This window comes from Sinohyriopsis cumingii, chromosome 8 (genome assembly GCF_028554795.1).
Source record: "Sinohyriopsis cumingii isolate HCF-2022 chromosome 8, ASM2855479v2, whole genome shotgun sequence".
NCBI classification, from domain to species: domain Eukaryota; kingdom Metazoa; phylum Mollusca; class Bivalvia; order Unionida; family Unionidae; genus Sinohyriopsis; species Sinohyriopsis cumingii.
The window spans coordinates 9,464,283-9,608,461 of record NC_142968.1 but is presented as its reverse complement, the minus strand read 5'-3'; the positions used below and the strand labels follow the sequence as shown (position 1 = coordinate 9,608,461).

Genomic DNA, 144,179 nt, shown 5'->3' with positions numbered 1-144,179 from the left:
TCTCTCAGAGAATTCAATGTACGAGTGGGCTCCACCCTCTCAGATATGCACGAGAAAGTGATGGGTGTGCCCAAGGGCAGTATTTTATATGTGACTCTTTTCACCATCAAGTGTTTGGCTCCTGGTGTGGATTGATCCTTATATGTTGATGATTTTCCAACATGTTATCCATCAAAGCACATGCATACACTTGAAAGACAACTACAGCAAAATATATACAAGGTTCAAAATTGTGCCAGTACTAATGGTTTCAAATTCTCGAAATCGAGAACGGTATGTATGCATTTCTGTTAGTTACGAAGGCATCATGACGAACCTAAACTCACGCTGGACGGAACACCTATTCCAGTTATTGAATAAACAAGGATTGTAGGTATAATTATCTACGACAGAAATCTGACTTTTATGCCATACCTGAAGAACTTGAAAACTAAATGATTGAAATCTCTAGATCTGCATGACGTAGTAGGGCACACTGAATGGAGTGCTGATAGAAAAGTCATCCTAAATTGATATAGAACGTTTATTCGATCCAAACTGGACTATAGTTGCGTTGTTTATGTTAAGACATCCCATGTGATAGCCTTCTCGTTGAAGCAAACGAACTACCTTTATCATGTTTTCCGCACAGTATGCTTTAAAACTGATATCAAACCCTCTGAACCCTGCTTTTTGTCTGTTTTTCAACCTAAATACAAACCTTTGTTCGAAAATAAACCAAACGCCATAATTTTCTTTGGCATTAAAATATCATCCAGCCTTGACAGTTCCAAAATTAATCTTTCTAAAATTGAGAAAACGTCCATTTCCGAAACACATCCCTGGCTACTTAAACAACCAAATTTACTTTTTAGGCTTCACGATGTAGAACAAACCCTTCCATCTTGAACAATTCTTATCATGAACTCCTAACCGAACTTGGAAACTGAACAATAATTTATACTGATAGATTAAAGGATGAGGAAAAGGATGCTGCAGCCTTCGTTAGTGGAAAACACACAACACAATTTCGCTTACCAAACGGTACATTTTTTTCCCCTGCCGAAATGAGAGCAATAGACCTTGCTCTGGAATCCACCGAAAACAAGCATATTTTAAACATAATCATCTTCTCCGACTCGCTCTCAGTACTTCAGTCACTACACAATATTCTCGTCAAAAATACCGAGCTGAGTACCTCCCACAATATAGTATAATGTTGGTTACCTAGCAATATTGATATTAAAGGGAATGAAAAAGCAGATCGCGCTGCTAAAATGGCCCTATCCCTCAAACCATCTGATTTTAAAATACCGTATGCTGATAATAAACTTCGTATCAAAGAGTCTTCACGTCAAAAGTTTAAGGCATCGTGGAATGATGCAGTGAATAATAAAATTCACGCCATCAAGCAAACCCTTGGAGAAATGGACTCCTTCCTACAGAACCATCCGTAGGGAGGGGGTAGTAATTGAAAGAATTCGAAGTGTTCATAATTATACAACCCACTACCACAGACTAAAAGGCGAAGACCCACTAGAGTGCGTTTCTTGCAATGAACCATTCACTGTTAAGCACTTTATGACGGAGTGTTTCGACCTCCAACCTACGCGCGATCAGTACTACAATGTTCATGGCACGAATGACCATTTTTATACAATAAACGTGATTTGTACTACAGAATTCCTGAAAGAAGTAAACGTTTATTTTAAACAATAACTTTTATGCCGAAACATTAAGCAGTTGTGTCTAATGCATATACAGTCCCTGATTTTCAATACCTTTTCATCTGTCTTCATTAACAATACACCATTTACATTCCCCGTTGATCGGGAAGCTTTATTTATTACCGTTACTATCTTGTCGTTTTTCCTTCAACTCTTTGGTTTTATATCGCTGGTAGATACAAAACCTTTTACCATTTTTAAATGATCCTACATATAACATTTTGTATGTCGCGAAATAGCCTAACAGTGCTGGTGCGCCTTACAAATATAATCAATCATTCAATCAATCAATCAATCAATCTCATATATATATATATATATATATATATATATATATATATATATATATATATATATATATATATATATATATATATATATATTCCTATAACGAATATGCGCCAGTTTGGTATTTGTGGAATGAAGTGCAACGTTTAAAAAAATGAAAATGCTAAATTTTGTATTTCGACAACAGTCCGTAAATCTTTATAACACATGTTATATAGTCACCAAGTACTTGTTGTGAATTCGGAGAAAAGGTCATACCTTATAATGAATCGCCCCTGTGATGCAACCATTATACAAGAAAGTATTATTACAAGGACATACGGCACTTTAAAAATAGTAGATCTGATAAACACGAGAGTCACATGATCTACGAGATATGTAGTGTAAAACACAGTCATGCACATCCTACACATTCAGATAAAGCTCAATAACCAGCGGTTGATTCATACATTGTATGTCCTATATGTTTTGTTGAAAAGTAGACCCAGAAGAAACCATCTACTACAATTAATTGTAGCCTCCACCCATAGCCCCACTCCACCTTCAAACAAAAAATAAACCAAAACAAAGATAACATGACAATAGGAAACCAAACCTTGAATACATTTTATCCTGGAAGGTAAACTATGATCTGCACGATGGTAGCGTGGTAATCTGTTATCATGAATATCAAAGGTTTCATGTCGGCTTAGTGCCTAAGTGTAGAACAGTGCCATATATTTGTGCGAATGAATATCCATGCCCGCTCAAACTGTGTATCTCATTAGGAATCCATTCCTGAAAATTACATGGGTAGACAACTCTAGTCCAGTACTAGATGTAGAAATGGCCTCTTTTGATACGAGAAGGTGCGTTTTTTCTCCTCATCGCTCTTTCTCTCCTAGTGTTTACTGCCTAAGGTTGTATGCAGGCAGACCTGTTGTTGTTGTTGCCATGGTTTTAGTACCATTTATCAGCACGCGACAGGCTATGCAGGTGGCCAGTATGACCGGTGGAGGAAAAAAACTGGGTGATACACTAGTCTGTAATAACCACAAACCCACACAAAGGCAGTTAAGTTTTATGGTCGATGATCATCTCCCTAGATATGCTAATCGCGACAAATTATTTAATAAAATTATTAATAAACTAAACTTTGAAATGAAGCTGATGCATATTCAAGGTGCTAGATGTTGTGACTGTAACATTCAGCAAATTGTATATATGAATTGATGTCAACATTTTATTTGATTGTTTGGGAACGTAGTTTGCATATACACCACTAGTCTAAGGAGTCATTCGATATGCCCGAGTCTCATAAAATTTGGAGACCAATGCTTTATGCTTTATGCGGTTGCACTGCTTGTATTTTCACATGTATTGTGCGCTTTGTCATGTATAGGCAGATAGTCATCCGGCACAGAATATTCGATGACAAAATTAGATTTCCGACCAGCCAATGCATACAAAGTAGGCTGTATGAGTCATAATCTTTCAATGTATGCACGATGTTATAGCTAATAGGATGCAGTTCGATATGTGATATCCATGGTAACGTATACTTGTCTGAATCTAAATAACCTTGTATTCTAATAATTATCTGTGTTTGTATTCTCCACACACACACACACACACACACACACACACACACACACACACATATATATATATATATATATATATATATATATATATATATATATATATATATATATATATATATATATATATATATATATATATATATAACGTAAAGTATCAAAAATAAGTGATTCCCAATGGACTATATATAACGTAAAATATCAAAAGTAAATGCAAAACACTACACAATATGATCATTATCATCATTACCGTCATCATCATCATCGTCATAATCACCATTATCATCATCAAACGCTATTCGATAATGTTTGTGTCTATCGCATGTCACACATATACTCACTGTTTTCAGATTTGTTCGTGTAATTGATTAGTCCATTAGGAATCACATTCTAGACACATAAAAGACGGGTATGCAGTTGTAAGCGAATGCGCTTTCAGTGTATGTTGTAACTGTCTCTCTTTATTCATTCAGAATCAGTTATCCCCTATTTCAAGGATCGTATATTGTCTTTCTTAACATTTAATCTTAACTATTATACATCTGAACTATTTATAACATCTCTGTATTCTAAATTTTATATTGTAGGAGTATACGCTTAGATTTAGGTTTATTTGGAATTATTTATCTCCCCAAAGTGTTTAGTAATTATTACCTTTATAATTTAAAAATTCAACTTTCAATCGCAATGCTATAGCTTGCATTATACTGACGTGTTGTTTGACCTCATCCATGCACACTCAACATATATAAATACATCCTTCTCCTTAATATAAGACCGTGCAGATAATTAATGCACATTATATGGACCCTTTCAAACGAGGATGGATTACATGCGCGAATATTTGGTTATTTTAAATAATACATGAACCAAAATAGGTTTGTTAAAGTTGGCGAGTTGCCTCTTTTTTGCACAAGTCGTTGAATTATTCATATTTTGCAAGAATCACGCTAACAATGCATACTATGCTCTTCTCGTCGACCGATTTTTAATACGTTGAATCATAACTTCTTGCCGCAAATAGCATGTTTTTATCGTGCATCTTTGTTGGTTTGAGTTTACTAAGGAAATTTTCAATTTAGATTCAGCGGGGTATATTGCTTATATTTTATTAAATATGTGGATCACTATGTTACTATTTTATATTTATTGACATGCTTGACACACATAAAAAGTAATGCAATTTCCACATCTAAAATTGACATCTATCGAAAAATTATTTAAAATATTTCGGAAAAGTCTTAATTATCATCCAAAATATGGAATAATTATATTCTCTCCATGTTCCCATTCTCGATCAGGTATATTATAATATTATAACAATTAAACACTGCTGGTGGAAATAATACATCTGCAGAAGTCAAAATCGTCATGCCATGTTACCTGTATTATTATTATTATTATAATAAGTATCTGATACCGTTTCAGTCTGGTAGATGAGGTTTCATTCGAGTGATCTATATATCAGTCTATCTCTTTATTTACTCTCTCAATCTTTTATTTTTAAATGCCCTTCGAATATATTTAAGTGTAGTAGAGCATTTCAAAACCAAACCACAAATATTGTCATTCCGTGTGATTGACCGCGGTATTATGTACCATATCTACAGACAATAAAGGGCTACAAGTACGTTGAAGTGGACAAAATATAGGTTCACAATGATAACAGCAAGTTTTGAGAAATTTAAATGCAACGTACTGAGTTTGCATGTTGTTCAACAAATGTTCTGTGAATGTGTTTTGCATAAATAAATCATAAAAGGTATATACTATATTGACTCTCTCTCTCCCTCACTCTCTGTATATATATATATATATATATATATATATATATATATATATATATATATATATATATATATATATTGATCGGTTACCAGATCAACTAAAGTACTGACGTCTGTTTCTTCCTCATAGAGCTGACCATATTCAAAACAAATATTACATTAAAAGAAATGTTGAAAAAAATCGCTATCAGACCAGGATTTCCTTTGAGGTTTTTATTTATTATGTACTTGGGTAGGTACAATACAAGAGCTCTACAACACTAGTTGAACAGAGTTTGATCATTTGTATGCACAGGAAAGAAAATTAATTAAATGTGATAATACATCAAGTTTGCATGAATTAGTTACTAAAGCGATACCTATCAATATGTTAATATGATCACGACAATAGTGCTAAAGCACTTATTCAGCTATCGAGCAAAACCAATAACACCATAATCTTAATTGCAATAATCGTCATGGAGGGGGATGGGGAGGCATTCAAATTGTGCCAATGGCTTGCGTGGAAAAGACACTTGGGAGCATAAATGGAATTTAATATAGGGAGGCAATCTGAATCATAATTGGGGATTTAAGACATGACTTTTTTCTATGCTCCCGAATGTTCCATACATTTACGGTAGTCGATGGCATAGTGAGAATTAGCAGCTCGTATAAACACCATGTTTGATGTTATACAAGTTTTTATTTTATCCTTATTTGACCTTCTCGTAAGCCAAAGATAATTTGAAACGATAGTTCCAAAATTCTCTTTCAGTACAAATCGGACGATAAGTTCTTAGCTTGTCAACAACCTTCATATGCCTTGCTTCTTGGGATTACTTTCTCACACATTGTTCTGACAGTATTGGCAACACATATGTTGGCCATAAAGTGGAACAACCATTGCTATGACTTCTGTGATGCTGTTGGTTCCAACTCTATATTTGACATGTTTATTGCGTGTATCTTCCCCTCAGTTGTGCTCTATATAGATGGTATCACCTCAAGACTGACTTGGTAACATCAGTTGTGTTTAGGTTTACTTTCTTTTTGATACTCCTAGAGCACAACGTATGCAAAGCGACCCAAGTTATACAAACAGTTATAGAAGAAAAACTTTACTTAATTCGTTGGCCAAAAACTGTATTAAGGATACTTGAAGAAGAGGCAGGATTCCTGACTTTTTAGCTAATAGATAATATATATCAATTTCATAAATAACTTTGAAAACAGAAGATAAATTATATTGATCATGTTTCGATTATAAAAGGTCGATTGAATCAGTGGATAGAGAGAGGCTTTGCCATGCAATATTGCAAAATGGTGTGCAAAATATATTCAGGTATTAAATCAGCTGCAAAGAAATCTGGAATCAACTGAATGAATAGTTTGAATTTAAGCTTGGAATGAGACTCGGTTGTGTCCTCTGTTTCTTTTCAGTGATTTTTTTACAATTTTGACATAGGTAGGGCGGGAATCTTCATTGACAATGAATTATAAAATATGTTTATGTTGCTTAATTTTGATTTTCAAAATGTTTGCTAATACTGTTTTAGAATTGCAAAGAAAAGTAGACGCACTGGAGATCATTTGCATAAAATATTTTGTTGCTGTTGACATGGCTAAGACAAATATTGTTTTTAGAAATAGATGTAGACTTACAAATTATGAAAAGTGAACTTATCATAATGAGAATATCAAACTTTGAAGTTGTTTCAACTATTTCAGAGTAACGTTTTCTAAAATATTGAATTATTTAAAAGCAATTTAACAAATGTATATACAAGCTTCTGAATCGTTAATCTGCTAATCCCAGCAAAGTAATGGAGCAGAAATATACAGTCTCTACCGCTGACCTTTGTTCAATTAATTCGATGCTCAAATGAATTCCATACTCTATTTGTCTGACATTTTATGATACAAGAATATAAGCAGTTTTATAAATGTTATCTCCGTCTCGGACAACAGTTATCAAAGATGGGAGATTTTGTTCAATGTGGACATTATAATATTTATATTGACTATTACAATAGAAGTATGGTCTATTCATTTAAAATATGATAACATGATTCATACATCTAATTATGTTACCTGATATTAAAAGTACTGGATGACAGTGATTGAATGACATGAGTAATATAGACAATTACCTGTAATTATTTGTTTACATTTGTGCCATCACATATAGTTGTACTCTTGATTATTTTATAGATTCAATTTAGACAGTAATTAATAGATTGTAAATTGCAAGAGTCGCATGAAAAAGTACTAAATTGGTCATGACCTTTAAAGAGTTATAGGAATTATTGAATCGTCGCGTCGTCAAACAAAATAGGGGTTCCATCCAGTAACACCTTTTACAAGACTACTTATTTATTTCACAAAAAACTGCTTGTTAATATTACGATATTTCACACAAAATTGCTGGATATTTTTCTAGATATATGTTTAACGTCTCAGCTTTTGTAATAATATAACTCTCATCGTCATGACAGAATAAGTACATACTTATTTTACTGCTGATAAGAGAATCAGGTTATAACATTTTGATAAAGTTTCCATGTGAATCGATTGTCTTATTAACATAACATTTTTAGCAAATCATCAATTGTATTGTTTGTGTATTTATTTTGCGATAATGGATTATAAAGATTGTCAATAGTTTTAACGAGCTCTTATTTGATCATGGTAAGTTTATAAAAATATTCCGAATAATCATTGCAAACCAGATAAAACTTTATCTTGTTTCTATTTTTGAAGTACGTGCTATCATCTTTCTTTTCTTGATAAATATTATCGTCATATGCTTACCCTTGAAGAGAATTCTTTTCATCTTTAACGTGTTATCTTCACCTGCAATATCTTTCTTTATATTTGAAATTCATACAAAATTTACAGAATATTGTTTCTCATATTTCAAAGCTTTATTTGGTATCATATCAACTAACATATCACCTTTTACTCGAAGTTCCTGTATCAGATCTAACATTGTGAACTCTTCACCTCTGAGATAAGCTCGAAGTTGATTCAATATTTTGTTATAAGTCGTTGTTGGTATCGTTCTTGTTCTCATATTTTGTTTGTATTTTTGTTGATCGCTCATAACGCAATACCTGCTCCTGACACTATCAGCAATAATGGATTTGCTGTTCTTCCTGCTGATACTATTCCTGTTGTTGTTAACACAGTCGGGATATAGTTTAAGACGCTTATGATTATGTTATAATATTTTCTGTCACTTCTGATCCGATGTAGTTTTTTCATGATAGTACCTGTAATATTTGATCAGCTTGTTACTGTCGTTGTCTGAGGGACTGGATCCTATGTGGTTGAAGGCAATTACATCTCTATATATCGCACGAAAGTAAACGTTTTCTCAGCAACAGCTTTGTTAACCAGATCACTAAATTTACTATTAGCAGGATCAGCAAGAAAATTTTTATATCTATCATATACCTCAGACGATGTATCGTTATACCTAATATAAAAAAATGTATATGGATCACAGTAAGTAGAGGATGAACACACGCTGGTATTTCGTCGACATGATACACGTTAATTTGGTAAAGATCTTTTACATGATCAATATAACTTAATACAAATCTTAAACCATTAATTTTAATATTATTATGTACCATATGTTGAGCAAGCATTGCATATGCTGTTGCAAAAGACAACAGTCCACCTTTATCAGTGTCCACGTTGATATCATCTGTGAGTAAGTTTAGATACCAAACAATGAAATCTTTTATATTTTTATATTTTGGTTCTATCAGCAGCTTTTCAGCTTCCTTTTAATAGTGTTTTAATAAAATCTTTTGTCAAGATCGTAATCAAATATATCATAATCAATCGATTGAATTGTATTACTAATACTTGTTATGTCATCGAGTGTTGGATAAAATAGATCTCGTTCAGCATCGCTGTAAAACTCAATCTTTGACTCAATAGCATTTACTGCTATCAGTGCGACATTCGCTTGTTTCTCAGAATATTTTTTTGTAGTTGCTGTTTTTCAGATAATCTATTAGTATAAGATACGCAGTCGCCGCCAGCGGATTGGAGTCAACATGATTATCTGCTACCTCAGATAACGTTTTGTTTAGTCAGGATAGTCCATAACCAACTCACAAAATATTCTATGTTTAGCAAAACTATCCCTCATCCTACGAATTTTTGTGAGTCGATTTTTTTGTTCTGCTTGTTCGTGAAGTTCATCATGAACTTTTTGTATTCGATAATGTTCTTGTCTCTTACCACCATGAGATTTTGTTTTTATGAGGTTATATCTGTTGATTGTCACATAATTTTCCTTGTTAATCTCGAGCAACGTGTTTGTCAACAGCGACTCAACTCGTAATCGCTGTTCCTTGGAATCGTTTGGATGACAACACTTGCTGATAATATCAAAATCTAGGATAGCTCTTTTTAGCTGTAGACATCGCATTCCAGCAATCTAATAAAATTGTCTTTGTTTTCTTGTAGATCAGTTGATTTGAGTGTGAACCTTTCCATTCTAGTGATTTCATTAACTTCTTGACCTTCTCTAGCGCTTTTGGGAGCTAATTGATCAACGTCAGCTCTTTCTATTTTTGTTTCAGGATCAAATATGGTGTGGTAAAACTCTTCTGCAACTCTGATCGACGGAGGATCAACATAGGTTATAAACTACATCTACATTAAATCATCAATTGTGTACAATTGAAACATCGTCGAACCAGGGTAAGGGCTTTCGGCCACATAACCGAAGGTAAATATACTTGTTAACCATGTTAGCATCAGCGATAGTAAACTGTTGAATCGTTGAGATATAAACACCCGTTGCGCTGAACAGAGTTGTCCGTGTGGTATTATATGTTGATCCTTCTAATCTCCAATTGTATATGCGGACTTACACCAGCATTTAATTGTCGTCTTAATTCAAACTTCAAAATTGTAACAGCATCAAGGTAATGAAGTTTGATCCAGAAAATAATTGTTTCGCCATATGTTATCCGCTCTGGACCTCCAGATATGACGCTGTTAAAGGAAAAGCAAAATTTGGATTATTTGAAAGATATTGTGTTGATGTCGTTGCAACAACACCAAAAAGATTATCTGTCGAAACAACAAGATGCGGAATATAACTGACGTTAATGCGAGCTCGTTTTGTGATGCCAACAACACTATCAACATAAAGTTTACTTTCAAGATCTGATATAACAATAATAACGTACGTTGACTTTATCTTCTTGACGCCCATATCTCCTGTGATTGTTCCTCCGGTTCTCTTAACGTAAAGAGCAACAGCTGATGTACCTGAAAAAGCAAATGCATTATTTGCTGCCACGTCGACGACAGCTTTATTTGTTTTATACTGTTTAACGGACTTGACAACACTGATGTGCAAAACATATCACGAAAACAATGCGTTGATGTTTCCAGGGACAAATTGGTTCAGCTGTATCATGAGGTCGCTCATAAGAATCACAGTTTTTTCTTGTTGAATAAGTTTGCCAGAGATACCAAGCAAATTATGTTTCGATGTGGAATCGATAAATTCTTAGACTGTAAAGAAGTATAAAATTAATGTGTGTTGATAACAAATAATGGACAAATTTTCTAAAGAAATATGTTGCTACAAGAAATGCGTTTAAGAAAAAATTTGAACAAGAACGTGTTGGACAACAGCAAACCGCAGAACTGCAGGACTGTATAAGCCTATCACCGAATCTGTACTTAGGAAACAAATCGATGTTGATAAATTATCATTTGAGGATATAGAAAAATTAAAAGAAAAACGGTCTGCGTATACTATTTGAAGAAGGACAAAAGAAAGTTGCTGCTGCTGTTATTGCAAAAACTGCTCTTGATCTTGAAGAGATAAAAACAGCTACAAAATCATATGTTGATAGTTTAAAACAAAAGTAGGTTTATCGCAAAGAAACACGTTGAACTCGCAGAAAATTTAAGAAAGTTCCAGAACGTAATGACTATGGTATCTGAAAAGTTTATTTTAAGGGTAAGATATATTGAAAAAACTATCACCAAGTTTATACCATGTTTTCCTATGGACTACTTAGATTTTCTAAAAAATAAGATTAATATCGACAAGGGAAAAAAGTTTTAATTGGGCGACGATGAATATGATGATGTTGTATCAAAACTTGAATCCTACATTGGTGAATTAGAACTTTTGTTATGATTTGATCAGCGATGATGAAAAACTTTTTAATTTTACTGAAAATGAAAACTTTGATGAGACTGTTCTTAATCTTGCTGAAATTCGCATGAAAGGTATCATAGCAAATTATATCTATCGAACAATAGAATATATATAAACCAAAAATGGGTAGACCGCTATAAAAATCGTTAGGTACAGTTTTAGCTAAAGTTTCAAATGAAAAATATTCAAGAAAAGGAAAAAAGTATTTTATGCTAATCTGATGCTTATCGAGAAAAGGTCTACCTCGAAGCAAAAAAATAAATAAACAAAAACAAGGTGAACCAGGTGAACAAGGTGAATGGTATGATTCAGATGTATCATTTAAATCTGTTAAAGGCGCCTACAACTTCACAGATATCAACGAAACCCAAAAATATATTATTACCGCTGGCAGTAGTGGTATATCATCTGATAATTTCGAGATCATTTAGAACTACAACACGGTACAAGCAAGACTAACATTAAAAAAAAACCAAATTGTTTATTGATCTTAGCGGCAAATAGGATCTTTGATAGGACTGGATAAGCGACAATTCGGATCTGACAAATCTGTGAAAATATCGTATGACATCGAGTCAGCTGTCAACATCACACATGTAAATACAATTATGATAACCTGTTATATTGCCACTAGGTAATACACAGCACGAGATAACCAAGGACAAACGATTTATTCGTTTAGCCTTGATGCTTCACCGGGTTCGTTAATGCAAGTAAATCCGAGACAGATAATATACTATCCTATCAGTTTCGAAAATTAAATATCATCTATCACGTTGACACTTACCGATCAATCAGGTCATCAGATTAATCCTAAGAGCAACGTTGTGACTTGCTATCTGCATCTACGTGTCAGCAGCTGCACAAAGTCAATTTTTGTCAGACAATGTGTATAATAAGAAGAAACAACGAAACATTTATTACATAGTAGGTGTATTTTTTTCAGGAAATAACTTCTCGAAGATAATAGCAAATAAACCTGGAATAGCTCACAAAGTAGGGTCTATCGCGTTAGACGCGTCAAACGCTTTTGCATAGGAGTCTCATCTCCAGCAGGAACAGATGTCGGACAAAAGATCGCTGATAAAATCAAAGGTGAAGTGCCAAGTGGTTCGGATATAATACATGTTAAGTTTAAAATAGCTCATCAGAAGGAAGGGCGAAGAGATTGTTAGAAAGTTAATAACACGCGCTAAACCTCGGAGTGCTAGCACTCGGCTTGATGTTGCTGCCTTTTACGTGGTTGTAAAATAATCACGATTTTGTCTGACGATTACAATAAAAATGTCTATAAAATATTATCTTGACTTTGCCATTAAGATGACCGTAGACGATTCTGCAACGGAGTACATTGAATATCTTAACGAAAACTCTAACAAGATGAGCATCATAATATTTAATACTCGAGATGAAGATGTTTTTTTTACTTCCTCATAAGTCGTTCTTGAAATTCATGGAAGTATAATGACATCAGCTTATTCTCTAGTCGCGATTGCTGCTGGTGTTGACATATCACTAGTTAATAAAGTATGGAGTCTATTCGAAAGCGTTTGAGATCAGATTGCAAATCAAAACGTGGAAGATAGTTCTATGCACTTGTTGATAGCAAGTACTATTCTTAACATTACGTCGTTCAGCGATGATTACTCGAGATCTATTGCAACAAATATGCTATGGTTTAAAGAAGCCGGAACCAGAGAAGCTATTTCAAACGGGTTTAAAACCGGCACTGATGATGATGCTGCAGTTCAAAATGAACTAATTCTAACATTAGCTTCTGTTAATGCAGCAGCACAACATACTTTATCTGCACTTGTAGCAGATGCGGTTGGTGGAGTAATTGTTGTTAAGAAGTACCCTCGGTAATGTTAGGCCACCAAATTATAACGGTTAAGCGATAGCGGCCATCTTGTCAACATATCGCTTAACCGGCTTGAAGCAGCTGTTCCGTTTTTAGTGTCGTTTTCATGATATTTGTGCTTGTTGCCTGTTTTCATCTTCGATAATGTGTTCATTATGTATTGGCTGTTAAATTCGTATGTGTTTCTTCATCTTCTTGTTTTGGAAACGAGAACAATTAGACTTTTTCTCAGTTGTCTTGCTTCACTGTTTTTGAGCAAAACGTCAGCACTTGATACTCGCCAGTCAACCCGTTTATGCTACTATGGACCCTCATTAATTGCTTTAAATGATCACTCCTTGGCTCTCCACACTACTTTGTGCTCTAGACTAAACGAACTGGGACTACATTCATCATTACCTAAATGTAAACAGAAGCGAAAAAAGAAACGTTGTTTCAAAGCTGGCCGGCGTAGAACAGGAAGAAGAATTCCAGTTATCTCCCTTATTTCGGTACAACCATTTAAAAAAATTCGACCGTTAATTTAGATAACCTAATTCAAATCCCTATTAATTCGTCAACCTTTGTGTCAACTATCCAAGAAATACCTCTGCGCATTGCATTATTCAATGCCCAGTCAGTAGGACCACCGGGAAAGCGCACAGAAATAAATAATTTTATCAACGACCAAAATGTTGACATATTTTTCCTGACAGAAACAAGGCTAAAAACATCAGGTGATGAGCCCAAGTGTGCGGATCTAACACCCACTGGTTATTCCATCAAATCGTTCCCCCGTAATTCTCGCGGAGGTGGAATTGCTGTCATCACCAAGAACTCCATGATAAAACGTCTTAACTACACCACGACATTCAATTTCGACCACAGATCGTTTGAACTAGTCCAGACCACACTCACACTAGAGCAAAGGTCAGTCCATTTTTTCTGCCTATACCGCCCTCCTCCTAGTAGAAAAAACAAGCTGGCTGACTCTCTTATTTTGCAACAGTTTCCGAATCTCCTGGACTATGGCAATCTGATTATTCTTGGAGATTTCAACTTTCACTTTGACTGTCCCGGAAACTCAAATACATCAAAACTCGTAGATTCCATTAATGTTTTCAACCTCAAACAGTCAGTTAACCAACCCACCCATAAACATGGTCACATTTTAGACTGGATTCTTCATAGACCTGATGATAACATTCTACGGTCCTCCCTGGTATCTCATTACCTTGCATCAGATCACCTCTGCATTATATGCCATCTTGACGTATCAGTCCCTAACCCTCCACCTTTATCTGCTACTAAGAGAAACCTCCATATGATAAATAGAACCAAACTAATGCACGACATCCAAGCTCACCTAACAACTTGCTTACCTCCTACCGCAGAACAACTTGATAACTGTCTGCTTTCATTGCTTGACAAACATGCCCCAGCTACCAAGTGCAGAGTATCAATTCAAAAGTGTTCTCCATGGTATAGCAGTGTTAGAGACCAGCTTCGCACTGCTAAAAGAGACCGCCGTAAAGCTGAGAGGCTCGGGCTTTCCACCAGACTCACTATTCATAAACAAATCTATGAAGCCGCTAAGAAGAATGTCACAAATATAGTCCATGCAGCGAAATCGGCTCACTACACTACTAAGATCATGGAAAGTTCCAGCTGCAAAGAGCTCTTCGAGATTACTAACAAGCTAATGTCAAGGAACAAATCAACACCACTTCCAACTACCTTCTCTCCAGTTGACCTTCCGGACATGTTTGCAAATTTCTTCCGTGACAAAGTACAAGCCATTAGAGATAAGCTTGACACCACAATTTCAGTTGACTCGTCGTCACCATACAGTTGGGATACAGAATTTGAGCGGCAACCATTAGCAGCATTTGAACCTGTCTCTATGGATTTCGTACGTACAATCGTGATGAAGAGTGCACCAAAGTCATGCGAACTTGATCCAATTCCAACATCACTCTGCTTGAGTGCTTAGATCCAGTATTGCCTTTACTAACTGATGTTATTAATACCTCTCTCTCATCCGGGGAATTCCCATCAATTTTCCAAACTTTCATTGTAAAGCCTCTGCTGCAGAAATCAACACTAGACCATAACGATTTAAAGAACTACCGCCCAGTTTCTAATCTCCCATTCATTTAAAAAATCTTAGAAAAGGTTGTTCTATCCGAGCTTGTATCTCATCTAAATTCAAACAGTCCTTTTAGCAATGTACAATCTGCGTATCGTCCTTACCACAGTACTGAAACTACTCTTCTAAAAGTAGTTAATGACATTCTCTCTGCGTTGGATAGCGGAAAGATTACAATCCTCACCCTCCTTGATTTGTCTGCAGCATTTGACACAATAGACCATGATATATTGCTTCACCGTCTCCAGCATGTATTTGGCATTCATGATACAGCCTTACTGTGGTTCAAGTCCTACTTGGTCAACAGGACACAAATTGTATCTGCAAATGGAATACACTCCAGCCCAGTTGATCTATGTTGTGGTGTTCCACAGGGGTCTGTTCTTGGACCTGTTCTCTTCATTCTGTACACTCAGTCGCTCTGAAGTGTCATAGATCATCATCCAGTGTCTCACCAATTGTACGCTGATGACACCCAAATATACAAATCTAGCCACGCAACTGAAGTTGATGCTACCATCCAAGGTGTAGAGAGGTGCATTTCTGATGTGAAATCATGGATGACATGTAAAAAGCTGCATATGAATGATGATAAAACTGAGGCCATTCTGATCACAACACAAAGACTTTCTCATTCACATCCTTTACCTCAAACAATAAATATGAGCAACACCAACATTAAATTCACACAATCAGTACGAAACCTAGGTGTTACTCTGGACAGTACTCTCACATTGCACCAACATGTCATGAACATATGCAAGGCTGCATATCTTGAGCTGAGACGCAGCAGCTCAATTCGCAAATATCTTTCAGTTGATGCCACTAAAACACTTGTGTGTTCATTAGTACTTTCAAGACTGGACTATTGTAACTCAGTTCTGTCTGGTTCATCTCAATCTACTCCAGAAACTTCGAAAAGCTCAAAACACAGCTGCTTGGATCATACTAAGAGTACCACAATCAGAGCACACCTCCCCGCTGCTCTGTACCCTACACTGGCTATCCAGTCGATCCAGAATCAAACACAAAATTTGTTCTCTGTGTTACGTTTCACTGTCGGACTCTAGTCCAACATACCTATCCGATCTCACCTATGTGTACACACCATCAAGAAACTTACGCTCCTCTTCTGACAATCGTATACTCATTATTCCCACTATGAAAACAAAGTAATATGGACAGCGTTCTTTTTCATACCAGGGCCCAGCAACGTGGAATGAATTGCCCATTGAACTTAGACACAAAGACACAGTGATCCCATTCAAGAGGGCTCTCAAAAGTCACTTATTTCGACTGCAAGAACAAATTAATGACCTATGGATATTTCCTACCTTAAACATTCTCAGCATGTTTTTTTATTTTTTAATGTTTTTCTAATTTCATGGTGTTTGTTTTTGTAATAATATTATTATATGTTTTTTTTATCTTATAGGTGTTGTCTAATGTTGTAAAGCGCTTAGAGCTTCTAAAGATTAGGCGCTATACAAAGTCCTCATTATTATTATTATTATTATTATTATTATTATTATTATTATTATTATTATTATTATAACGAGGGATATGCTGAACGAAAAGCGTTTGCAGAACTATAATAAAAATTACAATGATCCTTCCGTTGAGCACGATATTTGGATTTTTTCCACGACTACAACAAAGTATTTCGTGGTATCAAATATACGCTTGTACTTCACAGAGCTGATCAAAACGATTATTTATAATTTCACGATTAGCATTATGGATGCCACGCGTTGTAGTATCTGTTTCAAAATTGATAGAACTTGAGACAATGTTATCCGCGTGCAGCAGAAAGATATACTTGGAACATCATTCGGTTTATCAAATTTAAGTGGCAAATTCAAACGATAGAACATGGCGATAAACTACAGCGTCTAGCGAACAGTTGCCGAGACATATTTTTGTTGTGTTTCAACAACAGGTAAGGCGTGGCAGTCAAGAACAACACAATTCTGTTTTTGATACGCTAACGTAAGGCGATATTCGTCAGAATAAACTTCAAGCAATATCCTGAAAGAGCGATTGAATTTAACTACACAAATAATAATACCATAAACTTATCTCGTGCGTATATGTACCTGATGGAGGCGATGCAAAAGTATCAGGACGCTGATACTGTATCTCAGATATCTAAGAGTTTCGATCTCTTTACCAAATATGTCATTTCGATGTGTCTAAGCATAGCGAACGAGCTATTGGATCAAACGCTGATACTGAGGTAACTTTGACGTTAGGAGCTGCTCCAGGAGCAGCTGGTCCTCCTGTTATTCCACAATATTACGCTTATTCACTTGTAACATCTGATAGATATATTACACTAGACGCTGTACGAGGTAGGAGGATTGTACTGGTTTTGTGATTACAAATCTTTCATCTGGTTAAGTTAATACTTGAATATATTTTGCTTAATATTAACATGTCACAAGGACAAATACAAAAACTAGCATTAGCTGTCGCTAAACGAAAAGCAGTTTCACTAAAAATTGATTTTAAAACGCATCGTGTTCGAACAAAAGTACTTCTAACACAACGCCATATAAACAAAATACTAAAAAATAAAAGTTTATACTCGATCTGTCAGTGTCACAAAAAACAGCACTTGTCAGATCGAAAGCGAGCCATGGTGGATCAATCGGAACATATGTTCTGGCATGAACACTACTGCCAAAGATACTGCCTGTGCTAGGAACGTTAGGCATAGCTAACGCGTCGGGCGCAATATCAGGAGCAACAAAAAAGCTGCATCCTGCGATGATATAAAGCAGTTGCTGTAACCTGCAGAATGCAAAAGCAATGTAGTGCTTTTTGATCTGATCAGTAATTATAAACAATGCCGACAACACGAGCACGAAAAGCGCATATGACAACAAGAAAAAAAGACAACCAAGAACGAACTGCAACGCGGTCAAAGGCGGGTTTATAGGTCCGCTGATAGCAGGGATAGCAGGAAGTTTATTACCAAACCTGTTAGGGATATGACGCGGAATGCAGGTATACCCAATGCAAAGACAGACTCTTGGAAGTCGTGGCCGAGGACTGATACTACCAGGAAGCAGAAGATGAAATCGTGCGCGTTAATTAATTTTGATATAAGCGGATTAATCGGAGTATTTTCAAAAGATGATTTCGCAAAAAGATAACCAGAAACTAGTCCAAGCTGTGTTATCAATATACAAGATTTCAACCACGGATCTGGAACACATTGGGTAGCACTATACATTAACAACTCGCTTGTTCTTCCTCCCAGTGATGTTATCAAACAGTACATCATTAAAAAGTGTTAAAAAACCTATAACTCTCATTAGCTTCAGCTAGTTGGAACTTCAACTTGTGTTTATTAGGGCGTTATGTTTGTCTTGCAGATGTCGGCGACGCAAGCGTCCAGGTCCGATGGTGAACCAGTTAACATTTTAAAGTTTATTCTGCAATTTGACCCGTTTCCTAGTGTCAGAAATGATCGTAAAGCAGTGCTTGGATCGTAAACAATCTAACATTAATTTTGTCGACCATCAGTGTATAAAATGATAAAATATTGTCTCAAATGCAGAACCAAAACGAATGACATCGATGATACAACAGAACCAACCGCTAATAACAGAAAAATGTTGAAAAGAGTCCGTGTTGTCTGTGGTAACAAAAGAGTATGTTCCTTAAATAAATTAAATCCGGTGATACATTCACTGGTGATTGTGCAATGCAAACCCAGAGTGCTAGCACTCCTACAATAACATCCGACGATAAAGTTATTTTAGTAAGCGACTCAAAATAAATGAAATGAAAATTGCGATGATGTGAACAAAGATCTGTACCTGGAACAAAATAAGACAGTTGCTTATTGCCAGCGCTGCAATCACATAGCTGTTATCGGATCAGGATTGGACATACATAAAATTATTGGCAAATTACCAAAACCAAAAGGAGGTTGGCCATTGCCAGGACATAAATATATCGGACCGTGGAACCCACCTGATCAGCAACTCGATGAAAATGATAATCCGTTGCCAGGACAAGATCCTTACAATGCAGTTGAAGCAATTGCAATATGTCATGATATTTATTACCGTGATCACGTCGACGATAAGCTAGGTTGCGATCGGGTAATGCTTGACGAACTATGAGATATAAAGCCGGATAATATGCGAGAACGATTTGACAGAAAACTAGTACAAGGTATCATTGGAGCAAAATATAAACTTGGCTTTGGAATGTAAAGCATTCTGATGCGAGCATCCACAGTGCCTCAGAAACTTGCGTCAGATATCAATGGAACGCAGAGAGTTCTGGCTCATGAGCTTCACAGACCTAAAACAAAAGTGTCTTCGACGAAAGGTTGTAGCAAACGCAGCAATGCGATAGATCTCGCAGATATGCAAAATATTGCACAGTACAACGATAACGAATTGTATCTGTTTAACGTCATTGATGTCTTTAGTAATTCACGTTTAGTGTTTCTGTTTCTGATAAAACTGGATCGACAATAACAAATGCGCTAGAGGATATTATTGTTGAGGTGGAGCGAAAACCAAATAAAATCTGGACTGAATATGGATCAGAGTTTTTGAACAGGCGTTTCGAGCAGTTTCTAAGACAAAACAGTATACAAATTATGTTAACGGTAACGAAGTTAAGAGTGTCGTTGTCGAACGAGTTAATCGTACGATAAAAGAAAAGATCTACAAGTAGCTTATAGCAAAACGCACCAACATATATATTGGTGATCTGTCAGCAATAATGTCAGATTATAATAAAACTAAACAAATAACAATTGGAATATCACCAAATGACGCTATAACAATCAAATTCTTGCAAATGAGAACATGTATCGCAGGCGTAAATTTAACGTTGGTGATCTTGTCAGAATTTCATTAACAAAAACAACATTTGATAAAGGTTTTACCCCGAATTGGTCTGAAGACGTGTTTGTAATAGACAAGATTCTAACAACAATACCGGTAACATATAAGCTAAAAGATCTTGCAAACGAATATGTCATAGGAAGTTTTTTATGAGAAAGAACTTCAACTAACAACACAAGATATATTTGTTATCGAACGAGTTTTTACAAAATGTGGTAAACGAAGTTTGGTCAAATGGCGCGGTTGATTAGTTTGTATACCTCGTACTGACACTTGAAAATATCCCATATTACTAACATAACCAATCATTTCTTTTGGTTTTATGTTCCTGACACCTCCTCCTCTGTTAGCGTCATAAATATCGTAGATCGGATATTGTTTATAGTCTTCTTGCAATGACAACTTGGCAGTGATATTGTCGGGGACATGATCATTGACATGATATACTTGCAATGACAACTTGGCAGTGATATTGTCGGGGACATGATCATTGACATGATATACTTGCAATGACAACTTGGCAGTGATATTGTCGGGGACATGATCATTGACATGATATACTTGCAATGACAACTTGGCAGAGATATTGTCGGGGACATGATCGTTGACATGATATACTTGCATTCCAGGTGGAATATTGTCATTGAACAATGTCCAGATAAAATCATGTAAAAACATTTTTGTATATTCAATATCATCTTCCGTTTTTACTGTTATCCTGTAACCATCCGATGTTAATACTTGAGATTTATAACTACAGCAAGTTCATTGCCGGCAAACACGTTATATTTTGGATGACACCATAATATTTCATGGCACCTTGCAGGACCATTAACTATAATAGGTCGTTGATATAAATTTGGCATGATATACTTACTATACGTTTATCAAATATATAATTAGCAATTTCGTATCGTACTATTAGAGAAATATAAACCATAATACTATATGATGTGGAAACTTGCAGGTATCGGTAAACGAAGTATGTTCGTGACCAAATATCAACCCAAAATTATTGCAACGTCATTTGCCGGATTTGACAACAGCTTTATATTTGATAAACAACTTTTACTAACATATATCTTATCTACAAATCTATTTCATCAACTTCAACCAACAGTAAAATCTGAGCTTGCCAAGCATAGGGGATTAACAAGCATTGTGCAATGTCGTGTTCGTTTATCAAAGATGAGTATAGCATCGAATTGGCAATCTTATCAGACGCAATCATCTCAACAGGAATTCGAAGAACTTGCTGATTCTTACATTACATCCCTATCCCGCCGAGTTTTGATTGGAACAAATTTAATGTCGTTATCAGATGATATATTTCAGGAGGTGCTGAAAAAGATTGATGAATACGCAACATTCGGATCGGATTGGAGATTCTATAAAATAAAATAAATTTTATTTCATACTATGAAATATAATCCATTGCGAGGTAGCTCATATGTCCATCTGCCAGCTAAAAGTAAAAACTGGAAATGGTGTATCAGTGTCAAGTACAAAATAACTTCAAATGGTTAGTCAGTGGGCAGTATAACAAAAACACAAATAAAAAATATTTTTGCGTCAGATGCTCGCATGGATGCAATTCACAGCTGGTATTAGATCGTCATCTCGAGAATTTTTCTAACGTACAACGAATATCTATGCCAGGTAAAGATCAAAATATGTTACAATTTACAAACTACAGACATGAGATGAAAGTTCCTTCTATAATCTACTACGAGTTCGAGTAGATTCTACTTCCTGTGCAAGGAGCAGGAAATAACCATGATAAATCCTCCACAAGAAAAGTACAAGGACATGTTCCATGTGGGGTTGCATACAAAGTTGTATGTGATGTTGATAAACGTTTATCAAAACCCGTTATACTTTATCGTGGTTTGAATCCTGCTCTGTGGCTACTAAAAAACGTATGAACGAGGTTGACGTCATCATAATGTTGCTCGGTAGGACAATGCAAATGAGACTTATGACTGTAAAACAAGAAATAGAATTTGCTTCAGCAAACATATGCCATATTTGCGAGCAGGTGTTTACGACTCAAGATTGAGTGAATGATCACTGTCATATTACAGGTAAGTATCGCGGTCCAGCTCATGACAAATGCACTCTAAAATATACCGCACCAGATTTCGTTCCTGCTGTCGTACATAATTTTCGTGAATACGATTCTCATATTATCATATACTCATTCGGCAACAAATATATAATAGACCGTCTAAAAATTAATAACAACAATAAAATAAAATGCATCCAAACAATACGAAAAGTATGTCAGTGACACTTGGCAAGTTGAGATTACTGATAGTCTTCAGCTTATGGTGGCATCGTTAGACGAGCTTGTGAACGACGGTTTTAGTAGTCAGGTCGAAATGATGGCAATATAATCAAACTGTCATAAAATTGAAATAGATTTTATAATAAAATATGGCCTTTGTAATTTCGATGACAAATGATATTGTTCTGATGGAATTACAACATTCGCGTTGGGATAAAAAAGGTGATGTTGATTTTAGTAAAGTAGATTTTTTAGATTGATTGCTATAGCGAATCTCAAGTAATTTTGTGTGAAATATCAGATATAAAAATTGCTAGCAATTACATAGTAACATTTTGTGTAAAATTTTGTCGTATATAAGGGTGCTTCTGGAAATAATTATAGTTTGTTTGACGACAGCGACAATTCAATAATATGTACTTAACAAGTAAACGATTATGAAATAGACGCTGATGCCTCAAAAAAGTTGTCTTCGTAGTTGTTTAGACTAACTTGAGGAGGCTATGGAGGGGGGAAGAATCGTGTTGTCGTCCAAGACGAAATAGGGTTTGGGGTCAGAAACCCCTTTATAACAGACTACTGAACTTCCTGAATTATACGCGTCTTTTATCTTGATTGTGTGTTTCGTTTTTGATGAATAATGTGGTACAAATATGTGGGGAGGTATATTCAGACTATAATCCCATTCAGATCTTTTGCGTTATATAAGACTAAGTTTAAAACGTGCTGGGAAATTCAATCAAACAGGTTTTTTTTTTTTTTTTTTTTTTTTTTTTTAAAACTATTACACACAATACTTATACAGTATAGTTACCACAACACATAATATTTATATATAAGCAGATAGGTAGATATATAGATATAAAGGATCCATATTTACTCAAGCGATTTGTTTGAGGGACTGTGCATTTGCTGGAATATTATTGTACTAACTCCATGTTTGAATGAATGCTTGCTTGTGAGACATGAAATATTAATTAAAAAAGTAATGCTTGTCTATTGACGTTATATACCAGACTGGAAATACATTTGCAATCTTTCTGAAAATGACGGCTACAGAAGTATAACGGTATTTCCACCCCACGTTGAGTAAATAAAGTTATATGGGTGAACACACACTGATAAATACTACGACAGGTACTTTGGATTATCTTTAAATCGACGATAAAGCAATCATTGACAAATAGAATTTCATAATTTGCATACAACTTTCTTTCATCTTATCTTCGATGTATAAGGAGAATGACGACAACTTTCCAAATTATATGACTGTTTTCGTACAATAGCAAATCAATGTGTCAACGGAGAACGTGTGCTGTGAGTAAGCAGCAGGGGGGGGGGGGCGAATCGGACATTTTGTCCAAACGTCATTTGGCTTAATTAATACTTTCTGCACTCAGCGGATCCGGTGTCGTCAGCGCCTGGTAAAAAAAAAACGACGTCGTCGTCGTTGTCATCGTCGAGGGGCCAAATCGACAATTGTCCGGACGTCATTTGGTTTAATTAATGCCTTCTGCGCGCCGATCCTAGCGTCGTCAGCGTCCGGTAAACAAACGCGACGACCGCGTCGATGTCATCGCCCCCCCCTGCTGCTATGATCTTACAAACAAAGTGATCACTAACTCCTCCTCTTGTAGATCAATTAGGTTATTTGACTGATCGGTAATTCTAAAATTAATTCTCGTTAAAAACCGATCATGGCATCGCATATAGACCGGATTAATTGGACTCTCAACGATTAAAAATCCCGGAGGGGCTGTTGGTGAAAACGAATAAAGGATATACCCCTGTTGAGCTTGATTTGATTGTTTGGTATCCACCTGGTAACTCCCTTCGATAACATCACACACTAGATTAATCGCTATCACCGATGCAATATTTACGTTGTATGGAGCAATATGCCTACCACCATCTCCGTTATCGTGTTTGAGGATATAAGTTGATGGGCCGAGAAAATCATTAAGAGACTTTCTTAGTTCTGGCGCGTTGTATCCTGGAACCTTTAAATCGGGTAAATCGGCTTCTGTGATATTAAACTCGGTTAGGAATTTTTGTTTATTATCATCGCTGTTAGCAGATATTGTCTCAACGATTCGTTTATTAATATATTCCATGTCTGATATAAGTTGATTTAACACCTCAACGTGTTTTCGTTCTTTTGTTTCCCGTAGCTGTTCTAGTTGTAATTGGTAATAATGATTAATCTCGGCAAACATATCAGTGATATTCTTTAAACTAATTGCGAATGTGGTGCGCAATTCAGGAGTTTCCCCATACTGAAAATACCATTGCATGTTATTCCTGTCTTGAAATGCAAATATACTGGGTAATAACGCGTTTTTCATAATAGATAATTTATCTCGATAACTGGGATTAATCTCATGATACGATTGCTTGTCCGCGGGAATTTGATGAGGTGGATTCTTAGGCCATCCTAGTATGGTTCTTATTGAACTGTTATAGATATCAACCATATACCCCGGTGTGCTTATTTCAATCGTCGACGATAACGTCGGTTCATGAACCGTAATAGCGATTTTTGATTCCTTTCCTGTGATCGATTTTATCCTGCGTTGAAATTCCTTATTGATTTGTTCTATTTGGTATGACCCAGTTGGTATTGTAACCTCATTCCAGTCTGGGGTCCCATCGGGCTTATTTGTCCATGCAAAAACCAGCGAGTTATTATGTTGTTGTCCGTTAAATGCGTCCGCTCGGATATTAGGCCAACTGTGATATATTCGCAATTTTGCCAGCGCTATTTCCTTCACTGGAACCGGCGACGGGAAGTTCACACTGAATTCTGGCTTCGTTGACGTTATCGATATCATATTTGTTTGTACCGGAGTGGTGTTCTCCGCGATCCGCTGAAGTAATTGAGACCCTTCGGGGTTCAGCGACATTATTATTATTCGTTGTTTTTAGTGTCTAATTTCAACAACCAGGTGGTTCCGGCTTCCAGTTGAAAATCCTCGATTTTTGACATCGCGGAGCTATACAACTGGACCATCGTGGAGAATTCAACATCGGATATGAACAAATTATCAATCGATAACGAGATCAACCCGGATAATTTCGAGTACGCGTCGGATACTATTTGATGTTTTACTGTATACTCGTCGAGTTTTTTCTGAAAACACGATGATATCTTTTTAGTGATTGCGTTGGCGACTCCAGCAATTGTTGTCATCGCGGAGATAGCGATTGGAACAGCGATCGGGGCTATCGTGGTTACCGTGGATAAAATAACACCGGCGCCAGCTACTATACCCGACACCGAGTACACGACCGCGTCGATGGTGGTTATTTTTCTGCGGTATTTTTTTATTTTTGCGCGGTATTGTTCGGAAAGCGTTTTCAAATTCGCGGAGAATTCTTTTGCGGTATCGAATCGATATTGATGTGATGTCGGTGATACCTCTGATTCAATTACCCTGGTGGTCATTTTTATTTTAAAAGAGCTAGTGTTTTCAATTACTTACTTAAATCCACTACAAATTCCACATACCATGTAATGTTTGTCCTAAATAGACTGCTATCAACGGCTTTAATTATAAATCGTTCGGTTGCATCCTTGTCAACGATTGTTGATATTGTATTGTTAAACCCGGATGAACTCGGCGATGATATATTAAACTGCATCGCCGAAATCAATGTCAATCGATAAATGCCCTTAACGGTTGCGGTGATATCTACTGTATTCTGTGTAGGAGTCCAATCGAATGATCCATGCCGAATTGTGTATACTGTGTTGATGATGTTCTCATGAGGGATTTTTATTTTTTCGAATTGCTCTGCTACTCTCGGTAGTCCGTCTTTAATCGCTTCAACATCAGTTTTGATCGTTTCTATTTTCCCTGCATTCACGCCTACATAAGCTTTGAGCGTATTTATTTCCTGTCCATGCGCGTCTCAATTTTTTTTGTTCGCTGCATCCTTAGTAATAAGTTCTCCTATTTTCCCTGCATTCACGCCTACATAAGCTTTGAGCGTATTTATTTCCTGTCCATGCGCGTCTATATTTTTTTTGTTCGCTGCATCCTTAGTAATAAGTTCTCCTATTTTCCCTGCATTCACGCCTACATAAGCTTTAGCGTATTTATTTCCTGTCCATGCGCGTCTATATTTTTTTTGTTCGCTGCAACATCAGTAATGAGTGTTCCTATTTCCCCTGTATCCGCGCCTATATAAGTTTTGAGTGTATTTATTTCCTGTGCATGCGCGTCTACATCCTTTTTGTTTGCTGCAATATAGGTTTTGATCGCTCCTATTTCATATGTATTCCCGTTTATACTTTTTTTGTTCTCTTCAACATCAGTTTTGATTGTTTCTATTTTCCGTTCATGCGCGTCTATATTCCTTTTGTTCGCTGCAACATCAGTTTTGACTGTTTCTATTTCCTGTCCATACGCAGTGATATCATTTATAGTTGTTGTAATCTCATCCAGCTTGGTATTTTTTTACCAAAGAATTTATCAAAGTTGTTATCGATCCTGTTAACATTTTTTCGTAACGTGTAAAATTGGCCCGACAGCGTTGTAAACTCCGAAATAGTAGTTTTTATCCCCGCAAGATTCGGTTCGGTTACCGTCGGGGTCCCGAAAAAACTAGCGGTAGTGAGCTGTATATCGGTGATAGATTTTTTCACCTGCGCGTCAAGTTCGGTCACCGATTTATCCAACCTTGTAAAACCGTCTCGGATTAATGTTATCGTCGATAGATGTTCACCCGGTTTGAGTCGTCCGTCGCTGGTATACAGCGCGATAGCGTTCTCGGCGGCATCACGCTGTCGTGTTAAAACGTCATCCAGCGACACATTACTGGATTTCAATTTACCCTGGCGGTCTTGAAATACAACTATTTCGCCCGGGTCGACACTGGTTAAATTCAACGTATCAGCGATTTCATCCTCGATTAGTTTTTTTATGTCATCGGTGGCGGGCGTTTCCGTGGACTTTTTCAGCGCCGAAACCGGTCGTCCCCAGATATCAATCATCGTTATTGTAAAAAAAAAACGGCGTTTCTAATTAACCCGCCGGGCCTCTACGACCCCACTAGTGTATTCGTTTACAACCACATGAGGTGGTTTTCGCGATGATGAAATCGCCGCGACTACGTTCAATACCTCACGGCCGCATATCGGCGGGTCGCTTAACTGCTGTGTTGGCAGCGTGGAATAAAACGCCCGGGCTGAACACGCCCGGATATACCGCATGAACTCTTTCGGCGGAGCTAACCCGTATGAATCAAAATAGACGATCGCACGCGGATCAATCGCGTACGCAACCCAATGAGTTCCCGCTCCGGAGGACCCATCGAGGTTAATTATGCCGGTTTCAATATTCCTTGGTGCCGCCGGTAATTGATCCCTCATAAAAACACCTCTGAAGTTTTTTATCGCTAACGCGTCGGCGGCGTCTATTAAATCAAAATTAGACATAGGAGTCATTGACTCCTGAGTCAATAAACGGTTCCCGGTAGTCTTAGACCCTTTCCCGAGTACCATGAATATGGGGTTCCCGGAAGTCTTAGACCCTTTCCGGCTACGGGTCGTTTTTTTTTATAGCCTTTCCCGGTTGCCTTTTTCAGTGCCATTCCCGCCGTGGTACCAACGGCTCCTAACGCCGCCGCCTTAGCCACTGCTGGTGCGGCCGCGGCAGTCAACGCTGGAATCGCAGCTAACAGCGGAAATATCCCACCGGTCTTTTCCATGTTTTTAATCGCTGCGGCTGAAAAATCTATTTGAACACCCTTTTTATTCTTCATCGCATTATTGAAATGTTTTATTTGACGCGCCGTCAACGATATCTTATGATTACCACCTGCCATCTGTGACGGCTTCAGCGTTATTGTGGTCCCGCATTGTTTAGCCGACTTTGATCGTAATTTCTTGACTTGACCATCAGTCAACTCTACACTGACGACACTATACGACATTTATTGTAAACGCGTTTGTGCTTTCAATTACATGTTTTCCACTGGTGCATCAATGATTCTCATTCGTCCGCCAACACCTTCTAGCAGCATTGATTTATCGCTGAGAATGACAGCAACCGCTCTGTAATTAACACCACCCGGGGCTATACGAGCTCGGAAGTGTATATCAACGACGGATTGTCTCGTTAAATCAAGATGTTCCAGCGAAAAATAATAAATCGGATACAGGTTTTTAAAATCAAGTTGCGATATTTGCAAACCGGTGTCGACGTTTTGATCACGACCCATATATGAAAGCAATCGATGGTACACACGTGCGACATGGTTGTCGCCGTAATTAAGCTGTATATCCTCGGATGGTTCCTGTTGTCCGTTTATTCTCAGCGAAACATCCCTGACTCCTAATTGATCAAATATCATATGGCTGCGTTCTTGATTACCCAATCGTTCCCTATTCTGTAGCGCAACAAATATATGACGCGGGGCTGAAACACCCTGTTTTGATGCCAGGTGCCATGTAAACGTATCGGCGACGTTATCCTCTTTAGCATCAGTTGTTACCGCTAGCCAACTCAACAACGATTTCCCTCCCTGTTCCATAAATGCTAACAATCGTGCTTCCGTGGTAACTGATGGAGTCAACACCGGCATCCACAATGCCATTTTAGTTAAAATGACTTTACCGGCAGCGACGCCAGCAGCACGCCATATTGCATTGTTATCATCGCCCCTTCGCGTCAGCGCGATTGTATGCTTAGCCCCATAGATAACCTTCCTGACATTTCTGCAGAATCCAAATATGTGATGGAGTGGAATCGCGCATGAAAACTGTCGGCGTGGTCTTTTTAGCATCAATATTCGTGCTGCGAATCCCATATTGTAATCATTGTTGATACTCTTTATAATATTGAAATTAGCGCCTGGTCTTGCTCTGCGGTCTGGGTTATTTGCTTCAGCCTGTGGGTCAACTGCGGTATCTCTTTCTACCAGCACGTTGATGTACTGAAAATGGTCAGCATTATCGGTGGTGTCCTTCGCAAACATCATAGATGGGCTCGCCGATCTTGTATAATCATCCGAGTACCTCGCTAACCCAATTATCGTCGTTGCAACATCAACCTCGCGTTCTATTGACTCAATTTCTCGCCCGTCAATAAGATATCTGGCGCTCTCAAATAACGCCATGATACCGTTGTTAACGAAGCCAACTCGAACACGATCGTCATCTGCGTATGGTGCATTATCGGCGGCATTTGTCACGAGTTCTCCCTCAATTTCGATAAACGCTTCACACGGCAGAAAATATTTACTGGTATCTTGGACTTGAAGTTCAATTCGCGATCGTAGGTCGGGTTGCGCTGCATAATAAGAATAATATTGATAATCACGGACAGAATCATCCCTGCGCACTGGGGCATCCATATCAAACGCGGGATCAGCGGTTCGCGCAAACATTTTATTATTTATCATGTTGATGTTTTCAATTGCGATTTTTTCGTCGTAAATTCTTTGAATTCTGTTTAAGACCACTCCCCCGCTATTGTGTTTATGGGCGCGTTGGTGGACGACTGAGCCGCCAACGACTCTAGTTTTTCTTCCACGGCGTTATTTATTACTTTACTGACATTTGCAGGCATCACTGTCGTTGATGGCATCACGGGTGGTTTTTGTTTTTTTCTTCTCACCAACGACATTAGTTTGTCCTTTGCTGCAGAAAGCGCCTTTCCGGCAACATCCCCAATAGCACTAATACCCTTATCACGAATAACATCAATAGCCTTCATTCCTAATTGTTTGGCTAACGGCGCTACTTTTGGAGCCATTCTTGTAAATAACCCCGCAATGGTGCTACCGAGACCATCTCCATAGTACGCGCGGTAAACAGGCAATCGCGAGTTTACCACGTAGACGAGTACTGGTTTATCGTGGTTGTAGTGTATGATCATCTTTATTATAAAAACACCGGTTTTTCAATTAGTGATTGTGATCACCACCCCCTTTTCCCACCGCCGTGTGGAAAACCGGAATAAATTTTATCAAAATTTCCTTGGGTTTTTACCCTCGATAAAAATCCGGTTTTTTTCCGGTTTTTTCTTGATTTTTGGTCATTTTTTGTTGCCTATAGTCGTTTTTTTTTCGATTTTTCAGCAAAAACATCGATTTTCTCTAAATGATTTCCTGGGGCTTTTGCCCTCAAAAAACGGTCAAAAAATGGCAAAAAATGGCAAAAAACGGTCAAAAACGGTCAAAAAACGACCAAAAACGGTCAAAATTGACGCGGATTTACAATATTATATAATTTTGCAAACGGTTGACATGTGTGGCGGGTTAGTTTTGTAAAACATTTTTTACTCTGACCAGTTTCCATCGATGGGGGAACTGTCATAGTTCTTATAAATAATTATTCTGACATTTCCCCCTGTGGAAAACCGGAATAAATTTTATCAAAATTTCCTTGGGTTTTTGCCCTCAATAAAAATCCGGTTTTTTTCCGGTTTTTTCTTGATTTTTAGTCATTTTTGGTCATTTTTTGTTGCCTATAGTCGTTTGTTTTCGATTTTTCAGCAAAAACATCGATTTTCTCTAAATGATTTCCTGGGGTTTTTGCCCTCAAAAAATTGCCAAAAACCAACCAAAAACGACCAAAAACAGTCAAAAAATGGCAAAAAACAGTCAGAATTAACAAAAACGATAATTTTAATCATCCACGAGTTCGTCTATGAGCGTTCGATACGCACTAACGTCCATGATACCGCCCGTAAATAACCGCTTGCAAATATCAGCAGCCTCATTGATTATTTCCGGAGAAGTATTTCCGGCTCGTTTTCCTCCGATTAGTACCTCTAGCCGTGATATATCACTGAGAACACTGTTAGGACAGGTAACGCCGTAGGATTCTTTACCAACAGAGTATCCTTTTCCTTTTTTTAGTTTTACCCTTTTTTCAACTTCGTTGTGGAATGCGTCGTAATCGGGATTACCACGATGTGGTAATGCATTCTCGTGTTTACTCGCCAAATACACTATTCTTGTCCAATCCCTTAACGACTTTATATTTTTCTCGTAACCGCTATTGATATGCTCCTTATCTCGTATGCTCTTAGCAAAATTGTTGGCAGTAAAATCAACTAATTCTTCGTATCTGAAGGCCCTGATTTGATCTATTGTGCTCTTTTTGAGTACATTACGGGGTATATTCCCCTCTTTCTCTTTTTCTCCTTTTGGTATTTCTTCTTCTGGTATTTCTTCTTCTGGTATTTCTTCTTCTGGTTCTCTTGCGGTGGCGCCTAGTTCTTCCTCGTCGGCCATTGTAACATAAGGTTCTTGTGGTTCGGTTATAGCGAGTGGTGGTGGTCTCCGTGCTGTAGCAGCCGCTATTTTTGCAGGGAGTGTTTCTAAAGACTTTTTTGTTTGTTCGGTCTGAGCCGCTATCTTTTCAAGCGCATCGAGGACGGGTACAGTTGCCGCCGTAACATCTTTGGTCGCTTTAGTTACCGGGGCAAAGAGTTGTTCGCTTCCAACAGTAAAATCGGTTTGTAGTTGCTGCCGCGTTTGAAGTTGCTCTCGGACCCTGTCTCGTAACGGTATAAACCTTTTAAGCGCCGCTAGCCGCTCTCTGGCTAGCCGAGTAGTAAGTGATTCGCCTACCATTATTGCAATTGCGAAGCAATTTCTAATTTCTCGCCGGAGTTTTCGTCCATAATCCTTCTAATGTTTTTGATCTTGCTAGAAATCTCCCGGCGTCGTTCATAAACACGCCCGAGTTTTTTTCGTATTATTTCAACGGCAGTGAATAGTCCAATGAATGCATTTGCGCCATTGTGGTACAAGTTTTCATTAATCGTATGTTGTAATCGTTTTATAAAAAAGTACTCGCGGGCCAGGGTAAAACGCCCCCGTTTTGATTGCTCGTTAATAATTTCATAATCGGATAATACTTTTTCACTGTCGAGACCATCAGATAATTCAATTCCTTGATTTTTTAATTTTGAAATCTCGGCTAATATATTATTGATGTCTTCGATATTCATTATTCTTATAGAACATCTTGTTTTTAAATAAAAAAAAAATGAAACCCCCGTGTATCAATTCCGAAGGTGTTTAATAATTCGTTTTCTTCCGGAACAGACAATAACGTTTCACACTGTCATGGCGACTTCGTCAGCGCCATGGGCGCCGGTGGCCTTATTTATATATGAAAATCGAATTCTGTGCCCCGTCTTTTTTGAGATCGCTGTTTTAGTTATATTCTCTGCAACATCTTGAACTGAGGTTCTACAAATATCGAAATATTTTCCTGCCTCATTCATCGACTGAAATATTTTTTCCTCGTGCGTTGACGTATCAAACGATTTGACACCCCTTGCTTGCTTTGAAAACTTGCCAGTTTGGCCTTTTTTATTGTTTTCACTCTGAGAGATGGCTTGCAGGTTTGTAAGAGAATTATCAGTCTTATTATTATTAATATGATCAATAACGAGACCGTCGTTGATCAGTCCGTTAAATGCTTCAAATACCACCCTGTGAACAAGACAAATTTTCCCCCCGGCACCAAATATCAAATACCCGTGATTATTTACGGTACCAACCGGCTTCTTCAGTCTACGATTTCTAACAATGCCGTTGCGAGATGCCTCGTAATTGACGAGCAGGGGATGCGGCTGAAATTCTCGGTCCATTTGTATAATAATACTACTTGTCTAATTTATTATTTGGTTTAATTATGAATCTTTCAACGTAGTCTTGGGGAGTTTTGATGACGAAGTCAGCGGTGGGGTCAATGACGGCGTTTTTAATTCGGTTGTCATAATAGCGTTTTAGTTCCCTGTATCGCTTTCCGCCACAATTGATACACAACTGCGATTTTCCTCTTACACCGACGTGGCAAACCAAGCACGGGAGGGGGCCAAGAGAACCATTACGAACGCTTTGTAAATGGTACCCGCAGAATTCACCTCTACATGATTTATTGCACGGGGTTGTCGACCCAATCACCAACCATTTGCAGTGATTCATTATACTATATTCTTTCATTTAAATACTTGTTTTAATTATATGGATGAGTTCGAGAGATTAGCAGCAATTAAGCCCTGGAAAAATATTAAGTTCAATCTCGACAAAGTCCTCAAGGACACACCAAAAACGGCAATAAACGATAGAACCCTGTTGAATAAAATACGCGATTGTATCAATGAATTCAAGCGTGATGGTGCATCTCATAGTTGGTCAACATTTCGAATTGATGGTGTTGTTGATGCTACCATGAACGACAACCGCGCAGCAACGATAATATCACAACTTGGCTCCAGCGAGTATTTCTTCAGAGTAAAATTTATTGTCCGGGTGGAATCAGGTAATTGGATCATACGTGATAAATTTGAACCAGTTCTCAGCGACAAGAAAACAGTCACTGTTAGCCGCGACTCCAAGCCGGGGTTGTTAACCGGAATTGACAGACCATACTATGAACGAGCGTATCCTGAAACAGCAGTTGTTTATGGAATATACCCGTTAAATAAGAAACCTGATATCCGAAAACTGAAACCAATGAAACAGTCAACGGGGATAAATTGTGTAGCAGAACGAGTAATAGAGCATTTTACAAATGCGTGTCGAGGAAACAAATTGACTGATTTACGACGTAGCAAAATCAACCAGTGGGAACTAACCGTAAAAGAGCGTGGAGCGACCATCAGCGACATAGCGAGATTAGAAACGTCGTTGAGATTTCCAATAACCGTTACAACGATAACCGGTGAAGTATTACACGAATCAAAGTACAAATCGAAGGGAGCCCCAATCAAAATTATTGATCATAACGAACACGCGTGGACGCCCGCGATCACAGTGTTTCCACGGGATAGAACAGTAAAGTATATACCTGAAGAATTCTCCCGGGATGGTTTTCTCGCGGAGAGGAAACTATTTGATGCTATCGCTTATTTGTGTAAAAACGACCCTGTGTCAATGTGGTTACTTCGCAGCGCTGATACCTTTGATCAGTTTGTAAGACCAAACGGTGAATTATATCGCACTGAAGCATTTCACAGCAGGATGAAAAAAAACCGCCATAGAATTTGAGGAGCATGATGAACAACTGCTAAAAAATTGTTTTACGATTAAATCGGTTGTAGCTTATGTTGCAGCAAGGAAAAATGCGTGGAGTCCAACGCGCAGGGAATTTCTACCGGATGTACAATCCAGTTGTTTGGAATACTATCACGGTGGACTATGGAACACTGAATACAACCGCGACGCTATGATTTCCGTTGATATGGTTGCCTGTTATCCAGCGAGTTTTCTCGGGTATGGATCCGCCGCTGAGTACTTTAGACGATTTGGACACCCCAGACATGAAATGACTCGTGTTGCTATTAATGGACCACTGCCTGATTTTGATTTAACCGGATTCGCTCGCGTAGTATCATTTGAGTTCGCGGCAGGACTTCATCGCTGTTGCTATATTTGGATCGGTAGACACATGGCTGAAAAAAAGTGGCTGCCAATAGCGCTGCTACGGTATATGATTGATTGTAGCATGCTTGTATCGTTGATTGTCAGTGACGCGATTATATCATACCGGGCGCAGACTGAAGTCTGGTTACCAGAACCGGAGCGTCTAGATAGCATAATTGACGAGTCCGGAAAACACATCGATGCCGACGAGGAATATATCATCGAATCGTCCAAAAAGATATTCAACCAACGAAACCACGAGGCAAAAGATCTCGGTAGAAGAATAATTGGTAAGTTCACACAAGGTGGAAAAAACTGCGACTACAAACGATATTGCTCACGGCTGATTATAGATGACGCAGAATATGATTTCGTAATCAAGGACGCAGTGGCGAAAAATAGATACGTGAACTGCGAAACAGCTTTCTTGTCCAATGGAACAAAGTTGGGTACATTTGTTACCTACAGCGATGGAGACAGCCCGGCATACTCGCATTTGAGGGCATCTATGCTGGGTTACGCCGCTATCAATTTATTCTCGATGATAAATAGATTCCCCGACACCGCGATTAGAGTAGCCGTTGATTCGTTTTATGTTGACGTAGCGTATAAGGAAAACGTAGCCGAGTTTACTAGTCCGGACGAGAGTTGGGGTACATGGAGAATTAAAAATGAAATACGACGCGATTATTCCCCGTCAGCAGATGTCACCGTTGAGAACAACTACTTACGCGGTGATAAATTGTCAGAATGGTCTAATGCACCACCGTGTTCTGATCCAATTTGTAGACACAAGACGGTTTATTTAAGCGGCTGTGGCGGGTCAGGAAAGACGACTCGGGCAATTGAATTATTTCGAACGCGGGCAAGTATAATCGTTCTTACACCGACCCATAGACTAGCGCGAGAGATAAAACAACGAAATGTTGACGCCGTTACTTATCACAGCTTTTTTCGATACAGCGGCGGTGAGTGGACTCCTGATCGAATGGGGGAAAAATTTATTCCTGAGGTTATCATCTGGGATGAGATATGTACTGTTTCGTTAGATACTTTACAAATGTTTCTTGATTGGTTGCTGCTCGCGAATACAGCGGTAATCATGTGTGGCGACCATGGCCAACCACCACCATTTGTCGGCGAGGGCCCACATGATTGGTTAAAGGGTTTTGTGGACTATTATGAAGAAACCGATACTGATTACCGGGCACTTGATGAACAACTGCGCGAGGTTAAAAAATTAATCAGATTACAGCCGGATAGAATTCAGTGTAAAATAATCCGCGAGGTGATTCCGGAAACGCCGTTAAATGAATTCTGGGAAACATGGAGACCAAACGATTTGATTGTAGCGAGTAGAAAGATAGTCAGAGACACACTTCAGCGAAAGTTGTTTACGTTGCATAAGGAAAAGTTTCCAACGCGTCCAGTGCCGTTATGTTATAGACCCGCGGACACACGGCGGCAGAACATTGAAGTTGAAATTTCAGGCCGGACAGAAAAACAAATTCTCGTGCTGAATGATATCGTGCTCGTTGATATCAGCGTCGTCGAGGACGCGCTACGTGCTGATAAATCCCCGTGGACGCTAGGATACGCAACAACAATACATTCCTCGCAGGGACTAACCATCACGGACACAATTGTTTGGATGGTTGATAATCGCATCGAATGGTCGAATCTAGTCTATCTTGCAGTGTCCCGAGTACGAAGGATAAATCAGCTTCGAAGAATTGTTATTGACGAAGCCAGTGACGAAGCCAGTGACGGAGTCATCGATGCAAGCGTCATTGATAGAAAACTCTCGGGTTACCGCCAACAGGATAAAAAAAAAAACAGCGGCGTTTTGATATTGATGCCGAATTAATAATTGCGTTACGACAACAACAGAATAATCACTGCACGAGTTGTAATTGTGTAATGCGTTGGCGTTATTCGGATAAAGACGCTCGCCAATTTACCGTGGACAGGATCGATAACAGTCTCGGTCATGTCAAAAACAATGTGAGATTGACCTGTCTTGAGTGCAATAGACGCAACGGCGCTAGTTGAGACCACGTGGGGGCAATTGAGTATCGTTAGGTATTACTTGTAGTTGCTCGCGTGTAAATCCGCGCTGAGGAGCAGTTGAATCCAGTCTATAGATCGGTGGTCTATTAGTTGATCGTGTTATCGTTGATATGTTATGCGTGGTAACACTCCAGATAGGATCAGTAGCTCTTTTTTTACCGCCTTCAAGCTCTCCTGGTTCATATAGATATCTAACAGTGACGTCGCCGAGAATCGGCTTGGAAACGCTATCTATTTTTGATCTTCCAGGTATATACTCGTATTTAATCGCGTCGCTGGGCTTCATGTTGATTGCTCGGGTAATTTCGTTATTTAACGCGGCAATTACGCCTGGCAACCTTTTGACCCATTCACGAGATCGTTTTTCTTGGATGAATTCCTTCGCGTATTGATACCCAAATAACCGTTCAGCAAGAGTCCGATTGAATCGTTCAACAATTGCCTGATCACGATGTAGCGCAGTATGACCTCGTCGTACCGCGACGCTATGATGTTTCAGCGTTGATAAAACAGCGCCGCGAAATTCACTACCAGGATCAACTTGTAATAGATTTGGCCAGCGCAGAGGACCTCTTTGATAAATTCTTTCAAACGCAGCGGCTACTTCAGTTGCTGACTTTGTTTTTGACGGCTCCGCTTGTTTGTATCGACTCGCAACATCAACTACGGTTAGCGCGTATTTGTAACCGTTGTCATGCGGCAGAAATAGTATATCAGCCTGATGAACTTCATTAGGTACGCTAACATCAAAGCGCGAGAAGTTGATTTGTTTAGGCGGTGGTAGATAGATTTGCCATATAGCCTGTTTGGATAACCAATTAGCCGCAACGGCCCTCGTTACTTTTGCAGCGCTTGCAAGCTTACCAATTGCGGCCTTCCCCTTCCAGTATCCTCTCGGAGAATAATAGATGGATTCCATGTTGTTATTATAAACGCTAGCTTTTTCAATTACCAGCGCGAGAGGCTCCGCTTCCAATCATTAATTTACCTTTCATAGCCGATTTTACCAACCATGAGGCCAATTTTTCTTTGAAGGATTTATCAGGAATAGCATTTAGCGCGTGAATTAATTTTACGTCCGCGATATGACGCTGTTGCAGATCGCTACTTTTGTAGTAAGCAACATCATGAGCATGACACGCCTTATCGATAGCGTTTATTGGATACTCACCGGGTTTGGGCTGATTTTGATCATCGAGTCTGATATCTAATCGTGTTCCCGGGCCACAGTAGCTATATCCTGGGAGGTGTTTTTCTCCTGGATACTTTGCCCACGGGGTTCCGGGGAGTTTTGATAACTTGGCTGCAATATCACCTCCTCGCTTTTTTTTAAAACATCCCCGGGTTTAATAGAAATAAATTTAAATTTCTTTATACCGCATTGTACACACTTGCCAGTCATCGCCGATCTGTTATTTCTTGTTGTAACGGTTGTCATATCATTTGTGCCAGTACGTACTCTACACTTCACACAATATAGATCCATAATTTATGTATAGAGACATGAATATAATTGACTTTTCAGCGACTAAAACAAGAGAACCAGTTAAGCATGTTGCAGCGTTACCAAACTCGATCCGGATGATTATCATCGGACCATCTGGATCCGGCAAGACGCAATTGTTACTTAATTTAATAATGAGATGGATGAAGTGGGATAAGTTGTATTTAATCGCCCCTAGCGTAGATGATCAACGATGCTACGAGGTGTTGAAAGATTTCAACGAGAATGCATCAGCGATCGCTAAAAAAAATGTCATCGAGTTTATTACAGATATCAATGATGCACCAGGTATCAATGATATTGATGGCGACGTTAACAATCTAGTTGTGTACGATGATGTTATGTTAGACAATCAAAAAAACCCAGCTAGGATATTTTCCAGAGGCAGGCATAAAAACACTGACGTGATATATGTCACTCAACGATACACTCAGATTCCAAAAGTAATCAGAGACAACTGTAATATTCTTGCTGTATTCAACGGCGTTGATACACACACGCTACGAAATATTTGGCAGACATGGTGCGGCGGTGACATGGACTTTAATGTTTTTCGAAACTTTTTTAGTCATGCTCAGTCGACCCCACATGGATTTGTAACGATAAATTTACATGACCCTCGGACACGATATCGTATCGGACTTGACCAAATATTCGGTTAAATTGTAAATAACCACTTAGCAGCAGGGGGGGGGGGCGATGACATCGACGCGGTCGTCGCGTTTGTTTACCGGACGCTGACGACGCTAGGATCGGCGCGCAGAAGGCATTAATTAAACCAAATTACGTCCGGACAATTGTCGATTTGGCCCCTCGACGATGACAACGACGACGACGTCGTTTTTTTTTACCAGGCGCTGACGACACCGGATCCGCTGAGTGCAGAAAGTATTAATTAAGCCAAATGACGTTTGGACAAAATGTCCGATTCGCCCCCCCCTGCTGCTGAGTAACATATGCACATGATTTGGTCAAGTATACTGAATCTCTATTGTTTGCTATCTTTTCTCAATGACTATATGTTATTGATATCTGTATTTTGAAACTGATCTTAGTTCAAAATCAAGTTAATGGTCAGTGATGTTTATTTGTAAACAACGTAACAGTTACCAAATATGTATCTACTATTACAGATGAATTATTCAGATGGTTATTAATGGAGGTAAACATTTTTACTTCCATCTGAATGCAGGATATTAGTTTTGTACTTGGAAATTCCTAAACTTGTTGCCAGCTAAGAATGCATTTAGAGAGGAGGCAAACCTACATCCACGCTTTATTATTGTGTCTTTGTTTTTATGTAAATGTTGTTTTCTTGAAAAAGTTCTCATTCATACCATAACATCCTACATGGATCAATTTGGATCGATTTCTTTTATGTAAACTATTCAGTGGAATTGCAAAGTGCTAACTAGTACTTTTTGGACTAAGTCATTATTTTGAATTATAGACAATGACATTTTGGATTATATTAGTGTGACACATCCAGAGATTGTTAGCACATCGCCATATTCCAGACCATTTGCACATTAGCACATTATAGACTACAAACACATCAATACACTCAATAATGGAATTTATTTGGAATACCGCTGTAGTTAAACTGCAAATTGATAAATCTGGACTTGCGTTAGAACTTTTAGAAAATTTTGTTGTTTAAAAATTAACAATACTGTACGTTCTTTTTCAATTTTCACGTTGTATTATAGGGAAAATAAATAAAAAAATTATTTTACAAAACTTGTTGGTTTCCGCTTTTTTCTGTTACTTAGCTTAAGACCACAGAGTCGTAACAATATCATTTCTGTTACGTTAAAGAGCTGATTTTGACAGAACTACATAGTCAACTACACAGTGAACGAGTATAATAAGTTACACATGTAAAATAGAGCGTGCCATGTACCTCAAAATTTTGTACACCACAACATGGCTTGAACGCGTGAGTAGTGCAAAATTTATATTTCTTAGCCTCAGTATATCTTTTTAGACAATTCCATGCATTGTGTTAAATAAGTTTGAGGAAAGAATGACTTTTCATTACATGTGTGGACAAAACATTTTGCAGCAATCTGCGCATGACATGGTATGCTTAACTATATCAGTCGGGAACAGTTGATCTCCAAAAGTCTGTCTATGAGGTGTCTTTAAAACAGACTCTTGTGTGACTCAGATCAAAAGCAAATACAGTTTAAAATAGTAAATTTTCTTCGTAACACCAGGCTGAGAATTCATCAAATTTTGCCCGGCGGTTTCATTGCCTGATATGAGGTCAAGTATAGATCGTGTGATGGCGAGATGACGTAATGTTTCTCGCAGTTAAGGACTGCTTCATATTTGACTGGGACATGCCTGACCGCCTGCTTATAAAATGACTTTGAATGATATAATCCAGCTCTCAATATAATTTTGACTCGAATATTTGCAGCAAGTGTACCTGCAAAAATTTGTAGGTAGATATATATGGTTTTATTGTGTTTTATAATAAAATTGTACAATGTGTCATAAAGAAAAATTAAATAATAATTAATCATAATATATTGAGAATTAATTTTAAAATTCCCTTTTATTTTTAAAGAATTAGTGAACTTGTTTTTATGATATTAACTTATACTTTCGGTAGTTAAGTTATTCTGTAAATTAGAATAATATAAAACTATTCTTAACTTACTATAAACAGAAGACATAATTCACAAAATGTTTGATTAATGAATGTCGTATAGAGTTTTTATTTATAAAATACTTATTTATTTTATGATTATAAGTACTCTGCACACAATATTTTTTTATTTCATAATTTGAGTTCTGATGAGCAATCGTCAAAAAAATCCAGAGAATCTATCACTCAATATGATTAGCTCAAGTGTACTATGAGCCGGTTCTACAAAGTTTAGTGCGACCAGTTTTGAGTCATCCATCTATTTCAGTGGTATCTTTCAGCTGATTCATAATGTTTAAAAGAATAATCCCTCCTATTGTATCAGCACATTTCCCTCTCAAAACCGAAAGAACAACGTTCGCGCAGCTTGTGATTGTAAATCCAGAAGATTATATTTACCGTATGATAACGCACGTTCCATAGCGCTCCATGAACGGATATGTTTTGTTTCAGGTAAAACAATGTTATCGCGCCCGCACCTTGGATCCGATATATCAACGTGGAATCTAGTAGTTATGACGTCGTTGCTGTCTCGATGCAAGTATTTGACGATTCCTGAGATTTCCTACGACTTTTATTCAGTGTATGATGATGCCGTAACCCTCTACCTCCCACCTCCACACCAGTTACAGGATTAACAAAATGCAATGAACGTGTTGAATAGTCCGAACAGTCGATAGGTGCACACCAATGATACATTTCAGTCAGGCATATCCGGAGTGAATGCGTGTTACGATGAAATTTAATTATAGTGGCGGATCTAGAACCATCTTTTACCACGCACGTGCGCGCGCACGTGTGTGTGTGTGTGTATGTGTGTGCTGGATTTGCAAGGTAGCTTTAACAATGTTAGTCATATCTCTACGATGTCTGCAGTGTGGCAGTTTATACTGATGTCTAGCACTGGGGCATTATGCCACATATAGCATGATGCACCATCCAGCGCTATTATCCTGAAACCAAGCTGACCATTCTTAAAACTAATTTCTTAATGCTGAGCGATGAGCGAGGCAGCAGCTAGTACTGTTTGGAAAAGTCTTTCCTATAACATGACAGAAGTTTTGAGCCAAGGCGGACACTCTATCCACTTAGGCTACTGGGGCGGTCGGGGTGGGGTGGGGTGGGGTAGGAGTGTGTAAACAAGATATCTGCAGGACAAAATCCCTAATGGTACCAACTTGGCAAAGCCCCTAAAGGCTCCTACAGCACTTCCGGGGCATAAATGTAACCATCTGACCGTAGAAGGAAGGAAGACAATATATGTTGTGTTCGTGTAGTCTACAAGCATTGTTGATTATGGAAAATGAACGCATACTAATCGTCTTTTCAAGTTGTAGAGTATGGGTGATTTGCTAGCTGTACTTTGTAAATTTCCGTCATTGATCATATATGAATGTGAATGAGAATAATATATTCACTCACCCTTCAATCTTCATTTTCTGAGTATTGTGTTTCACAAAGTTGCTTATAAATCACTTCCTACTTAACTATACTTAGTCTCTTTGAAATGTTTCTTCCGAGGCAGGTGGAGATTTCTGCACTTTTAGTGCATTTTATTAAAAGTTGTGACGATTCTGGACAAATGATTCTCGTTCTTTCGACTATGCTCGCTACGAATTATAAAGCACATTCGATTGTTGCATTTAAGAAAAGGAAATACGAATCGCCATTTTCTTTTCTATATCGGTTCTTATATTGAAATACAAGCAGCAGGTGAAAGCAAATGTTCAATATTAAATAATACAAAGCAGTTGACGAGATGAATAAGTTATATCATTTCGAAATTATCCTTTACAAGGAATGCAGTTTTATTTAAAATAATGAACAATAAAACAATTTAGCAAACAGAATATCCTCTTCCTGCAACAGTTTCACATTCCCTAAACCCAAATATAGCACATGATTTCAGTTTCCTTTTTCATAGAGATGAATATGCGTTTCACAGAATAGATGATGCAATATGATGAAAGCTACTTACCAAATTATGCGTGCTTTGGTTTTGCTGTACCATTCAAAGTAATACAGTTAGAACAGTTCACTTGAACACTTAAACCTTACCTCTTGCAGTATCTTCTCTACAATTCTTTCAGAAAATAGATCACTGTGTGAAGGCACACAATTTTCAGTGCTTAAATTATGAGTTAAGCCCTTTCCTATCTCACTGGACATTTAATTTCGCTAGGCAGTTGTCACGCGTTTATTCTTTTATTATAGTTGTATATCCCTGTAATAGTGGAGAGAAACGTCATAATGAATTTCCAATACCAGAAAATCTGAGACAGAACTGACAAATCAATCAAATATTAATCAAATGACAATTAATGGTACATTTATTTTGAGTTATTTGATGTTCATCATGTTTTTGCGCAATGGTTTCCTTTTACATTATCAGTTTGTTTTGTGCGTTCTTGTAATTTTCAGTGTTCTCATAACGGGTTCTGCGTTTAGTTCGACATACCTCTGTTGGGACTAATTTCAGTGTCAAAGGGATACAATTTGGATGTGTTAGCTTATCGTATTTTAATAATTTTATCCAATCATGCTTCAATAAACACTTACCACTTTTTTAAAATGCAAATTTTTTGCAAAGTTTAAATTTGATTTTAAGTACTAAGAGTCTTTTTGCATGATGACAGATATTACACTTTACCATTTATTATTCACCCTGCATTTTTGTACAATAGTGAGCTGTGTGTCATCTTTGTAAACAATGTTTTAGTTGTAAATGGTAATCACAACTCGTAGGGAATATTACGATGAATTATGGTTCAGTATTTTCATGTAAGTTATCGAGAACTACCAACTCAGGACACTTAGGAGTCATAACATTCGCACGTGAAAACACCCAGTTGCGGAATACACGTTCAGACACAAAACGCTCAGGGAATGTTGCTACAATGACAAGATAGATAAATCCAACCTGGATACTTTCCTCATTGATTATGCTGCACCAATATTAACACAGCCAAGACGAGAAAATCTCGCCTGTTATTTAACAAGAACGCATTTCTTCGGGTAACAGTGTTCGGACGAAGAAAGCAGAGATTTTATATAATTGTATGACACTTGTACCAGTTAAAAAAAAACAAAAATTAAACATGCGTGTGTGTGTTGTACTGGATAAAGGCAATATTTTCATAGATTGTGCTATGTGGGTCACACTTTTAATAGAAGAACTATGATTAACATAAATGTTACGGACACGAGTGACTCATCGAATCAGTATACAAATCTGGGAGATTATATCACCATGTGATCCGCGCAACACATTTATTACATTCTGACTCATATAAACTTACACCATGACTTGAAGTTGGCAATTATATAATCCACGTCGAACAATTACGTCTGCCATTATTGTAATCGACTCTGCCAATGCAAACTCTCCTGGACTGGCCAATATGTAGTGAGCTTGCTGTTAAAGCATTGGATCGACCTGCAGAAGGTCCAACACCACAAACACATGTTGATTTTATATTAAAGTACGCTTAACCTTATACAAAATGTCTTTTAATATGTATGGATGTTACTCAGTCGGATGTGGTTTTAATGCGAATTTAAGCAAATTTGCCACCTAAGCTTCTTTGACGAAGTTTACCAGGAATGTTGTTATTGGTTTTGAACATGGCGAGCTTGTGATTTGTCCGGATCAAAATTTTAAATTACAAACATGTAACATAGACATTCAAGATGCTGTTATCAGGCTGAGAGATGTTTTTGCAAAGAACTTGATCGCGATCAGTGAAATCAGAGGAATCAATTATGGGGTGTGTCGTTTCTTTTTTAAAGAATGTGTTGATACTGCTAATGGTGGAATGAAGCAATACGTGGATGAACAGATCACAGATGTGCCACCACCATCACATGTAATAACTACATTTACAGCACAGACAGGAATTTGGACCAATGAAGGAAAGGAGGAAACAACTGGCCTCATAACATAAAGCCGACTTCTTTTCCCTGACGTGAATGGGTTTGATCAACCTAAATCTCACATCATAAAGGTGCATGAATCTGAATCGTATTTATTAATCTTATCCAGTTTTTCTTGTGGCTAGGTTTCAATAGCAATACTGAAAATTGATATCCAGTTCCCTGAACGTATAATTTATGACCCACCACACAGAAAGTTTCGAAGAAATTTTACTTAGGCCTATACGATGTCAGTATCGTTGGTTATCGCAGTTGAAATTCAGCTTGCAGCCTGGTATTTCTGTCATTGGCTGGTTTGTTCAAGATAAATTTATGGATTCTGACTAGGTAATGAGGCTGTGGAACATTACCAACAGGGTATTGAATCAAATACATCAGTTGTTAACGTCGATAACAATTTCTTTCCACTTGTCGAAATATATTCCTCGAATTAGTATTACCTGATCCTAGTATACTCTCAAATATAATCTTCTAATTTTATGTGTATTTATATTGTGTGTTTAACTTTTGTACATCATTGTAGATTGTAAGGGTCATTTGTAAACAACATGTTACATGGCTAATTTTTGTTGATGATTGTAAATTGATCATTTTAGCTAATATTTTTAAGCATGTTTACACGACCTTTTGTCTATAGCATGTTTTAGAATGCGAACTTGTTTGTAGATTTGACAGAAAATAACCCACATCCTCGTCCTCTTATTGTGTCTTAGTTTTTATATATGGTTGTGATCAAACTAATTACTTATTCCACTCTTAACATCATATTTTGGGATCAATTTTAGTTGTGTTCAGTTATAACTTGACATGAATTAGTCATTTAAATTTGTTCATAGGAATTAAAAAAGTGCTCATTGACTTTTGGACTAAAATACTATTTTTGGATTATTGTGAATACATTCTGAGACATTCTGGATTAAATTATTGGTATGTCGACCCATTCAAGACCATATGTAGGTCAATACATTCAAGGCTTGGAACTCATTTTGAATATTCCACTTTTTGATTTGTGATAAATTCAGGTTTATTTCGGATTTAACTCTTATTAATGTAATTCCTCTTAAATTTTCATTTTATAAATTAAAAAATTAAATTATTTGTTGAATTTGATGAGACGCAATGTTTTTGCTTTTCCTCTTACTTATTTTAAGACCATAAAACTATAACACGTGCTAACGTCTAAACAGAAATCAACCGTCAGAATCACCGCAAACTCGAGGTCAACTTGGAATCATCGCACGTGCATGCGAAAACTTTCAATCATTGACTAGACCACCATATCTTAAACACTCCAGGCTTGTTTCTACAATGCTGAAGTGGAATTAACCGCTGAATCAATGCCGGTTACATTTTCGAGCGAATATTTTACACCAACATTGATTCAATCAAAAAAGATCTCGACTGTTATTTAACAATTATTTAATTTTTTTGGGTAACCTTTTGGGGTAAAGATGAGAACGATCGTTTCAAACATTATGCAATGGTTAATGTTATTGTCCTGAATGAAATGGTCTCTAAGGCCCCAAGAACTCACAATTGCCGGAAATTTAAATATTCCCCAAGTATATATTTTCTATGATCATATGACATTAGTCCCTGTAAAAATGGGTAATTGCTTAGATGGGCGTGTGCATGTTGCACCTTATCAATGTTGGCCTGTCGATCAATTATACTATGCGATCACATTATTAATAGAAGAAACTCAAATGTTACCGACTTGCACAGATAACTGAAGCAGAACAACTGCAAAATTAAATCATGAAGAGAAACCAAGCATATCATGAAATACAAACGTGTGTGTGTGTGTGTGTGTGTGTGTGTGTGTGTATGTGTGTGGTCTGCTTGGTTGTTGCAGCTACAACTGTGGCTTTGTTGTGCTGGAAGCATGACTGCGATAACGATCATAGGTGTGTACCAATCACAGTTATTATTGGGCCTTGATTCCAATACCCTTACTGCCATTTACACTTCTAAACGTTGCAGCAAAGCCTATGCAGCAAAAGGCTGTTTTAGGCGTTGACACAACTTAGCCACCCTCAAATTAAAATCTGGCTAGATAGGACATCTTACCAGGTCCTTAGCACATTATTATAAAAACCTATTATGTGAAGCCTACATTGTAAACTATTGCTTGCATGTGTCATGCATACCTTGGAATATCCTTCATTCATTTGAATTTGATTTCCAGGGGCATGATAGTGAGTACTTTAACACATTATGGCTCAATAACTGTGTTTGAAACCTAAATTCCCCAAATGGCCACTATACATTACATAACAGGTCTAATTCATCAGCTTGCAATATGGTTTCACGGAACATGGTATTAGTGCCATTATTACTTTTGATATTCAAAATATTGTAATACTGAAATTCATTATAGTGTTATGTATATCTGATTTAATATATATGATTTAATTTACTTGTTTGTTTGTTAGTTTTAATTTTTTTTATTCCATTACATGTGACAGTAATGTAATTTTGTTTACTGGAATTTTACATTTTTCATAAATTAGTTTGACCTGTTTTTTTCGTAAACACATAATATTATAACTTTGTATCTTAATGCTGACCTAGTTCCTGACCTTGATAAGAATTAGTAAGAGTTGAAGTAAACAACTTCTTTCTTGTATTTTTTTTTCATTCTTAATGTGTGATTATTAGCATGAAATCGAGACTGTACTGAGAGTATGTGACATAAAGCTTCCATCTGGTTCAAGCAAGTGAGCATGTAACACTCATATGGGAATCTGTTTTGCATCTTAAATTAGGGTATAAACTTTTTCTATAGAGAATTTAGTCAGTTGGGCTTTTAAACACTTCACATCAACGTGGTATTTATTCTGTTGTGACCAGATGGAATTAAATTTTAAGTTTTCTTCAAATTATTTGGATTCTAAGACATTAATTCTTTTCGTTGGGAATATTTAAGTGGTCATACAGAATTCCTGGACAAGGACATTTACTGAAATTTTATTTGGAATTCAAAACTGGAATATTATTTTTGTGGTTCAGCAAAGAATTGCAGACACATCAGTACTATACTGGTTACAGTATATCTCATTGCCTTCCATTTTGGATTTCGTTGGGACTCGAACTCAAATTCATTAGAACATTTTATTACTAGGACTTATAATTTTTAATTCTTGGATTAATTTTGGATTTGATTCTTAAAACTGTAAGTTCTTATTTCCATTTTTACCTTGTATTGTTTTAGGGAAATCAATTATTTGTTAAATTTTACAAAGCTTGTTGTCTTCAGTTTTTCTTGTTACTGTTAATGAGAGCCTAAACATGTAACAATGGCTTACAAAAAGCCAAACTTGGGTACAAACAATTCATTTCACATAGACCATAATGTTAATATTTTTCCCAGTTATTTTAATGTCATGGTAATACCACCAAAATATGCTTACTGTACCGTACATCATATGAACAACAAAGTTCGAGACCAAGTGTTTCAAACAATGAAAATATATGGTGCATGATTCTATTCTGAGAAGAATTCCCACTTCAGGCATCCTCTATGAAATCTGGCCCAGTGTGATGTTTCTGTTTACATCTGGTAATGCAGGAGGAGTGACAAAATGAAATCGGCTTAAGGTTTAAATGTTTTACCCATATGTATATCTTATTACAGACGTTACATTTAATACATTCAGGTTATTTTTTTCAGCCTATCTGTGGCATTCATTCTTTAAATGTGGTATTTAATAATACAAAAATGTCTCATGAAATAATTAGTTGCGTGAGGTCTATAATCAAATTTTACTTGCATAATAATAATTCACATTCGAAAGCAATTTTCCTTCACATGTGTAAAAACAGACTAGTTATCTCAGCAATTTTCATTCCAAAGATTATCTAGGAATATGTTTCACTTTGGGAGCCTGTTGTAATAATCAACTAAAAACATTTTCTACAAAAGGAGAAACGTTTCCCTCTTAAACTTTTTCACAGAGATGCCCATTGCCAACCAGGGAAATTAGGAACTAAAAAACTTGTGACACTTGCTGCAGTAAATAAAAATTCCATATGTATGTCAGAAGAATGATAAAATCATTTAAAAACGTTACAAAACATGTCTATGTGCAGTATACAACACTATTTATGCTACACAGCTCTGTGTATTCTTTTAATTGTCCTCCAAACTGCTATTGGCTCTTTTCAGCTTTGCCAAAAGATCCTTTTCCAAAATCGTTTCCACACAGCAAAGATCGGATCCCGTCTATCACACTGCATGTCTACATTCTCAGCTCTCTCAATTTTTAGGATGGATTTTCGTAAAACATGAAGGATAAGTATTTTTCTTTAAAATGATGAATCTAAGTAAATAAGATTCCATATATCCTTCAGGACAGGCTTAAAATCAATGTCCGACATTTTAAAGCCAAGGCACACATGAAAGAGGCATGTCTTAACAGCATTTATATAAAAGACATGTGTAGAGTTTTGAAAAAGAGAAGTAAATCTTGAAACCTACTTCTCCTTCGTCAAACACTTCAATTATCATCACATTTGAAAGAGCAAGAGAAATTTGCTGGCACTGGTGAAATTCCAAATTACAAATTTTAGCAGTTATCAAAGAAGGCTGTTTTATTGTCTGTCTGCATCATTTCACCCAAGGTGGACAGAGATCCACTCATCTGGCAGACTTTGAAGACAATGGATGAAAATTAAGTAAAGATGAGAAGTTATCATAAATTGCCCAGCCATGGTAGCAAGAAACAAAACATAACTTAGATACTGACAATACTAACTTGACTAGTGGTTCTGTTATGTCAAAGTAGATACACATTGCTAGATAAAACAGGCAAAATCACAATACTTGCAGACAACTTTAGCACAATCTGTATATGTCTTCCATGACTTTAGGTAACTGTAACCATTTAATTTCCCTTTGCACATAACATGTTTTAGTTATTCCTATGAGTGCTCAAATGTGCAACAGATGGACTTTTGGAGACACATGGTATTAACAGCAGGTGTGAAAATGCATTACACATCACGTTTTAAACTAATCCACGATACCCGCATTAAATCCACTGTGACTAAAAATTGGTATAGGAAGTAAAAATCTATTAAAATGTAAAGAACATACAACTCGTTCATAAAATTACAAACAAAATTCTTCATATGATTCTGATAAAAAAGGTGAAAAATGGGGTCAGTACATTTTAAAAATTTCTTTTTCACTATATGTGTTTGGTACTAATGGACATTTTCAATATTAATTTTTGACTGTGTATTTGTTAATATAAAGCACAGACAACTAATTAAGTTTCCATAGACCACAATGTTACTATCTGACCACGCTTCTATGCTTTAATGATAAGACCAGGAAAACACAGATACATGAACAATCTATCAATGAGAAAAGTTAAAAAAAATATGAATTAATACGTAGAAGGTCTTTCTTCTGTTAAAACTGTTGTTAAATTCTGGCTCATTAAGATGCCATCATTTACGTTTTGTAGTACCAGTGTAGTGATAGCAATACAATTTTAAAAAAATTAAGGTTCCAGCTACATAAAATTACATAAATCATAAAAAATCACACTTTTTTCCTAGTAAATATTTACAGTCAACCAGCAACCTTAATTTTTTTAAATACAGCATCTAATATACATCTACACATAGTCTGGTTTGGTAGCTCATAAAATAAGAACGTGCATTGTGTCCAGTTGTACCAAAGAAAGATTTATTGTAGGATCCAAACTTCCAATGAATGAGAGAACATTTCATTGATTCCTAATATTTTGGCAAGTTTTGAGATCAACAGAATCACTCAAGCTGTGGTAAAGCATTGATTTCACAGTCAGTGATGTTTAAAAATAACCTCTATATATAATATTAGAACGTATCACATATTTAGTATCCAAGATACTACTTCATGTTCTATACATGCTGTTTTCAAGATTAGTTGCATCCATGGCACAAAGCTAAATTTATTTTCATATCTATAAAACTATTGGAGTTGTTAAAAATACACAACAAACTGTTTATTTTTTCCAGAGTGTGCAAAACAATATGTAGTCATTTACTAGATACGTAGCCTTAAGTTCTATGCCTCTATGAATAACATTTGAAGCCATTAAAAAAGAACAAATTTTCCATTTTTTTAAGTATACAATTTTGATGTTCTGCCACACTAAAATTATGTCACAAATGTTTCTTGCTTGTAAATTCTTCCTATCAATTGTAAAAATAAATATCTATAACCGTAAGCAGAACCAGAAAGAGGGTGTCATATGTATTACACTAAATGGACAGTATCACACTGAGAATATTATAAATATACGGAGAGTCTCATAAGATATTATCTAAAGAAGTGAAGCCACCTTTTATTAAAAAACAACGTCCTGTTTGCCTCAAAAATTATTTCTGCTAGTTTGTCACTCAAAAGTGATGATTAAATCATAGATGAGGAAATGGGCAGTATACATTACATTGATAGAGCTATAGCATACTGTGTAAAGAAATAATTAATGTGGCGCTACTCATGCTATTCTCTGTACTACAAAAAAAAAACAATGAGTAAAATGTACAGTAATGAAACATATGGTCCAATGTAAGTTTAGGTATACCTGGTAAGTCATGTATTATTCATTCGATGCAGCATGAATGGAATTATACACAAGATGAATAATACTCAGTGATTTTCATATATTCTACTCATATCTAAAGTATAAGATACACTTTTTGCTTGGGAATGTGAATCGCTGTATAATTCAGAACATTACTCCGAAACTTGCTGGTTATCTCTACTGCAAGTCCTTATCAGAAACAAAATACTAACTCTACCAGTGATGTCTCTTCAGCAAGAATTATCTCCATGTGGAAACTTGTGATAGTATCAGGCATTTAATGATGTCTGGTAGATTGATTCCTGTAAGAAATGACAGAGTATTACAGAGAACTTGCTATAGTGTCATTAAATTTACTGTAAAATTTGTAATGAACTTAAGCACTGCCATCAGTGAACAATAGTTTATTTTCTTCCTTAGGAGTTGAAAGTCCATAAAAGTCAGTTAAAAGCAAACACATATGAAAGTAAGTAATGCATCATTCTACTCAGATTGGACTCGTGTCAAATTAGATTGCACAATGCCAAACAACAAGTTATTACAACAGCAACAAAGTGAGTTACTTTCCTTACTCTGCAATACACTGAATGAGTAGAATTGTACACGTAATTTTGTATTCAACTGCGAGGACCCACAACTTTTACATTAAATTTTCATTAACATTTGTGTACAGGTTGCAAACAGTGAAATTATAGCACAAATGAACATAAAAAAGTAACCTTCAAACCTTCAATGAATGCATGGTTGGAAGAATATTCTGAAAAATATCACATAAGGCAAAATGTTTATTTTATATGAGAAACATTTTAAACAGAACCCTATATTATCACATATCAAGCATCAGAGATTCAACTTCTTGTTCTAAGAACTGTTATTTTGAAGACAGATGGGAGCATTCATGTCATAAAACTGTACATAGACCACTCCCTCATTTTAGCATGTCTGCCTAATTCGTGCGTCCACTTATACAATACAGGTCCTCTTCTTCACTTCTATTTTGGTATTAAAGCTGATCTACTTCTTTTTTTGTACAAAGTACAAAAATAAATGCTGAACATGAATAAAATCTGGATGAAAATTGGTATCCTTGATATATCGCTTGTTTCCTCTTGAAAGACAGCTTCAAATGCTCCAAAATTGGGAATCAGTTTTAAAAATTTTTTTTACTTTTATTATGAAGATATACATTTTATACAATTTTCCTTTTCAAAAATTCTCAGCACTCTGTAAAAGAACATACAGGACAAAATTTTAATCAATGAATAGTGCATAATGCCTATTGGTGCAAACACTTTATGTGTCTGTGATTTGGACTTTTAACGCAGCTTTTAACAAAATTTCACTCATATCCCTACGATGTCTGCAGTGTGGAAGTTTATGGTGATGTCAAGCACTGGTGCATCATTCTGCAGACGTGTAGCATCATGTCCCACTTAGTCACATTATCATGACACCAGGCTGACCAGTCCTCATGCTAACATCTTAATGCTGAGCTCCTAATCAGGCAGCTGTTAGTACTCTGTACTGTTAATCTTTGACAGGTCTCAGCCATGGATCGAACCTGCAACCTCCAAATCCGAGGTGGGCACTCTAACCACTTAGGCCGCTTTAGTGGTCGCAAGCACTTTATGAAATAATTATAAATTAAATAAGTTTTTTTTTAAAGTGAAATACATACATCATTTTAATCTATTATTTTAGTTTCAGTGTAATCATCATAAATATGATATGCACTCTTGTATTCAGACGTGAAAAAATGACTGAGATCATTTCCTTGAGAACCTGATTAGTGTCAGCTGTGTTCTGAGCTGTGACTTGTGGATGGAAGCTGCCTTTGTATTATCATATTAATGACATTTTTGTATCAAATCATACGTGCTGATTTTAAAAAACAAAAGCAAAAAAAAACAACAACAACAAAAAAAAAAAAAAAAACAAACATGCAATTAACCTGCATAAGAGGTATAGGCTGTGGTCATGTAACAAGGTCAAATCCTTTCATCTAAACAAACACTGTTTTAAATATAATAATTTAAGTAATATCGTTAAAGGATATAATTTTAACTAGCGATATAAACTACCATGAAAACCAAGTGAAAAGGCATACTAAATACAGTTTGCAGTGAGCTTAAAATTCACAAACTGAATTTTATTTTTTTAATGCAAAGAAATCACATAAATATGTCACTGACAGAGCAAGAGTGAACAGATTTTCAATGTTGTTGGTAGCGAAAGTCCTATCTGACCACTAAAGAAACAGACAGCCCATTAGAATAGCACATTTTGCAACTGAACCATGCAAAATATTTATAGATACAATAGTGGCTAGATATCCCCCCTGCTGTACCCATTTGCTCTTGATTTTCATGCCTTGAATAAATGCCTGTACTATTTATGAAATAAACAAGATCTAAGTAACTGATGATAAAATGAATGAGATAATGCCCAAACACAAAATTGACATGTCTGAAAGGGCCGCAAAGTATCTATCCAAAATATAAACAAATGAAATTATAAAATTTCTGATTAAAAATCATGTTTTATCCAGACTACACTAACACAGCATAAAATTAACACACATGATGCAAAATCAATTCCATGATAAAATGGAACATTGCAGAAGAAAGTATGAAAATGGCAGAAGCTGACATAATTGAAAACTGTCCCAAAGTATAAGCAGGAAGCAAGGTAGATTGATCTGTTAGATTTAATTGTGATTTAAGTTGCTTGAATGATGTAACAGTAAAGGACTCATAACCTTTACCTCGTAATGATGATAGTTTTGGTGCGCTTTTCCGGTTCAAAATGGTGGTCTTGCCTTGATATGAAATCACGTTATTGGCAATGTGATATTAAGAAAGAAGACAGACCAATTTTTTTTTTCAATTTTTCAATACCTGGTGATGACCAGTATATGTAGAAAAGAATGGCATTTTTGCAACAGTCACTTTCATTAGAATGACACAAATTGTATTTTCAGGTTTATTAAGGAAAATTTTGATATTGTATCTAAACGATCTGATTTATTAGTCCAAGACCTACGAGGGTAAACTGGAAAATCTTACTATTATGTTTGCAACATGTGTACTCTTTTCAAACGGAAATTTCTTTCTTTGGTCACTAGATAACTGAAGCAGGTATAGAAACAAATACCTGGAAGGTCAAAATCCACTGATAAATGGCCTGTGCCAAGAAATGCGAAACAAGCAAATAAGCCCTGTTCCCGTTTGGTCACATTACAGATCATACGTTTGCAGATTTGCCGACATTGCGCAATCTCTCCATCAACTGGCAAAAAAGAATGTAAAGTTCAGATCGACTGATTAATGTCAAAGGTCATTTGATACTCTGATGCAAGCTTTAAAAAAATATCAATACTGGCATTTCACACTGAGAATTACCCATTCATTCTTGATTTTGATGCCTCAAATACAAGACAATGTTCAAGATGGGAAAGAGAAGGCATCAGTTACTTTAACAATTCTTCGCCAAAACTGAGCAACAATAGTAACTTGCAGAGTTAATAGCCATTGAAAACATAATAAAAATGTTCACAATTATTTTTATGGTGATAGATTTACAATGAGAACTGACCAAGGCATTTTGAGATGGTTTTTATAATTTAAATTATAGAAATGACAATTAGCCAGATCATGACATCTCTTTCAGCTTATGACTTTCAAACCAAGTAAAGGCAAAAAATGTTGAAAAGAATGCTAATGCATTATCAAGAAGACCGTGTAATAATATCCACTGTAAATATTTACTATAGCAGAACAATTAAATGAAACAATATAAATGAAAACAAAAATTAAAAACAAAAGCAATGAAATATGCAATGTTGAAAGTGTTCCTAAACCATCCTGCAATGTAGAAGGAAATCTAATGGATGACAATGTCATTTGTACATATATGAGGATGAGCTACACTTTTGTTTTGATGTGACTGGGCAAAGTGCTATAAATGAGATGTGTACAAAGAACTACACAAAGTATGATCATGTTTATGTTCCTACTTCTCCAGGCAGCCTCAGATATGATGACACCACATTTTATCTTGTTCTCTTTCTTGAGATCAATCTTGGTAGAACACCTAAGCAAAATAATATATTGTGAGAGAATGATTGAAAAAATCTTGTCCTAAAAGTACTTCAAACAAAGAATAATAAAGTCAAAATATACCACTGATGAATTGAGAGAAAGTGAAAATACATACTGTAATATGCCTCAAGAGATCAGTACTGAATTAAAGCAGACTAATAACAGACATAAACAGTATAGATTTGTATACATGACTTATCAAATGCTAATTCTGAGAATACTGACTAAAATTGATTTGTAGTCTCCAATAAATGACACAGTTAATTCCAAAAGTATTAATGGTACAGAAATTGACCTACCTGTACAGATTTTGGACCTATCTCGCATAGTTCCAATTTTAAAAATTGTAATTGGCTGATTGAAAAGTAAGAGTAAATCTGATTGGTCTGATGTTGCTAAATATGAAAGAGATTAAGTACGGGTGGTACAGGTGTGAATGTATGCATCTCAATGTTTTATATAGAAAATAGGTAGGTGATGATAGGAAAGGAATGACATTTCAGACTGCGATACCCAAAAGCCTGAAAATATTGGTATTTGCCTCAATGCATAATGTTAGCAGTTCACATATTGGTATAACCATAATCCTACAAAATATACGGCAAAGATTCTTCTGGTATGAATTAAGAAGAGATGTCGAGAATTGGTACAAGAACTGTACAACTTGTGGGTCAAGAAAAGAAAACGATACAATGTGGGATAACCAATGGAAAGAATGGCAATTGACTTTATAGGTACTTTACCAACAAAAAAGCAGGGCAAAAAGTATCTAACGGTAGTTGTAGATTATGTTACAAAACTGGCTGAAGCCATTCCTTTAGGCAAAAATATATGTGTGCTTCCTATTGCACTGTTTTAAAATTAGGGTAGGTAGGCAGGTAGGTTTATATTTTTAAAACATTATAAATATTATAATGATTAGAATATATAATGTGCTTCAGGTACTGGACTAAACTGGCTCAATTAAAGGCAAACGGCAGTTTGGGAAATTTTTCTTTTCTTTCTCATTTTTTTCTTTTTCTGTTTTGTATTTGGGTGGAAAAAGTTATTGGGTCGTCAAAGAAAAAGATGGATAGTCAGCCGACTAGAAACAAACATTATTTTTGGCCTTACCAAATGGTGAAGAACAGACTGTAGCTAAAGCATTGATTGAAAACATCTTATCCAGATTTGGGGTACCATTACTCACCAGAGATTAAATTTTCAAAGTAATTTACTTCCAGAATTTTGTCAGATGCTGTATATTAAGAAGAAGACAAAACTACAACTGCAAGACCCCAATCAGATGGCATGGTTGAAATACCTCATCATGTAATAATGAATATGCTTTCAGCTTTTGTATGTACCTTTGGTATTGATGGCCTATTGTGAACAATTCCATCTTTAATGACCTTATTTTTAGGCCCTGTGAGAAGCAGCAATCTGAAAGTCAGAAAGATTGTATATCATTACAAACTCAAATCTTTTCTTGACAGGTTACTTCCCTTTAGTTCAATATTACTAACTATATATATATGTCTCACTTTTATGAATTGCAGCCTGGATATGTAACATTATTGATGAAATGCATTTTCCAACATAGGCAAGTGCATTAATCACTTAGTTAAACAACACTAAGGTGTGAATTACAAATGCAAACTCTCCTGCAAACTATTTATCAGAAATGCCAAACCCCACACCTGTAAAGTAAGAAGGGAAGTTTTTGAGCAGTTTGCTCACCTGTCTAGGAGACAAAAGCTGGAGGCTAAAGAAGAGTTGAGTCAGTTTATTACATCAGTTGTTGAAATAATGTGATAAATATGAGAGAGATATCTGAAATGGCTCCTAATCCATAAAAGAGGAAATATGAGTCTTCCATAACTTCAAACAATAATCAGTGAACTGCCACCCCTATTGTGATCCCACCTTCTTTACCATCAATCAGACAGCAAAGGAAAAATCAATAAGTGGACAAAAATATCCTGCTATCTCTACTCCATGTTATTCAAGGTCAAATTTGATTTCCTCAGCAATTAGTTCTAGCTCATCTGGAAGTTCTTCCAGTAACTGCAATAGTAGATCCAGATTCCATACAAAAACACCAGAACAAACTGTATCAGTAAGAGTTAGAAAACCATCAAACAATGAGAGAAATCCTTGAGCTGATGAATTGAAAAGTTTACCTGAGATAAAAAATGAAATAGTACTGGGAGAAGTAATGCATTGTTGAGAAAAGACACAGAAGATCAGGATAAAACATCTGAAGATAAAGATAAAGTAGACAAGGAAAAGAGAAGTTAGAAAATACCCATAATGATAGAAAGAATTCCCTTTTGTTTTGGGCTTAACACCATTTTGCAGCAGAAGATATACTATACAGGGTGGGTAATATAACTGGCGGAGGAAGAATCTGGTTAAACCACTGGAAGAACCAGTGGCAAGCTTGTTCACATACCAACACTGGCAAAACACAAGTTTCAAACTCATGCAAACTGAGGTGAGATAACAATGATGAAGGAAAATTGTGAGAATGTCAGGGAAGTTTTGAAAGAGAAGAATGATGTCAATGAGGGAGAAAAGAGGAAAGTTAGTGATGGGAGAATGGTAGCAAACAAGGATGTGAACAAGAGGACAGATAATATGGTATCTAGTTAGATATCTGATTGAAAGTAAGAACTGTAGAGATGCCAGAATAGTTGGTATGGATATGCAAGCCAGAGAAAAAGAATTACAGTTATTGCAAAATAGTAAAATAATGTTAAATATTGAGGGAGTTAAGATGGAAACTAGCAAAATTAACTTGTGGTAAGAGCCCGAGCCCCTCGTTGCAAAGGTAACACAATCCACTGGTCATGACTATTCAAACAATATGATTTTTGTTTTACTGTGATCTAACAGCTATGCAGCTCCTATTAAATCCCTCCCCCCATACAATAACTGGACACTATGCCTGAAACATTATTACCCAGAGAGAGGCAAAATTTGACAGAGATCCTGCATTAAGCTGAATACTATAATTTGATTGCCCTTTCATCATTTATTTGGAGAAATTTGAATTTATTAATTGAATGGGGTGATGCTTTGGACTCAAATAATAATAATAAAAAATGACCATTGACATGTATTGAAGAAACATTGTTTGGAACTGAGTGAAGGCAAACTGAGCAATTATGAGGCTACGTAATATTTAGAAATTGTTGGAAATTGGTGAAATGGCTGGATTTGGTTCGAGAAACCGTAAGGAGTAAATCATCCAGGTCACTGGACCTCCATAAGTCTACAGAATATGATACAGGTATATCTGTGCAAAGAGCTATTTAGCAAATGTATAAAAGTCTAACACATGATCTAGATGTAGATCAAAACATCTTATAGTTAATTTTACAGTAAATTTTAATTATGACTACTTACCTGCCTGATGCACATGAATAACGTCTTGCTTTCCTCAGGTAACATCTATGAACTTTTTTTTCATGTTTGTCCAAAAAGTAAATGGTTATGTAATCCCTGAAAATAACATGTAGTTAGGTTTATTACATATTCAACATATACATTATTCAACATGATGTGTATAAAATAAGTATTGAGATTTTTTGCCAAAAAGTCAAATGTTTGAAGGATATAATTTTATTGCACACACACACACACACACACACACACACACACACACATATATATATATATATATATATATATATATATATATATATATATATATATATATATATATATATATATATATATATATATATATATATATATATATATATATATAATATTTTCAAAGTTGTTTCATTACTTCAAAAATATGGTGAATATACAATATCTTGTTAAGTAATTGTATGCATGATTTCAGTTTCAATATATTTTTGTGTTGGAAACTTCCTGTCAGGAATACAAATGAAATTTTGATTTCAATTGTTACATTTTCTAACATTATAAATTAATATTACCATTGAAGGGTGAGTAAAGGTAGTTATACAGGGTGCTAAATAGATTTAATAACTGAAGAGTCATTTTACCCTTGACACCAAACTCGTAAGTCAGAACTAAAAATCTTGAGAGTCAAAACGAAAATCTTAAAAGTAATTAAATTTTGAGTCATGAGCTAGCAACTAGGATTGTTCCTTATTTATGGAGCAAACTGATGCTGAAGATGTCTTACAGCTTAGGAGATTTATTATCCTCCTCCTCAGAATGTTACTTTCTGTTTCTCTGGAGTCTGATGGTCGGAACAGATTATCATTGACAGGTCATTTCTGACGTTGAGTCAGAAAAGAAAATATACTTCCTTCAGCAATTGTGATTAATATGACCCAGTGTATGTACAATTCAATGAGAAAGGAAAAGTTGTGTATCTCGTATTTCATTGTAATATTTTTATATATATTTATTGCCTTATTATAATCTCCACAAACAAGTTTAGTCTCCTTCACTAGATCATTGACTGTTTAACACTGATGACACTGACTGTAATTAAGTTTCACACTTACCAAGCTTTCATGATTTTTCTGGTCCTAAGAATTTTTTGTAGCAATGGGAGAGATCTTATATTTCAGCATTCTGACATCAATTAAAATACAACACATATAAATTATCCTTAAATAATACTCTCAAAACATTTTGAACAATACAATAACATAATAAAGATTAAAAACATTCAAAAATCCTTATATAGTGTTATTGCAAAAACAATTGTTTGGCTGATCTCTCATTTTTATGTCAGCCAAGTTTTACTGACAGGTTTTAAAGCCATGACCACCTTTGGTCCTTGTATGACTTATAGCTCCGTCATAAAACATGTCACATTTGACCTTAAAATCTCCAAATTACAATAGCAAGGTAATCGATTAACAGCTTGTTGTGTACACATGCTGCCTTCACAATTTGGATATTTATCCACACATCTTTGCACTGGTGTAAGGTCACCAGTCTCCAGTAGATTGGTTCCACTGGTTTCTGCAAAATGAGTACTCACTAATTTTGTGGTCTTAATTAATAATATTAGTAAAAATCTTGAATATTTTTCAAAATCAGTAGAGTATATTTCGAGTATAGAACATTATATGCGGTAGATGGCCTTTAAAACTATTTTTTACTACTGCTCGTAGAATCATATGTCTCTGAATGTGCAATTAAATAAATGCAGATATTTTAGCAACGTTAACCCAGTCAAGTCATAATTCATTCCATACTCCTCAAGCTATCATAATTGTCAAAGAGTTAACAAAACAATCTAACCTTCACTCAGTTATGTCCATCGGATCATGACACCAGTGACGTGTTATCCAGTTCATATTGATTCTGATTCTGAATGGGTTTGATATTATCGGCTGATAACGTGTAAACATTAGTACTGGTAAGACTCTAACAAATTATGATCACTGATGCATTCAATTTGTAATGCAGAGCATCTTCTGCAAAGGAAATTTACCACAGGCAATTCAAGAGTAATTAAGACTGATGCTCCATCCCAAATCAACATGTATTATACAAATCTTTAATTTACATAATTTACAATATCTTTTTGTCCACCAACTGGGGACCAATTCCTAATGGTTGGGGGAAGGGGAGATGCTATGACAGTCTCTCATTCTTATCATACTAAAAGGCTAATTGTAATGCACAATTCAGAAAAGGTGCATTCAAGATGATACTAATATTGTGAATAAATAGCTAAAAATAATGTTGACAGTAATGGTCCATTGTATTTAGTTAAGTATCCTGCAGCAGAACTTAGCAGTGAGTGTGTCCAAAAATAACTTATAATAAAAAGTAATTCCATACCTTTCTGTGGACAGATTTGGATGCAGTGTACAGAGGTATGGAGTCTCCATGTTGTGAAATTTAAATGCCAATTATACAGTACTTATGAATAATCCATTAATGGCACAGAGAAGTGGATTTTGCATGAAACTTGGAGAAAGTGAACAGATCTGTTTTCTGCTTATACTGTTTGCAAATAAAGTATATTCTTAAGTTCTGAACTACCATGATAGTAGTTCCTAAATAAAGGTAGAATCTTAGAATTTTCCCTTATTCAGAGCATACATATCTAAGTTTGCAATTTCTGGCAATATCACACTGCCTTAATCAGCGACAACTGTTGATCACGTGACTTATAATAATCATGAATTATCTTGAGCAAGGAAGTGACCTTCTCCGATGATTTTCAATGTACTATGGTAATAATAATAAATCATGACACACTTTTTTTGTCCTAATTATGGTGATCCTCAAAATGAACAGTACGAACGAAATGTTTTCATATTCCTGTCTGTTTGTCATCTATCTACTCAACGATCAGAAACCTGTCACTGTCACGCCAACTTGAATACAGCATGTGTCAACAATGTTTTTTTTTGTATCACATGACTGCCACACTGACAGGCACTTTTTAACATCTGGGTATTTTCAGAGCATAGTTATGATCGCTGAGGTAAAAACAACTGCCATTATCTCAGCTGACCTGAGCAGGATGTGGGAGGAATTTATACAAAATTTTAAGATAATCCAGAGATTTGCAGTATTGGTGGAGGCACAAACCATCATATGCAATTTTTTTTCTTCAAGTTTCCTGATGTAGAAAAGGACCAAGATAGAAGGGCTCATTGGATATGTTTGTGTGGCCACCAAAGTCATGATGGACCAGAATGGATTCCAATGGGAAAATATTTCTATGCATGTAGTCAGCACGTTTGTCTCCACTCAATTAAGCTTAAATGGCAAGCGAGAGTTGAAAGAACGGTGTGTTTATGGTTTATATTTATGTGAAATACCCTTTATTAACTAAATGGTGGGAAATCACTGTATGTTATTTATTGAAATGGTCTAAAATAGTGTAGATAAAATTTCACAGTACATTCTGCCGTGGTCAGTGTGACACGTAACAATAAAGACTGATGTATGGGCTAGTCTTGCAAAAAGTTTGGTAGCTAGCAACAGTTTAGTGGATTTTAATTATGACCCACTTGCTCAACGATCAAAGACAAACATAGAGCGATGTTAATGCAAGGTCAATAGCCAGGGATGGTGCTGGGCTTAGCTAATGTTGCAAATTGTGATATTTTTACTTATTGGTATTTGAAGATTTATTTTGCGACATCTTTTTGGCTGTTTAAACTTGTACATATATATACAATGTTGGGTTTTGAGGAGGAGAAATTCAAAGGCACAATGAAAGGAAGCCACAAATTTGGATGTAACATGCACTGTGAGCTATCTATTGCAACATAAATCAGTTGTTCATATTGACAAACACATCTTAACAGCACGTGCTTACATCATAATCCATTTATGCAGACACATGGCCTGGGTACTGTATGGTGTCATACACTCAGATAGTCATGCTATCGGATTAACTACAATCGATTAACCTCCGAAGAACAGGAACAACCGCAATCAACTATGTGAGTTTTTGTTTTCAATGTACCCAAAAATAAGTTTTGCTCAAACTACAAAGAAAAATGATTACTTTTATAGCAATGATTGTTCTGTATAATACTAAGCCAATGAGACTGCACCGATGTCCTAGTTGTTAGAGCGTCAACCTCGGATGCAGTAGGTCCTGGGTTCCAAACTGGGCTGAGTCATACCAAAGACTTGTAAAAATGGTACTAGCAGCTGTCTCCCTTGATACTCAGCATTAAGTGGTTAGTGTTAGGACTCGTCGGCCTGGTGTCAGGATAATATAACTGGGTGGGACATGATGCTACATGTCTGCGGCATGATGTCCCAGTACTGAATATCACTATAAACTGTCACACTACAAACTGTAGCGATATGACTGAAATTTGTTTAAAGCAAAGTTAAAACTCAAACACACACACACGAAGCCAATGAAACAAAAAAAATCAGTCTCAATCAATGCTCTACTACAATTATTTTATGTTACCGCTGCAATAACAAACTGGCATTTGTTTGCATTTATCGGTGACTTCAATAACACATGCATCCTTCATCTAAGCAAACAGAGTACCATATTCAACAAAAACACGGCACCATTCTTCAAAAGGATGTCCGTACCAAACTTAAATAGCAGCAATGGAAGTTGATCGATTGTTGCCTTTTCCAAAGTGTTTCTAACACTTTTCTTGTGCCGGAACAGTTTCTCTTTGCAGGAAAAATGTTTAGGCTTACAATCGCTGTCACAGGTGGCATAAAACGCAAATTCAACTTCGAATCTTTTGAAACCCTATATATTTGGTTGGAAAGATGTTTGTTAAACCTTTTATCTTGTTCAGGTGTTTTCATTTTACCTATTAGCTGTCTCATCCCCTTGGTAGTCTCAGCAACATGTAAACTGTTTCCAGCTGACCAAAATCTAGGCCATATACATGTGGCATGTAAACAACTATAAAGCTACGTGCTACTGGCAGCCATGAATATCTCATTGAATTGTTAGTGACACGTTTTATGATAGCGATATAGATCAAACGAGGACAAAAAAAAATGTTTTTCTTAACAAATGAGTTTTATCCATTTTCTAACCTGATGTGAATGATTAATAAATTAATCGAATTTATGGATTTTCAATATACATGTACAGTACTCTACATATTATGGATTCTTCTACACAACTGTCAGTCATCAATCCGCATGTGTTTTTCAGATTATTTTTGTCTTCAATTAATCAAAATTTCAATTGTTTATTTTCTCTCAGTGTAAGTCATACTCGCTGATGTCAGGTCACCTCTTACAAATTTCACATGTATGCGAAATTTGATTTTTGTAACCCTCCCCACTTATCTCTGCATCCTCTTAAAGCTGACAACATTACCTTGGTAACAGGGATATCAAGATAAATGGGTAGTACTGTATTATGAAAATGGGGACCTTCCTGAAATTTGGCAACAAAATATTGAGGTTGGCGATTTTTGGGGAGACAACTTTATTAATGCCAGTGCCAACACTGCTGTAAATGACAGAGTTGAGACAAACCAGGGAAAAGTTTAGTATGCCTGTCATTTGAAACAGGTGTCATAAATTGTATTTTCTAGAATAGTTATTAGTAAAGACAGACTTGAGAGGATTATTCTAAATTTGATTGGAGTGATATAATTTTCAGCACTTAAAGTAACTCTGATTGTCTAAGCTAAACACAGGGATGTGTGTTCCCAGAGAGAATTCAGGATTGTAAGAAATTCCCCCTTGAAATTAATCGGTCTAGGTTTATGTGGCGAGCTAGAATATAGCCCCAAGAATTAGTTCAATAAAGTAATTTCTTTTAAATTGTAGAAGAATGCGTCGGAAGTGAGAGACACATAGGAGAGAGACTCAACTACATAGAAAGGTGAGAGTCTTGAATAAAGCACAAGTTAGTTACAATTGCATACAATATATATATATATATATATATATATATATATATATATATATATATATATATATATATATATATATATTCACTGATGTAATTTTGTAATTATTTGTTGAAAATATTCATTTTAAATTCATAAATTGTTTTTCTTTCTTTTCAGAACTTAATTGTTTGCATGCATTTTGTCTCAAGTGTTATGATTCATGTATTATATGAATGAGTTCGGATTTTGTGGTTTTGTCCGGAATATAAATCGAAATCATGCATCATAGGAATTCCACCCATTTCTTCTAATGTGAGTATTGAGAAGCAAATTATCTATCTTAAATCATTTGTATCATTTAGGCTGAGAATTGATTTTTCTATGTCTGGAAATGTATGTAAAAGAATAGCTAATTAGTAAAGTAACCTAGTTAAGACAAGGAGTGAATTTCATTAATTCAATGTGTAATAATGTTGTTAATTTTCTTCAACAGAGAATCGAAGGTGTTAGAATTAGCAGCATGTGCCAGCTGACATAGTCTGCTGGTAATTTACAAACCACAGTGAGGATGTGATGCTGTATCTGAAAAGGCCTAACTATGACATGGCAGCTAGAACATACATACATTCATGTTAATAGGTTGTTTATGTATTTGGTTGCGAACTGACCATATATTAGTTCTGTTGACTTTTCGGTGCATAAAGACTGGGAATATTGATTCATCCTAAAAGAAGAAAAAAAACCTTTACACACATTTAGGTTGGGTATTATATTTTGTATGTGAAGGAAGAAATAATTTCATATTGTGGCTCACACTGGAAATATCACAGTCAAAACCAAGATTGTTGGTGGCCTGAAAGAGCTAGAGGAGAAAGAGAGAAGGGAAATTAATACAGCAGGGTCGACCTATCACCAACAGTGTTTTAGGAAAGACCAGGTAATGCTGACATGCATTCAATTTGAGTTCCATCAGTCATCCAATTATACAATGAAATTTGTTCTAATAGTATAACAGAATAGGTAATTGAATTTTGCACAAATTTTGCAATTTCTCAAAGAAAATGTATCATTAAAATGTCTTATTTAATTTCATTTTGTTTATGTAATTGATTAAACTTTTATTTTATATACAGGGTCTCGTATTAGTATATATCCCTGCTCAGACCGTTTTAATTCCATCCATTAATTTCATATTTCACTTTATTGTTTACTCGATCCGGGCAACAACACCATAGTCGATCATCTCAAAGATAAAAATAACCAAAAACCATAAGAAGACGGAGATCTCATACATTACCTTAGACTAATATCACTGAAGAAACAAAGTATGATTTATAAAATATTCACTAAAGAAAAGGTTTGAACATTATTTGATAATGTGTAGATCAATTTAAGCATTTATTTTAATTAGTTATCTATACTTTAATATTATCAGGAAAGCCCATTGATTCAGATCATCTGGATAGTATCCCCATCATGTATATGAAGACCCCATCATGAAAGGGAGTCATGCGTCTGAATCTGTACAACTCAGCACAAAAGAGGAGAGTTGGTTTGGCACAGGGCAGTAATTCTGAAAGCAAAGTCAAGATTGATGATGAAGAGAAAGAGGAGAAGAATGAGGAAATTGATACAATTTTAAATGTTTCAGCTGTGGAGGTTATATATAATGAGGGATGATGAAGTATATTTAAATGAAATATACTATGTTAGAAGACAAGCAGGAAGTGCTTGGTTTTATGCATCAACCGCAATAGACAGAAAGGAAAATGCTCATAGCTGAAATTAACAGCTTGAGATAATCGAAAGAAATACGCTTAGGAAAAAACTTTTAGACTGAGGCAAAGTTGAAAAGATTGCAGCTTTCAAAATAACTAGTGAGGGAAAATAATGAGAAATGCAAGTTACACACGGGACTGTCATGGGAAATAGTTTACAAAACTTTCATTGTGTTAACCAAAATCAGTTGAAATAAGTGAGGAAATGAACAAGCTTTAGTACAGTATTTGATTACACTATTCACATTTAGACAAACTTCTAAATTTTAATATTTGGCAGGTCACTACAGCCTTGGAAAGAGTACAGTTAATGACGCATTTTGAGAAGGGGTCAACATAATACAATCTCAGCCAATATTTAAAATTCACAGATGAACTATTTTTTTTTTACAACTTTACATTTTTATACAAACAGAGAATGTTCACAATTAAATGAGATTTTTAAGTTAATAAATTAGAAGATAACATAGACTCTTTTCTGTGATCGATGCAAGTATTAGACCATAACGCTTATTTACTGCAGGGTAGAATCTGGTGAAATCAGCTACTTCCGCTTCATTAAATGTCTTGTAGAATGACTTTTTAAATAAATGCTATTTCCTAGACACTTCAAAACCCTAGACATTTCGACTCCAAGACACTTCAACCCCAAAGACAATTCTGCCCGGACATTTCGACCCCATGACAATGCGACCCCAACTTAATTTAATGTGACCTGTTTTTACACGTGGGTCATATAATAGTGCAAAATGGTCTATACATGGGATAAACAAGATCAGTCAAACATACCGAAGATGACTGGGTCAGCGTTTCAAATTTTAAACACAATAGAAGCATGTTTCACTGTATAAATATTGGGAGAATTTAAACTGGAGCTAAACATTAGCAATGTTAATTATTAAAGAACAAGTATATCTGTTTATCATATATAATTAAAAGAAAAAGTATGTAGCAGTTCTAGTTCCAGGTAGACTATCAATCTTTTTAACAAATAAACCTAACTGTCAAAAGATATACAAGCTTTTGTATACCTGTACGGTGTAAGAAACAGGAAGGTATTTAATGGCTTGTGTCATTTATACCTAGTTAATGTACGAATAGCACAATTCAGTTAGTATTATACCAAATAGTTCCAATCAAAATGTCACAATACGATTATCAAAAATAATAACCTAGGATTAAAGACCTCATTACTGTCATCATCTTCTTTAGCTGCATGCATCAATAAATCACGGTTTGATTAGTGTGACTGACCATTCAAAATGTGCTAATTATTGTTAAAAAAATGTTTGGGCTCTTTGAAACAAATTTACAGTGTGTGGTACATTTGTTTTCTTTTCATTCAAATTAGCCTCATTAACTGTGTTAATGGTTAAAGAAGTTGTATGTTCGTTTATTATATATAATTAAACAAATATGATCCAGTTCTATTACCAAGCAGACTATCAACCTTTTCAGCAAATAAATATCACTGTTTAAAAGACATACTAGCATTTGTATGCATGTATGGTGTAAGAAATATAAAGGTATTTAATGGCTTGTGTCATTCATACCTTAAAATAACCCACGCAAAGAAAGCTTGTCATTTTGATTTTAAAAATTGCATGCCTTCTTCATTTTTTCAATTAAACGTAGACTGATGTATGGCTTTAGAACTAGACTGTTGTCTTCTTGAAACAATGTAATTATATAATTCTGCAATTTGATGTATTAAGGACATACTGGGAGTCGCGATTAATTAGGCATAAAAACAGTTAGCTGTTTCTTTTTAGAAGATAAAGTCAGTTCTACATAGAAACTCGAATCTAACAGAAAGTGAAAGCATGGCTAAAGAACAAGTAACTCCAGTTATGATATATAAATAAAAGAAAAATTTTGTTGCAGTTCTAGTTAAAATTATACTAGCTATATTATGCAAGTAAGGTATAGGATAAAGCAAGGTATTTAATGGCTTGTGTAATTCATACCTCGTTATGGACCCATGTGATCAAAATTCTGTTTATTAAACAGAGAAAAATGGAATGCCAGCTTCGAAGGAAAGAATTTTAATGCCGAAAAGAACATAACACACACTTAAATTCCAGGTTGATACACCCTTCCAACAGCCTTCAAAAAGTCCCCTGCCACGATTTCGTGTTTATTGTACTCATCTCACAATTTAGATATCTTAGCGTCCATGTGCCGGTATATCTCCTGTCTTTGGCTTAAGAGGGCGGCCTCTGACACCAGCTGCATCTGCATTGTCTCCAGCGTTGCCTCTCTGCCTCTCGCAGCAGCAGTGGCAGCAGGACATATAGATGCAGCTTATGTCGGCCTGCCTTTGCGTTTAGCCTGCGATGCCAACCCGTAAAGACGAATAATGTGTAAGATCTAGTTTCAAGTTAAAACGATATGTTATAATACTGTTCAACATACAAATGAAAGAAAATATAATGAAGAATTTAATCAAATATATAATTGTTTTTTGCATTTTGAACGCTAAACTTGCCCTCCACATCATTTGTGTGGATAGGCTGTCAGTAGACAGACCACTCCTGCTCAGACCATAGTGAGCTGTCCAACCACTGGTCATTGATGTACTGGAACAGATCCTTCATGGATTGTATGTTTCCCTCTGCCTTATCTTGAAGTTTCCGGAATGCGCAGCAGGAATGGAAGTGCTAACAACAACTTGCGAATCAAAAGATGTGCCCCCCCACCTCTCGTATGTCTCTTGAGGCCCACCTTCACCACCTTCCGCAAAACAGCCTGACCCCAGTGGAAGGTGCATCCTTAATATTGAAGCCAGGGAAGACTGCGCAAATTGCCTGCCACAATCCGGAAATATATCGGAAATGTAAAAATGTACCGTGTTATTCATGCCTCTGGAATGGTGTATATGCATTACCATTATGATATTAGAAATACAGTTTGTAGCTTATTGGATTATTAATAATTGTTGTTAACTTCTGTTGTTGCACTCTAAAGTAATTACTTGACTTCAGTTGTTGCATTACACAACTTTTCATGACATTACATCATTACTTTCAATGCTGAAAAGATTTCATATATACAGAACATTCTCATCAATAATAAAGAATTTTAAAATACAGATCAGTGATAGATTCATTTGCTCTATCCCATTTCTATTTATCATTTCCGTATTAATGTGATGTCTTTGTTGATCACATTTTACTTACATATCTCTTCATTCAGACTCTCTTTGCCACCAGTGGATCTGCTGGGGTGGCAGTGACGTGTAGCGCCACTGCTAAAGACATCCCCCTTCTGTGTCATGCTTGCATAGCTGCTTCTGCCAGACACTGCATTGCCACTGGATGCTGCGGTCCATCTACCTCTGAAAATACAACACAAATCACCTCTTGTTACCACACGTCAAACGAAGGTAGATGAGACATATTATAATATAATATAACTATAATATAACATAACTACTGTAAAATACTGCATTCTAAATGTTTTACACAGCAAAATAAATAAAGATAACTTACCGCGTATTGATTCATTCTAAATGTTTTGATCATCAAAATAAAGAAAGCAAAGATAAGCTTATTATTCTGTAATTAGAAGACTATTTATTATTTAACACTGAATTACTTTTACTCAGTAGAAAAAAACAAAAACATCTGAGGACACAAGCTTCTTCTTTCAACCAGTGCCTCCTTCTTCAATGACCTCAAATGTGACCTTCTTCCATGATGTAGTTGGTAAGTGCTGGTCCATCCAAGAGACCTGTCAACAGGTGTACATGTACACAGGCATACTTTTAAAATGAAAACATAATAATGTGGATTATTAACTTAGTATGGGAAAATCATCCTGTATTGCTAAGCAAATGGTCCATATCAAAGTAATTATTTCAATTATTTCTAAATTTTTATATTTTATTTTGTATGAATGTCTTTTAATATTTAAGTACACTAGTGGACTATTATCCATTCACATATCACACTTTCAATTATTGTCACCTGTCTTTGATTATGGTGGTGGCTGCAGGGCCATCTCGTGAAACGATGAAGGCGTCATCAGCAATAGAGGTGTCATCTGCGATGGAGGAGTCATCTGTAGTGATGTCATGAGCTGCTGATGATCCATCAGGATTAAATGCGCCGTTGACAAGATACTTAGCATCTGCATCTGTGTTAATGACCTGTATGAAAACTTCCGCCATGACTTTAACCAGATTCTAGGTGGAACAAGCATAGATTCCACTTATTATAAATTTTAGGTGGATTCAGGGCGGATTCAGGGTGGAATATGGCCCGAAATATGCAAATTACTCCGTATATTAGTAGGAGGAATGTTTATTCCACCTACTGGGTGGAATTTGTTTATTCTGTTTATTTAGCCTAGATTCCCCTTATTATCACGTTTAGGCAGATTTACTGTGGAATATAGCTCGAAATATGCAAATTACTGTTTGTTACTAGACGGAATCTTTACTTCTGCCTAATTAGATGGAAATACCTGCAGAAACCCCATCCAATAATGAAAATGTCAAGGCAGATTTCAGACTGGTTTTTTTTAAAAAGCAATTTCTGCCTAAACCATGAAAAATATACTTCAGATTTCTATTAAACTGCCTAATGATTTTTAGACATTATTGGGAATCGATGATAAATATTCACAGTAATATTTAAAATGGATCATAAATTTTATTTTAACAGACATTATCAAATAAGACTTAGGTTTTTCTTGTCCTGAGGGGCAATGCCGTTTTCTTTCTTGCATACAAAATCTAATCCATGATGGCATCACTTAAGTATTTTTCATTTCACTTTAAAGTTTGGTGAGATTTCACAAATATTTTGACCAAAACTTTCATTGAAATTATGTTGAGGTTTCACTAAAATTTCTCTGAAATATTTGTGAGGTTTCACAAAACATTTGACTAAAACTTATGTAAGTTTTCAATAAACGTTTGATCATTATATAGTATTTTACTGAAGTTTCAGTAGTGTTTCAGACATTTCAGTAGGTTTCAAAGAAATAATGGATATGAATTAAATAGGACTTTATTAACCAAGATGATATTTAAGTGTGCATGAAAACAATTTTACCGATGTTGTAATTATATGACATCCAAGGCAAGAGAAATGGGAGTTAATAATAATAAAAATAACAATAATAATAATAAGGACTTTATTTAGAGAAGGTAATACAATTAGTTACAGACCTAATCTACCTTGAGGCCTTCTATCTGTTATGTACAACATATACAGTATATACAACATGATATGACGTACCTGGCTTGACAGTAAATAATTAAGTGGTTTTAAAAATCAAAGTATCAATCCTGGAACATATGCACAGGCATCTGTGAACACAAACATATATAAAACATAAAATATTAATCTGTATTGAAAACTTCAGCCGTGAAAATAATGCAAAATTACAGAAAAGCGACCATTTTAGACATTGATTATGAGAAGAAGAAAAGCTAGGAGCCTGCCTTATGTCACTTGTACTGTAGACTGGAGTTTTGATTGCACAAACTATGATGCTGTTTTTGTCTCTTGAATTAGTCCTTGTTCCATTAGCAGCCGTGACAAACGTTTATCATGATATAATTACTCTTATTTTACACTGAATTCTAACACACTTAGAATTTTTAATAATATGCACAATAATACCTCACGATATTGAAGGTAGATTCTACTTTTCAGCCAAGAAAATTCCGCAAAGATATGACTATCTTTGATAGACATGGATATCTGGCAACAATTCCCACCAGTGATCTACACGTTGTCCCTACTTAAATTCTGAAGTTAATCAGTTTGGAGTTGTATAACTTCGAAATCATCCTGATTCCTTGTTCAGTTCCTTGTCCTATTTAGTACGTTAGCCGCTACTGTAAAGCTCTTTATGACACAAAAAGCAAAATGCTTGTCCTGGCGTTCAGTTTTCATACAGATTCACCAATTACGTTCCCATCGACTTTGCATTCAAGCTATTCTCATTGCCGCACATTTTTCAAATGGTTATTCAATCTCGTATCCCGCTCGAAAATTCGAATCCCCATGTTTAGCAAACATGCTCATTCCCATCAGTTTCTGTTACGCGACGATTCATTGAACAATTACAAAATTGTGACCAATCAGAAAGCTTTATACAACGATCCTCTGTTAAACAATAAACGGAACAAATACTTATTTGAAAGCTCGTTGCAGGATGGGACCTGACTGAGCATTATTAAAAAAAAAGTTCGGAGACGATATTAAAAAAATGGGTCCATACCGAGGAAATTCAGTCAGGAGAAAAGCGAAATTCTGTTTTAAAACGGAAAACAAGATGAAAACTTGTTTGAGGGCAGTTAAATCCAATTGAAGTTAAACAAAAATACAACAAGAACAACAACAACAAATTTGAAAAAGAAATTTAACAAGGAAAGATGTGGAAAGAAGTTATAAATTGTGCCCAAAATAGACAATAAAATTACAGCTATCAGAAACAGGAAATATAAATGCTGCCGAAAATCATTCAAATTGTACAAGAAACAATAAATGTTATTATATCTTATTGATATTTTTATTGAAATGTCAGTGATATCACAATCACAAAATATCACTATATTTGTAGTCATTTAACTTTGCAGGCACACAAAAGCCAAGTAATAATTCTGCCTTATTTAACTGATGTAAAGTTCTCCATTCCGCTATGATGTTGGTTAGAAAATAAAATAAGTCCAGATTCCTCCTTTCATATAATATATGCCAATGACTAAGTTCCTAATTCCACCTAGATGGTGTGTGGAAAATCAACCAAGTCCAAAATTATGCCTAAAGATTATTGTATAGCAGGAATTCGACAAAAGTCCATCTTAGAGTTAGACGGACTCTAGATGGTTTCATATTTGACTTCCCCAATTTTCCATGTCTGCCTTTGTATTAACCAGATTTTTAACATTTTAGGCAGATTCCGCCTGGAGTTTGCTTAAGTTCCAGTTGGAATCCGCTTAATTATTTCGTACGGGGCAGGTACGTGACATTGAAATCCATGGCAATGCTGTCAACATCAGCTCTAGATGGTGAGTTAACGGTGGACGTAGCATCATCGGCTGATGAGACGACGGAACTTCCGGCACTACAGTTTAGGTTGAATGCCACAGATGGTAGATTTTCTGATGAGTATATGTGTTGGGTTGAATCCAGAAGTGATGCCATTTGCAGCTGGAGAAGCAGCAGAAGAATAGTGCTCAATCTGCAAACAATAGTAAACATAAATGTCATTTAATAAAAATCAATCCAAAGTTATACACAAGTGTACCAAACACCTATATTAAAGCGTATGATACAAATTGTTATGGAATATAAATATACTATACATTTACAGTAAGTGGTAAATTTAATTTTCCATTCAAATTAGCATGCAGTCGTTCACTTAATAAAAGTGACTTTCATTATAATTCACTTTTGACATCTTTTTTTCATGAATGAACGAATTCGGGTCGAATTGTCCTATGCTGGGGTCGGAATGTCTTGGGAACTTTCTTGGGGTCAAAAGGTCTTGCTCCCTTTTGAATGGATATGTGTAGCTTTTTCAGTCTTCTTGTGATTCTGAAACGATAAAAGACATGTGACGAAAGTCGCATCAAGCGGATGGTTGGGGTCACTCTTGCAGCCATTGCATTAATTTATAGTAACGATAAGGTAATTTCATGTTGACAGAGATTTTGTTGTACTTTACTGATAAAACATCAGACTCCTGTGATCTGGGTCAGCCATCATATGCCGTTTTAATTACAATTATGCGCATCGATTGACAAATTTTTTTAAAAATAGAAATAGAAAGAGGGAAAGTCATAGAAACTTTACAAATTGTAAGTATGCAGCAATAGCAAATCAGTTTTAATAACAGTATTAAGTACCGTGATAACACAGTGTAGTCTATATATGGAATAAGAAATTACACTATATACCCAAACATCATTTATATAGGAGAAGGTAAGAAGGTGTGTATGTGTGTGTGTGTGTGTGTGTGTGTGTGTGTGTGTGTGTATGTGTGTGTGTGTGTGTGTGTGTGTGTGTGTGTGTGAATCTAGTTAACCAAAAAATTAGGATACTAGCGAAGCAGCAGGGAGGGCAAATCCTACAACTTTCAGAAGCACCCAAATGCCAAAATAAGCCCTTTAAAAAACCGCGATGACGCTTCGTTGTAAACATAATTGTCGCCGTTGCTGCTGCGTTTTGTTGTCGGCGCCCTCCCTGCTGCTTGCGTGTGTCCTTTTTTGAAAACCAATTTATCCAAAATTTTTATCTAACCCGACTCGATACCGTGTTCGAGGATCATGTAAATTTATTGTTATAAATCCGTGCGGGGTTGATTGGGCATGACTAAATAAATTTCTAAACTTATTTATATCCATATCACCACTGCACCAAGTCTGATGTATATTTCGTAACGTGTGTGTATCAACTCCGTTAAACACAGCAAGAATATTACAGTTATCCCTGATCACTTTAGGAATTTGGGTGTATCGCTGGGTTACATAAATCACATCTGTGTTTTTGTGCCTGCCTCTGGAAAATATCCTGGCAGGATTTGATTGTTTATCCAACATCACATTATCATACACGACTAAATTATTAATAAATCCATCAATATCTTCTACAGATGGCGTTTCATTAATGTCAGTTATAAATTCAACAACATCAAAGCCGTTTTCATTTTATGATTTTGCACTTTCATTAAAATCTTTTAACACTTCGTAGCATCGTTGATCGTCCACAGATGGAGCTACCAAATACAACTTATCCCACTTCATCCATTTCATTATTTAATTAAGTAACAACTGCGTCTTACCACTCCCAGATGGGCCAATTATAATCATACGAACAGAATTTGGTAGTGCTGCGTGATGCTTAACTGGTTCTCGTTTCCTTGTAGCAATAAGGTCAGTGATCTCCATTAGAATGATATAATATAAATATGGATTTATATTGTGTGAAATGTAGAGCACGTACTCCAACTGCAGACATAACAACCACTACAACAAAAAATAATCGACAAGCGCTTACAGGCAAGTGTGAACGATGCGGAACAAAGAAATTTAAATTTATCTCCAGTGGAGCGCCAAAACCAAGGTCAAAACCAAAGCCAGCTAAAAAAAAAGGTGATATCGCAGCCAAGTCAGGAAAGTTACCCGGAATTCCGTGGGCGAAATATCCCGGAGAAAAAACATCTCCCAGGATATAATTATTGTGGTCCTGGAACCCGACTTGATATCAGACTTGATGACCAAGATCAACCAAAACCAGGTGAGTATCCGATAAACGCTATCGATAAAGCGTGTCATGTTCATGATGTAGCTTATAAAAGTAAACATCTACAAAATAGGCATCTCGCGGATGTGAAATTAATTCACGCGTTAAATTCCATCACTGATAAATCTTTGAAAGAAAAGTTAGCTAGTTGGCTAATAAAATCTGCGCTGAAATCTAAGCTTGCATTAGGCGCTGGTAATTAATTATAATGGAGTCGATTTATTATTCCCTAAGAGGATACTGGAGGGGTAGAGCAGCAATTAGTAAACTCGCTGAAGCAGCAAAAGTTACGCGTGATACTGCAGCAGATTGGTTATCCAAACAGGCAATATGGCAAATTTATCTACCGCGTCCTAGAAAAATTCACTTTGCGCATTTCAATGTTAGTGTTCCTAATGAAGTTCACTAGGTTGATATATTATTTCTGCCACATGACACCATTCGTCGTCGAACATACAAGTACGCGTTAACTGTAGTTGATGCAGCAGCGGGGGGGGGGGGGGGCGAATCGGACATTTTGTCCAAACGTCATTTGGTTTAATTAATACTTTCTGCACTCAGCGGATCCGGTGTCGTCAGCGCCCGGTAAAAAAAAACGACGTCGTCGTCGGGGGGGGGGGGGGGATCGTCCAAACGTCATTTGGTTTAATTAATACCTTCTGCGCGCCGATCCCAGCGTTGTCAGCGTCGGGTAAAAAAGCGCGACGACCGCGTCGATGTCATCGTCCCCCCTGCTGCTAAGGGGCTACTTACAATGAAGATCTTTATGATCTTACAATTTAACCGAATATTTGGTCGAGTCCGATACGATATCGTGTCCGAGGGTCATGTAAATTTATCGTTACAAATCCATGTGGGGTCGACTGAGCATGACTAAAAAAGTTTCGAAAAACATTAAAGTCCATGTCACCGCCGCACCATGTCTGCCAAATATTTCGTAGCGTGTGTGTATCAACGCCGTTGAATACAGCAAGAATATTACAGTTATCTCTGATTACTTTTGGAATCTGAGTGTATCGTTGAGTGACATATATCACGTCAGTGTTTTTATGCCTGCCTCTGGAAAATATCCTAGCTGGGTTTTTTTGATTGTCTAACATAACATCATCGTACACGACTAGATTGTTAACGTTGCCATCAATATCATCAATACCTGGTGCATCATTGATATCTGTAATAAACTCAATAACATTTTTTTCAGCGATCGCTGATGCATTCTCGTTGAAATCTTTCAACACCTCGTAGCATCGTTGATCATCTACGCTAGGGGCGATTAAATACAACTTATCCCACTTCATCCATCTCATTATTAAATTAAGTAACAATTGCGTCTTGCCGGATCCGGATGGTCCGATGATAATCATCCGGATCGAGTTTGGTAACGCTGCAACATGCTTAACTGGTTCTCTTGTTTTAGTCGCCGAAAAATCAATTATATTCATATCTCTATACATAAATTATGGATCTATATTGTGTGAAGTGTAGAGTGCGTACTGGCACAAATGATATGACAACCGTTACAACAAGAAATAACAGATCGGCGCTTACTGGTAAGTGTGTACAATGCGGTATAAAGAAATTTAGATTTATTTCTATTAGACCCGGAGATGTTTTAAAAAAAAGCGAGGAGGTGACATCGCAGCCAAGTTATCAAAACTCCCCGGAACCCCGTGGGCAAAGTATCCAGGAGAAAAACACCTCCCAGGATATAGCTACTGTGGCCCGGGAACAGGATTAGATATCAGACTCGATGATCAAAATCAGCCCAAACCCGGCGAGTATCCAATAAACGCTATCGATAAGGCGTGTCATGCTCATGATGTTGCTTACCACAAAAGTAGCGATCTGCAACAGCGTCATATCGCGGACGTAAAATTAATTCACGCGTTAAATGCTATTCCTGATAAATCCTTCAAGGAAAAATTGGCTTCATGGTTGGTAAAATCGGCTATGAAAGGTAAATTAATGATTGGAAGCGGAGCTTCTCGCGCTGGTAATTGAAAACGCTAGCGTTTATAATAACAACATGGAATCCATCTATTATTCTCCGAGAGGATACTGGAAGGGGAAGGCCGCAATTGGTAAGCTTGCAAGCGCTGCAAAAGTAACGAGGGCCACTGCGGCTAATTGGTTGTCCAAACAGGCTATATGGCAAATCTATCTACCACCGCCTAAACAAATCAACTTCTCGCGCTTTGATGTCAGCGTACCTAATGAAGTTCATCAGGCTGATATACTATTTCTGCCGCATGACAACGGTTACAAATACGCGCTAACCGTAGTTGATGTTGCGAGTCGATACAAACAAGCGGAGCCGTTAAAAACAAAGTCAGCAACTGAAGTAGCCGATGCGTTTGAGCGGATTTATCGAAGAGGCCCTCTGCGCTGGCCAAATCTATTACAAGTTGATCCTGGTAGTGAATTTCGCGGCGCTGTTTTATCAACGCTGAAACATCATAGCGTCGCGGTACGACGAGGTCATACTGCGCTACATCGTGAACAGGCAATTGTTGAACGATTCAATCGGACTGTTGCTGAACGGTTATTTGGATATCAATACGCGAAGGAATTCATCCAAGAAAAACGATCTCGTGAATGGGTCAAAAGGTTGCCAGGCGTAATTGCAGCGTTAAATAACGAGATTACCCGAGCAATCAACATGAAGCCCAGCGACGCGATTAAAGAAAAGTATATACCCGGAAGATCAAAAATAGATAGCGTTTCCAAGCCGATTCTCGGCGATGTCACCGTGAGATATCTATATGAACCAGGAGAGCTTGAAGGCGGTTAAAAAAGAGCTACTGATCCTATCTGGAGTGTTACCACACATAACATATCAACGATAACACGTTCAACTGATAGACCACCCATCTATAGACTGGATTCAACTGCCCCACAGCGGGGGTTTACACGCGAGCGACTACAAGTGATACCTGACGATACTCAATTGCCCCCGCGTGGTCTTAACTCGCGCCGTTGGGTCTATTACACTCAAGACAGGTCAATTTCACATTGTTTTTGACATGACCGAGACTGTTATCGATCCTGTCCACGGTAAATTGGCGAGCGTCTTTATCCGAATAACGCCAACGCATTACACAATTACAACTCGCGCAGTGATTATTCTGTTGTTGTCGTAACGCAATTATTAATTCGGCATCAATATCAAAACGCCGCTGTTTTTTTTATCCTGTTGGCGGTAACCCGAGAGCTTTCTATCAATGACGCTTGCATCGATGATGTCGTTGTCGTTGGTGACTCCGTCACTGACTCCGTCAATAACAATTCTTCGAAGCTGATTTATCCTCCGTACTCGGGACACTGCAAGATAGACTAGATTTGACCATTCGATGCGATTATCAACCATCCAAACAATTGTGTCCGTGATAGTCAGTCCCTGCGAGGAATGTATTGTCGTTGCGTATCCTAGCGTCCACGGGGATTTATCAGCACGTAGCGCGTCCTCGACGACGCTGATATCAACGAGCACGATATCATTCAGCACGAGAATTTGTTTTTTTTGTCCCTGACGCTGTCGGGGCCGGGATTTCAACTTCAATGTTCTGCCGCCGTGTATTCGCGGGTCTATAACATAACGGCACTGGACGCGTTGGAAACTTTTCCTTATGCAACGTAAACAAGTTCCGCTGAAGTGTGTCTCTGACTATCTTTCTACTCGCTACAATCAAATCATTTGGTCTCCATGTTTCCCAAAATTCATTTAACGGCGTTTCCGGAATCACCTCGCGTATTATTTCACACTGAATTATATCCGGCTGTAATCTGATTAATTTTTTAACCTCGCGCAGTTGTTCATCAAGTGCTCGGTAATCAGTATCGGTTTCTTCATAATAGTCCACAAAACCCTTTAACCAATCATGTGGGCCCTCGCCGACAAATGGTGGTGGTTGACCATGATCTCCGCACATTATCACCGCTGTATTCGCGAGCAGCAACCAATCAAGAAACATTTGTAAAACATCTAACGAAACAGTACATATCTCATCCCAGATGATAACCTCAGGAATAAATTTTTCGCCCATTCGATCAGGAGTCCACTCACCGCCGCTGTATCGAAAAAAGCTGTGATAAGTAACGGCGTCAACATTTCGTTGTTTTATCTCTCGCGCTAGTCTATGGGTCGGTGTAAGCACGATTATACTTGTCCGCGTTCGAAATAATTCAATTGCCCGAGTCGTCTTTCCTGACCCGCCACAGCCGCTTAAATAAACTGTTTTGTGCCTACAAATTGGATCAGAACACGGTGGTGCATCAGACCATTCTGACAATTTATCACCGCGTAAGTAGTTGTTCTCAACGGTGACATCTGCTGACGGGGAATAATCGCGTCGTATTTCATTTTTAATTCTCCATGTGCCCCAACTCTCGTCCGGACTAGTAAACTCGGCTACGTTTTCCTTATACTTTACGTCTATGTAAAATGAATCAATCGCAACTCTAACCGCGGTGTCGGGAAATCTATTTATCATCGAGAATAAATTGATAGCGGCGTAACCCAGCATAGACGCCCTCAAATGCGGTTATGCTGGGCTGTCTCCATCGCTGTAGGTAACAACTGCACCCAACCTTGTTCCATTGGACAAGAAAGCTGTTTTGCAGTTCACGTATCTATTTTTCGCCACTGCGTCCTTGATTACGAAATCATATTCTGCGTCATCTATAATCAGCCGTGAGCAATATCGTTTGTAGTCGCAGTTTTTTCCACCTTGTGTGAACTTACCAATTATTCTTCTACCGAGATCTTTTGCCTCTCTGTTTCGTTGGTTGAATATATTTTTGGACCATTCGATGATATATTCCTCGTCGGCATCAATGTGTTTTCTGGACTCGTCAATTATGCTATCCAGACGCTCCGGTTCTGGTAACCAGACTTCAGTCTGCGCCCGGTATGATATAATCGCGTCACTGACAATCAACGAAACTAGCATTTCACAATCAATCATATGCCGTAGCAGCGCTATTGGCAACCACTTCTTTTCAGCCATGTGTCTACCGATCCAAATATAGCAACAGCGATGAAGTCCTGCCGCGAATTCAAATGATACTACGCGAGCGAATCCGGTTAAATCAAAATCAGGCAGTGGTCCATTAATAGCAACACGAGTCATTTCATGTCTGGGGTGTCCAAATCGTTTAAAGTACTCAGCGGTGGATCCATACCCGAGAAAACTCGCTGGATAACAGGCAACCATATCAACGGAAATCATAGCGCCGCGGCTGTATTCAGTGTTCCATAGTCCACCGTGATAGTATTCCAAACAACTGGATTGTACATCCGGTAGAAATTCCTTGCGTGTTGGACTCCACGCATTTTTCCTTGCTGCAACATGAGCCGCAACCGATGGAATCGTAAAACAATTTGTTAGCAGTTGTTCATCATGCTCCTCAAATTCTATGGCGGTTTTTTTCATCTTGTTGTGAAACGCTTCAGTGCGGTATAATTCACCGTTTGGTCTTACAAACTGATCAAAGGTATCCGCATCGTTTTCAGCGCTGCGAAGTAACCACACTGATACGGGGTCGTTTTTACACAAACAAGCAATGGCATCAAATAGTTTCCTCTCCGCGAGAAAACCGTTCTCTTCCAGGAATTCCCCCGGGATATACTTTACTGTTCTATCCCGTGGAAATACTGTGATCGTGGGCGTCCACGCGTGTTCGTTATGATCAATAATTTTAATTGGGGCTCCCTTTGATTTATACTTTGATTCGTGTAATACTTCACCGGTTATCGTTGTAACGGTTATTGGAAATCTCAACGACGTTTCTAATCTCGCTATGTCGCTGAAGGTTGCTCCTCGCTCGCGCACTGTCTCCTCCCACTGGTTGATTTTGCTACGTCGTAAATCAGTCAATTTGTTTCCTCGACATGCATTTGTAAAATGCTCTATTACTCGTTCTGCTACACAATTTATCCCCGTTGACTGTTTCATTGGCGCTAGTTTTCCGATATCAGGTTCCTTATTTAACGGGTATATTCCATAAACAACTGCTGTTTCAGGATACGCTCGTTCATAGTATGGTCTGTCAATTCCGGTTAACAGCCCCGGCTTGGAGTCGCGGCTAACAATGACTGTTTTCTTGTCGCTGAGAACTGGTTCAAATTTATCACGTATGATCCAATTACCTGATTCCACCCGGACAATAAATTTTACTCTGAAGAAATACTCGCTGGAGCCAAGTTGTGATGTTATCGTTGCCGCGCGTTTGTCGTTTATGGTAGCATCAACAACACCATCAATTCGAAATGTTGACCAACTATGAGATGCACCATCACGCTTGAATTCATTGATACAATCGCGTATTTTATTTAACAGGGTTCTATCGTTTATTAACGCTTTTGGTGTGTCCTTGAGGACTCTATCGAGATTGAATTTAATATTTTTCCAGGGCTTAATTGCTGCTAGTTTCTTGAACTCCTCCTCCATATAATTAAAACAAGTATTTAAATAAAAGAATATAGTATAATGAATCACTGCAAATGGTTGATGATTGGGTCGACAACCCTTGCAATAAATCATGTAGAGGTGAATTCTGCGGGTATCATTTACAAAGCGTTCGTAATGGTTCTCTTGGCCCCCTCCCGTGCTTGGTTTGCCACGTTGGTGTAAGAGGAAAATCACAATTATGTATCAATTGTGGCGGAAAGCGATACAGGGAACTAAAACGCTATTATGACAAACGAATTAAAAACGCCGTCATTGACCCCGCCGCTGACTCCGTCAAGGACAAAATCATCAAAACTCCTCAGGACTACATTGAAAGATTTATAATTAAACCAAATAATGAATTAGACAAGTAGTATTATTATACAAATGGACCAAGAATTTCAGCCGCATCCTGTGCTCGTTAATTACGAGGCATCTCGCGACGGCGTTGTTAGAAACCGCAGACTGAAGAAGCCGGTTGGTACCGTAAATAATCAGGGGTATTTGACATTTGGTGCCGGAAAGAAGAAGTATTTTGTTCACAGGGTGGTATATGAAACGTTTAAGGGGCCAATCGAGAATGGTTTCGTTATTGATCACATTGATTCTGATCGTCTAAATAATTCTCTTATAAACCTACAGTCCATTACTCAAAGTCAGAATGTCAAAAAAGGTAAAACAGGGAAGCACGCAAAAAAAGCAAAGAGCGTCAAATCGTTTGATACAACAACTCACGAAGAAAAAACTTTTCAGTCGATGAATGAAGCCAGTAGATACTTTGACATTTGTATCGCCTCAATACGAAAAGTAGCAGAACGAGTATATCAAACAGCGATCTCAAAAAGGACCGGACACAGAATTCGATTTTCGTACACAAATATCAGCGAGTGACAAGGTCACCATGACGAATTGTCTGTAATACCTCTTTTATGTTTAAATACTATCAATAGTAATAAATAACACACTGCGCGGGGTTCATTTTGTAAAATAATTTTTTTATTATTTAAAAATAAGATGTTTTATAAGAATATGAATATCGAAGACATCAATAATATATTAACCGAGATTTCAAAATTAAAAAATCAAGGAATTGAATTATCTGATGGTCTCAACAGCGAAAAAATATTATCCGATTATGAGATTATTAACGAACAATCGAAACGGGGGCGTTATACCCTGGCCCGCGAGTACTTTTTTATAAAACGATTACAACATACGATTAATGAAAACTTGTACCACAATGACGTAAATGCATTCATTGGACTATTCACTGCCGTTGAAATAATACGAAAAAAACTTGGACGTGTTTATGAACGACGCCGGGAGATTTCTAGTAAGATCAAAAACATTAGAAGGATTATAGACGAAAACTCCGTGGAGCCCCCGATGGTATACATATCCCCCCCGCCACACTCGTCGGGAAATTAGAAATTGCGGAGCAATTGCAATAATGGTAGGCGAATCACTTACTACTCGGCTAGCCAGAGAGCGGCTAGCGGCGCTTAAAAAGTTCATACCGTTACGAGACAGGGTCCGAGAACAACTTCAAACGCGGCAGCAACTACAAACTGATTTTACTGTTGGAAGTGAACAACTCTTTGCTCCGATAACGAGTGCAACCAAGGATGTGAAAACAGCGATATACGGGGATATTCCCGACGAAGAAAGAAAGAAAAAGGCGTCACTGCTTGGCGTACTTGAAAAGATAGCGGCTCGGACCGAACAAACAAAAAGATCTTTAGAAACACTTCCTGCAAAAATAGCGGTTGCTACAACACGGAGGCCACCACCACTCGCTATAATGGACCCACAAGAACCTTATGTTACAATGGCCGACGAAGAAGAACTAGGTGCTACCGCAAGAGAACCAGAAGAAGAAATACCGGAAGAAATACCGGAAGAAATACAGGAAAAAAAAGAGAAAGGGGGGAATATACCCCGTAATGTACTTAAAAAGGACACAATAGATAAAATTAGAGGCCTCAGCAGGGAAGAATTAGTTGATTTTACTGTCACAAATTTTGCTAAGAGCACACGAGATAAGAAGCATATCAATAGCGGTTACGAGGAAAATGTAAGGGATATAAAGGATTGGGCAAGAATGGTGTATTTAGCGAGTAAACATGAGAATGCGGTACCACGTGGTGATCCCGATTACAAAGCATTCCTCGATGAGGTTAAAAGTGCAAAACCAAAAAAAGGAAAAGGATACAGCGGTGTGGTTGAAAACGCTTGTCCTGATAGTGTTCTCAGTGATATATCACGGCTGGAAGTACTAATCGGAGGAAAACGAGCCGGAAATAACTCTCCGGAAATAATCAATGAGGCCGCTGATATTTGCAAGCGGTTATTTGCAGGCGGTATCATGGACATTAATGCATATCGAACGCTCATAGACGAACTCGTGGATGATTAATTGGAAAACTAGTGTTTTTATAATAAAGATGATCATACATTACAACCATGATAAACCAGTACTCGTCTACGTGGTAAACTCGCGATTGCCTGTTTACCGCGCGTACTATGGAGATGGTCTCGGTAGCACCATTGCGGGGTTATTCACAAGAATGGCTCCAAAAGTGGCGCCGTTAGCCAAACAATTAGGAATGAAGGCTATTGATGTTATTCGTGACAAGGGAATCAGCGCTATTGGAGATGTTGCCGGAAAGGCGTTTTCTGCAGCAAAGGACAAACTAATGTCGTTGGTGAGAAAAAGAAAACAGAAACCACCGGTGATGCCATCAACGACAGTGATGCCTGCAAATGTCAGCAGGGTAATAAATAACGCCGTGGAAGAAAAACTAGCGACGATGGCTTCGTCATTGGCGGCTCAGCCATCCGCCGATGCGGCAACCAACGCGCTCATGAACGCAATAGCGGGAAGTAGTCTTAAACAGAATTCAAAGAATTTACGACGAAAGCGACGTTGATGAATTGCAATTGAAAACATCAACATGATAAATAATAAAATGTTTGCGCGAACCGCTGATCCCGCGTTTGATATGGATGCCCCAGTGCGCAGGGATGATTCTGTCCGTGATTATCAATTTTATTCCTATCAACCACCACAAGCCGACCTACGATCGCGAATTGAACTTCAAGTCCAAGATACCAGTAAATACTTTTTGCCGTGTGAAGCGTTTATCGAAATTGAGGGAGAACTCGTGACAAATGTTGCCGCTAATACACCGTACGCAAATGACCCTCGTGTTCGAGTTGGCTTCGTCAACAACGGTACCATGGCGTTATTTGAGAGTGCCAGATATCTTATTGACGGGCGAGAAATTGAATCAATAGAACGCGAGGTTGATGTTGCAACGACGATAATTGGGTTAGCGAGATACTCGGATGATTATACAAGATCGGCGGGCCCATCTATAATGTTCGCGAAGGATACCACTAATAACGCTGATCATCTTCAGTACATTAACGTGCTGGCGGAAAGAGATACCGCAGTTGACCCACAGGCTGAAGCAGCTAACCCAGACCGCAGGGCAAGAGCAGGCGCCGATTTCACTGTTATGAAAAGTATTAACGATAATTACAATATGGGATTTGCAACACGAATAGCAACATTGCAAGGACAACGCCGACAGTTTTCATGCGCGATTCCACTCCATCACATATTCGGATTTTGTAGAAATGTCAGAAAAGTTATCTATGGGGCTAAGCATACAATCGCGCTAACGCGAAGGGGCGATGATAACAATGCAATATGGCATGCTGCTGGCGTCGATAACGGTAAAGTCGTTTTAACTAAAATAGCATTGTGGATGCCGGTGTTGACTCCATCAGTTACCACGGAAGCACGATTGTTATCATTTATGGAACGGGGGGGGGGGGGAAATCGTTGTTGAGTTGGCTAGCGGTAACAACTGATGCTAAAGAGGATAATGTCGCTGATACATTTACATGGCACTTGGCATCAAAACAGGGTGTTTCAGCCCCGCGTCATATATTCATAGCGCTACAAAATAGGGATCGATTGAATAATCAAGAACGCAGCCATATGATATTTGATCAATTAGGAGTCAGGGATGTTTCGCTGAGAATAAACGGACAACAGGAACCATCCGAGGATATACAGCTTAATTACGGTGACAACCATGTCGCACGTGTGTACCATCGATTGCTGTCATATATGGGTCGTGATCAAAACGTCGACACTGGTTTGCAAATATCACAACTTGATTTTAAAAACCTGTATCCGATTTATTATTTTTCGTTGGAACATCTTGATTTAACGAGACAATCCGTCGTTGATATACACTTCCGAGCTCGTATAGCCCCGGGTGGTGCCGATTATAGAGCGGTTGCTGTCATTCTCAGCGATAAATCAATGCTGCTAGAAGGTGTTGGTGGACGAATGAGAATCGTTGATGCGCCAGTGGAAAACATGTAATTGAAAACACAAACGCGTTTACAATAAAATGTCGTATAGTGTTGTCAGTGTAGAGTTGACTAATGGTCAAGTCAAGAAATTACGATCAAAGTCGGCTAAACAATGCGGAACCACAATAACGCTGAAGCCGTCACAGATGGCAGGTGGTAATCATAAGATATCGTTGACGGCGCGTCAAATAAAACATTTCAATGATGCGATGAAGAATAAAAAGGGTGTTCAAATAGATTTTTCGGCCGCAGCGATTAAAAACATGGAAAAGACGGTGGGATATTTCCGCTGTTAGCTGCGATTCCGGCATTGATTGCCGCGGCCGCACCAGCAGTGGCTAAGGCGGCGGCGTTAGGAGCCGTTGGTACCGCGGCGGGAATGGCATTGAAAAAGGCAACCGGGAAAGGCTATAAAAAAAAACGATCCGTGGCCGGAAAGGGTCTAAGACTACCGGGAACCCCGTATTCATGGTATTCGGGAAAGGGTCTAAGACTACCGGGAACCGTTTAATGACTCCTATGTCTAATTTTGATTTAACAGACGCCGCAGACGCGTTAGCGATAAAAAACTTCAGAGGTGTTTTTATGAGGGATCAATTACCGGCGGCACCAAGGAATATTGAAACCGGCATAATTAACCTCGATGGGTCCTCCGGAGCGGGAACTCATTGGGTTGCGTACGCGATTGATCCGCGTGCGATCGTCTATTTTGATTCATACGGGTTAGCCCCGCCGAACGAGTTCATGCGGTATATCCGGGCGTGTTCAGCCCCGGTTTTTTATTCCACGCTGCCAACACAGCAATTAAGTGACCCACCGATATGTGGCCGTGAGGTATTGAACGTACTCGCGGCGATTTCATCATCGCGGAAACCACCTCATGTGGTTGTAAACGAATACACTAGTGGGAAATTTAGAGACAATTACATTAGATAATAATGATTGATATTTGGGGACGACCTATTTCGGCGCTGAAAGAATCCACGGAAACGCCCGCCACCGATGACATAAAAAAAAACTAATCGAGGATGAAATCGCTGTGACGTTGAACCTAAGAAGTGTTGACCCGGGCGAAATAGTTGTATTTCAGGACCGCCAGGGTAAATTAAAATCCAGTAATGTGTCGCTGGATGACGTTTTAACACGACAGCGTGATGCCGCCGAGAACGCTATCGCGCTGTATACCAGCGATGGACGACTCAAACCGGGTGAACATCTACTGACGATGACGAATAGGGTAACATTAATCCAAGACGGTTTTACAAGGTTGGATAGATTGGTGACCGAACTTGACACGCAGGTGAAAAAATCTGTCACCGAGGTGAAAAAATCTGTCACCGATATACAACTCACTACCGCTAGTTTTTTTGGGACCCCGACGGTAACCGAACCGAATATTACAACAATAAAAACTACTATTTCGGAGTTTACAACGCTGTCGGGCCAATTTTACACGTTACGAAAAAATGTTAACAGGATCGATGACAACTTTGATAAATTCTTTGGTAAAAAAAATACCAAGCTGGATGAAATCACAACAACCATAAATGATATCACTGCGTATGGACAGGAAATAAAAACAATCAAAACTGATGTTGCAGCGAACAAAGGGAATATAGACGCGCATACACAGGAAATAGGAAAGATCAAAACTGATGTTGCAGCGAACAAAAAAAGTATAGACGCGTATGGAGGGGAAATAAGAACATCAAAACTGATGTTGCAGCGAACAAAAAAAGTATGGACGTGTATGGAGGGGAAATAGTAACGATCAAAACTGATGTTGCAGCGAGCAAAAAAAGTATAAACGCGAATACAGGGGAAATAGTAACAATCAAAACAGATGTTGCAGCGAACAAAAAAAGTATAAACGCGAATACAGGGGAAATAGTAACAATCAAAACTGATGTTGCAGCGAACAAAAAAAGTATAAACGCGAATACAGGGGAAATAGAAACAGTCAAAACTGATGTTGCAGAAATCATAGCTAGTACAGACGCGCATGAATGGAGAATAGGAACAATCGAAACTAATGTTGTAGCGAACAGAAAAAGTATAAACGCGCATGAAAGGGAAATAGTAACAATCAAAACAGATGTTGCAGCGAACAAAAAAAGTATAGACGCGCATACAGGGGAAATAGTAACAATCAAAACAGATGTTGCAGCGAACAAAAAAAGTATGACCGAGAATACACGGGAAATAGGAACGATCAAAACTGATGTTGCAGTGATTAAAGACAGACTACCTAGAATGACGGAGCAACTCGAAAAAATGAGAACACCTCATGGGAGCATCGGCAATAGCGTATACACGGTTCAACACGGATCATTCGATTGGACTCCTACGCATAATGTAGTAAATATCACCGCAATTGTTAAGGGTATTTATCGATTGACATTGATTTCGACGATGCAGTTTAATATATCATCGCCGAGTTCATCCGGGTTTAACAATACAATATCAACAATCGTTGACAAGGATGCAACCGAACGATTTATAATTAAAGCCGTTGATAGCAGTCTATTTAGGACAAACATTACATGGTATGTGGAATTTGTAGTGGATTTAAGTAAGTAATTGAAAACACTAGCTCTTTTAAAATAAAAATGACCACCAGGGTAATTGAATCAGAGGTATCACCGACATCACATCAATATCGATTCGATACCGCAAAAGAATTCTCCGCGAACTTGAAAACGCTTTTCGAACAATACCGCGCAAAAATAAAAAAATACCGTCGTAAAATAACCACCATCGACGTGGCCGTGTACTCGGTGTCCGGTATAGTAGCTGGTGCCGGTGTCATTTTATCCACGGTGACCATGATAGCCCCGATCGCTGTTCCAATCGCTATCTCCGCGGCGACAACAATTGCTGGAGTCGCCAACGCAATCACTAGAAAGATATCATTGTGTTCTCAGAAAAAACTCAACGAGTATACAGTAAAACATCAAATAGTGTCCGACGCGTACTCAAAATTATCCGGGTTGATCTCGTTGTCGATTGATAATTCGTTCATATCCGATGTTGAATTCTCCACGATGGTCCAGTTGTATGGCTCCGCGATGTCAAAAATCGAAAATTTTCAACTGGAAGCTGGAAACCACGTCGCTGAAACCACTTCAATGGGCTTAAAACATTTTCCTGAAAACAAGCAGGTTGTTAATATTCGGTGTCGAAATTAAACACTAAAACACCGAATAATAATAATGTCGCTGAACCCCGAAGGGTTTCAATTACTTCAACGGATCGCGGAGAACACCACTCCGGTACAAACAAGTATGATATCAATAACGTCAACGAAGCCAGAATTCAGTGTGAACTTCCCATCATCGGTTCCAGTGAAGGAAATAGCGCTGGCAAAATTGCGAGTATATCACAGTTGGCCTAATATCCGAGCGAAAGCATTTAACGGACAACAACCTAATAACTCGCTGGTTTTTGCATGGACAAATAAACCCGATGGGACCCCAGACTGGAAGGAGGTTACAATACCAACTGGGTCATACCAAATAGAACAAATCAATAAAGAATTTCAACGCAGAATAAAATCGATCACAGGAAAAGAATCAAAAATCGCTATTACGGTTCATGAACCGACGTTATCGTCAACGATTGAAATAAGCACACCGGGATATATGGTTGATATTTATAACAGTTCAATAAGAACCATACTAGGATGGCCTGAGAATCCACCTCATAAAATCCCCGCGGACTTGCACACGAATGCGCAATCGTATCATGGAATTAATCCCAGTTATCGAGATGATTTGTCTATTATAAAAAGCGCGTTATTACCCAGTAGGTTTATATTTCAAAACGGGAATACCATGCAATGGTATTTTCCGTATAAGCAAACTTCTGAATCGTCCGCCGTGGTCACAGTTGGTTTAAATGATATCACTGGTGCGTTTGCCGAGATTAATCGTAATTACCGATCACAACTAGAACAGCTACGGAAAACAAAAGCACGAGAACACGTTGAGGTGTTAAATCAACTTATATCAGACATGGAATATATTAATGAACGAATCGTTAAAACAATATCTGCTAACAGCGATGATAATAAACAAAAATTCCTAACCGAGTATAATATCACAGAAGCCAATTTACCCGATTTCAAGTTTCCAGGATACAACGCACCAGAACTAAGAAAATCTCTTAATGATTTTCTCGCCCCATCAACTATCCTCAGACACGATAACGGAGAGGATGGTTGGCATATTGCTCCATACAACGTAAATATTACGTCTGTGATAGCAATCAATCTAGTGTGTGATGTTATCAAAGGGAGTTACCAGGTGAATACCAAGCAATCAAATCAGGCTCAACAGGGGTATATCCTTTATTCATTTTCACCAACAGCCCCTCCGGGATTTTTAATCGTTGAGAGTCCGATTAATCCCGTCTATATGCGATGCCATAATCGGTTTTTAACAAGAATTAATTTTAAACTTACCGATCAGTCAAATAACCTAATTGATCTACAAGAGGAGGAGTTAGTGATCACTCTGTTTGTAAGATCATTGTAAGTAGCCCCTTAGCAGCAGGGGGGGGCGATGACATCGACGCGGTCGTCGCGCTTTTTTACCCGACGCTGACAACGCTGGGATCGGCGCGCAGAAGGTATTAATTAAACCAAATGACGTTTGAACGATCCCCCCCGACGACGACGTCGTTTTTTTTACCGGGCGCTGACGACACCGGATCCGCTGAGTGCAGAAAGTATTAATTAAACCAAATGACGTTTGGACAAAATGTCTGATTCGCCCCCCCCCCCCCCGCTGCTGATGCTGCAAGTAGATACAAAGATGCAGAACCGTTAACGACTAAAACAGCGTCTGAAGTTGCTTCTGCGTTTGAACGAATTTATCAACGAGGACCTCTGCGATGGCCAAATCTATTACAAGTTGATCCTGGCAAAGAATTTCAGGGTGTAGTATTATCGCTGATGAAGCAACATAATGTCACCATCAGACGAGGGCATACTGAGATTCATCGTGATCAGACAATTGTTGAGCGATTTAATCGAACACTTGCTGAGCGGTTATTTGGATATCAGTACGCGAAAGAATTTATCCAAGACAAGAGATCTCGTGAATGGGTTGCAAGATTACAAAGTGTGATAACTGCATTAAATAATGAAATCACTAGAACAACCAACGTGAAACCTATTAACGCAATTACCAAAAAAAAAAATATACCCGCACGACGTGATTTTTCAGGACAACCAATACTGGATAATATCACTGTGAGATATTTATATGAACCAGGTGAACTTGAAGGTGGTAAAAAAAGAGCGACTGATCCTATCTGGAGTATTGCCACACACAATATATCTAACATAATTAGATCCACTGGTAGACCAGCAATTTATAGACTGGATTCAACTGCTCCTCAACGTGGATTCACACGTGAACAATTACAAGTAATTCCCGAGGACACACAATTACCGCCCAAATCACTTAACTAGCACCCCGACGTCGATTACACTCAAGACAGGTCAGCATCACATTTTGTCGTGTATGACCGCGACTATTATCTTTTCTGTCTACGGTGAATTGTCTTGGACTTGAATACTGCCACAACATTATACAGTTACAGCTCGCACAGTGATTATTCTGCTGTTGTTTCAGTGTCATGATAAATTCAACATCGAGGTCGAAATCGCGATTATTTTTTTCTATCACTCTGTTTGTAACCGGCTAATTTTTTTCTTATTATATCACTGTTGTTTTCATTATCATCAGCCATTGACTCTTCCAAGACAATCCTTCGCAGTTGAGATATTCTTCTGACTCTGGACACAGATAAGTAAACTAAGTTTGACCACTCGATTCGATCATCAACAATCCAAACAACTGTATCAGAAATAGTTAGTCCTTGAGATGAATGTATCGTCATTGCGTGTCCTAGCGTCCACGGGGATTTGTTCATTTTTAGTGCATCTTCAACAGCGTTGATATCAACTGCAACACTATCATTTAATACTAAATTCTGTTTCCCTGTCAAGTTCCCAGGAATATCAACATCTATATTTTGTAATCGTGTATCAGCTGGTCTATAACGCAATGGCAACATTGGAAACTTTTCTCATTGCAGTGAAAACAATTTCAAATGAAGTGTGTCTCTGACTATCTTTCTACTTGCCACTATCAAATCGTTTGGTCTCCACGTTTTCCAAAAGTCGCTCATTGAAGTCTCTGAAATTAATTTACGCATAATTTCACATTGAATTTTATTCGGTTGTAATCTGACTAATGTTTTAAATTCCTTCAACGTTGCATCAAGAGATCTATAATCATCAGACACTTCTTCATAATAATCAACAAAATCTTTAAACCACAAATGCGGAGATGGACCAGCAAAAGGTGGTGTCTGACCGTGATCGCCGCACATTATCACAGCTGTATTTTTTGTTAATAGCCAATCGATAAATGTTTTTAATATATCTAACGACACTGTGCCTATTTCATCCCAAATTATAATCCTCGGAATATATTTTGTTCCCATTCGATCTGGAGTCCACACACCACCGCTGTATTTGAAAAAGCTGTGATAAGTACAAGAATTAACTCCTTGTTGTTTCATCTCCCTGGCGAGTCTGTGTGTTGGTGTTAACACAATTATATCTGAATTTCGAAATAATTCAATCGCTCGAGTTGTCTTACCAGACCCACCCGGTCCGTTCAAATAAACGGTTTTGTGTCTGGTGATTGGATCATTTACAGACGGTGCAGAAACATTTCCGATAATTCTGATTTGCAATAATTATCCTTAATTTCAACATCAGCGGATTCACAATAACAATGTAGCATTTCCTTTTTTATTTTCCACGAACTCCATGATTCATCGTTGCTTACAGCCAGTGATTCTTAATATCTTTCATTGATATAAAATGAATCCGTTGCAACTCTAACTGCAGTGTCGGGAAATCGATTTATCATCGATAGCAAGTTTATAGAAACAAAAGCCAGCATCGAAGATCTTAAATGTGTGTATTGAGGTGATTCTCCATTAATGTAACTTACAATTGTACCCAACCGTGTTCCGTACGACAAGAAAGCGTCTTCCCGATTACAAAGTATATTTTTTGCAGTGGCATCAGCAATTATAAAATTTAATTCAGCATCATCCATAATTAATCGTGAGTGATGTCGTTTATGATCATATGCACCACCTTGAGTAAATTTACCGATTATTCTTCTTCCGAGATCTTTTGCTGTTTTTTAACTATTGCTGAGTTTAATCTTAAGAATATTAGGAGCGTTATTGTTAATAACATCCATGGTCTGATGAGAACACTCTCGTGCATATTCTTCAATGACTTCGTCGAGACTGATATTCGGCTGTCAGGCATATATCGCAATAACACTATTGGTGCCCAACGCTTTTTACTAAAGTGTCTGCCAAACCAAACATAACAGCACGGATGAAGTTTTTCAGCTAGCGCAAACGACGTCACACGAGCAAATCCTGTCAGGGAAAAATCGGGTAAAGGACCGTTTATAGCAACTCGCATCATCTAGTTTGTGGGATGTCCAAATCTTTTAAAATATTCACTACACTGGCCCATTCCGAGAAAGCTTCCCGGATAACACGCAATCATGTCCACGGATATCATCTCGCTGGTATTATACTTAGTATTCCACAAACCGCCGTGTCCATACTCGATACAACTCAATTGTATATCCTCGAGAAACTCACTTCGGGTTGGTCTCCACGAATTTCTCTGTCTGGCGGCGTGAGCGGCAACACTCGGAACTGTGAAACAATTAGTTAATAACCGCTCAGTGTTTTCTGAATATTTTTTCATTTGTTGTTGCAGAAATTCCGTCCTGTATAATTCACCGTTAGGTCTTACAAATTGATCATACTCGCCATCTTCGGAACTTTTAAATAGCCACATCGACACAGTGTCGTTTTCGCTTATCTGTTTAATAAAATCAAACATATTTCCCGAATAATATTTCACAACACGATCCCGTGGAAATATCGTAACTGCGTTAGTCCAAGCGTGAGCGTTATGATCAATGATGTTTATTGGAGCTCCATTTCGATTATATTTCGATTTGTATAATACTTCTTCTGTTATCATTGTTACGGTTATGGGAAATCTAAGTGCTTTTTCTAGCTCGGCAACATCGTTTATTGACGCTCCTGTATCCTTTACTTTTCAGCTTACGCTGCTATCTTGGAACGTCTTAGATGAGTATGACCGTTTCCGCGCATCGCATTTTTAAAATATTCCATTACTCGCTCGGCTACACAATTCAGCCTTCACTTTGTCAAGGATGAGAATCTCATTGGGGTGCGTTTATTGATTTTTGGTTTTTTTATCGGATAGATTTCATAAATGACCGCAGTCACAGGATACGCTCGAGCGTAATATGGTTTGTCAATTCCAGTCAACATTCCTGGTTTGGAATCTTTACTTAACATAACGGTTTTTCCATTAGCAAGGACAGGGTCATTTTTGTCACGGATAATCCACGCATCGGAATCTGCTTGCACAATAAATTTTATTCTGAAAAAAATTTCTGATTAAGATAATCGATAATTGTTTTCGCTCGTGCATCATTCATTGTAGCGTCCTTGACTTCGTCGGTGTTGCGTATAATTTTAAATGTAGACCATACGTGAGATGCACCGTCGTTACGAAATTCTTTTTTGGCATTTCTGATAATATCAAACAGATCAGTCAGGGCTCGTCTCCGCGAGTCAGGGGTTAGTCTGTCAAGATCGAATCTAGAAGCTTTCCCGGTGCCGATGGCACTGGGCTTGATTCTTTCAAGCTCCTCCATATTATATTTAAAACAAACATTTAAATAAAAAATATTATATACAATGAATCAGTTGAAGTGGCTTCAAGTTGGATCTGTAACTTCTTGTAATAAATCCTGCAAAAAAGAATTCTGCGGGGAACATTCCCAAAGCGTCCGAAGGGGGAGTTTAGGGCCAATACCCTGCCTGCGATGTGGTGTTGGGGTCAGGAATAAAACACAGTTATGTGTAAGTGGCGGAGGAAAGATATACCGTGAACTTAAAAGATATTATAACAAAAAAATAACGATGTTGCGCTAAAATGTGAGCGCGATTATTTAACTAAGTTTTCAGACAAATTATAAATTAGACAAATGCATTATATATATATAAATGAGCCAAGAATTTGTCCCACATCCTATCATTAAGAATTACGAAGCGAATCATGAGGGAATAGTCAGACATTGTAGGTTGAAAAAACCAGTTGGTGTTGTTAGTAATGCTGGTTATCTTAGATTTACTTTTGGGACAAAGAGGTATCACAATCATCGCTTCGTGTTTAAGGTATTTAACGGAGTGATCAAAGACGGTCTTGTAATTGATCACATTGATGGACAAAAACTTAATAATAAATTATCTAATCTACAATCTATCAGGCAGAGTGAGAATTCTGCACGAGGAGGTAACGGTAAATTTAAGACCGTTACAAGGAGAGCTGTCAGATCTCTCAACATAACTACCGGTGAAGAGAGAATTTTTCGGTCAATGGCCGCGGCTGGCAAGTATTTCAGTATTCACTCGATATCACTCGATATCAGTCCAAAGTGTTGCAGAAAATATAATCAAATCGTCTTTTTCACACAAGCTTGATAGCTGGATCATATTTTCTTATGTAGATGCAGATAACTCTACAGCGACTGTGTAAAAGTCAGTTATGGATTTCTCTCCCTGCGCAACAAATGTACAGGTAACACGGAAGTAAAACATCTCCAATTACCCTATCTTGATAAATCAAGGTGATTGCACAACACCTTGGGTAGTATTATCCAGCGCGGTATACAATTATTCTTTTTTACGGCCAATTGCGTCACAATCTGTAACACTTCCGCGTTGGTCAGTACAGGTATTTTTCATAAGCTGTGTTAAAATTTAGATCCAACTTAAATTTAAAATCCAGTTCAGAACTTGTTAACTGTCTGTCAAGTTACCTATATGATAATTTTTAAATCCTGTATTATCACGGACATATTGTCGACGGTGCCTATTTGGGGTTTTATAATAAAATGGGGGCTCCAGCAGAGGCCTTGTGTACATATCTCCTCCACGTCGAATCATGGTGGTGTGCTTTTTACCCCTGGGATTTCAACTTGGGGGGTATGTACACAGACAGTTTCACTTTCGCTTTGGAGCCCCAAAAATAAACAGTAACCGTGGATGCAGAAAGCTCTACGTCACATGGGTCAAAAAGAATGCAGCCATTGACTCTGTCACGAGGATGCCGAGAAGCCATAGAAAGGCTCTGTAAGACTGAGATAAAATCTTTAAGATGAATAAAAAATCACCTTAACAAAATCAAGGAAGTAAAAAAAGACAGTCTGAAAGGACCTCGTGAAACACATAGGCCGGACCCATGATTGATAACCGCTCATCATGGTTGCTGTTTATTTTTTCTTTTAAATATATATATATATATATATATATATATATATATATATATATATATATATATATATATATATATATATATATATATATATATATATATATATACATATATATATGAATTACGAAAATATCAATGATGTGATTGTTGCTATTAAAAAGCGCCGATTTAATATATCCGATAAACTAAATCCCTAAACAATCATATCTGATTTTGAATCACTACATGAAGGTAAATGCGCAGGGCGTTATATTCTGCCTGCTCAGTACCTATTTATAAAGAGGATCCAGACCAATTTATATAAATCGCTGGCTACAGTAGAAGAAGCACAAATAAATGAATTTGTTTCATTGTCTCGTGGAATTAAAAAAAATAGGTTGGAATTAGCTCAAGAATATGAAACAAGGAAGGTGATAAATACTCGTGTAAGAAAGCTAAAAAATTGTATGTCCGTTGACGAAGTCAAGGACGGGGAAGTACATACCTCACCTTGATTTGATCATCAAGGATACCTAGAAATGAAATCAAGTACTTGGAAATGAAATTGAAAGTAAAAAAAAAATGATATATTTTTTTTTACTTCCTTGATTTTATCAAGGCGATTATATTTTCCTTAGTCGGGCGGATTTAATGCAAGAGTGAGCATAATTAAGAATTTGATCTCGGTCGCATACAACTGAAATAATATGCTCGCGTCTGAGACTACCTAACTGTTGCTGTGTTAGTAAGAAATCTTCGTCTCCATATTCGTCAATAATGAATTTAACGTTAATTTCTTCTTGGGCAAATGCAGCCTTAACTGCTTGCTCGAGCGCTTGTTTGTCATACACGAAAACATTTATATGGTGGTACATATTTAAAGATCTAACATCTAAATACGCGTATATACTCTAAAATTTGAGGTTTACTACAGTGCGCGATCACAATATGATCTTTTTTTAGTCTTTTTAGTTGACTTTTTTACTAGTAATTACCCTATCAAAATTGAGAAATTGGTCGGTGTGTACAAAATATATATAAAATAAAATATTTTTACTGAAGACCGAAAATCGTGGAAGTCTTCGACTTCTACGATTTCACAAGTAAATTAATATGTAATGTTTCACCTCGAAAATCAAGAAGGTGGCCAGACTGGTCTGTCAGCGCGAAATTTATTCTGGTCAGCCACGGATTGTGACATCGCAGATAGACTGGATTGATCGGCTCTTGCACGATTATATATCGAGGTGGTACATCTTTTGGAGTAAATGAATAATGAACAAATCCCTGCAGTGCTTAATTTGATACTGTCGTGTTGTTGCTGTAGCTGCCATCAATGACATCAACACAAGATTGACCGCGACCACTTCAGTTATATTTACGATGCCCGGAGATACATGTCGGCCATCTCCTTGTGAGTTATTATGTCTGAGGATAGTTGACGGTGGTGTTATCTTTCTCCATGCAGCGAGTATTTTAGGGAAGTTTTCATTGATTAGATCATTGACAAATTTTCTTAGCTCGGGAACATTATGCCCGGGGAAATTTAGAATTTGGCAGAGTGGCTTCTGTTAGCGAGTAACTGGCTAGAAATTTTTGTTTAAAGCGATTTATGTCATCAGTGTGATCAATTGTTGCCTGAATTACTCACTGGTTAATATATTCCATGTCGGATACAAGCTGATTTAATATTTCAATCCGCGTAATGATTTCGCTGTGTGAACTTGTTATATCAAAAAGATGTTTTTGGAAGCGCTGCCGTAGTCGTTCTAGTTGTGTTTTATTTTCTTGATTAATGATTTTGAAACATTCTATAACATCTTCTTGCTCAAAACCAAAACCATTAGTTCCACCTCCGGAAAGGTGTTTATCAATAAAAAACCACCGATTATTGTCCTTGTCGACAAAAACAAAATCAGTACCCAACTTTGATCCTTTTATACCATCCAGATGTCGTTTGTATGATGGTGTAATTTCATGATATGATTGTTTGTCAGTGACATAGTCAGACATTTTAGGTTCTGGTGGTATTGGCGGTTGTCGGTGGCGGAGTTTCAGGCCACCCTAACACGGTTCTGATCGAACTATTATATATATCCACGGCGTAGTCTGGGGTGCTTGTTTCGATGGCAGAAGACAGCGTTGGCTCATGAACAGTTATTGTTATCTTAGATTCCTTTGTTGTGATATTTTTTATTCGACGTTGTAATTCCTCATTGATTTCTTCGATTTGATAAGACCCGGTTGGTATCCCAATGACGTTCCAGTCTGGTGTACCATCGGGTTTATTTTTGTGTGCAAATACCAGTGAATTATTCGCTGACAATCCACCGAACGATTTTGATCTGATATTGGGCCAACTGTGATATACTCGTAATTGTGCTAACGTGATCTCGTTTACTGGAATCGCAGTTGGAAAATTAATACTGAATTCTGGTTTAGTCGAGATTACTGTTATTAAAGAAGTTCGTTTCAGGCTTGTATCTGTGGCTATCTGTTGAAGTAATTCCGACATTGTTGTTATTTATCTTTTGTTGCTTCAAATGACTGGTGTAGTCTTCATACATCTTTGCCATTTGCGCGAATTCGGAATCTGATATTGTTGTATCGTCGAGACTTGATGATATCAGCGACGACAATTTCGAGTAGGCGCTCGTGGCCGCGTTGTTTAACTTTTCATATTCGTGCAATTTTGTTAGCGCGCACGAGGATATTGTTTTCGCGATAATATTAGCAACTCCTGCAATTGTCGCTGAAGTTGAAACCGAAATTGTGACCGCGATTGCAGTTGTCACTGGTGTTAGCGCTGATAATAATACTCCCGTAGATGCAACTATCGCGGATACTGAATACACTATTGTGTCTAGGATAATTACATGCCGCTTGTATTTTTTTACTTTTATTGTGCATTCGTTAATAGTATTTTTTTAACTCTGATTGCCATTCGCGTACTTGATCGTACCTATATTGCTGAGCATTTAATGACTCTGTCATTAGAGTTGTCATTGATGCTGACTCCATTTTATTATTTTACGCAGTAACCAATTGAGGCGTTTCAGCTACAAATTCCAAACACCACCAGTAAGATGTTGCGTTTAATTTCTTGTCGGCGGATTCCAGTATAAATGTTTCTTCGGTTCCGCTATTTAATATGATAGTTACAACCCCGGAATACTTGTCGGTGGAATGTCGCCAGGGATACGTTGTGAAAATTTCAAATTTAGCGGCACTGAACACAGACAGTCTATACACTCCAGTGACTGTTGCTGTATATTTGATGGTGTTGTTTTGTTAAGACCACGTTGCAAATCCAGATGATACTGTGTATACTATGTTGGCAATATGCCCGGGAGTTACTCCAGATGGAATTTTAATCAAACCGGTTTTGTTAACGATCTCAGGAATCCCCGCTACGATATCTTGCTGTGTTTGTTTGACGGTGTCAATGTTAGTTTTGATATCAGCGAGTTTTATGTCAACGGTGTGCGGAATACCAAAGAATTCCTCTGCGGTTTCATTAGTTTTTTGAAAGTTTCTTCGAAGTCTTGCAAACGCGTTTACATGAACGTCATACTTGACCCGCAACGTGGATAATTTACCGTCAACGGTGTCAACATAATTTTTTGTCGCGGCATCTTCCCGGGATGTTGGATCCGCTAACACGGTTATTTTATTTTTGTTCATGTTGAGTTCACCTATCATTGTGTCTCCGGTATTTCTTAAACGAGTATTGAGTATGTCTCTGACGGTTGTAAATAACGCGTCAACATAATGTTTGTTTGCGGCATCTTCCGGGGATGTTGGATCTCTCAACACGGTTATTTTGTTACCGTTCATACTGAGTTCACCTGTCTCACCTGTCATTGTATCACCGGTCTTTTTTACTGCAACTTTCTGCATATCATCTCGCAGCGCCGCAATTGATATCAGCGAATCTCTGATTTTGCCGCTATCAGTGAACACAGAGATGTTACCCGTAGTAGCTCCAATAACCCTACGAATTATTTCATGCCATTTGATATCGCTGGTTTTTAGTTTTCCGTGTCGTACCTGAAAAATAACAACCTCATCTGGGTCTATCCCAGTCAGACTTAACAAATTATCGATTTCATCTTTGGTTGCATATTTTGATAAATCTATATCTGCGCGCTTCACTTTTCTGTTGAGAAGAGATCTTCCGTAAAGATCAACCATTATTTGACAGGAAACTGTTTAAATCCACCCGTGCTGTACTCGTGCACGACTTTGTGAGGTGGTTTGGTTGACGCTGATATCGCATCGAGGACATTTAATACTCCACGACCACATATCGGAGGATCAGTTAGTGTCTGTGTTGGCATCGTTGAATACCAAACTTTTGACGCGGGGGCGTCTTTTGTATATTTGAGGAATTCAACTGTCGGTGCTAACTCATACGAATCAAAATTGATAATTCCACGTGGATCGATCGCGTAAGCAACCCAGTGAGTTCCTGGACCATCGCTGTTATCGAGATTAATAATTCCGGTTTCTGGATTATTCGGTTGTTGTGGTACCTGATCTCTCATAAAGACGCCTCTGAAATTTTTTATATTTAATTGTTTAACAGCATCGAGCAAATCAAAATTGGACATTGGAGTGAAACCTAAAACCGTTTTGGTACCACGATGGCGGAGTTCCTGGAAGTCTTAGCCTGCGTCCTTTTTTTGTATCCTTTTCCAGTTGCTTTCTTTAGTGCCATTCCAGCAGCGGTTCCAACAGCTCCTAACGCGGCTGCTTTTGCGACAGCTGGGGCAGCAGCAGCTAACAGTGCTGGTATCGCGGCGAGAAGAGGAAAGATACCGCCGGTTTTAAACATGTCTTTGATCGCGGATGGAGAAGGCTCAAGTTTAACACCAATTCCTTCTTGCTTTGCTTTATTAAAATGTTTTAGTTGTGTTTTAGTCAGCGATAACTTGTTTGGACCGCCAGTAATCTGATCATTTTTTAGTGTTAGTATCCCACCACATATACTTGCGTTTTTCAATTGTAATTTCTTAGACTGACCAGGAGTCAGAGTGACATTAACGTGACTGTATTACATTTTTATAATTAACGTGATTGATCTAACTGTCCTACACGTTTTCTACTGGTGCATCAACGATTCTCATTCGACCACAAATACCTTGAAATAACACTGCTTTATCACTGAGGATGACCTCGATTGCTCTGTAGGGACCGTAAACAGCTGGCGGACCAACCACGAGTATTGGTGGGGTGCCGACACGAGCTCGGAAGTGAATATCAACAACAGACTGCTTGGATAAATCAAGATGCTCCAGCGAAAAGTAATAAATCGGATACAATTTTGTAAAATCAAGCTGTGATATTTGCGTCCCAGTATCTATATTTGTGTTACGCGACAAGAATGTCAGCCAGCGATGATATGCGCGCGCCACATGATTATTTGTAAAACTTAATGATATATCTTCGGATGGTTCTTGCTGTCCGTTTATTCTCAACGAAACCTCGGTAACGTCAAGTTTGTCAAATATCATATGAGACATTAGCTGCTTATTCACCCGACGAATATCTTGCAACGCAATAAAAATATGTCGTGGTGCAGAAACCCCCTGTTGTGATGCTATATGCCAAGTAAATATATCTCTGACGGAACTTTGGATGGCGTCTGTGGTTACTGTAAGCCACAATAGCAATGATTTACCGCCTTGATTCATAAAAGAGAGCAGTCGCGGTTCTTCTGTGACCGATGGGGTTAATACCGGCATCCACAATGAGAGTTTCGTTATTCTTACCATACCAGCATCACCAGCAGCATCAACCCAGCCCCTCGCCAGATCGCATCATTATCATCACCTTTTCTATGAAGCACAACTGTGTGTTTAGCTCCAAAGATAACTTTTCTAACATATCGGCAAAATTCAAAGCTGTGAGAGAGTGGAATCGCACACGAAAAACTTTTATTGTTTCCTGACAGCATTGCTTGGCGTGCTGCAAATCCTAAGTTGTAAGTCGTGCTAACACTTTTTACAACTTCAAAAGGATTAGCTGGTTTAGCTTCGCGGTCGGGGTTGTCAGCTTCTACCTGATCAATATTCCCAGTAGCTACTGGCGCGAGTAACTTAATATACTGGGCATGATTAGCGTTGTCGGTAATATCTTTAGCAAACATTATTGATGGACCAAATGATCTTGTAAAGTCGTCAGAATATCTTGCTAGACCAATTATTGTTGTGGCAACATCGACATCATTTTGAATCGATTCGATATTTTTTCCATCAATCATATATGTGGCACTACTAAACAAGGTCATGATTCCGTTGTTGACAAAACCAACTCGGTCATTGTCGCCGTAGTTAATACTGTCTGCCTTTACAAGATTCCCTTCTACTTCAATAAACGCCTCAGATGGCAAGAAATATCTACTTGTATCATGAACTTGAAGTTCAATACGCCCTCGCTGATTTGGCTCACGTGCATCGTAGGAATAAACTTGATAATCACGCACCGATTTATCTCTAGGAACCGGCGCATCTATATCAAATGCTGAGTCGGACATGAGTTTGAACATTTTATACTATTGCGTGTAATTTCAAATGGATGATTATATTCGTCGCAGTCCACTTCCTGCTATTAAATTTGCTGTGATATTTCTTTGCGCGTCAGATTCCAGCGCCGTTAGTTTTTGACTTGCAGCCTGATTTATTATTTTACTGACATCCGCCGGCATGGTTTCAGTACTTGGCAATTTTACCGGTTTGCGTCTCATTAGTCGCGCTAATCTTTCTTTGATTGCTGAGAGTGCTTTACCAGCAGCACCAACAATTGCACTAGGAGCTTTTTCACCAACAACATTAATGGCTTTCATTGATAATTGTTTTGCAAGAGGGCCCAATTTTGGTGCTAACCCCGCAAATAATTTTTGAGTTACATCACCAAGTCCATCTCCTAAGTTGCGTTATAAATTGGTAATCGCGAGTTTACTGCTCTAACCTGCACGGGTGTGTAGTGACTGTTGTACATAACCATATTATGTTATTTGTTGTTATGTATCTAATCGTTGTAATTCTTGGAAGCAAGATATAATATATCAATCCAAGAATCAGGAGGTATCACATCAGCATACCCATGGGTTAGATAATTTTTGTTTTAACCACGTGCAGCTGCTTCGACTAATTTGTCACGGCTATTAATACGTTTACGAAAGTCACTAGTGAAAAACTGGCGTCCAGAATTTTTTTTGAGTTGTTCTGGCAGAGTTGGGGCAAGGGGGGAGGAAGACGGAGGTGATACTTGTTGTGGAATCATCTGTTTTGTAGACAAAAGTGAAGAAGCCAAAGGAGACAAAGAAGGTCCTTGTTGTGGGCCCGTATCAGGAAGTGAGAAATCCGAAGGTGAAGTCGATGACAGAAGTAGATCATCTACGTCTACGTGTGGTACTGTTATTCCTTCTGGTGCTTTTTTGGGCCTTCCTCGTCGTTTTTTCTATGTTTGTTGCAACGGCGCAGGAAGTGAAAGGTCTCCCTGCAACGGGTTTTTCTGATGTTTCTTTCTTTGTTGTTTTCTTTCTTCCTTCTCTTGTTGTCGCTGTTCTCGTATTATTTTTTGCTGTTCCCGTCTTTCCTCCAATTGCTGTTGTCGTTGTGTTTTTATATAATTTTGCACCGCCACTTTGTATATCGGATAATTAAGAGCTGTTTTATCTACAGAATCAACATTTCTATTTATTTTATACAACCAATCACTCCAAACATCTCTAGTTACTTTTCCAGAATATCCGGGTTTTAAATATAGATCTTTGAGACGATAACTCTCGGCGGCCAAATTACCAAGGTCAGCTGCACCGTCGACAGTTTCCACATCATGTTTTTCAATTGCTTCTAAAGCCTCGTCAGTAAATCTTTCTCTGAGTTTTATAGGAGATTTTTTAGCAGGTTGTGCGGATTGTTCTCTTAATACCTGAATAAGACTTTTTCCTTCTTCCTCTGGTCCCCTAATAACAGTTAAAACTTTTTCAGTAATTGCAGTGACAGGTTTAAATAACTCTTTTGCCTCAGCTGTGTACTCAACTTGTGCTTGTTGTTGTAATTGCACATCTTTTTTAAACTTCTCCGCTACAGAGATATATTTTTAAGTGCTTCTTCTCGCTCCCTAGCTAGTCTAGCTGTGTAAGATTCTGAGTATACCATTATTTGGTATAAGTAATTTTTAATTTATTTCCTCGGTTGGGTTTTCAAAAAAGGACACAGCAGGGAAGGCGCCGACAACAAAACGCAGCAACAACGGCGACAATTGTGTTTACAACGAAGCGTCATCGCGGTTTTTTAAAGGGCTTATTTTGGCATTTGGGGCTTCTAAAAGTTGTAGGATTTATAGGAAATATATAAAAATAATAAATTAAAGAAATTGTTAGAAATACCATGAGAATATAAACTAATGATAATGAAATACAGAGACAAGAAACATGTGTGGGAGGAAAATAATGATAAAAATATCTATGATAAGATATGTGAAGAAATCACATAAAGTACAATGGAGAAATAGCCAAGTAAAATGGGAAGAGGTGTGGAAAAAATGGGCTAATATAGGATCCTTTAAAGTAAAGATCATGATGCTAAAATATCTACATGACGTTTAGCTGACAGGAGAAACAGCCCCGAGAAGACACGTGATCAGGGTAATGCCTAAATGCCCTTTGTTTGAAAAGGGAAATTTCACAAAAAGGTATGTAATGATTCAATGTGAATAAATAAAGAAGAAAGAAAATACATTATAAGTAAATTCTGCAATAAAGGGGGGTATCATAAAAACAACATTTTGCACTTAGACAATATTCCAGATAAAGAGACTGTACACCAGATAATAGATTTTATTATTCCAACAATGTTAAAATATGGACAAGTAATTTTAACTGAAAAAACTACTAGACACGCAAATCTTTAATACAAGGAAGTTCATGACATCCTTCTTTATATGCATGTAGAACTAATAACCACACTAAGAAAAGGTAAACCTCACATTAATATAGTATAAAAATTTCACGTAAGAACAAAACGATATAATACAGGGACAGGGGCCTGCCAGTCTCGAGAAGTAACAGGTGTAGAATCCACGATACCTTGTCACAAGGCGCTACATGAAGTGAACAGGCCTGTGGAAGAACTGGCAAAACAGAGCCGGCAGAGCATGGACAAACGTAACATGCAAACACAAGAAGAACAGAAACACGAATACTAATAATTCTCCTTTTATACTAATAAAGAAACAAATTTTTTTTTATCTATTAATGAACATTGATTTTAGCTTTACTTAATTTTTACAAGTGAGGATTATCAGGATTAAACAGTTTGTGCTACCAGGGGTAATTAAAGTAATTATACCCGACCCTGAGGGTAAGACGTGTAAAAGGCTAGACAATACGGAATACACACTATGGACGTGCAAAACAATACACAATAAAAAGGATTTGCGTTGGAAATTTTATGTTAATTTTTGCCTTAGACGAACAAATTGTCTTCTTTATTGGAATACGTCTAAAATATCTTCTTCAAAAATCTGTTTTATAAAGAAATTATAATCTATCTATAATGATTACAGTTCTGGCAGGTTTGGACATCCGCTTAGGGACTAGTTTCGCCGGTGCGCAAACTTGGTTCCCTCCGTGCTTGAAGGAAACTTTATGCATCATGGGGTTTTTTTGTGTTTTTTTTAAATATAAATATATATAGGAAATAGAAAACTCACCAAGATTTGCTTGGAATAAACGCCAGCCCTTACAATAAACATGTACTACCAGGCCATATAGCAAACACAGGGCAATAGGAAATCTACTGGCAAAAGATTACTGAGAAACCAGAGGGAAGAAACCGGCTTTTGATCTTGTGTCTGGAGAAGGGAGTACAACCACGCAGTTTCATTCTCTGGGAAGACCAGGGAGCCAGCTCGGGTTTTCTGGTAAGTACCTAAAATATAGATCAGACCCTATTCAAAAATAAAATATCTCAATAAAATTGTTGAGACCAAATTCTTTAATAAAAGATAACACAAAAGAGCTGAGGGGGTACACAAAGATATACAATCCTTTCAGCATTTTCGGTCAAATGGGGGGACTTCTCAAAAGTGTCGACTGTAATAGAGCTGGGAGCTCGCGAGAAGCCCACATAAAAATAATACAGCGTTCCAGGTTATATGTATGACTGATAGTTAAATTCTAAGCAATGATATGAACCCCTATGGTTATACCATACTCATGTACCATAATAAGTCTATTGGTATTAACAAATGCAATTAAATCGATCCATTATTAATGTTCACAATATTGTACATGTACATTGTTTCCATTTATTCTGTCTTGAGACGGTCCCTCCTCGAAAGCGCATAGCTGTTTTTGACCGAAATGGATCAGCGTTCATCAGTTGTGTTTATTTTGCAACCCATCACTACTCTGTGATTAACTGTTAAGTAAATATTACTTACAGAAGAACGTTCGTTTGCGCTGTCTTTGCTTAATGTGTATTTTCTTCTATTACTGCTTCCTGGGGAGTGCTTTGTTATTTTTGAAGTCGCTCTAGAAGACTCCAACTTGGAATAGGCAATTTCTCAAGAAATTGTGCCTAACAACTTGAAATTCGAAATCGTTGCGCTCTTTCTCGACAAATTGTCGTTGTCTCCAACTTGGAATAGGCCATTTCTAGAGACATTGCGCTCAACAACTTCGAATTCTAAATTTTCAGAATATTAATTGAAGTGTGTGTGTATTTGAAATTACATTAAGTATAAGAATAAAGACTCTTTGCAAAATAAATTCTAAGTTCTACTCTGCTATCTAATTATTCGTATTAATTTTCCAAGATTTACATATTTATATATTTATTTCAGATCTTTATTTTTTATTTAATCTGATTTTTCCTTTTCATGGCACTTGAAAAAAAGCAAATTGTCCTTGAAATATGTTTGAAAAAATATATGTACTCAAAAGATATGTTTGTAAAGAAGTATTTGTCCTTGAAACATATATTTGAAAAATATTTAATAAAACAATAAATTTAAATTTGATTTGTTGATTTAATTATTTATTTATTTATTTATTTATTTATCTATGTAAGCACTTGTTGCTTGAAAAGACTGAAAAATATTTTATTTAAGAATGTTGCACAGAACTGTTTATAAAATAGATCATCGCTGAGGAAACTTTTTCTGATTGTAGTGAATTATTTCATAGTAATGAAGGTTACACCTAGCTGTTCAGTGATGTCGTAAGGAAACCGTCATACTTTAGTATAAAAAGAATTGTTTGAATGTAGGAAAGATATAATGTGATCATTGAAAAGTTTCATGGTTGTGAAATCTACTACAAATTGTTGCTGCCTGATATCTTATAGATAGTCGTTTCATAAAAAATATATTTAGAATGTATTAAAGGTCTAAAGGGATTTTTACTATCCTCCAAATAGTTATATTTCAGGACACGAAGATTCTTCCATGCGGTTGCATGATGCCTGCATGACGTTTTGGAAATTTAATCATTTAAAGACTGTTCTTAAGGTAAGAAAGGTATTCTAGGGATGTGTTGTAGACGAAGAATATATGGAAGATATAAAGGTCAAAATAGATTTTCACTAATGCCTACATAGTTATAATTCACTGTTACGGGAGTTATTCCAAGTTGTTGCATTATGCTTTCATGCCATATTTTGGAATTTAGTCTTTAAAAGGCTATATGATTGGTAAGAAAGGTCTTGAAAGGTCTTGATGGAGTTCTTGCATTAAATGAATATTTTGAATAATATGAATTGTATGTGTTATGTATATTTATTTTACATTGTTTATTATATATATATATATATATATATATATATATATATATATATATATATATATATATATATATATATATATATATATATATATATATATAATTGGAAAATTTGCCGATGATTCATGTTTCAAGTATACACATTTCTTATAGTTAATTCCTAGTTAAGAGCACCAGAGATAATGACAATAGATATTATGTAAGATTATTATGCATGTCACTGACTTACTTAACATCCTGGAAGAAGCTTGTACTTTAGCAAAGGAAAATGTTAAGCAGGCGAAGTCTCGTCAGGCGAGCTACTACAACAAACGCTCTCAACCACGCCAATACGAAGTAGGAGACAAGTAGACCAACAAGTTGTTCTCCACCTTTTTTTGTTGACTTGCGGCAGTCAGTCAAAATAAAATTAAGGTGGAAAACAACTTGTTGGTCTAGGCGACAAGGTGTTGCTGTTGCCCCAAACATAACAGGCTACACGTTTCGTGGAGAAGGCCGAACGTCGTAACCGAGAAGGTTAGGGGTCAAACTAGTCCTACACGTAAGACCTGACGCTGATATTTATGTTTTGGGCGTCACCATGTGCTATTTCTTACATGTAGGACCAGGGGGTCAAACCTACCGGATATGTCCACCGACGGGACGTGTTCGCACCTCCCGTATTGGTCTTGTTCCCTGACCCCTCTTCACTCCGTTACTCTTCATAACTAACAGTAACGGAATTGAGAGAGGTCAGGGAATCAGACTACTTTCGTATTGCTTTCGGCATTCTCTTTGACGATCGTGGCGACGACAAAATCGCTGACAGTCTTCTTGGTATCTCTTAAGGAGATTGGAATGGTACAGTATCCGGTAGGTTTGACCCCCGACCTTCCCGCTAAAGACGTAAGGCCCCCTCCAAGAAACGTGCAGCTTGTTGTGTTCTTGGGGCAACAGCAACAACACCTTGTCCCCTATTTCATACTGGCGTGGTTTCGAGCGCTTACTGTAATGCTTTGTCTGACGCGACTTCGCTCGCTTGAGGTTCTCCTGTGCGAAGGAACAAACTTCTTCCAGTTTGTTTCGCAAATCCGTGACCTACTGATAGTTAGTACGTACGTACCTCTTCGGCAGCGTGATCGTCCGTCCACAGCTGTCTCATTACGGCGATTGGGCCACGTACCGCCCTCCCATACAAGAGTTCAAAGACAGAAAACGTTAAGCTCCCTTGTAGTACTCCCCGATATACGAAAAGCATGACAGGAATGTACCGATCCCAATCTTTGGGGTGGCCTTCACACAGCTTCTTAAGCATGTTTTCATAGTCCCGTGAAACCGCTCGACCATTCCGTTACATTGGGGGTGATAAGTTGTAGTAGTGAGTTGCTTAATCGACATCAGTCGGTTCACCTCATCACACGACTCATGAACTGTGTCCCTTGATCGGTCAGGATCTCGTCGGGCACTCCTACTCTTGACCAAATCATAAAAAGCGCTTCAGCGACGGTTTCCGAATAAATATTGCGCAACACGACAGCCTCTGGATAGCGTGTAGCGTAATCTACAACTGTTAAAATATACAGATTTCCTTACGACGACTCGGGTTTTATCGGTCCGATCAAATCCATAGCGACGCGTCGAAATGGTTCATCGATAAGGGGTGTACTCTCCAAGGGGACGGGTCGATGATCCGTGTTTGCTGAGATTCTCTGACACTTGTCACAGTAGAGACAGAACCGCTTAACATCTCCTTAGACCCATGGCCAGTAAAATTCCTTGACAAGACGATCATGCGTCTTGGCAATTCCCATGTGTCTATCCATGCGCGAGTTTCAACACTTTACATCGCTTCTCCTTGGGCTTGAGGAATTTATTGCTTGAAGTGTTCATGTTCTTTCCTGGCGTGGCGATACAAGATCCCCTTCTTGTATACGAACTTCACCGCGTCATTCGGAGTTTCTTTCTCCGTTGCATCTGCAGCATATTTATGCAACTGAGTTTCGTCTTCCTGCTAAAGCTTCCTCTACTCGGCCGGAAGTACGTTACTGACCGATGTCAACGTAACTTCCATCGGTGTCGGTTTCGTCTGTCGACTCTTGGACCTGGTTTCCACATCACTCACCGGCGTCGGTGTGCAGGTTTCGGGGTTCGGTTGTGGCAACACATAACGACATACCGGTATGACGTAATGTGATAGTTCATTCAAGCACGCAGCATCAGTTTTCCCCTTCAAGTACGGTAAATCGAGGTCAATGACAGCCACTGTCAACGAGTCTCGCGTGCTTTCGTATACTGGACCTCAATTACCTTGTCTGCGTAGTCACCAGGCTTAACATGCTTCTTGTCGACATGGGCGGGAATGCTGTACCCAGTATCGTACAAGAAGGTGGCACCTTTTCCGTTTACAGTTGCAGACGCGAGGTTTGCTGGTTTACAGTTTGCCTCCGGCTCGCACTCCTTCCTAGCGTCGGCATTCACCTGAGTCTGCCTCCCCTTGTGACAGCCACTTGCAAAATACCCCGGGCGCTTGCAGTTGTAGCACGTCGGCGCAGCTCGCCCTGAACCACACTCCACGACTAAGCGGGTCGGGGTTCGGCTCGTACCCCCGAAACCTCCACTCTTCGAGTGTGCCTGCTTGTATTTATCCGCCATGCTTGCGATCTCTTCGAGAGTCCGGTGCTCTATCTCCGCTAGGAATACTGTCAACACGCGACGGTAAGTACTTAGGACATGCTCCATGAATATAACGTCGCCTATCCCGTCGTGGGACCGTTCGACTTCTGCCATCCTTATCCAATTCTCAAATAGCACTCGAACACGGGTGTGGAATTGAGAATGGGTTTCCGTTGCCTTTTTCGTCGAGTCCAGAAAACGTTTACGGTACAGTTCGGCAGTCAGCCGATAATGGTAAAGAAGGGCATTCTTGAGCGCGTTGTAGTCGTCAGCTTCTTCTGCGGCTAAGTTATGGTAAACTTTGCGAGCTGCACCTTGCAAGAAGGCTGAGACGTTAATCGGCCAATGTTGATCAGGAATTTTATGAACGCACGCGACTTTCTCAAATTGCACGCGGAAATCGTCATTATACTCTTTTTTGTCATTGAACCGCGAAGTAATTATCTGTACAATTCGATGGTCGATAATCGGTCGTATGCTCCCTCCAGAACACATACTGGTGTCGTCATTATCGGTGGTGCTAGTTTCTACCCATAATTTCTCCATTTCGAGAGTGTGAGCTAGCTTTCTTTCTTTTGCGCTCGCTAATATCCTGACCAGCGCCAGCTCCCTCTGTGTCTCCGTGTCCGCTGATATCTTGGCCAGCTCCAGCTCTTTCTGTGTCAACCTGTCCGCTGCTATCTTGGCCAGCTCTCTTTCGGATGCATTTTCGGCCTTTTACACTTTGATTCTCTTCTCTAGGAACTCTGCTGGGCGATCTCCATCGTAATCTAGATCTTATTTGCCCATGGTGCGATACTCTTTAACCATCTGTCTTTCTGTAGCCATTTTCTGATGATACTAACAGTAATTAATATCTTGTCTCGACTTACTAAACAATTGACAGATGTTACACGTTCCTAACCCAATATTACCTGTTGACAATAACTAACGTCACTCAGGTAAGATATTTTGCCCGATATTTGCTTCACAATTACTGCAAGTAACTGAAATCTACCAAGCATGCAAATATCAAAATATATCATACACAAGTTGAAAAATCATAAAAATTCAAATACACAGGGTGGAAAATATCTCACAACTGTACACTAATACCTTGTAACAAATAAAACTTTAGGTCGTAAAGAAAATATGTATGTCTAATTCAGATCCCGGACGATGCCGCCACTGTGGTGTGACGGGTTATTATGCCGCCACTGTGGTATGTGTGTTATGGCTGGGGTGGTGTGCTCCCAATACATTATTTAAATTATTATAGAAGTCCCACCCAGGCTCGAATTTAGTTGGAAATTAAATTTGTGAAAGATATATGTAAAGCCCCGAGCCCCCAGTCAGTAATGCAGACGGTTAAATTATTGAATATACAAAAAAGTGAAATTCAACGAATAACAATTTAATGACAATTCAATAATCAAATGATTAAAATTTCCCAATTACTCTCCTTTCGCTCGACCCTGTGATAGCCTATTACACCACTTGATTAGTATTGTGAGATATCTTTCCACCTGTCCTTGTATTCTACTAATCTGTGTATTCTACGCTCCTTTTCCTCCAATTCATTCTCCTCTTCCTCCCGACTTTCTCCAAATTCCTTCTCCTCCGCGACTTCTCTATACACCTCCTCATTCTTCATTCTCCTCGACTTCTTTTCCTCCTACTCCTCGACTCTCTCCACCGACTAGACTTGTCGAATCCGACTGCTCTGCTAGTCTCACTTCCGTCTCCCCTCTTAGAGACTCGTGACATAACTGAACCAAAAGTTCTGTCCCCCAAAATACTTCCTGTGAAAACACAAGGACGGTACAGTATTTTCCTTAGCCCTGTCATATCACACTACACATAGCCTATCATCAGATAACGGCTACTAAATGTCTTCGGTCACACATTCATTCACATCGAAATACACATACGTCATTGTATGGTAAATAAACTTCGTAATAAAAACACGGTATCAGCTACTTCTCATAAATACATCAATAAATTGCGTCACATCAGTACATATTCCTAATCATATTATACTAAAAATATCACAGCAATCACAGGCATTTCTCTACATTACAACTCATACAAAGTACACATATATTCAAATATACATGCATCCATATTAACTAATCTTACTGGAAATATTTTCTAGATTCACGATTCAAGCATGTGTACATTCTAACAGATCACATGAATAAATGTACTACTAAATAACTTATTAGCAAATTACAATATTAATTCTGAACACAAGCTAACACTATACGTAATTCTCTACATAATACTCAAATATGCCTGTAAATGAACACTACAAAGGTAATTATACGTACTAAACGATCATAGTAATTAAGTATACATACTACACATAAGTACAATTATAATGCCGTAATATTATGCAAAAATCGAGAAAGTAATTTACTGACCTTTACGAAGCTTTTACTTTCCTTAGAATCTCATCTCTACGTTTTACCGCCAAATTACGAGTGGCTTCCTCGGAGTAACATTATATTGCTCAGCAATCTTCCGAGGCGAGACTAAAATTTTGCTTGCTAGTTAGAATTTATTATTCGGATCGAAATTATTATCACACCCTCTATCTCAATTCCGATTTCGATTCGCTGTGACCCGATCCACGCGAACCTAGCGGACAATGTCCTCTCGCTGTCTGTCCACACGGGGACGGATTTAGAGCACACCCCGTTTCCCCTTAAGGAACATATCCGGTCTAAATCCAACTTTCGAAATATTTTCGAATAAAAACACACAAAACCAAAAATAAAATAAAACATGTGATGTCATAGTTATTAACTAGCATTTGTATTTGTTTTGTATGACAGCGAATCATCTTAGGATTAACATGAATGCTTTTGTTTTATGATATACATATACATCTTGACCAAATGTTGGCACCCAGTCAAAAGTTTCCCTGACTTTTCCGTAAATACTGTAGATAGAAAATTATATTCTTAAGTATCAACTCAACACTTCTATTTATCAACAGGCTCTATCATGTAAGCACGATGTGGTTCACCGTGTCGGCTACAATATAAATTTAGTTATCCCACTTCATTTACAGCTGTCGGATTGCAACTTATATAACAATACACATATTTGAGGCCGATTCAGCTACTATAAGATACTGGACATTTCATTTTCGGGGGTGGGGGTGATATGATTTAATTTTGAGCTGAACTAGTTTCTTTTATCTCAAGAAAAATAAGTTATTGTTTTTTTTAAAAACATATCTTGGTTATAATTTGGAGTTATTTTTTTTATATCAGAGGAAAATATTGACAGGCGGAAATTAAACAAATAAAGTATCAGGACCTGTGCGTGAATGTTATATTGGTCTCTAATATATTGTGGCATACGGCGGTACGTATTGCGGTACATTCAGAAATGCAAAATGTTTCGTGGAACCCATTTCTACCATCTCAGCAAAATCGGAAATGTGTGTGTGTGTGTGTCTGTGTGTCTGTGTGTGTATGTTCAGAGCTTACAATTGTATTGCCAGTTCTTTCATCTTGTGAAGATATCATTTTAAAGGATTGAGTCATGCCGTTTGCTGCCATTCGGTACGTTGAGGAGAAAGGATCGTACTCTGAATTTGTGAAATTCAGGAGGGCAATTACTGTAGCATTATCTTTAAGATGGGCTAATTAGGTAAGCCCACAATAGTAGTTACGCCTTGTTTGATGTGTAATCTTAAAGCTGAGTTTTGGGGAGAAATTCAGGATGGTACTGCCCGTGTGTTGATTGACTGCGCGAAGGATAGTCTGATTTAAGTGAGACCAAAGGTAGGGTCGTACCAAACAGGCACATACTTGTCGAGTTATTTTAAATAGGAAGTAAGACTAGAGCTGGTAAAGGACATAGTTCTTGTGACACCGTACAAGTAGACCAAGATGGCGACAGACAGACGGTTAGTCAGTGAATTTAGGTCTATTGTTAAGGACGAGTTAGGTTATGAAGTGGCCCTTTTTGCTGCATCTGTTGAGCAAAGTGTTAGAGAATACAAAGAACATTAAGCGACAGAGCGAGAAAATAAAGAGAAAGACAAGCAGCAGACCGAGGGACAGAACGGCAATCAAAGAGAAAAAACAAGTAGTACAGCAAGAAAGGGAAAGACAGGCAACAAAGCGAGAACAGGCGAAAGATCTCGAGTTATCAAGGCTTGAAGCAAAAATAATAGCTAGGGAACGCAACAATACATTCGCAATGGAGAGAATGAGGATCGGAGCCAAGTCGAGAAGTAGTATAGATCTGATTGAAACGTCTAAACCCATATGTAGGCGATCGGAGGACAGACGATGAATACTAATCAACACGTGAATATTCAATGACAAGGACGAAATCATTGACATCTTTTTGACGCAATTCGAGCTGTTTGCACTCAGTTACACAAAATACCATTGGGCTATCCTCGTCAGAGCATTCTTACAGTAAGCCGCGAAAGACGTCTACCATAGCATGACGCCCAATACGGCTACGATACACTGATGAAAGTGCAGTTACAACATTATGAGCTGTCGACTGAAAGTTTCCGAAAACTCTTCAGCGAGTCCTCAGAAAGAACTACAATTTAATGCACTTTTACGGATATGACTAGTACCTTGTTCACGTATGAACATATGGGCAAACATATGTTGGACGTACACGTTTTTAATAAGCATCGTAAAGATTTAATCGCGTTCCTAGCTGCGTGTGAGTTCTCGATCTTCGAAGATATCAGTGTCATGTCCAAGCGATACAAGAGTGCGCACTCGCGTCCAACCAACGGGAGTGATAGGGCTCAACCTGACATCAGCGAATCCTAGGAGGGCCACGGAGAGGGGACTCAAAGACATTATGGTCAGAACGGTTGGAATTCAGGGGCCAGTCATCCCAGCCGTGATAATGTCGGTAGTACAGGAAAGACCCATGTGCAGATTAGGGTACCTTCAGGTGGAAAAGAGATCTATTATGCTACAGCTGCAACAGACCAGGTCATGCCATTAAGGAATGTAGAAAGTATCATCCGACAACGATTAGTGCCGTAACTCTGAGTACTGTTCAGAAGCGAACACCCGTGTAGTTGACGAACACAGCTGTAGTTTCAGTAGCTGAGGTGATGGCAACCGTGCTGTATGGTACATGTTGTAGTTAGCCGGCCTTGATATATAGTAACGATGTCATGCCTGAAGATTACACAAGGGATACATTAGAAATGCGCACGTGGGGCATGCTGAGAAGAAGTTTATGAAGCGAACATCAGGGTCGAAGCAGCTGAGATCCACAATTTCGCGCATGGACAATGTTCTAACTGGCGGGTTGATGACAGTTCAAGTGGAAGATTGTGTCTCAACAAGGTATGTAGGTACCCAAGGGACAGGTCCATAATGAAAAGACCCAGCGGAGAAAAAAGGTTTGTGTTTTAAGGGGGTATCTTGTAACGCTACGCCATAATGTCAAACATGTTTATACAATTTATTGTGTCGAGAGCTAAGCAACAGAAGTTTGTATCCTGGCACATGAGGGTCTACTTGGAAGCCACCTGGGAATGGCGAAGGCCAGAGATAGACTAGTGAGTGAGTTCTATTGACAAAGTGTGCATGATGATGTGCGGCAATTTGTCGAGTGACAAGTTTCAGACAGTGGCACCTAAGGCTTCCTATTGCCCAATGTAACCAGAAACCCCACCACTGATTGATGGACCTTTCTCGAGGATGCCGATGGATCTCTTTGGTCTGATAAAGCATACGTCGTAGAATGGAAATCATCATGTATTAATGGCCACCTGATACCCGGAGGCCGTTGTATTAGAAAAACATTGACTCAGTTACAGTGGCTGAGGCCTTGGGCTGTGTTAGGAGTTTAGTTGGGAGTTATCTTCATGAAGACTTACAATACTAACCAGAGTAAGCAGTTTGTGAGCAAGGTGAGGGACACGGTAAACATACTACTGTGCAATAGACAGATGACTACCACCCCGAACCACCCGCAGTGCAATGCTCTAGTGAAGCGTTTTAATGAGACTCTGAAGCAAGCTCCGAGAAGCTCTGTGAATATCGCCCCAACGATTAGGATTGTTACCTCCCCGCGATACTTTTCGCGTACCGCGAAATACCACTAACTTATGTAGGAGTTTCAAAGTTTATGAGAGAAGAGTAAGGAGACCCTTCGCTGTATGCTTTAAACAGTTAAATATTTCACACCTCTCAAGCCACGTCTGTAGAAGATGAACTCTCACAAACAGGAATGTTTGGAAAAATAAATTCAGGATTCGCTGGATAACGATTTCATCGAACCAGGCAAAAACGACTGGAGTTCACCATGTATAGTAGTACCCAAATCATCAAATACGTTCTGCATCTGCACAGACTGTATACAGGTGAATAATGTGACCTAAACAATTTCATTTCCGTTGCAAGGAATCGATGACTGCATTAATAAAATTTGAAATGCAAAGTACATCACCAAATTTGACCTTCTTAAAGAATTCTGGCAAATTCCACTGACGGAAACTGCAAAGGAAATTTCGGCATTTGTGATTCCAGATAGACTTTATCAATATAAATTGATGCGGTTTGGGATGGAAGGTTCTACTTGTACTTTTGAACGATTAATGAACATGATTACATAAGATCTTGAAATGTGTGATGGTTACATTGATGATATCTATAACGACACCTGGAAAAAGCACGTAGAAATAATTCGGAAATTCTTTGACATACTCACTGATGCAAATTTGACAATTAATTTATCCAAAGTAAGTTTTGTCATGCTTGTGTAAATTTCTATGATATATCGTGGGATATAGACAAGTTAAACATATATTTATCGTGGTCAAGCTTATCTCCGAATTCCCTGTGCCTATCAGGAAAAAGCAATTGATGCGAGTTTTGGGTATGGCTGGATAGTATCGAACATTGTTCCAGTTTTTCCATAATTGCTGAACTCCTGACAAATTGTATTTATCTTAAAAATAGCAAGAGGCTTTTGATAGGCTAAATGCCACACGTAATGTTGTACCAGTTGTTTCAGATCAAATTTCAGTCAATAATTTAAAATACCTCTTGATGCAAGTGATGTTGGATTGGTGCGGTATTCATTCAAGAAGACAAAACTGGTGTAGATCATCCAGTGTGCTATTTTTCGAAGAAATTAAATAAGCACCAAAGACATTATTACACAGTCAAGAACGACTGTTTGGTTTGATATTGGCTTTGCAACTCTTTTGATGTGTTTATTAGTTCAGCTTTTTCGGTTATTGTGTTTAGTGATCTCAACCACCTTATTTTCAATGGCAAAATGAAGAACAATGTTGGGAGTTATTTTCATGAAGACTTACAATACTAACCAGAGTAAGCAGTTTGTGAGCAAGGTGAGGGACACGGTAAACTAAAGTGGAGTAAGATGTTGCTAGAATAAAATATTGACATCAGATACTTCAAGGTGAGAGACAAATTAATAGCAGATGCACTTTCACCAGTATAGAACTAATTTATTTTTTTCTTGTAAACTTTGTATCCGTCGTAAGATTTCATTCTTATGTAATTTTAATCATATGTAAATTTCGCTTATAGCAAAAAGGTTTTATTATATAAATCTTTCTTTTTCGTAATGAGGGGAGATGTAGTATAAATTTAATTTGCATTGTTTCTTAATTAGTTTGTTTTATGTATATTTTATTTGATTACATGCTATTGATAATGTGACATTGTATGCTGATTTTGACATTGCCCAAAATTAAAATCATTTCCTACCTCGACTGAATGACTGATTTTGACTGATTTTAGTTTTTAGTAAATGTGTTAATCACACTTTTTGTCTTGAGCGTTGGCACTTCCTTATAAATTGCCACGTATACCTGTTGTTTACTACACATTTTATGGTGTATGTTTAGTAATAGACCTCTAGCTATAATCAAGATTTTATTTTGTAAACATTATGAACCGTCCAGAAAGTTATTTTGCATTAGGTAATGGTCGTTTTAAAAAGAAAGTTAATTGTGACCTGAGGTCAAATAGAAGTCTATGTATCTTCTTGTCACTGGCAAAATTATTTATACTCGTATACAGCCAAATAATTAAAACAGTATATGATCAATCCAAGGAATGTTAGACAAATTGAAACATCTTAATTTAGGTCTAAGTTTCGGAAAATGACTATAGTTGAAATGATGCAGAGACCGCGTTGTGTTCTTTGAAATACGTGTCATAGTATGAGATTTGCCAGAAGTCGGCTTATTAAGAAAGCGCGGAAATATGGGGAGTTACTCTAACCTAGATAGGCGTGTATTCATTTTCGGCGGTTAGATACATTTTAATTTGATTGGCAAAGCTAAAAAAGGCTGTGTGTTTTCCAGAGAAAATTCAATATTTTAAGTATTTTCCACCGCATTTTAGTCAGTGAAAGTTTTTCTGCAGAGGAAGAAAGTCTTGATTCAGAGGAAAAATAGTAAGTATCTTTTTCTAGTTAAATAAATTCTCCAAGGGACGGGTGTTTGGAAGATTTTGAGAGACACAGAACCTCAAAATTACAGAGACGAATCTACTACGATAAACCGCGCGAGTCTCCAAAGCATAATCTATTTGTCTCAATCTCATGAACTTTGTGCTTTGAAATGAGATGAGATTGTAACTATTTGCTTGAATTATTTGTTTGAGATTCATACATCAATTTTCCCTTGATACGATTTCTGAAGGTAAGTGCTTACATTCATTTGCCTTGAATGTTATATACTTCATTTATTCTAAGAATTTCATATATTATTTTCTTGAACGTATCATGAAATAATTTTTTTTTCGTTTATATGTAATGCGAATCATGTAGGCTAGAAATCGACATTTATGGAAATGTTATGCCAATTAATTCTTACTTAGCAAATATTGTAGTTAAGAGATGAAGTGAGTCTCTTTAATTCATTAGTGTAATTAAGATGTGAATTCTTTAAACCAAAAATCGGGCGCCTGCCGACCGACATTTAGTCTAGTAAAGACTTTTAACCACAGCAGAGCTGACGGATTTTTTTGCCTAGTCTGTATTATAGTCCAATTCGGAATGATAAATAAAGCGTTTGGTAGAAACATCATTCATCTTGTACTGGTGTTTGTTTATCAGCTGCCATGCTGCGAAGTGTCCCATGTAAGCCTTAGTCTCTCTTTTCGATTACCATATGCTGATATCTGATGTAACAAGAGAAGTGATAGTGTTCGATTTCAAGAATAATACATGTCAAAAAGTTTAGGTTGCCTATTAATTTGTTGTTGAAAGGTAAATATTTCCATATATGTGAAATACAGAAAGGGAAGAGATTAGACAACCATAAATACGTTTGATGACCCTAAAGAGGCTGAAGAGAGAGAGAGAGAGAGAGAGAGAGAGAGAGAGTTTGTGTGTGAATAGGATTTTTAACATAACTTTAACAATTTTTCAGTCATATCACTACGATGTCTGCAGTGTGGCAGTTTATAGTGATGTTAGCACTGGGGCGTCATGCCGCAGACATGGAGCATGATATCCCACCCAGACACTTCATCCTGACACCAGGCCGACCAGTCCTAACACTAACCTCTTAATGCTGAGCGCCAAGCGAGGCAGCTGTTAGTACCAATTTTGTAAGTCTTTGGTATGACTCGGCCTGGGATCGAACCCACGACCTCCCGCATCGGAGGCGGACGCTCTAACCACTAGGCCACCGGAGCGGACGGGGTGAGAGAGAGAGAGAGAGAGAGAGAGAGAGAGAGAGAGAGAGAGAGAAAGAAACAGAGAGTGTGTGTGTGTTTGGTGATAAGGGAATACGTCGGATCTAACCTGTCACCAATATTGAATTTGATTTTATGATAAAATGTGTCCTATCGGAATAGACAGAGTGGCTGATTGCATTTTGTAATAATGTTTTGACATTTGCTTGCTAATATAAGTTTATCATTCAAGCGTCATTTACAATTTATTTTTGTTTATTATACATGATTGGATTGTTATATTTTACATACCAGGGCCCGTGTTTTTCTATTTTATATCTCTTCTCAGATCTCTATTCACCCCATCCATTATTTCACATTTGTATTATCCACACAAACCGGGCAATAACACCGTAGTCAATCATCTTCTAGATAACTATAATCAACCTAACCACCAGGTAACATGTGACTGGTAAGTTGTAATGCTAATATTTCATTAAAAAATAGTCATCAATGTACAGAGTACTCAAAATAGTTAGACCTTTAGTTAGGGGTGTTAATGCTTGAAATCTAAATTTGAACATTTCTGACACATTGAAATTCCTTTATGTAAATTTTTATGATGCGCGTTGATTTTGGGTGAAGAATCATTCCTTATTTATCTTCATTCGCAAATTTCCTATGTCTGAATAATAATAATAATAATAATAATAATAATAATCAACCTCATCATATATTAACTTGCGTTGCTTTTATATTCTGCTCATCGTCAAATAGAAAACCTGGTTGTAAATACAGACACTGCATTTAATTTCATCATACGTTCAGAAAATCGTACATTAAAGTACTATGAAAATGGCACTTTTACCGACATTCTACCAAACAAGTGAACATATTATTCATGTGATGCAGCTAAGCAAAATACTCGCCACTTACGCTATTAATGATTTAAATAGAAACACCGTTCTGTGTCTGTGATAATTTATGTATCAAGGAGTTATCGACCTTCCACGTCTCTGCGTTCGTAAATAACCCATAAATGCAAGTGAATATTGTATAATGGCACTGTCCAGCCTATGGATTATAGTATAAGTGGAATCTGAGTTAAACTTGGAGAAAAACAGGAATCTAATATATTGGGACATTAAAGGTGATGTGATCGCATGTGAAAATGAGATCACGTCATTTATCACATGGTACCAACACCATAACTGTTTCAATTACAATTGTATTTGCTTTTGTGAAACCTCGTTGGCTGTTTAAATTATGTTTACTAGTTTTATCTTCCTGTCTAAGTTGTTGAGCTGCAGAATGGGAAATGCAATTTTGGACTATAGGGCGCATTCAGCATTGCATGATCTCACAGTTAATGGTGTATATACATAAACATACATTCCCATACATTTTTCACGATAAGAAAGACGTATTGTAAGACCTACTGTAGATGATGGTAATGGTGATACAGTTGGAAGAATTTAGACATTAAATAATATCCTTACTATGCTATGTATTCGTACCCTGACAGACTTTAAAGTCAGAAACGCTAACAACATATACAAATTAGAACTTAAAGGTACAAAAGTGTAAAATTAAAAATGACTTGCGGGCTTAAAAGAAGGTTTGAACATTCAAAAACAAAACAAAAATTGGGATGCCGCCTCGAGTTTTGAACCTGCAACCTGTTGTTTTGCAAGCGAGTCACAGAAAGAGAGAAAATCAAATGTGGGTGTTTATGTGTTATGTGTGGAAAAAAATATGACATATATAACACACCCGTCATGACTTGTGTCTCATGGTTTACATGAACTACCTGTTTATCAGCTCAAAAGCTATGAACGTGTTGTGTTTTCGTGTGATGCAACTTTTTGTTACCAGTACAAATGGTTGGATGAGAATGTTTGGTTTATTCTAAAGGATGTTTGATCTCGATAATGCAAACATTAACAGCAAAGGATAGCGAATTGTATAGAAAGAATTATATAAATTTAGGCGTAACCATCAAAGTCATGAATTTGCCATTCTCAGATCTCTTACTTCTGAGATTAATTTCATCTTCAAATACCACAATTGCTTATTTTTAAATATGGGAAAATGATACATGAGGCTACTTTCGCTTCAGTGAAGATGACAAAGGAAAAACATTTTTTTCTGACAAAGCCTAAAATTCAATGTGCACCACAAATAGCAATTCCGAGTGCAGCTTTTTGTTGTTTTTGTCACATAGCCAAGTATATATTGTTTAGTCACTGTCGCAACAAAAGACATGACGTATACTGAGTAACATAATCTATGATTCATCCTTGCCCTTTACCAGGAAGTTTTGACCCAAATAAGAAACGTGTGTGCCCGAAAATAAAACCAATGTGATTTATGATAATGTAAACAACCATAAATTAGCAACTTAAATTTTTTATTACATCTATTACGAATTTTATGATATAGCAGTTTAAGCATTAAACAAACTACTCTTACCTTTTATTTAACACATAGTATGATTTATATATATATATATATATATATATATATATATATATATATATATATATATATATATATATAGATAGATAGATAGATATAAACATGTATAAACAATTGTGTTGGATAACCACTTGTCTGACCTTGTATGACTATATTCATCACATACCTACATGTCCATAAACTTGATTTGTACCCTCCTGTATTTAGTGAAATCATACTTTGTTCTTAGCAACAGAAATATCTTGCACATATCTGCACATTCTTTAGAGTTTTACGCTATATATATATATATATATATATATATATATATATATATATATATATATATATATATATATATATATATATAAAGAGCACTGGCATTCATATTTTCTCCCGCTGTCTATAATTATGTACAGAACAGGCTTTATTAATTACGTTTGCCGGCCTCTGTAGTGGTAAGTATTCAGTCTGCATATCATACGTCCTTCAGATCATTTGTTAATTCTTTCAAAATGCGAGTATATATCCAGTCCATATAACGCAGTTTAATGCTTTATCATACAACTTACACTGTAACTAAGGAAAAATGGATACATAAGGAAACGTGAATAGAGAAGGTGGAGAGAACACGTTGGTCAAATAAACGCACATGTGTTGACACTTAATTTTTAGCACTTTTGTCTTTTTAACCTTGCTTCCATTTACTTCTTGCTCTTGTTCCTGTTTTATTTCTTCCACATACCTATATTCCGGACACACCGTATTATCTCTAACATATCTAACGATGACATGTGCTGTTGGAGATGACACTGAGTCAGATTTCTGCCGTAAAGTTGCTACAACATGAATCGTTATATTCCTTAGTACTCTCCATGCTGTGTTAATGGATGTGGTCAATACCATTTTATCCTAAATGTTAAAATATACATTTAATTCTGCATTTCACAGTTCATATGATCATATCTTTCAACCGTATTTAACTGAGATATATGTCGCTTTTTAAAACTGCGAAACGAAATATAATGCATACTTTTCCAGAATAGAGTTTCATTTGCAGTCAAGCTCCATCTCGCCGATCTATGCCAATATATGTCATAGTGACACTTGAGTTCGGGTAGTAAACTAAAATATTTAATTTGTAAAAAATAAATCATTTGAAACAAAATATGGGATGTTCAAGAAAGGTTCGGTCGACATGGCACAAGAAGAAAACAAACATACACCGTCATGCACTTGTAATGATATTTTTGAAACGATATATACTGGTAAATACGGACAATTTTTTTAAAAAGTTTGACACACAAAGACACACACATGTACGCACACACACACCAGATAACGTGTTAAAACATTATTAGTCTTTCTAAATATATAATACTACCTATAACATAACCTTGTGTAATGATATATATATATATATATATATATATATATATATATATATATATATATATATATATATATATATATATATATATATATATATATTGGCAAACACTTTACATACTGAGTTTAGATATAATTCACTATTTAAAATCACTGACCTACTTGTTGCTATTATTGTGCGTTATAAATATGTATTAACGCTGGACGGTACAAGACGGTACCACAACAAATTTGTGAACATACCACGATGCGTAAGACGATATACCGCAATTATAGCATGGACCAAAAATTTAATGTTCTGGGGCAGGGGCCCTGACACTTTTTTGTTTAATTTCATTCTGTACATCACACCCCTAATTAAATGGCCAGTATCTCGTACTAAATATGCTATACGTATGTTAATTGTTGTATACGTTCTAACATAAAAGTTGTAACAAGTGTGGGATGATCAAGTTTGCACTGTAGCTGATACTGTGAACAACATCTTGCTGACTGCCTATTGATGAAATAGGACGTGTTGATACTAAAGCCTAGAATTTTACTGCTACACTACTGATATAATTAGCAGGGAAACTTTGAGTGGGACGTTATCACCCAGGCAAAATATCTATCAGACAGTGCGAATGAACATAAAACATACATACTCAACATACCAGACCAGATTTAGCGGTCCTGATGAAATACGCAAAGTCCAGGCAGAAAACAAGTGCGCTAATTAAAACCGTAGGGTAATTCAGCGTAAAAGAAATCTCCGCGGTAAACCGATCTACCGCATATGCAGCGCACCTCTAACGTTCATATACTGTATTCACGAAATAGAGTACACATTACTCTCTGTCTCTCATTGTCTCTACCTTTCTGTCTATCACTCTCAATCAACGAATGTGTGTATACGTGTGTTCGTTTATAAAATAATGGAAACTTATAAAATCCACAAAAAATCACAGAAGATAAAAGGAAATATTTGTATTTAAATCGAAACAGTCGACTAATGACGCAGGTATTGTTCGTCAGACGGCACACTGTAATTTCCTTATTTGTTTAAGGCTTGATTTTTAAAAATAAAGAGTTTTCTCTGTTACCGAGTATACACTTGGTCTTACTTTAGATCTGCATCTATAAAAGTACTGTTAGCTCCACTTGGTCATTGTCACTTCCTGGAGGTCAGAGACAAACGTGTAAAAAATGAAGCCGATAACTATTTTACGTTTAATATAGTTGTTAATTAATTCATCGCACGTTCACAAGCTGGTATTATCTCGTGTTGCAAAAGTAATGTTCCCTGTTTAAATAATTGCTAAAGAAAGAATAATTTAGACTAATTCACGCTGATCTATTGAGCACATGGGAACACTCATTTTGGTTAGCTGTCTGCTCATATCAGGCACAATTTCCACAAGTACATTTCGGTGCCGGTGACAGTGCACAGTGAGTAATGATGCACTGATGATGATCCAAGGTGAAATCTGTGACCCAACGTATGGTGCTTTGTTTATAGTGCTTCCTAAAAAATAACAGATAACCTATGATGAGAACTTCACACTGAGTTAATCTTTGAAGGTCCTTTAGAATACGATATGATTTATCATCATTTGGACACAATGGAAAGTTCAGTACTGAGAAATACATGTAGAAGGAACAAAATCATGCAAGGCGAAAAAGTAACTCAGATTATCCCATGATTTGTTCTGACATCGGATGGTGTTTATCATACTGTCATTTCTCTTTTATAGCATCGATAGGATTATATGTCAGCAGAATCATGGGGTAATCAGGGTAATTTTATTATTCTGTATGATATTTTTTCTTTCAGGTTATTGCTATTTGTTCCAACATTAAGCGCGGCATTCATATCTGGTCCAAAACAACCCTGGTGGGTGGGTGTGGTATAGCCAAATATCATGTATAGTATAGCAAATAGAGCTTCCTCTGCCCCTTCTTACTCTAATTTTTATATTTGGTCATTTATGTTGGGGTGCATATTAAAAGTCAATTGCCGTTTGAAAATTTGGAATTCGCCGAAACTGTGCGTTGTCGGCACATGGTATCCACTTAATAGCTGTCTAGCAAACATGAACGGCCTTACATCGAGTTATACCAACTGTCACTTTTGCTCAGCCCCAATTCCTAAGCTGCGTATAAACTAAGGTATTATTACAAGCCATAGTTTGATGACTAAACATTGCCGCAGGCTAGAGTTAATCTCTTACGAAAGTTTACAGTGACCGAAAAAAGACACGGCATATTGAATCGTCACAGGCGTAACGGTGTATGTTTTTTTCTTCTTCTTGTGCCATGACGACATAATATTTGTGAACGTCCAATACAAATTTTTGCCAGTGATTCTATTTCCTCCATAAATGTTTGAGTTTACTAGCCGAACTCAACTGTTAATATGACATATATTGGTATTGATCGGCGAGATGGGCGTGGGGCGGGTTGACTGCCAACAAAACTGTACTTCAGAAAAGGATAGATTATACTTGATATTTTAGCGACGTATATCTCATTTACATAAGAGGAATTTTTTGATCATATAAAAGTGGAAAGATAGAATTAAATGTATTCTTTTAATATTTAGGATAAAATCTTGTTGACAACACACACTAACACACGTGCCAACATGTAGAGTGTCCAGGATTCGTTGAGTTATATACTAATGCATGTTATACCAACTTTAATGGATATATTTGACGCAATGTCTTCTCCTACGACACTGAGGCTTATGTCAAGTCATCTTTAGATACAATATAAATGATATAGTGATTTCAGAATGTAGGTATATGGAAGAAGTTAGAAAAAGAGAAACATGAATAGGAAGTAAAATGGAAGTGAGGTAAAAAAAACTTCCAAAAATAAATACCCATGCGTTGTTTTTTCACCTTCTCTATTTCCTTTTACTTATTTATCCATTTTTCCTCAATTGTAAAGTAAGTTTTAAGATAAAACTTTAAACTGCGTTCTAAGGATGGGACATATACTAGCATGTTGAAAGACTTAACAAATGATCTGAAAGATGGATGATAAGCAGACTGAATACTTATTTCTACAGTGCGACATAAACGTAATTAATTAAACTTGATTTGTACATAGTTCTAGACAGCTCGAGAAAATGTGAATGCCCTGGTTTGTTTTATATATAATGTAAATCTCTAAAGAATGTGTTGATATGTACAAGATATTTATGTTTCTAAGAACAAAGTTTGCTTTAACATTAGATAAGAGGATACAAATCAGGTTTCGAGACCTGTAGGTATGTGAAAAGTCAGATGTAGGATCATCCAACATAATTGTTTATACATGTTTATACATATCTGTTTTTCTGTCTATCTAACTATTCAGATCATATCATTTGTTGAAAGATAAGAGTAAGTTGTTTTATGCTTAAACTTTTATGTCATAAAATTCATAATAAATGAAATAAATATTTAAATTGCTAATTCATGATTGTTTGCTTCATCATAAATCACATTGGATTTATTTTGGGGTGCACACGTCTGTTATTTGGGTCAAAACTTCCTGGTAAAGGGCAAGGATGAATCATAGATTATGTTACTCAGTATATGTCATGTCTTTTGTTACGACAGTGACTAAACAAAATATACTTGGCTCTGTGACAAAAACAAAAAAAAAACTGCACTCGGAATTGCTATTTGTGGTGTACATAAAAATGTCAGGTTGGTCAGAAGATTTTTTTTTTTTAAATGTTATATTCAATGAAGCGATCAAGCCACATATATCACTTTCCCATACTTAAAAATAAGGTAGTGTGGTATTAAATCATGAGATGAAATATTAAAGTAAGAAATCTAAGAATGATATATTCTTGATTTTGACAGTTACTCCTAAATTTATATAATTCATTATATATAATCGGCAATTCCTGGTGTTTAAGGTTTACATTATCAAAATCAAACTACCATCAACTTGGTTTGAATTGGAACAGCCTTTAGAATGAACTGAACATTCTTATCTAAAGATTGCGCTGACAACAAAAATTATCAAACGAAAACACATACGTCCATGGTTGTTGACCAGATAAACAGGCAAGTCATGTATGCCTTTAAACCACGAGACAGAAGTCATGACGGGTGTATTATATATCATACGCAGTTGTTCACATAAGTAGTATAGTAAAATAGGGCTTCTACATGATTTTCAGAAGATGGTGTTTTTAAACCATGATGTTTGTATACCAAATGTGTGAGACCTATGTTGTCATATACCATTGTGGTTCTAGACCAATATGATATACGTGGTATCATATACCATATGGTTTCTAGACCAAGACGTGTGAGACCCATGGTTGCTTTTGTTTCTGTACCCGATAATGGACATGGTGTGTTCTTTACCAGGTAGAGATAGTGAGTAAATATAAACACTGTTTGATGCTTTTATGTCCAAGCGCAATGTCGAATCCACATAATCCCTTTTTGTTAACCGTCAGCGTGCAGATCTTGTGTCGGTGAGATCTAAACGTTCTCATCTTGCAATAGTGGATACAGCCATCGAGTGTATCTTTGTAACGGTCGATCGTGGCAATTTTATATACGACATACTTTTTGATCCGATGGGCTATTTTAGTCACCGAGCCAGTGTCTAGTTTGGTACAGTACATTTTGAATGCAGACCAATAAATTCTGCAATGGTATGCCGTTACACTCGTCCCAGAACTTTCCAAGTACTTTTTTTATTGTCGGAGCAGTAAACCGTGTGTGATCACTGAAATCGAAATGTTCTTAGTGGCCGAACATATCTTGATAAATATTCTCCGTCTAAATTTCATAGACAAGCGAATCTGGAACCTCCACGAGCTGTTGAGCGTGAGCACTATACCTCGAGATGATGACGTCATAATGGAAACCCAGAATGAGCAATTTGGAAAGATCGAGTACGGCAGCTCCGACGTGTATGGGCTTATCGAGTTTCAGATGTGTTTTCTGGATTCGATGGCCACCAGTTGTTAGTCAAAACATTTCATGTGTAGAAATGCATCTGAAGAGACGAGTTTGTCACGGCCCATCGTTGACGATCTCGATGTTTTCTCCGTTTTCAGATGTAGTCCATGTCTTAACGAAGCCGTTGTTGTTCATAAGTTTGACGAAATCCTGTTCGATATCCCTTAGGGGTAACGTGAACAGCTGCCTGTTAAAATCAATGTATCTTTACATCAATGGGGCCTGAACAAGCTTGAACGCGCGATGAACATTGTCAAGTGCTAGCCAGACTTTTAAAGCCTGATCGAGCAGATGATGATATAGGATATACTTTGAGATTCGGCGCAAGCTTTTTTCTTTCCGCTAGCTATTCCGCAGACAGCATATGGATGTCGACCAGCAGTCGTTCAGCACAGAATGAATAATGGTGCGGTGCTCGTGCAAGTTTGCAGGATGGATCAGATCGACGTCGACGAAATATCCCACGTCGTTGAGGTAACCGGTTGTACGCTCCTTCAGAAATTGTTCGCCCGAAATCAAGTGCAAACCGCCCATGGGATGTGGCTGCGACATGGCCCATTCATGCAGATTGTTGGCGTCGAGACAAATGATGTACACAGTTTGCTTCGTTGGATCCTAGTTGTTATTTGTAGCTGACCACGGAGAGTTATTTTCTGACATCGGAGTTTTCGCCCTTTACCATTTGTTCTGCAGAAAAAAATATGCCTGGGTCCGTGAAGAGTTTGACTTGATGCTTGACTCATTTCAACAGCGCATCCCATGCAAATCCGGGCGAGGAATAGTTCCAGGTTGGATCCAGCCGGTAATGTTTCCTACAGGTTTCCCTGAAATTCTGAAACAAGTCCGCGAGTAACAGCAGGTCTCCTTTCAGATACACGTCGTGGTAACCTCCAAGAGTCTTGCAACCAAATTTCTTCAACACCGCAAGGGCTCTATAGTAATCGACATCTGTGATATGAGTCGGATTCAGGCGGGAATAAAACAATTCTCTGAGTGGAAGAAAAGTTTCATAGAATCTCGACCATCCATCATGTATTCGCAAGGGTAAATTCCTTTTTGTTTGAGAATTCTCATTTTGTTTCCGGATAGGAATCTTCGAGATTAACAAAGGTGGAACAATGTTTGGCGAGTTCGTATAAAATAAACTGGAAGCTGTTTATGAGTCTGAATTGGTCAATCGAAAACGACATGTATTTATCAAAATTACTGGGGATGCATTTATTTTTATTTCCGACACATTCCAAGAGTCTTTTGATGGTTCAGCGCTGAGATGATATTGTGTCCATCTTACTCTTGTAGATTATGTGCGATCACCGGAACGAAGTCTGGATTCTTGAAATGTAGATTACAATGGAAGTGAGCAGCACCGAGATAATGTCCAGTGATGTAGCAGTGGTCTCTGACTTTATTATAATGCGGTTTGAAACGGTCATCGCAGATATGTATGTGATCCGCTTACATGTGCTGACGTTGTTGTTCTGGAGTCAGTGGAATAAGCAGTGTTGGACTTTTTCTGATGTCGATGATGTGACTGTATCCGGACACAAGCTGCTCAAAAGAACCAGGCTACGCAATCAGGATCACGACTTTGGAGATATGGCGCTGATACCTTTTCCTCAGCACCACAGCAGGTTTTCTAACCGATCGTGCACGGCACGTGTTGCTGCTCCACCTCCGTAAAATATATGTATAATCAGGATGAAGCCCCTCCAATTTTTTCAGGATCTCCTCCGTGTCAAACACGATATGAAATGTATGTGCGAATTTTTCTGTTTAAGTTTTCAGAATTTCTTTTCTCGTCGTGCATCTGAACAGCTCATGTTTTTTGACAATAACCGGACGCTACTTGTTCATCAAGCTTAACACTCAGTGAGAAACATTGCAAACACCTATAGCAGAAAAGTGCTTCATTATTGTGCATCGTATACTACGAGCGTCACAGATGACTAAAATCCTTAATCTAGACGAAGTTTGATTGATTATAAAGTAACGTGATGTTGTTCTGATTGGCTGATTTTATAATCATGAACGGACATACCGTGTATTGTTGTGTCTTTGATATGTTTTCTTTTAACCCAAATACGTTTATGGACAGATTACTTTTCGCTTCCAATTTTTGTACGTCTTTGACTTCTGTAGGAACCTGATATTTTCAGTCTTAGTGTTATCGAATCGAAGTACAGCTTGTAGTTAGATACGCGATCCACGTGCTCCTCTGCCGGTTGCAAAGTGGATATTACGGACAAGACCAGAAAGTGGTAGTGGTTGTTTTTAACGTTCACACACGCTTTTATAGCCAAAATAGTTTTGGAAGCTGGAAGTGCTAACCTCCTCGCATCGTGTTGTACTTGTACGTTTGAAACGCAACTGAGTTGACTCCGGCGAAGATCCAAGCCGATCAGCTTTCTTGGTAATCGTCGATGCCGTTCTGGATAATAGATCATACGATGTCGACAATATCGGTGAAATGGGCACTGCGATAAACGGTAATCGATTTCGATCTGCGCCAGGCATCAATATGTTTTTCCTATTCTGAAATGAACGTTTAAGACAACATCAAATGTTATAACCGTGAGTATTTGTAGTTCTCGATGGACGGTCGGTTTCAGCAATTCTTCGATTTGAGGTCTCCACTTTCGACTCACGATGTTGTTTTGAAGTTTTAGCACTGCTGCCCTTGTTCTTGGATACTTTGCGATTTTTACCATGAGCCTTTTGTTGCATTAGCCGTGAAACTGGCTTTCGTGGATATATAGAAGTGTATCAGAACTGCGGCGGCCGAAACATCAGGGCGACCGAGTATTACTAAGAAAACACAAGAAAAAGCAACAAGGTCAAGACAACCACGCCGGTCATCGACAACTACATTCCACAGATTAAAGATGTCGTGATGAGGCAACAGCAATAGCAAAATCGAGACGCAAAAAGTGATGGTGGTCATGACAACATTTTTTAAACAGATCCAGTTACCAGCGTGTAAGAGTTTGACGAGCTCTTCTTGATACGTGCAGGATACGCTGTGTGTCACGAAGAGGTTCCTATTGTAAACAAGTCTGAAATACTTTTGTCGTAAACCTCTTTTGATGCGCGAGAGTAGCACGAGATATGTTCCTATGCCGAATTACTTTGATGATCATGAACAGCACACTGATGTCAATGTTGAGATCGTAAGTGTTCACCATGGCATCCTCGAGGTTTTACAGTTTTCAACGATGGCATAAGTGAAGTACCGGGTGTTGTCGGCCATGTCTATCCCTATGTTAAGATTGCTATATCTTTAACAGTTTTTTTTCAGTATTCAGTTCCCATGTACCTCTCGCAATGCTTTCGGGTGCGATTTTCGTTGCACGGGACCCTGATGACATCGTGTTCGGACAGCACTTGACTTTGTTCTTGTGTGATCAAAATCTTTTATCGCTTTACTCCCACGGCTCTTGTCGCGTTCAGTTCTAAAGTCAGAGGAACGTTGCTTCTCACCACGGTCTGAATTTATTCGTTCAGTATGTAAGAGTAGTGCAAGATGATGTTGATGAGGAATACCTCGTCGTCGGTAGATATTTTTATATTAGGGAATGAATATTAACGTAAGCATAATAGATTTACATCAGAAACTACATCAGAAACTAGGTGTCAGACAAAAATGTTCACGGAGTGCTATCAGCTGATGGAGACGACCCTGCATGCACCCAAGCTAGCCACGGTCATGGGATGTTGCACTTTCGGAGACTTCGATTCGATCGCGACTAAAACATTAGCCTTAGCCGGGGGTAAGATAGTCTCGACGACGTTGCCTTGCTTGTGGGAAAAGAAGCTGAATATATACACGGATGATATTGTTGGGAGGTAAAATCATCGGCAACCACATCTGCATCGACGACGTTGTCCCATGTTTATGTTACTCCCCCGACAGATCACCAGATTGTGCTGCTTGACCTTAAGTACCCGCTTGTGAGACACGTGTTAGCGATGCCCGGGTAATATTACCAGGCGGTGCTATCGGGTCTGGCCGTGTTTCCGATCGCGTCCAATTGTCTGCTGATTGATGCAGTGTTTCGAAAGTGTTCTTACTACAAACTGAATTTCACGGCTCAGTACTACACCAAATTTCATCGCCGCTACATTTGGCGATACAGAAATCGACCATCGCCATCGGCGTCTTTCTCTTTTTGAGCGATCACGACTTCTGCAAGGACAACGTTGACTCGACGAGGATCAACTGCTCAAAATTACTTCAGCGTGGTCTGGACACGGTAGTGATTCTGTACATGGCCTGAGACAATCAGGGAGTGCTAAGTGATTACGACATCGACATGATTTATCCTGAAAAGAATATCGTTTCGGTACGTGCCGCTTAAGGCGATGGAGATACAGAAACATAAAGTACAACGCCATGAAAAGTATCGCGATGTTATTGACAAGGCCGTGTTACGATATTACGAAAAATATGAGATCCGTGAAGAAGACATTAACCAGCTTTTAACTCTGTTTCCATATTTTTTGTCGTATCGGTGCGATATCAACTAAGAGGTTATCGACCGTTCTCAGCGTGCGAATCAACCGTCGAATTTTTCATAACACAGATACAAGCTGATCTCGCCGAGCACTTTTGATACGCCAGAAATGCTTGTGTGGTATTATTTTTGGGCCTCCAGCGCGGGCTCCATCCGCTTGACCATCGGATGTAAAGCCAGTCTAGAACGTATAAAATCAGCATAAAAGGATTGGTAGTGGCGCCCGTGTAAACAGTCACGGCCACGGTCACCACGAGCGGAACTGCTGAGAAGATTCACAGCTAACTTTTATAATGGCGATACGCGCGTTTGTACATGTAGACTTTTCGATAGCAATATCGGTAATGCGATTCGAGTTCTTTCCGGTATTCCTCTGACGAAATTTCATCGATGTGATTAAAATTGTTCACCAGTCTCATTCTATGCTTCTAAATCGATTAAACCTCAGAGATGACGTTTAGGCTGTAGAAGGTGTTCTCTCAGAAATTTCATGTGCTCACCGATCTTATCCTCTTTCACATTAATTTCGTGCAGTGACTCTCCGACAAACCGGTAGCAGGGCTGGATGGGTTCACCAAAAACTGTCAGAGATTCCATTGTCGGATTGAAAGCAGTTTAGAATGCAACACAAGCTGAGATCATTGAAAAGCTATCCCATATCGATGAGCTTATAAGGCTGATGAAATTAAAGCCAAATAAGTGATTAAATATCTTGACAAGACCGCAGAAAAATATATCCTTGTAAAGACTTATAACAAGACTATGGAAGACATACAATTTTTAATAAGTAGATAAATAATTTACGTCGTTACTACTATTTTTCAGAACTAGCATCGCACTTACGTCAAAACGTGTTGAGTTACGAGTGATGCGTACCAGAGCAAATACCACTATTAATAACACAGTAAAGAGAAAAGAACATTAAAACCTAACATCCAAGTCCCTTACGAATATGCCGAGAGCGACCTATAAGTTGAAACAGGATCTGGGATCCGTGGTGGATATGGAATCCACTACTACCAGAACCATGCCGAAAACTAGCACTGTTAAATCTTTGATCGCTTGTAAACATGCGGGTAATGAAATTTTAAATCATTTGCTGTCACTTGATCTGCTCATTTGCGACCTGTACCGAACTGTGTTCAAGGATGTGATCGTTTAGCATCGATGTTGTTTCAAATCAAGATATGTGTCAGCATCCTAATATAAAAAAACGCCTTACGACGATACCATGTTGTTGTTCGATTATCGGCAAGTTCTACAATGCAGTACATTGAAATTAATTAAAATGCGTCGCACGAGATTGCGATGATCTCCCCCAAGATCTGGAACAGCTCTATTAATGTCAACGCGAACAATAATCAGTTTTTGCATTTTGTGTTGTCCACATAACTACGTCAAACTAACCAATCTCGCAAAGAGGTTAGAACATTAAAACGTGAACAATTTACTCATCAACTGCTCAATCCACGAAGAGTCACTATCTTCAGTCGGTTCAGTCTCCAACGTCATTTACTTCACGGCAATTACCGTGCCTCCCGAATCGTTGATGCAGACTCAGCATAATGCTTTGAGACATTATCCGATCGTGAACGCGTACACTACTTCGGAAATCACCGTGCGGTTCACGGATCAGTCCAGAAGCTCCCTAGATAGCAATACTGACAGAATCACGTATTACCTACATATAAGACGGATATATGTTTTGTCCGCTTGGCTGCTCGCGTCGTAAGACGACGACAACTTAGAAGCAGAACAGTGATGGATTCAAGTAGAAAACATGAGACGATCACACACAGCGCAACGTAAACCTTTTGGTGGATTTTATCTACTTTGTTTTCTTCAATTTGATCGATTTTACCTGCAATCGCCGAGAAGGCCGCTCTCAAGGTGGCAGAAGGAGGGGGGATCTGAGCTGTGTCACGAGAGGAAGATTAGAAGATCGCCGTTATACGCATCTTCGGTGAAAGTGCACTGTGGTGATATTAGAGTTGACACCATTGGCGTCTGAGACTCAGACGACGAAGTATTTAATGTCATTTTTGTCGCCTCAGGCAAGGCACGCTCTAAGAAAACCCCAAAAACCCAACAAAAAACAATCGCGAAAAAGCTGTTACTGAGTGCTAAGTGGGAATATTTTTTTGTCTGACCTCAATAATTAAGCTTCCATTGTTTCAGTGCCAGGAGCCTGTAGCGTCGTTCTTAGATACGGCCTTAAAAAGATTATTGTGAAAAATGTCATTTTTAATAACCGGTACGATTTTGTTTCGCATCACCATAGAATAAACAAACCATGTATTCGACATCCACACCTGATTAACTGAGGCTGAATCATAACACTCCCATCGACGACTCTACAATAAAATCAAGTACGATGAACACAAGGACACGAACACGACCAACCTCAGTGTAAGTAACCATATAAAAATCGAGACGCTGAACAAGGATATGTACTTGCCTTCCCACAAAATATGTCCTGGGTATCTGTGGAAAAGTTCACATTGCTGCCGGGGGAGATTATGCCGCCAATGCTCAGATTACACTTCAGAACAACGGATTGTTTAAGATCAACGGCTATTTGCCTCTGGCTAACACTGTCCTTAATTGTATCATGATATATTACTTCACTGTCTCCAGCATGTATTTGGCATTCATGATACAGCCTTACTGTGGTTCAAGCCCTACTTGGTCAACATGACACAAATTATATCTGCAAATGGAATACACGCCAGCTCAGTTGATCTATCTTGTGGTGTTCCACAGGGGTCTGTTGTTGGACCTGTTCTCTTAATTCTGTACACCCATTCGCTTTCAAGTGTCATAGACCATCAGCCAGTGTCTACCTATTGTACGCTGATGACACCCAAATATACAAATCTAGCCACACAACTGAAGTTGATGCTACCATACAAGGTGTAGAGAGGTGCATTTCTGATGTGAAATCATGGATGACATGTAACAAGCTGCAGATGAATGATGATAAAATTGAGGCCATTATGAACATAAGACAAAGACTTTCTCATTCACATCCTTTACCTCAAACAATAAATATTAGCAATGTTAACATTAAATTCGCACAATCAGTACGAAACCTAGGTTTTACTCTTGAAATTATTCTCACATTGCACCAACATGTCATGAACTCAAGCAAGGCTGCATATTTTGAACTGAGACGCATCAGCTCCATTCGCAAATATCTTTCATTTGATGCCACTAAAACACGTGTATTCATTAGTACTTTCAAGGCTGGACAATTGTAACTCACTTCTGTCTGGTTCATCTCAATATTGCTCCAGAAACTTCAAAACGTGGAAAACACAGCTGCTCTGTACCCTACACATGCTATCCATTCGATCCAGAATCAAACACAAAATTTGTTCTCTGTGTTACGTTTCTCAGTCGGACTCTAGTCCAACATACCTATCCGACCTCACCCATGTGTACACACCAGCAAGATACTTACGCTCCTCTTTTGACAATCGTATACTCATTATTCCCACTATGAAAACAAAGTCATATGGACAGCGTTCTTTTGCATACCAGGGCTCAGCAACCTGGAATGAATTTCCCACTGAACTTAGACACAATAAAACAGAGATCCCATTCAAGAGCGCTCTCAAAACTAATTTATTTCAACTGCAAGAACAAACTTAAAGACCTAAAAATGTTTCCTACCTTAAATATTACCAGCAGGTTTTTTATGTTTTCTAATTTCATGGTGTTTGTTTTTGTAATCATATTATTATCCATGTTTTTTATTTTATAGGTGTTGTCTAATGTTGGAAAGCGCTAAGAGCTTCTAAAGATTAGGCGCTATACAAAGTCCTCATTATTATCATTATTAGTATTATTATTATTATTATTATCTTTATTATTATTATTATTATTATTATTATTATTATTATTATTATTATTATTATGTTCAGCGATGACTACATGGTATCGTGCGTCAAAAGTATGTGGTGGTTCGGAGACTTAGCAGTGAGCAATGGGTTTAAAACTGTTGCGAAAATCATATCACATGCCATTTCTGGTAACGACACTAACACGACCTGGCCATATTCAGAAATAATTTTTCGATCGCTAAGTGGGGTGAGTACAATCAGGGATTTGCTTCACGGCGTTCTTTCACTGATTCAAGTCGGGAAGTTTTAATGATGCTTCCTCTGAGCAGTATTTTCGGAATGTGTCACAATATCCGCAGAGTGTTCAGAGGAGTTGAACAAACTTTGATTCTGGAATATGTGGTCGGGACTTCGACACTGGTGGGTGCACCCCACATTGTATTTTTTTTGGTTGTTTTTTTTCTGCATTTTATATTCAAAATCTTACTTTAAGCTAGCCCATCTGAATGTTTGTCTTATTTGCTTTACTCTTTAATAGTGTTATGTTCTGGTTTGTCTTTCTTTCTTTCTGTGTGTTCCGTTTGTCATACAAGAAGTCACTTGGTTCGAAACTCGTGGCTGCAACCCCAAGTTTTAGTTTTTGACTTTTGGGGGTAAATTTAGGTTCAAATTATCTTTCAAACTTGCTCATCCCAAATGTTGTATATTCTTTTAGAATCTTTTTTATTCTCGACCAAGTTGTTATAAATTCTGTCAAAACAAAAGAAATTCAACTAGGGTGATGACCCATGTGCAGTCCAAGGACATGAGTTTGTGTGAGAGCTGGAGGAAGTTGAGTTCGATGATCTACAGCCGTCTCCCTAGATCCAACCAATAAAATGACTTTATACCTCATACAGGCCTGATCTGCTCAGCATAAATAATCGCTAAAGAATTTTAATACGTTCTGTGCATTGTCATGTTGTTAACGTTTCTAACTGTAAAGGCTTTCTAGTTACAAATACATATCAATGTAAGGATACAATACAAAGTTTTCCACCTGTATTACCATTAAAATCATCCCAGAAGGTCTTATTATATAGTGTTGTTACCATACAAAAACTATGGAGATGTATGTTTAGATACGTTCACCATTAACTACGGGATCATACAATGCTGAATTCGTCCTTTAGTCCAGATTGCGCTTCCCTTCTGCAGCTCAAGATTGAACATTAGGCCGGTAGTTCAAATTAGTAAACATAACTAAACCAGAAAACAAGGTTTCACAGAAGCATATACGATTGTAAATGAAACAGTTATGGTGTGCGTTGCAGGGTAATAATTTTCTCACGCGAATAAGTCATTTTTATTGTCCCTATTTATTAAATTCCTGTTTTTCTCCAAGTTCAACTGAGATTCCAATTATTCTATATCCTATAGAATGGACAGTGTCATTATACACAATGAAATTACATTCATGGGTTATTTACGAACGCATAGACGTGGAAGATGGTATATTCCTTGTTACATTAATTATCACAGTTACCGAAACGGCGTTTCTATTTAAATTATTAAAAGCGTAAGTGGCGTGTACATTGCCTAGCTCCATCACATGAATAATATGTTCATTTGTCTGGTAGAATGTCTGTAAAATTGTCAATTTCATGGTACTTTAATGTACAACTTTCTGGACTTCTGAAAAAATTAAATACTATGTCTGATTTTACCACCATGTTTTCTATTTGGCGATGATCAGAAAAATAAAAGCAACATACATTTGATCTGTGATGAGGATGTCTGTCATTACAACTGTTAAAAACGAGCTATATACAAAGTTTTAAAAAAGCATAGAAAAATGTAACTTGTACTGTTTTTGTGCTTGTGCGGTTAAGTAGCTTCTAGTTACTGACTTGAAGCCGGGGCTGGATCAATGCTGTTTTTTAAAACTTAGATGGAAACAGGCGCGGAACCTTTTAATGCTCATCGTGCGATTGATTACGGCTCCTATATTACTCATTTAATAATACAAAGTGTTTTAAATATAAGTCAGTAAGTGCACTCAAGGAAATACGACATTTAACGTGTCTTTGATGAATTAAATCCAGTTTTCATTAGCTGGATATTTGATAATAATAGCTGACCTATACTAGTATAATATTAGTAATAATTATGAAATAAAAACACAAACAAAATAGTGGATAAATTGGCCACAATTCCATGAAAGCCAATAGTTTAATTCAGTGGAACCTGTGAAACAAACTAACAGCCAATCTCTAATAAAAACGAGCATGTGTATCAAAGGCGGTCAATTCACTTAGGCGCTACGGGTTGTATATGATTTGATATTAGAGACTAGACGTAGATTGAAATTTGCTGATAACAAGAGTCGACAAATTTGTCAAATTACTTGCATATATTCATGTCTGTTTGTGTACAGTTCTATTTCATAGATTCATGCTGCTCACATGAATATAATTGCTGTCATGTATCCATCATAGTTTCTCTATTGCATGTCAGTCAAGTATGTGTGATTTGAATTGTTAAAGTAGCTTTAAATTGTATTTATTTATCGCTACGATGCAGTGTGGCAGTTTATGGTGTGTGCGTGTGTTGGACTTTTAATGTAGCTTTAACAATGCTTCAGTCATATCGCTACGATGTCTGCAGTGTGGCAGTTTATAGTGATGTCTAGCACTGAGGCATCATGCCGCAGACATGTAGCCTGATCTCCCATCCAATCACATTATCCTGACATCAGGCTGACCAGTCCTAGCACTAACCTCTTAATACTGAGCGCACGCAAGGCAACTGTTAGTACCATTTTTGTAAATCATTGGTCTGGCTCGGTGCGGGTTCGAGCCCGCGACCTTCTGGATCCTAGGCGGACTCTCTAACCACTAGGTTCAATATAAATAACAATATCTATCTATCTCCATACATACATACATACATACATACATACATATTAACCAGTAGTGAAAAGGGAGTGAATGTTACAATGTCACTATATATATATATATATATATATATATATATATATATATATATATATATATATATATATGATATGGTATGACGACCAGACTGAAATATATTCCTTAATATTAAGGGGTGTTACAAATTCAACAGCAGAGGAGAGCAACGCGTACCATAAGTTAATTAATTATATATATGGTGTTCCTACTATATATTATTTCATAAAAGATCAGGTAGAACACATTTAGACATTTAGATGCAAAGAACTAACACAGTATATTGGGGGTGAGCCTGCTGCGGAGATATCTTTTAATCGGATCGGTATTAGGATGATTACGACTGCTACTGCTGTGGTGAACACTATTATTATTTTTACCGAAGAAAAAAACTTAAATGTATCTTTGGCTGATTTTCTGTCATCTCCGCAAGAAAGATGCCAGTGACTTCAATACTGTCTTCACCTTCTTTTCTATCCTTACCTATAGCTGATGATTTTAGAATGGAACTGAAGGAAGAGATACAATTAACCTACTACTGAAAGGCAAAATTGGTAGGCTGACGGACAATAATAATTATTAACCTGATGCTCTGACGACAGTTATTTCAAAAATATTTGAATGCATCATACTAATACGCTGTAAAGTCAATATCTCCAATAATCAGTTTGGTTTTAAAACATAGCATTCTACAGATTGGTGCCTCTAAGCTATTAAGCAAACAGTCAAAGATTATGTAGAACATGGCAGCGCCGTGTTTGCATCTATTTGGACGCTAGTTTTTGAGACACCTTCATTCCATTTACCAACCCGATCCCCTGTGCATCATAACGGCCCTACTACTATATATGTCAAGTCATACCTATTTTGGGTCATATATATATATATATATATATATATATATATATATATATATATATATATATATATATATATATATATATATATCTTCTTTTTTCTGCGTTTTTAATTTGTATTGTGTTTTTGACATTTCTCAGTAACTGGCGCTATAATTTTAGCATACCGGACTATTTTCATGTTTTTGTCAATGTTTATAAGTTATACAAAGTTGTTTGATTGAATTTAAGTTCAAGGTCTAGTCTTTATTACAAACGTAGAATGTTCCGTAAGCGACCCCATATCCTGGTTATTTGATCCTGTCTTAGATTTTTATGTAAGGTTGTGGTAAACAAAATTATAAATTCCTATATTAATATAGAATCACTCTTAGTTGTGTTCTGATAGAATTGGATGGAACCGTCTTATACAGTTTTTCATTGGAGTTATAATGTGCTCACTGACATTTGGATTATCTATTGTTACACATCAAGACTGATTGGACATCAACCTATTTTCAAGAAAATTGGTTAATCAGTACATTCAGTATTGGATTTTAATCGGATCAATAGGACAATTGTTCGTTTTATTTTAGAAACAATAGCTGGTTTTGCTTCTTTCTGTCACATAGTTTATGGTCATAGAGTCATTAGTGGAATTAAAATTTAACAAACACTTTATGTATCTAAACATTGAGTGAGCATTCAAAATAAATTTATTCAATTGCAATTTACACCCCCAATCTTGAAAGTTTTATCACATCATCCAATAATATAGAAGGTTCCTAATCAATTTCAATAGTTTTGAATTTACTTATGTACCAATAGCCATGAATGTCCGCAGATGCCATACTATTGGATATCTTGATATACTGATGCTGCAATCCAGAACGTCTTTGAATGAATTCATTAAAATCCAAAATCATCGATTAATCCCAAAGACAGTGAGAACTTTAGTAATTCTCGTGAATTATTTAGATACATAATTCCTCTGGATTGACTCTGACTCCAACACAATTCTAAATGTAATAGATTATCTCAGAATGATCTAATACAGGAATGAATAACTTGTTCATAAAATTCAAAATAAATGCATATCCCCACGGGCTGTACGATGCAATAGGATATTATTGAATTCAAATTGTTCATGTCATTAACTCATAAACAATGCTAGGTCTTTAACACAATTTACAGTAAACATCTGGTTTACAACTTACACTCATACAAAAAGGTAGGTAGGTCAATAATTCACTTAAACCTTACAGTCGTGACAAAAGTTAGGTGCACAATATAAAGTAATGTACTTAACATTTTATAGACACACACACACACACACACACACACACACACACACACACACATATATATATATATATATATATATATATATATATATATATATATATATATATATATATATATATATATATATATATATATATATATATATATATATAGAGAGAGAGAGAGAGAGAGAGAGAGAGATGGTAAAAGTCAACAAGTATTCAATTTTCCAACATATAAAGTTATTTACGTACAATATAAAATCTAAGTGAATGAACTGAAAATAACTTTTAGTGTAGAGCATATTATCTTAAAACGTAATATCAGTTTCATTTCAATCCCGAAACTA

The 144,179-nt window shown here is 37.4% G+C and overlaps 1 long non-coding RNA gene across 1 annotated transcript; it reads right to left on the bottom strand.

The window, feature by feature from the left end:
* Window positions 1-57,266: 57,266 nt before the first annotated feature.
* On the bottom strand, window positions 57,267-126,190 carry LOC149792953 (uncharacterized). Its single transcript, XR_016422532.1, has 3 exons — window positions 126,090-126,190; window positions 59,329-59,424; window positions 57,267-57,360 (listed from the first exon to the last, which is right to left on the bottom strand). It is a non-coding gene; the product is annotated as an uncharacterized LOC149792953 (long non-coding RNA).
* Window positions 126,191-144,179: the final 17,989 nt, after the last annotated feature.